Genomic DNA, 127,244 nt, shown 5'->3' with positions numbered 1-127,244 from the left:
TGAGTATCAGTTTTAATTTCAGAATAGTGTAGACATTGATTTGAATATTAATTTTTAGGCTCCTCAAAAGCTGCTCAAGAAGGTCAACAAAGCTGTCTCCAATAAGCTGAGCGATGTTGGTGCTGGTTTAGTAGGATTGTAGATTTAGAATTAATGAATAACAGCAACAAAAAATAGACTGAATTTTATAGAATTAAAATTAAAGTTTTTCCTCAAAATTACCCAAAACAATTGAATCGATGTCTTACTACTGACCTAGATCGGCAGACATTTGTACTAACGAGACAGCACTTGTCCAACGACTGATGCGTTCCATTGCTTTGAGGTATTTTTCAAGGTTAAGCATTTCGTTTCTGAAAAGGCCGTCACGATTGCGGCTTCATGCAGGTAGGTTGTGGTTTAAGTCTGCCTCTCTGTTTAAACTCTGTTTGGTGTGGTGAATGACTTCAGTTCACTCGGAGTCAAGAGAGAGGATTCATTCAGTAGTCAAACAGTATGGTGCGACAGCCTAGTAACGATCAATGGAGTCAAAGATCAACTTGGTTCGATTGTAGGTTGGTATTCTTTTTTTTTGGAAACACGTCACTGTAGTGATTTAAACTTTATTAAGGCTAATTGATGAACTTATTTTATACTTTATCAAACTGCTTGATTTCTTCATTAACCTTCATTAGTATAGTAAACAAAGAGGCGCAATAAGGTCTTATTCAAAATTATGATCTTACAACCCTGCTGTAGGGCTGTCTGGACACTGGCAGAAAATCAAAAATTCCAATCGTGACATTTCGTCTCTTTGTTTAGTATATGCTCGTTATATTACCCGGATACGCGCTGGAATAATTCTGGCAACCTCAGTTCAGAGTGATTCTCATATTGAATCTATTTTGCAAGAACAATCTATGTAAATCAGACTATTTCTGAAATAATTTTAAAAAATTGTCAATTTTCAGTAAACAAAATTTTAAGACAAAGTAGTTGGTGATTTTTTTAAACCATATATTTTTTTAGCAGATCACAGTTAAGATTATATGTACGATAGCCTACAACATTTCTGAATAATCATATTGAAAGTACGTTTGGGGGACCTTTCGGAGGTAGAAATTAGTCGACTGATCTTTACGGTTGTCAGTTTATTACTCTACTATGTACAAAGCCACATTGGCGAACGTGTGTGGTGAACAATGCGTGTTCGATCAAAAGTGTCGATAGAGTGTCGTGTGTAGGTAGTGTGTGTGTGTGGTAACGATCGTTCGATCGTGTGATGTGTCGGATGATGATTGGTCGGATAAACTAATTCGGCAATTGTTGCCACATATGCATTGATATTTTTTTGATAAAAATACAAAAACGCTTGAATTGTTGGCTAACCACCAATAAAACATGGATCACGCAAAATCTGGACGCATTAAAAAGGGTCTATCTCGGAGTTATGTAAACGAAATAAAAACTGTACTCAAAATGTAGGGTTTTTATTGCACTTTAAAGGAAAAATAATAAAAAAATTATTCCGATGTTGTTTTGATGAAAATTTGAACTTTTCGTCGAGTACCACTTATCATAGTTTGGACACCCTATTCACTGACCTCAGTGGCCATTTTGTTCCACAATCTCTTCATCTCTGTTGCATCCCGAGTCGTCCTACCATTCTTCTTCATCTTCTGCTTGACAATTGCCCACAATTTTTCGATAGGGCGGAATTGAAAGCAGTTGGGTGAGTTGATGTCCTGGATGCTGTAGTGGTAGCTTGCCGAATCTGGTAAAAACTTTACTCGTCCTTTGTGAGATCTAATGTACGAAAAAAAAAAACGTTTTTCTGGCACTCCTCCTTGTACATTTCGGGGTCCATGGTCTTGTTTTTCACAAAAATCTGGGGTTTTCGTCCGCAGCTGCAAATACCTTGCCAGATCAAACACTTTCTTGAAACTTATCGGCAAAAACGAATTTGAACTTAGCGGGGCCATCACCCCGACCAGTGGCTTTATATAATTTTTGGCCAGGAAGCCGCCCAAAATCCATCTTTACCTACGTTTCGTCATCTATGAGGATGCATCCTTCGTACTTCGTTAGAACCTTGTTGTATAACTTCCGGGCCCGTCCTTTGGCTTCTACATTCTTCTTCAATGTCCGGTTCGGTTGCTTACTGGCCCGATAAGATCGTATTCCTTCGCGCAGACGAGTCCCTCTGACGGTGCACCGGTCGGCATTGAATTTCTTGGCGATGTCATAGTCCGACTGCCCTGGGTTTACCTTGATCGTTCTCAACACCTTCAAATGCAGTTTCCGATCCTTAGATCCACTCTAACGCTTGGTATTAACCTGCCGATCGATAGTATGCATATCATGGAAACGTTTTAGAACACTGCACACGGTCGATTTGACCATCTTTACAGATTTCGCGATTTTTGAACCCGACCACGTAGGGTTTTTGACGTGGGTGTCCAAAACTAATTTTCGTCTCGCGGCTTCCATCACGTGTAACATTTTTGGAACAAAACGAATCGTTATGAAATTTTCAGCACTGATAGAGGAAACATTTCCGAACAAAGTACTGTCAAAACATTCCAGATCCGACAACTAGGAGCGCTATGGTATGATAAACAGTACGTCCAGATTTTGGATGATCCATGCATTATTAGTATTAATTTTTAAGCAAAAAAGATATCTCCTCATCATCGGAGTTGGCCATGAGTGAAAATAGTGGCCAGTCGTGTTTTGGACAGTTCCCCAACAATCGCCTCGAAAGTTTTTGTTTAGCATCGAAAAACGCAAAACCAAATCATAGGATCAATCTGGATATGAAGATTTTATAACCTTCTCCCAAGAAGTGTACTTAAATTGAATGGACCGTGGCGCTGCAACAAGCGCCATCTAATCGATCAAAAAAAAAGCATCAAGAAATGGACTAGACAGGCCCAGATAAATTAATATTGTTACCCCGGTTTGGTGAGCCCCTTCCATTCTTACTGATAGAATGATTGCATTCTTTAATCACCATTTTTAAATTATCATTCACCTGAACATTGAATTTTAAGCAGATTCAAATGTTTCCAGTTTCATGGATTCTGTTCTCATAAATGCAATTGGGTTTGACTCGGATTTCAATTGAAAACAGTAATATCTAAATTTATGGTTTGGTAGCATAAATATGGTTACTAAATGAGTTATAAGGCACTCATTTTGGCGTCTAGTGTTAGGCCTATTTGTTAGTTGTACCTTGTGTATCAGCCAATTAAAGATGTGTAGTCACCCAATGCTATGCTAAGCTAAAAAACAAATCTTATCATCTTTACAGAAATATTTAAAAAAAACCAACATGATTCTCAAGTGACGAAAATATTATTATTTTTTGAGCACCGGAAAATATTCTTTATGATCTTTAAATCATCTTGAAGGCTAATAAAGGCAACATGGTGTACCTGTACATTGTTCCTCAATTTTCATCATCATATATTTTAGATTTTTCACTATAATCAATTTTTGAAGGCGATTTTACTATAACTTGTTGACTCGGGGAAAACAGAGCACCATTAATCGGGGCACGATGAGCATTTTCTGGCGTAGAATCTAGCAGCGAATTCAACTTGATGAAGTCAACTGAATTATAGAACCACAGCTCGACTAGTTTACATCTAACGATTTGGCCTATTGGTTAGGTGCGGATAGGTAATCAAACGACTCGAGCTCGATTCCTGATCGATGTGATTTTTTTCATTTACCATTCATGAACGATTATTTCGATTGCTGAATTAACCGGTTAGTAGTAGTGCGTGTGTGCGAATTGTTCGTATTCTGCAAATAGACATACATTATTTTGTTATTGCTTTGGGCGATGGATCTACGAAACATCGTTCCGTGCAAAATGCATCGATCATGAAGGATAACTGAAAAAAAATCGCCTTGCCCAGGATTCGAACCCGAGAGACCCGGAGAGACAATCAGAAGGTCTCTCCGACACCTTACCAATAGGCCAAATCGTCTGATGAAACAAGTCAAGCTGTAGCAGTATAATTCAGTTAACAACATCAAGTTGAATTCCCTGCTAAATTTTGAATTTTTTGCATTTTCGCTGGAAAATATGATATCTCATTCTCATCTCTCTAACTGAACCTTATCAATTTCACGAAAGATAATAATTCAGTTTTTTTTAGTTTGACGGTCATCGGATTCCGGTGATAATAGGGACCAGTTCCCAGAATATTTATTCAATGAAAACACGTTCAGATATTAATGATATGGTTGTCAGCAGAAATTTTTATGTGGCATATTTCCCAAAACGTAAAGTTCATTCAGCAGCTCACAACGCGGCGATCCTCCTGCGAGATAGTGGAGTTAGCTGTGGTCCTAGCGAGGTTGAGTATCAAGGGCCGGTTCTTCATCATCGGCATCATCAACGTGCACAGCTCTCACCTTGGAAGTACCTGTGACGACAAAGACTAATTCTACGCGAAGCTGGAACGTGAATACGACCGCTGCCCAAAACATGATATCGAAATCGATATCGGGGATTTTATCGCTCAGGTCGACCAGGAAGAGGAATTCAAGCCGACAATTGGAAGGTACAGCGCGCACCAGCTGACCAACGAAAAGGGCTTCAGACTCATAGATTACGCCGCCTTCAATAGCCAATACGCCTCCAAAAGAAATAGCCATACGTAAAACCTTTTTCAGCGTCGCCTCCCACACAAGTATATCAGGAGATCACCGTACCAATCGCAACCACAGATCGACCACGATTTAAAAGACAGAATAGGGAAGAATGACGTCGAATGAGTATCGGACGTCATCGACGTCAGATACTGCCGAGGCGCCGTAGTGAACAACATCCCGTAGTGATCAACAACGCCCGCCTCGGTTAAAAATCGCACGACTGATGCAATCTGAGTTTTTCAGCAGACTAAAAACGTGCCATTGCTCGAAGCGACACTGCCGGCAGAAGGCGAGCTTGACGAAGCCCTCTCGAGGACTGTTAGGATACCATCAAGACAGCCATCAACAGCTTTTCGGAGAACGTAATTGGGTATGTGGAACGAACACGACGGAACAACAGGTACCACAAAGAGTGTAGAAGGGTGATGAACCAAGAGAACGCCGCGTGGGCGGCAGTGCTGCAGAGATGCACCCGTCGAAACGTGAAAAATCCCAAACAGAGAAAGAGGCAGCGAGTTCGAGGAAAAAAGCGCCACCTGGAGGAGGAGAAGCTGTGGACTGTAAGAACTACCGAGTGATCACTGTCCTCAACGCCGCCTACAAAGTGCTGTCCCGAATCCTACATCGCTGCCTAACGCAACAAGCAAACAGATTCATGAAAAATCATCAGGCCGGCTTCATGGAGGGACAGTCTACGGTGGACCAGATCTTCACAATAAAGCAGATCCTTCAAAAATGCCGTGGACATCAAGTCCCTAAGCACCCTCTTTTCATCGACTTCAAAGCCGCGTACGACACGATGGACCGTAACTAGCTCTGAAAAATGATGCATTAGAACGGCTTTTCCGGGAAGCCGACCAGACTGATCAAGGCGACGATGGATGGAACGCAGTGCTTTGTGCGGATTTCGGGTGAATTGTCGAGTTCATTCAAATCGCGCAGGGGGCTTCGACAGTGGTCTATCCTGCATGATGTTCAACGTGACGTCAGAAGGTGTAATTCGACGGGCGGTGGGCGAAATGCGGGTCACGATTTTTAACAGATCTAGTCAACTTATCTACTTTTCCGACGATGACATTGACATAGTCGGCAGATCATCTACGGCGGTGGAGGAGATCTACCGCAAACTGGAACGCGAAGCAGGAAGGATTGGGTTATTGATTAATACGTCCAAGAAGAAGTATACGCAGGCCTGCAGAACCGAGACCGATCGAGCCCGCTTGTCCAGTTATAACAAGGTTACGATCGACGGAGACGAGGTTAAAGATAGTCGAAGACTTTGTTGGACACAGAGATTAATTTCGCCAAATTATGCAAAGATGAACCCTCAGCTTATTTTTCTCTTTCCTTCAAAACTTTGTTTATGTTTTTTAAACTCAGTGGTAGATTTTTCCATTTTCGTATTAATCTTCGATACAGCAGAATTTTATTTTAGCTTCATTGTATAAATTTAAATGGTACGAATATGATAATTTTGTTCCAGCGCTGGGCACTCTAATATGAGACAGCGTTCTCATCTTTGAAGCATAAGCATATGCATGCAAGTTCCAGTTACATGTTTTGGTACTTTTTTTTATTTATTCGTGAGCTCTTGATATAATTGGTGAACTGTGCTACTACTTCTGCATAACTTTTTGTTCACTTCTCTATTTTATTCAGCAGGTGTTTTGATTGGACATGACATGGGTTTTGACCTACAATGACTTTGATCTTTATGTCGCCAATACAACTGAAAAAATGATTCATGACAGGTTAAACCAAAAAGAGATATTCAATTTTAAACATGGATGAATAAAATCATTATTATCTGACTAAACGTTGATTTCATTTACCTTATCTTTTGTTTGATATTCGATGAAATAATTTCGAGTTTGTAACAGTCAGATGAAAATCAGAGGACATCGAAGTAAATCCTTCAACACAGCAATGTAAACAAAGTAGAATAACACTCTTGTATGACATTATGATTGAGCTTTGTCATGCTTGATACGCGCGCAGCCGCTGATGTTAACACCACGATGATCCTCACTAAAACGGCGCGCGCTTAGTGAACTCTCAAATAACAGTAGGAATCCCACATGAGGCGCGTTTCAAATGATCTCTTTTGTGAAGGCTTTTCAGCTATTTTTTTCTTTCTATTATATTTTCTCAATGAATGACTTCTGTCGTGGCACATTTCGGCCGGGTCAATCAGTAGGTGACCGACAACCACTGGGTACACAGTACAGGTGTTAGAGATTATGTCATTCATCTTTGATTTTTAAGTGACCTGATTAGTGAAAAATTTGTGTTTGCAAAATTGAACTTGTACCATCATGAAGAGTTTCAAAAGTTTGAACGTGATCCTTGTGTTGTTGGGCTTGTGTTTGCGATTAACGACTGCAAGGCCACAAGATGTTAAGGTCGAGATTCGACATCCCGAGGAATTAACTGAAGCTACAATTGTTGGAGAATCAAAGGTAGGTGCGAACCTACCATTAACTGGCGGCTCTTATTTAGTTGACTAAAGTTTACTTTTTCAAGCAGTTTTGGAAATAGTCCCACAAATAGTAGCTCATAACTATTGTATTCATTCACTCAAAGATTTTTAACATTCTTTGTTCATTTTAGTTATTTCTGGTTCAGTTATGATTTTCTAAGTTCTAATTTTTTTTTTCTGTATTTTTTTTTGCTTTGAATCTCCTAGAAGTTCATATCGATTTATGGTATTCCATACACATGATGAAATAAGTTTTCAAATCAATCGATGTTTCTGTTTGAGTTTTGATAAGAAATTTATCTTTGTCGATTTGTTCAAATGATTTTCTGTCCACTGAGCTACACAATGAACTTTATTTACTCAGATGTTTATTTTTTTGTTTTGTAATAAGTTAAAACTTGAAGCAATAAATAAAAAGTATCTTAAAATTTAGAAAAAGGGAGCGTAGCGAGCTTTAGGCTTAAATTAGGAAAACTGAAAGGTACACATAATTAGTTACAATTCGCTGCTTCCAAATCAGGAAGCTAGAGTTCTTCGTTTGACTTACAGCGGTTTTGATAAAACATCAATTGGTTTCAGGATAGAAGTAATGCTACTAAAAGGTGCTGGACCTTATCGGTTAAATAACTTCCAAAATAATAGCAAATGTTAAATGTTTCATTGTATCACCAAGAATTCGAAAAATAAAATGATTCCTTTCTCTTTTTCAGAGATCAGTAGTGAGGGTAGGAATTCAGTCCGTTATTTAGAAAGCTTCAGATTAAGACTCTTACAGATCCTCAAGGACAGATTGGATCTTTGCTTTTTTTTTGGTTGCGTCTATTACCATGATTGGTACCTCGTTAGAGCAAGTTCACTGGTGTTGGGAAAAAAATATAGAAATTATGACATTTTGAAAATTTGACCGTGCAAAAATGTTTTCAAGATCTTGGTGCGTTGTATTTTTTTTTACAGAACTGTTTCTATTTCAGCCGTATGTGATAGAAATATTGCTATTTTTGCATCACAGTATGCGAAACTACAACACGTGTTGTTAAAAAAACTTGAAGATCCTCAAGGACAGGACTTGAAGATCCTCAAGGCCAGACATCTTGAAGATGTTTTGGCATGGCAAAATTTTCAAAATTAGCTAAAAGTGACAAAATGTCTCCCACTTTTTCCCAACACAGTGAACTTGCTCTTAGTGAAGATTTTTTAGTGATTATAGATAGCAATTTTTGGTGAACCTTCTAACGAATTTAGGCAGACTATAAAATTATCAAACTATGCTTATAAAACAGATGTTCATAATAACCGCGTATTTTGGAAAATATACACAGAAATTTTTTTTTACTATTACGTGTCACTGAAAACTGCAACCTTTAAAATAAATCCCCTGGAACTAACAAAACCTGTAATTTTAAATGGTTTTCCTTGAAAGTTAACGAAAATTCATCTATTATTAGAGCAAGTTCACTGGTGTTATGAAAAAGTGGTAGAAATTTTGACATTTTGAAAATTTTACCATGCAAAAATGTTTTCAAGATCTTTGGGCGTTGTATTTTTTACACCACTGTTTCTATTTAAGCCGTATGTGATAGAAAAATTGCTATTTTTGCATCACAGCATGCGAAACTACAACACGTGTTGTTAAAAAAACTTGAAGGGCACAGATCTTGAAAATGTTTTTGCATGGCAAAATTTTCAAAACGTTCAAAAAGTGACAAAATTTCTACCACTTTTTCCCAACACCAGTGAACTTGCTCTTACAGCAAATGTCCTGTAAAAAAGTTGTACACTAAAAATTAATTGTCAATTATGTTTTCGACCTGTGAAATTACGGTTAATGTCCTGCTTCGTTTTGTTACAGGACATTTGCGTAATTTTACAGGAAATGATTTTTGCTGTGTAGGGTAATAAAGCACTGTAAAAATTTACTTTGAGCTCCCATACATATGTTTTTCGATGCATTTGGGCACACCCATGTAACTTATCGAAAATTCTTTTTATGCGCTCAGTGCTGCTCCCTTCTGAGAAAAGGCATCATAGCAGGCGACTAAAATAGGCTGTACACCCTCCATGGGGGTAAATGGTTTAGGTATTCAACAACGTCAACGTCAAATAACATACAAAATTATCAAAGCAACCGTTGTTCGTATTCGCACTGTCGGTGTCAATTTCAACATGCTTGTTTTTATGAGCAAAAAGATTCCCAATTGAGCATTCAATAGATGATTTTCTTCTCGAACAGTGTTAAATAAGAAAAGCTTAGATTCGTTTTAACTGAAATTCAAATCAAGTGTTCTTCGGATGGCAGTATAAGATTAAAACCGTCCAAAAGATCAACCAAAATATATTTTCACCATTTAAAGTATTGTAGATGGCTCTGCAGTATTAACTTCCAACAGATATACTTTGTTTTTCCAAGACACACTTTGGTTACCATGGCTAGATGTATGAATCTTGTTGCCGGAACCCTAAAGATGGGATAGAAGAATGATTGTTCGTGGCAAAGCCTTCTTCCTTATCTTGAAGTGACGGTATCTTTGCTTTGGGTCACCAAGCATTAGTGTAAAATTGAAGATGATTTGGTCGATTTCTGAATCAGCGTAAAGCGTTACTATTTTGTATGAAAATTTGTATGGAAGAAGAAATGTTTGCATATTAAATCATACCGGAAATTCAAATAAGCTTCACATAAACTTTGTCTTTAATTATTGATTTTGCATATTCTTATTCTTCATTTTTTCGCTAACAACAAGCTTAGTATTTCAAAGAAAAAAATTAAAAACATTTCAAAATTCTGAATTCTGAATTCATTGGAGGACTTGCGATATAGCTCAGTTGGCAAGTCTGTTGTCTCCTGAGCCGATGTCCGCGAGTTCGAGCCCAAGAGTAAACATCGAACACAGTTGTACCGGATAAGTTTTTCAATAACGATCCGCCAACTGCAACGTTGATAAAGTCGCGAATGCCATAAAGATGGTAAAACGACTATAATCGAAACAAAAAAAAATAAATAAATAAAAAATAAAATAAAATAAAATGAATTCATTGGAAAGTATTTGAAAATGGCAAGCTTTGCTCACTAGATCTTTCAATAATTCCATGACATGTTTTTGCCAAGCTTTTATAAATAAAATAACTCATTGGCTATGGAAAGCAGTTTTTGCAATTTTTTTTTTAAATTTAGTTCATCAGGTAAACAGCAGGCAAATACGCTAAATTTAACCCCCCAAATTCATTTGCAAAATCTCCGTTGCTGAGAATTTGACCTGTTTTTTGTTGTCGTTTCCGTGGCCGCAAATGTTGATCGATTTTTATGATATTAGATTAAGTTTGCCAAATTGCCCGGTTTCATCCGGACTTTCCCTGATATTTGACTCAAAATTTGGGAAAAGTTCGGTCCAGCCCGTTTACCCGGATTTCAATGGAAAAAGCTTGAATGTTGCCCCGATTTATTCACTTTAATTGCAAATCTGACAAAAAAAAACTAAAATTGAGTTTTAAATTGAGAGACATGAATTTTGTTATAGACTGTAATGACATAATTGATGCAGTTAAACCGGAAGGTAATAAATGTAACAGATCAATTGAATGACAGACTATCACATTTGAATAGTTTTTTATTTCTCCTTTGGGAATGACGACGCTTTTGACGCCTGTTCGGAATTGCTCCAGGTAGCATTAAATGGGAAAACTCGTGCGTGAAACTCGCATATTATTTGTACAAACTGACTTGGGTTAAAAATGTGAAATTTTTAAATTTTTTTAATAATCAAAATTATAAATCTGTTATCTCTTGTGATTTGAATTTCTCATTCAAATAATTATCTTGATATTGTATCTTGATTGCATAAATCATTCACTAGCTAATCTGAATCTAAATTTTGAACATTAACTCCTACGTTTAATTTTGAACCTGAGTTCAAGTTAAAATTTTGGATCTGTTTTCGAATTTCAATATTGTTTCTAAATCTGAACTCCAGTTTAGAATTCAAAAAATGAACCAAAAAGTTCAATTTGTTCCCAAAACCGACTAAATTGTGATCAAGCATTCCAAATTGTTTGGATTTATCAAGGCTTGTCCGGTTATGCAATGAAATTTTCGAGATAAGTCCGGTCCGTCCCGGATGCCCGAATGTTCGAGAAAACTGCCTGGGTTTTCCCGGTTTTATTGACATTATTTGGTATATTAAACAAATATTAAAAATTCAGTCCTTTTATTCTTAAAGTTTGTTTCATCAAAGTAAACCAATGGTTTTTTCGAATGCCTTAAATAAATTGAACGCTGCTAATTTGTTTCGACAAATAAAATTAATTTCAATTATTTTTAAATTTTCTTTAATTTTTTTTTATAATAGTCTGGATTTTTCTCAGATTTGCCCGAATATAATCCGGATTTTGGAATATTAAATTGGCAGGATACAGGTTTTGCAAGATTTAAAAAAAATTGCCCGGAATTTCCCGGCCTGGCTCTGTGGAGAAAAAATTGTGGAAAACTCAAATTTTGAAATTTTTGGTTTTTAATCTGAACTGATTATTTCAACTCTATTAATATTTTTTATCCGAATTGTGATGCTGAATCTATCTATATATATAAAAAGCAATTTCTGTATGTTTGTTTGTTTGTTTGTCTTCTATAGACTCAGCCGTCTTAAGAGCTAGAGGTCTAAAATTTGGCATGGATGCTCATTAAGACCAGGAATGATGAAAAATGTTTTTAGATTTTCGGATGGCCCCTTCTGAAGGGGGTCGTCCATACATGACTTATATTGTTTTCGCGATATTGACGTTACTTTTCGTCGGATCGTGTTGTAAATGCGTACATGAGTGTTTTGAATGACGAGCAATCGATTTCAGGTGTCAAATTTCATGTAAGGCATCAGCCAAAGGGGTCGTCCATATTAACTGTTCGCTGTTTTTGCGATATTGACGTTGTTTTACATCGTATTCAGCTGAAAATTGGTGCACTATGGTTTTAAGTGACGTGCAATCGATTTGAGGTATCAAATTTAGTGTAAAGGTCCGGCAAAAGGGGTCGTCCAAATTATTTTTTCAATATCTTAGTGATAATGACGTTTTTATACATCGGATTGGGATGAAAATTTGCACACAGTAGTTTTCAGGGACGGGCAATCCATTTCAGATATCAAAGATTCAGGTCACCTAAAGAGGTTTAACTTTTTGGCAATAATTGCGTTGTTATGCAAAGATCGAGTTGAAGTTTATAAACGGGGGATGTTTTAGACGGTCAATTGATTCCTGATTTCAAATATAGTAGCAGACGACAGAAAAGTGATCGTCCAATATTTTTGTAATGAATTCAATGAATAACAATGAATTCGGAAGTTAAATGCTTGGCAATTGATTTTCATACTAACATGACATATTCCAAGTTGAAAGCGAAACGGAGTTCGTATGGGATCAGCTAGTCTATAGGTATATATAAAAAGCAATTTCTCTGGGTTTGTTTGTTTGTCCTCTATAGGCTCAGCCGACTTAAGAGCTGGAGAGCTGAAATTTGGCATGGATGCTCATTAGGACCAGGAATGATGAAAAATATTTTCAGAATTTCGGATGACCTTTTCTTAAGGGGGTCGTCCATGTGGTAGATATGTCATGGGGAGAAGATTTGTATTGAACAAAGCAATAAAAAAAAAGTAATAGGACAGGAACAGTCATTAAAAAGACCAGCCTTCTATCAGTAGATTTAAATTGTTCTGAAGAATTTGACATTAATGTTTTGTGTAAACGGAGAAATTATTCATTCGGTGTTTAAAAAAAAGTAAGATGATTAAAAAGTATACTATACATGATTACAAAGTTGAGAGCGTGTGTTTGTCTAAGTGTTCATGTTGTACGGATAAACTACTTGGAAGGATGAGTTACTTGGAGAAGAATGAATGAACAAAAGAGATTGGCGAATGAATGAGTTTTGATGGTCATTCTGTATTCCAAATTTCTGGAGCAAAGATGTATCCGGTATTAGGTGCATATGGGATTTCGAGTGATTTTGGTGTTGCGGCAGATCTATATATATAAAACAGGGAGAGAGACAGCCCATACAGAAATGTGCGAACACGCAAAACTCTTCACTGGATCATCCGATTTGCATGCGATTTTTTTGTTAGGTTCGTCTTCACGCGAAGAATAACACAACGGAGAGATAATTTCGAAAATGTTTTTGTGGAATTTGAAAATTAATTTTCAGTTTTTATTCGTATCAAATAAAAGTCATGGCACCCAATTTCGATCATTCCTTTTAACTAAATCACCCAGAGTAGAAAGGCGCCAAAAGCAATCAAGGCTTACTGATACTCATTTACATCTATGTAGGAAGTTTTGGCGCCCTTTTTCATTGCCACTGTACTCTTCACGTGGCACCAGTAAAATGGATACTTGGATGTGTTTGTCAATTATCTTTACGGTTTGAAAAAACCGCTTTTAGGAAAGGGCCATATTGCCGATAATAATCAGTTTTGCTTCAGGATCAGGGCAACTCAAAAATTTTTGGACAGCTTTTCAGATTGCCCGTTTTTACCCGGGCATTTCTGGACGTTTGATACACATTTTGTGAAAGGTCCGGTCCGACTCGATTGTCTGGGTTTCGTTAAAACAATCCCCGATCTAGCTCAGTTTCATTCACTTTATTTGCAAAATTTAAATGCAAAAATGAATGTGTTTCGATGAACAAAAAAAGTGTTTTTCCCTTGAATTTTGTTGAGCAATTCCTCGATTTGGCCAAATTCGGGAAAAAATCTGGTAGTCTTAATCTACCCCGTTTTTTGTGTTGTTAATTTTGGGCCATATTGAAGAATGTCATATTACTCAAGGAGAAAATGTATGTAAGATGTATTCAGTTAGTCACGTAGTTAAGTTTTAATTAACAGATTCGTAATGCACCCGTAATCCATCGTTGATGATTATATTCCAAGTTTCAGAAATCAGAGCTCAATAATCTAATTCTTTGTGCGATAATTAATATTAATTGGAACATCATCATTGCAGATATGAGGATGAGGAATTGATAAGTGTGTATACTTAACTTAAAATAGTCGATTTTTGCACCTTATCCTTCTGATTCTAAGGGCCTCAATTATTTTCTTAATCATTTTCTTTTAAACCTGCTTTACCTGTTTTCTGTAGAAACCCCAACAAACATCACCGTTGTCAGAATAACCTTATTTCGGTTAAAACCCTTGATAATCATCTTCATGTATTTCAAAACTGAGAAGATCATAAAATTCGGATCGAAAAAGACGGGAGTTTGAAAATGGACCTCGCTGGCCACCCTGCTCATTGTAAAAAAAGAAAAGAAGAAGACAAGATCATACAACTAAGAGCAGATCATAAAATGCATTTTAGATAACAGATATACCTAGAACGTTATTTGGAATTTGTAAAAAAAATGAAACATAAAAAATCACGAAATGTCATACCATGAGAAGTGTTATTTGGAAAGACTGCAAATAGAGATGTGCTATGTGCCATGTCTGCAAATTTGGTAAACGGTGAAGAATACTTTCCTTAGAGGAAGACATCAGCACTAAAATTTCTTCAAATATGGGTATGGGTTGTGAAAAAGATGAATACAGGAAATTTGAATAAACCAAAAAAGTTGCGTAGCGAATCCATTGAATCCACATTTGATAAGATGGAAGCTCTAATAAACGTTTTCCTAGATCAATTAAATACTGTCCCTATTCACTCTACCTGGGGAGTGAATAAAAATAGTGAAAATACTTACAACTTTCTTTTTGAATGAGTTCTATGGTAAGATCTACTTAATATAATTCGACAGAAATAAGAAAAAATGTCCGGAATCTGCTCCAATTCTCCCAATTTTGCGGTAGGTACCATACCAATTTGATGAAAATAAATAATCATTCCGAAAATTCAAAGGCTCAACAAAGTTTGCCGGGTCAGCTAGTTTATTATAAATAGAAAGTACAACAAGCAAAGAAACAGGTATGTCGAATGAGAGTTATCACAGTCCATACAAGACATATATTGTTTTCGCGTTTTTCACGTTATTTTTCGTCGGATCGTGATGAAAACTTGCACATGGGAGTTTTAAGAGATGAGAAATCGATTCCAGGTATTGAATTTTTGGTCATGGGTCGGCAAAAGGGGTCGTCCATATTAACTTTTCAATATTTTTGTGATATTGACGTTAGTGTACATCGGATTGAGATAAAAATTTGCACTCGGATGATTTTAGAGACGGGGAATCTATTGTTGATATTAAATTTTGTGTAAGGGGCCAGTCAAAGGGGTCGTCCATATTCACTGTTAGCTATTTAATACTGACGTTATTATACATCGGATTCAGATGAAAATTTGCACATAAAAATTAACAATTGATTCCACATATCCAATTTTGGGTCAGGAGTCAGCCAAAGACATCCACACGTCCACATTAACTATTCACTGTTTTATTTGCAATATTGACGTTATTATGCAATGGATCGGTTTGAAAATTTGCACACGGGAGTTTTGAAGTAAAGGCAATCGATTTCAGAAATCAAAGTTCGAAAAAAGGCCACCGATCAGCGTCAATTGATTTCTGATTTTAATATTTGTATCAAACGACAAGAAAGGGGGTCTTTTAAACTGTCAAATTTGCTTTGCAATAATTGCATTGAGTTTGTATCGCATCGAAATGAAAATTCATAACCGGGGGTATTTTAGCACGGTCAACTGATTCCTGAATTCAAATTTAGTAGTTAACGACAGAAAAAGTGAACCTACATATAACGTGTTCAACATTTTTGCAAATGCCTGTAAATTGACATTCATCTAAAGTTTTCATGACATATTTTAAATTGAAGTCGAAACGGAGTTTGTATGGGATCAGCTAGTTGAATCATAAAAATGATGATTCTGAGTTTTTAAACCAAGATCGTCATTTTTAAGCTTTGTTTTGTTTGATCTCTGCCAAAGCAATAAGTTTAGAAAATTTCGAATCTGAATAAGAAACAAAAATTCGGGATGGTTTTTTTTTAATTTTTTTCATATTTGAAAACTTTCATCCAAATATTGAAAATGCATATGAGTTTTGAAAATCAATAAAATAAATTTTGTATGAATTGCAAATCCAAATTGGAATCAGGATTTCAATATAATTTTTCATTTTAAATATCTATTGATGAATCGAACTGAAAATCAAGAATCAGTATCCGAAATATGAAAACAGAAGTTGTTAATGTTAATAGTTTGGAACCAGAACCTCTGAAAGGAGGTAAGGCTATGATCATTTAGTATCCGGGCACTTTATTTCGGTGATATCTACGTTAATAGAGCTCGGATATTTAGTAGCGTTGTGTTGGTTATGAAAAGGACTATCTTGCCTATTTTTGATAGATTTTTAAGTTAACGTGTGTTTGAGATATTTACGACGCAAAAAGACATGATAAAAATAATTTTGCTCCTTTTACGCAATTTGCGCCTCGAAATTTCTTCATTGTTGACTCGAAAGCTCATGAACTGTTGATTTTTCTAATTTTTTTTGGACCAAATGGTTATTAAGTAAAAGGAGCCACTCTAGGATGCTCACGAAGTTCAAACCAAGCATCTTAGTGGAACCCTTGATCTTAAATATGGTAAAAAGTCTATGGTTATTGGGGATAACTTAATGCAGACTCCTTAAATAATGCCAAAAATCCATTTCCGGCAGGCAAAAAGTGTTGCCTGACTAGTAGACACCAAGTAAATAACTAATAATGATCAGTTCCAAAGATTGTAATCTGTGCATCCGGTTTTTACGCAATATGACAGATGTGTTCTGATGGACAGTAAAATTTATGTAAAACCGGATTTAAGAGATCAAATTTTTCGAGATGTCTACTCATGAAAAAGTTCCAAAACGATTTCAACTGCTTTTTCCAGGTGAATTTGTGTAAAATAGCATGATTTTGCAAAGGTTTTGCATCTGCGGTAAAAAAAATAAAGCAATACATGACTGAAAAAAGTGTGCAAAGATAAAAAAGAGATTTTATGAAAAAGTTAGAGTATTTCTAGAAATCATTGATAAATATATTTCTATAATATTTTTACATTAAATGTCATATTAACATCTTCATTTCCTCCATAGAAAGTTTTTCGATCAAATGAATAGTTTTTAAAATACACACGTTTGTAACTGCCCGGATACTAAATGATCATAGCCTTATATCTCATTGATAATTCAATATCCAGATCCAGAACAGAATTTTGAATTTAGGACTAGTTATCGAGATTTTCGCTTGTTCGCGAGATAACATGCTTGTTTTTTTCGGCCACTCATGGGGGGTGGACAATAGTTTAAGTTTAGCTGGCAAAATCGAGAAGTTGGCACGTGTTACTTAAGTAGAATGATTTCCATTTACTAGGTGCAAATCCAACAACGTTGAATGATCTAACCTTGAATTTGTTTTTGTATTTAACCAGATGGTAATAAAGTTTAAGAAAAACCCTAAATCTTTAGTGTTTTTTTAATGTGCATTTTAGCTAGCCTTGTGTATCTTTCTCTGTTCGGTTCAAACAATCAATTCATTGTTTTTATTTCTGTTCAATGATTAACCAAACCACATGAGTCAAAGAAAACGCAGCTGCTATGAGACGAACAATGCTATTGAAAATTTTTTCATCCATTAGTTGCATCCCGAACTTCGAAGCTTAAGCTCAAACCTTTCAACAGAAATACTTGAACTGATCTGTATTGATCATGAAAAGTGTGCTCCTAATTTGTTGGCTCGTTGAACTACAATGTTACCTGGATCGATGGAACCGGGCTCATCAATATGGCCAACGGACTGTCGAATGTTGCCAATATCCTGGCCACCTACAACAACACACTGAACGCAATCCAGAACGCCGCTTCTCCGACGGTACTCAATATCTTGGGCACATTCAACAAAACCTATGGGGCACTTAATAAAACATATGGAGCAAGTTACCCAACTTTAGTGAATTTTGTCACAAACTACGTTCCAATGATGAATACCACCATTCTAAACAGTGGAAACGATTTGACGAACTTTCTCTATCAGGACATTGCTACGTTGTCTAACTCGTTGCAAAATGTGATCAGTATAATCTTCAGCTACGCTCAGCAGCTTACCTACAGTGGATCTCTAGCAAATGGGGAGAGCTGTATCGGTCGTGTGGCCAGCAGTGCCGCAGTGATTCCGAAGAAGCTGGAAAGATATGGCTCCTGTATCAATGCCAACATTTTCGTTATCACCACTTTTGTGCAACCAACTTTGAATGCCTTACTTGCTTCGGCGATCAATGATCAGATTATGGTGAACAACTTTTTCTCTCTGTGTTCTGCAAATTCTACCGATTGTATTAAGGAGGTTAGTATTTAATTGATCTATGAAAGTTGTTTCTTAACAAGTTTCTTCTTATTCAAGTACCTCGATAGCATCTACACGGACAGCAGTATCGCTATGGCTGGATTGAACACGGTAATCAGCTACATCTACGATATGATCAAGGATATCAGGAATCGGGATAGCTATTGCGCTCAGTTGATTCAGGAAGATGTCGTGGACGATTTGCGAAATGCTCAAAATGCCTTCAGCCAGTGTGCTTATCAATGATAACGATTGAAATAAATGCACCAGTTAGATAGAAAACTGTTGAATAAATGCTATGAAATTTGAATTGCTAGGATACAATCTTGTTTATTTTAACAACAGAGTTATAGGTTACTAAGAAAATTTCTGAACTCAACAAGTTTTCATCCTACCTAAAGAAACTATAGTAAACAAAGAAGCGCAATCTGATCCCTTTTGAAATAATGAGCTTGCAAACCTGCTGTAGGACTGCCTTTAAGACTGCTTGGTTTTGCTCGATTGGAATGACACTGACAGAAAATCAAAAATTCCAATCGTGACATTTCGTCTCTTTGTTTACTATAGGCTCGTTAATCCTACCTATCGAGCCTATAGTAAACAAAGAGACGAAATGTCACGATTGGAATTTTTGATTTTCTGTCAGTGTCATTCCAATCGAGCAAAACCAAGCAGTCTTAAAGGCAGTCATACAGCAGGGTTGCAAGTTCATTATTTCAAAAGGGATCAGATTGCGCTTCTTTGTTTACTATAGTTTCTTTAATCCTACCTAATCACTTTAAACTCAGTTATGCTTCCTAGCTAAATGCCAGGAAATTGTTCTGCTTTGTTTTCAATAGTACGTTCTCTACTTAATGCTCGAGTGAAAAGTAGCGGGAATAAATTGAAGTCACGAAAATCAACATACTCGCTGTAATGTTACACATCTGTGAGCCCCGACACCTGAGCCTAGACCTAAGACCTGATAACAGAGACCTGAGACTTCAGGCGAGAGACATTAGATCTGAGATCTGCGATCTGATACTTGAGTAAATAGTAAGACCTAACATATGAACCCTGATCTCTGGGGCATAAGACATGAGACAAGATGAGACAAGTAAGACGAAAACTAAAAAATCTCAACATTTCCTTAATAAAGGGTGATACGGTCAAAATTTGGTCAAGGGAAAACGCGTGTAAATCGGTGGAATCGTTTATTTAAAAAATCAAATTAAATTTCTTTTTCAAGTTTAATTAGTATAAAATTCAGGAAAAATATTCAGTTAGGCTTCCGCTTTTACAAATCCGAATTGCCGGGCCTTAGTTACGCTTAACCCCTGCCATCAGATTTTGTACAGCCACCTTGTCCACCTTCTTCACCGCAGAAAGCCAGTTTGCCTTGAACTGTTGCTCATCCCTAGCAGTTTTTTAGGTCTTCTTTAGGTTCCGCTTGACAATAGCCCAGTATTTCTCAATTGGGCAGAGCTCTGGCGTGTTAGGAGGGTTCTTGTCCTTGGGAACCACCTGCACGTTGTTGGCGGCGTACCACCCCATGGCCTTTTTACCGAAATAGCAAGATGCCAAATCCGACCAAAACAGTACGGAACAACCGTGTTTTTTCAGGAAAGGCAGCAGATGTTTATTCAAACACATTTTCACGTAAATTTCTTGGTTAACAGTCCCGGAATCTATGAAAATGCTGCTTTTCAAGCCACAGGTACAGATGGCTTGCCAAACCAGATATTTCTTCGCGAACTTTGACAGTTTCATGTGCTTGAAAATATCAGCTACCTTTCCCTTTCCTTTGGCCGTATAAAACTCCATTACCACGCAGTCAAACTTCGTCAGCATCGTCGTGTACAGCCTCCGGGGTCGCGCTTCGGCCGTCGTATTTCGTTTATCATCGCGATTTGGAGTCACTACCTTCTTGTAAGTCGATATTCTGGCTCGTTTTTTGGCTCGATGCACGGTTGTAGACGATACACCCAGCTTATTTGCGGCATCTCGGAGAGAGAGGTTAGGGTTTTGCTTGAAACTACCGGCAACTCTCTTTGTCGTCTCAGCGGCTTCCGGTTTTTGATTTCCCCCCGATCCAGACTTCCTGCCAGGGGCGGTCCTAGAGCTGGATCTTGGGGGGGGGTGATTTTCCAATTTTCAAAAATTAGTCAATACAAAGGAACGTTAATAACTGGTGAAAAACCAATCATTTGAGTGAGCGAAAAGAGGGGGAGGGGTTGCGGGGGGGGGGGGGGTCTGTTGCAAATGAGTCTACAATATAAGCTGCACACTGCTTCTCCTTCCCCCATGAATTTCACTGAACAACATGTATTTATTAAAGTATGAAACAAGAGATGAATAATGAAGCGAATCTATAATATTCACTGCGAAAAAATGTTGATAATTTTTTTTTATTTGTAGGTATATGTGGTATTTTCAAATTGTCACTTTAAGAGCTCTTTCTCGTTATAAATGTGATTTTTTCAAACAAACGTTTTTGAGAGATGAAAATGTAGAAAAAAATTTTTCAAGCTATCTCCATTTTTTCCTGAGCTTCTAAATATTAGCGCTCTGATATGCTACAATTTGTCGAAGTATTTTACTTTTCACCGATAAGGCTGATAAACTTATTGACAAACATAACTAATGGGCATCAAATTCTTCATTAGGTTATTTTACTGAATCGTGATTTGGAAATTTAGTATAATTATTTTCAAATTTGGAAACACAATATATAAAATCAACACTTTAAATATTAATTTAGTAGAAAAAACCAAATATCAAAATCAGTTTCTGAACATGAAGCTTCTGGAACCTTATTTTAATTTGATATGCTCTTGATTTAAAGTTATCATTCAAAATTTTCAATGTTAACGATACTACAACAAATGAATCATACAAAAAGTGATTAATCTTTTTTATTGTTCATGTAGGTACCTTCACATAATTCCTAATTTTTTAAATAATTTTGAACTGTAAAAAAAATGAAATGAAGGGTTAATTCTGAATGTTAATACTTTTCTTTTGTGAAGAGTCTCAACCATTTGCAATTGAAATAGCCAAGCCTTCACATTCAGAATACCAAACCTTAAGCTAAATTTTAACTTTAAATTTAAATATTATTGTGTAGATGAGCTGAAAGCAGTATCGATGGCATAATTGCTGTAGATCTTGAAATCCAGGAGTGTGAGTTTAAAATCAATTAAAGAACTTCTGACTGTTTAGCATGATATAGAAAGCTTTGTTGCCAAAAAAATAGTGGAATGATAAGGGGATAGTTTTAATTCACAAGAGAAAAATTAAAACCGAGGCTCATTTTGAAGATTTTTGAGTCTCAAACTGTCAGATTATTTCTCTCCCTTGTTATTTTCTGGTATTTAGTTATTTTAAACTTAGCATAAGTAAATATGTAAAATCTTTTCATTATCCTTTATTCATTCAACGATACAGGTTAGAGGCAAGAATGCCAAAAAGTAACAAGTTACCGGAAAAAAAAACAATGCAGATTTCGTCTGGATAATCTTCCTATTTTACAAAATGGGGAAAGATAATTATTTCATTTTTTTCTCATGGTAAATTACTCACAGTCTTCATGAAAATTGAATATTAAGTTAAAACATGTTTTCTAAATCTTTTTGATACTTTACACTTTTGCTAAAAAGCGCACAAATTTTTTCAATAACCTTGTATTATTTAACAAGAGCTGATAAAAAAAATTATAAATTTGCATTTAGTGCTCCTAAATAAGTTGAAATCAGTTTTCAAATTCTTTGCACCTCGGAAAATGTGAATTTTGTTTCCTTGTGTTATAGTTTTGAATCCAGATTTTCGGTTCTGGAGATGAATTTGAATCTCTATCGTCAAAACTAATTCCTTCATTTTGAAACAGCTTTTATAAATACTTTTTTGTTCCTTTTTGGCTCTTCAAACTCATAGGGAACGCAAAAGTCGTAACAAGTTATCTCTTTTTTCGATTTATTGTTGCTGAAATCTCTTGAGAAGACTTTTTAAATTTAAACTCTTACTATGAATATTTTATATTCGATTACTGTTTGGCAGTTCTTGTATTTCTTTCATTGTCATCCATAATATGAACGTTTGAAACAGAATTAAATAAAATCAGATTTTAAATTTAAATTTTTGTTTGTGAAATATTATGAATTCCAAAAAAATCCTAATGGGAAGCTTTTTGCTGCTCAAAACTTCATCAAAAATGAATTTAATGCGGCATCAACACTTGTTGTTTATTGCGATTGAATTTGTTTAGTGAAATAATGATGACTAAAAGACAAAAAAAAGATTAGAAAGTTAGGCGGTCAATTGATGTCATACGTTTCTTAAACGCCTACTGGAAAACTGAACACTCCGATGGATAATTTGACTAAAATTGAAATTTCTTACAATAAAGGCAATTTAACACTTGAAGGCCAAAGGTTTTTTTTTACTTTTTAAATAGAACGACCAAGATATGTTAATCCATTAAACATGGTAGAAATTTATAAAAATAAAGAAAATTGAATATAACATGATTCCATACGTTTATAGTTTAATGATTTTTTTCTTGCTTCCTTCTAAATCTGAGCATATAAAAAAAACTGCATATTGAAGGCAATAGATGTATAATGACAGCAGAATAAATATTTCAAGTATTTCAGTGTTATAACCATATTCACCCCCCTATATAACTTTATCACTTCAAATTTGTCCCTTCATTAAAATTAAAAACTAAATCAAGAATTTCGAAGCTCTTAATTTGAAGCAAATATAAAATTAATTACGATTTGCTGATGATAATTTAGGCATATGATGGAAATTAGTGTCAATTTAAAAAAAAGTTGTTCCTACATTTCATTAAAAGCAATTCAAAATCAACACTCAACAACACACTCTTGTTGAGTTACTTATCAACAAAAGTTATTTGGTATGTCCATGAAATCGCAAGTTGAAGCTTCTCGAGTTTAGTGGACCGACTTTTTCCAATATTCAGCTTTTAAAGCGATAAATTAACTTTTTTGTTGAATAAAAACCCCCACGGAGTGGAAAATTTTGAAAATTTAAAAGCACATCTACTAAGAAATGTTCCAACTTTTTATAGAAATTCGAGCTTTTGCTGGTATTTTATAACGGTTTTTTTGCCGCTTGGGGGGGGTGATCACCCCGATCACCCCCCCCCCCCATAGGACCGCGCCTGCTTCCTGCAAATATAATAATAGTAGGAATATTCCTCACTCCCCAGAAACTTGAAGGATACATGAAACGCGCCTCCATGTGAGGAAAGTTCTTACGAACATGAATAAATGCTATCGAGTAGACCTAAGTTGCCTTAGACTAAATTTCGAAAGCTTCTGGCGAAAACTGTTAAGCTCATTGTCACCAAAATTTTGTGTCCCGATCTGGCAATTATACTAAATACAACACAAGTATATCTACTATTTTTTTCATAATATCTTTTATGATAAGTAAATTGATTTAACCCAGTGTATGAGCCGTTTGAAATAAATACATTGTAAAAAAAAGTATGTTGACTTCGTTAATAAATTTTATACTCAAAATATGATTTTGATTTATCAGTTCAACATGTTTTGGAGTTTTCAAAAAATCAGGGGCGGGATTATGGAACTCGAAACAATCGAGTTTCGTTCGATTCGACCGACTTTGGCATAACCGATCTTGAACGAGCTGGATTCGAATGGAACATTTCGAGATGATCTACTACCCGGTTTACTAGAAATCTAGTACGTTAAAATTTAGAACTCAAACGAGATACGTAGTACCGATTTAATTCGATTCGAGTAAAACTCGAAACGAGTATCTCGAATCGAATAGGATTCATAATTTCACCCCAGATGTGCCTGAATGAAAAGTATTAAAAAGAGCTAATTCTACACGAAGAATTTTTTCCTTTACCAGTTTATTCATTATAGAGAAATGCTGATTTTTATTTACCAAACGTGCTCCAGATAATGATAATAATAATAATAATAATAATAATAATAATAATAATAATAATAATAATAATAATAATAATAATAATAATAATAATAATAATAATAATAATAATAATAATAATAATAATAATAATAATAATAATAATAATAATAATCTTATATATAAAAATGGAGGCGTTTTCTTTGTGATAACATCACGTATGAATGGTCGGTCGGAATGAAGTGAAATTTGGTATCCGAGGGTTTTTTGGGTCAGAGATGGTTTGTATAATACTTTCAAGAATCTCACTTTTTATGAAAGGGGGGTCCCCATACAAAATTATCTCTTCACATCTTATATATAAAAATGGAGGCGTTTTCTTTGTGATAACATCACGTATGAATGGTCGGTCGGAATGAAGTGAAATTTGGTATCCGAGGGTTTTTTGGGTCAGAGATGGTTTGTATAATACTTTCAAGAATCTCACTTTTCATGAAAGGGGGGTCCCCATACAAAATTATCTCTTCACATCTTATATATAAAATATGGAGGCGTTTTCTTTGTAATAACATCACGTATGAATGGTCGGTCGGAATGAAGTGAAATTTGGTATCCGAGGGTTTTTTGGGTCAGAGATGGTTTGTATAATACTTTCAAGAATCTCACTTTTTATGAAAGGGGGGTCGCCATACAAAATTATCTCTTCACATCTTCTTATATATAAAAATGGAGGCGTTTTCTTTGTGATAACATCACGTATGAATGGTCGGTCGGAATGAAGTGAAATTTGGTATCCAAGGGTTTTTTGGGTCAGAGATGGTTTGTATAATACTTTCAAGAATCTCACTTTTTATGAAAGGGGGGTCCCCATACAAAATTATCTCTTCACATCTTATATATAAAAATGGAGGCGTTTTCTTTGTGATAACATCACGTATGAATGGTCGGTCGGAATGAAGTGAAATTTGGTATCCGAGGGTTTTTTGGGTCAGAGATGGTTTGTATAATACTTTCAAGAATCTCACTTTTTATGAAAGGGGGTCCCCATACAAAATTATCTCTTCACATCTTATATTTAAAAATGGAGGCGTTTTCTTTGTGATAACATCACGTATGAATGGTCGGTCGGAATGAAGTGAAATTTGGTATCCGAGGGTTTTTTGGGTCAGAGATGGTTTGTATAATACTTTCAAGAATCTCACTTTTTATGAAAGGGGGGTCCCCATACAAAGTTATCTCTTCTTCACATCTTCTTATATATAAAAATGGAGGCGTTTTCTTTGTGATAACATCACGTATGAATGGTCGGTCGGAATGAAGTGAAACTTGGTATCCGAGGGTTTTTTGGGTCAGAGATGGTTTGTATAATAGTTTCAAGGATCTCACTTTTGATGATAGGGGGTCCCAATACAAATTAAACTTTATTTGTTACGATTTCCATAAGAATCTATTGGCGAGCACAATGCAGTTAAGGACGTGTAGATGAAATTAAACATTTATTACGATTTATACTTTAGAAGGTAAAACGAAGTTTACCGGGTCAGCTAGTAATAATAATAATAATAATAATAATAATAATAATAATAATAATAATAATAATAATAATGATGATGATGATGATGATGATGTGGTCATTAATAAATCACAAATAATATTGTAGAGGAGGTTTTCAGATCAATTTACTAAGAAAATTGTTTCCTTCATTTGATTTCTTTTATGAAATATTCAGTATTGTTCAAAAAGTGAAATTTCCATCGATGATTGTTACAATTCAAATGACATTAGAATCTCAAATTGTAGATTTATTAGCATACTCCGTCAGTCGGGACCTTTTTTCCATTCGGCAGAAAACAACACAAATTGAGAACCATAGCAACATACTTTGCTAAACGAAGAAAAGTTGGAGTCGGCTGAAATTCCTATGTTGAAAATAAAACAAAAACAAAATTTTCTGCGTGGTCATAGAAATGCAAGTTCAAACACGAACTTTTGTAGTTAAGACGCGAACCCACGGTTGATGGAAAGAATGTTCAGAGTTTCCTCAGTACCTCAATGCTTGAAATTGCCTTCTAGTAAGAACTTTCTCCAGGAGGTGGTGCTGATATATATGTCCTTGCTGAAGTATATGAAGCATGCTGAGAGTTACCAATGTTGATTATAATATGTTTGCTTCCTGGCTGTCGACAAATGTTCCCCAAACACTTTAATTACATTTGTAACGGTTGATTTGGCAACTTTTAGTGATTCTGCCAGCTTTGCGTGCGAGTAGCTCGGATTTTCGCGATGCGCGAGCAAAATTTTGATACACTGCTCTTCTTCCTTGGACGGCATTTTGGCAACTGAAGAGTGAATTCCAAAATCAAAATAATAGCATCATTCTTCACATACACGCCTTCAGAATGAAAGGTGTTCAGGTTTTTTAAATGCAAAATTGAAAGAAATACGTCAAGTTGATATTGACCAAATTTTGACCGTATCACCCCTTAGTTTATTCCCGCTACTTATGACTCACCTGATTAACTTTAGTTCTTAAGTTATTTATCAACCATATTTATTTTACTGAATTTATCGTTCAGGAAACATCCTTCTGATCTTATATTTCAACAGGTATATGGACTCATCAGCAACGAATCCGAGGGAAAGGAAGCCAAACTTGAGAAGGAAGATTTCGACTCAAAGATACTGTCCTTTTTCGATAACATTCAGAAGAAGGTGTCCGATTTCACGAAGGTAAGATATGTTTTAAATCCCCTCTAGAAGGTTATCAGAGGGTTTTTTTTTTTCATATTTCGACAGGTTGATCCAGTGGTCGACAAAGCCAAACCGGAAGATTACGAAAAGAACCCAATTGAAGACTACGAGGGTCTTCGAAATGGCATCGTGCAAGTCGTTGATTTTCTAGCTAAGCAACTGAACTCCGCACTTGAGGTGATTCCCTTTCCACTTAAATAGATTTTAAATAATTCTATCAAGTTTACTTTTAATCCACAGGCCCCGCAAAAGTTGTACAAGAAAACTAACAAGGCGATCACCAAATCCCTCAACGATCTTGGAAATAAACTAGTCGGACTGGAGTGAACAGAAAGAGAGGCTGAATTTAGTTTATAAGGAGTATATTTCTTCATCATTTATCATTGTACATGCATTTTCACTTTTGTAAATATGGAAGCTACTTTGGAATGCGTTCGTCATTTCGCACTGGAAAAAAAAATCATCTACAAATAACTTAAATCACTGTATTTTTTTCCTTTTTTCATTGAGAAAAACAAGACAAAGTGGATTTAATGAAGGGAGAATATTTTACAAAACTAAAAGGGAATTTGGAAAAGATTTTATATTGTTTTACGCTTAATCTTAGTCTAACAGTATTGATTTTATCTATTTAAAAATCCTCTTGAGGTTCAGATTTTGGTATTCATGAACTTGTTTCTCCTATTTGGGCACCTTAAACGTTAAACTAACCAACAAATTCGTTTTAATCACTATAATACTAGCAGTAAACTTTGTTAATTTTTGGCACAGCTTCTCCTTAATCTAAGGATTTCGATTCGGTTATTTTTTCCGGAGCCACCCTCAAGTTTTTGGCTCTTTCTGAGTTTTGTTATCATGTGTTCGATACTCTACGTTCGCCAAATGAGCTCACAAAAACTATTTTCAATAGATAGAATTGGGGTCATTTTGGTTAAACTCAACATTTTATGAGTAAAGGGTCTATGATTCTACGAAAAATAAATCAAAGATGTTATGTTGTCTACCGGAGTTTAACTTTTGAAAAAATCAATGGAGATATAAATTTTGGTGAAAAAACTATGAGATTACGAAAAAAGGACTTCGTTGACGAAAGAGACCATTTTGATTCGAGTATTGCGCTCTGATATTTCGTTGCGTTTTCGATGATTGAGCTCCATTTCATCAATCGTCAAGATATGTTCCAGTGCTTCGATTTAACGTTGTGTCCACTGTTGGTGAATAGGATTTGTAGGTTTTTGAGGATTTTTTATGCTTCACTGTACAAAATAGGAGCATCGATGATATCAGACCAAATAGCTGAAATTTGAAACAGATTTAAGGTATTACAAATCTACTTAATAACCGGTTCAGCAAAATTTACCTGTAAAAAGGCTATGACTAGACCAACTGTTCCAACGACATGTAACCGTTGTACGAAGAACATCTGTAGGATTTGGCCACAACTTTTGTCCCAAAGTAGCGAGGGATCACCGGCTCTAAAAATAAAGTTTTTTTTTAAATTAATATCTAAGATCAAGAGAAAATAACAAATCGTACTTCCGGCAGTCGATTCCCGAGGCATCGTCTCCGGAGCCTTCCGAGTAGATGGAGTTATAGCGTGGTCGGCAGCAGGATCGGGGAACCCATCGCTCACCGGGCCAGGCGCTGATGTCGTACCAGTCCTCGTACGAGGAGACGCCACAACATTGGAGCTAGAATTAAAACAAAAATTTGATAAAAACATATTTAATAAAAATGTGATTAAAGGTTTAAAGGTTGTTAAATTAAAGGTTTCCATACCGCTTTTCAAAACATGTGAGCCAAAAACGTTATATTACCTATATGTATTTTGTTACGAACAGTTCAATAATGATAAAATCTTCTCATTGCTCAGTAGACCGAGTCGATTTGGGGTCATTTTTGAATTCCTCAAACCCTGAGGTTGAAAAAGCTTTATTTAGGTTCAAAACTCATCCATGATTGATTTTATGCAGAATTTTTAAGTTACGTTTACATAAGAAAATTTCAACTATTTGGTTTGTATGGGAAAATTGAATATTTTGTACTGAAAAATCAACATCATTATTCTTCAGTGGAAGTAAATTTCAGCAGAAAAACTTTGTCGGAGATCGAGTCAAAATTATGACAAATATATTATTGGATGCCTGCCTTCCGATTTTAATTTAAGATAAAAAAAATATTAGGTTTCAAATAAGGCTAAAATTTTACTTTATTGTTGAGGAAAACTGTTTGAATTTTCTTTTTAAATGGCATAACCTCAGGGGCTAATAAACATGACTTTCAGTACCGTCAACTGGGGCAACACTTTTCAATTTCAATGGCTTCTAAAAAACTCACGTCCACAGATAATCATACCCTGCATCAAAAGTTTTAAGGTATTCCTCTAACCTTAATCACACTGACGTAGTCAGAAAAAATATTGGTTTCTTCAGTTATTTTTAATTTTTTTAAAACATGTGTTTTCACTTCATTTAGAAAAAGAGGTAACTTGCAACAAACTTTGATTTTAATGAATAATCAAATGAAAACTTATGTAAATGTATAGCTTTAAATAAATGTTCGATGCTATGAAAGCTTTACGCATAAAAAACACCAATTGCAGTAATTTCTAGTTCTGTTGAAACTAATTTTAACATATTACTGAAAAAAAAATTACATACATTAAGGGGTAAAAAATACTAAAAAAATTTCCACTAGCAGAAATCATAAAAACAAATGTTTGGATGTACGAAATTTCAATGTTGACAAATTTGTGATGCAAAACAATCATTTTTGATTATATGGGAACGAGATAAGAAGGTGTCTCTTTGATTTGCATTTTGTTGCATCTCACCCCAGACAAGTAATCGAATTATAAAAATATTTATTCAAAAAAATTTGGTGACTGCTTGATAAACATTTTTACACCAACAGTGTTGGAATAGGATGATTAAACCAGTAAAAAGTTTGTAGGTGAAATCATTAAGCCAATCCGTCATACTGGGTAAAGTTTTTTACGGCATAAAAAATGTTAAAATTGGTTCATTTATTGATGGAATGAAAATGATGTGAAACATTTTAAGACTCACTGAAAGACACATTTCTATATGGTCGGGATTCGAACAGACAGAACTAAACGCCATCAGTCGTTTTACGAAACACTTCACCTTCAGGTGCAAATTTATTCATCTAGAGACTAAATCTATGATGTTTATGAACCAGATTCAATTGTTTGTAGCCCAAGAAATTAATTACTGTCAATCATATTCGTTTTTTGATCTAGAATATAAATATCACGAGATCCATTTTTTGTTGTTTCTAAATTTAATCATGGTGCTCAGTTCAGTCTGGTCGAAGCCCGGCCATAAAATTCATGTCAACATTGTTTTAAAAATAACTTGATTTTATTTCGAAGCATTCTCGGTAGTATAGTGTTCTTCCCGAGGTTTTTCGAACGGGAATTCCCGGGAATAAAAAATCGGAAATTCCCGGAGCCCGTGAAACGCTAAAATATCCCTGGAATTCCCGGAGTCAATAAAAAGTGCTAAAATACAAAAAAATTACACGATCTGAATCGGAAAATGAATCAGAATAACCAAGGAAAATGATAGTTTTACCTCGATATACGACTTAGAATTTCGATCAAAAATTTTGTGTAAAAGGTGGTAAAAGTGAGAAACGGCAAAGAACCTAGAAAAACCATAAAATTCCAATAAAGAAACGCTATGAAAAGAATCTGTATGTTCTATTTTGCAACACTCATCATTTAAAACTTTCGTTTCGCAAACTGCAGCAACAGTAGCGAAATCATCGGCAAAAAATGGCATTTTTGAAAACATAGATTAGTTATATGAATATTTACGAGATTTGATGAATAACCTGAAGTCTAGCTAACCAACTTCTATCGATAGTGAAAAATCTTTCACAATTATTTCAGTTTTTGCAGCAAGAATCAGTCAGTTTATTAGTTTAAGTACTTAGTTTCTGGGGTCTTGGGTTTTATATTTGCTAATTAAATTTTGAGGAATCAAAAAAGTATGAAACGTTTTTTAATACAATTACTTGAAATTCAAAAAATGCCATATTGATAAGGTTTCGTAAGCAGTAGAGTGTTAAAATCTTCATTTTCCATTTTTCCTGGGATCCAGAGAATTCTCGGGAAAACGATCTTCAGATTTTCCGATACCCGGGAACGCTAAAATATCCGGGAAATGAACACTCTACTCGGTAGCCTTATTATTGAAACAATTCTTATAATACGTAATACATTTTTAAAATTTAGCCACTTCAACTTCAACACAATTCACTTTAAACCAAATTGAAGGGATTGGAGTTTATACAGTGAGCGAAATAAGAATAGCACCACTATGTGTTTTGCTTGTTAAAATATAAATGTTTGAAAATCACCAAAATTTTCTTCTATAAATTGTTTTGAATTGTTTAACGGATAAATCAAGCATAAGTTTACTTTTTTTGGACGTTGCAATTGGCGTTGAGGACCAAAACTATGGAAAAAGGGTGCGAAAAAAGAATAGCACCACTAGTGTTTTTCAACAAAAACAAGATTATTTCTAAAAATTTACCGTGTAAAAGTGAATAATAATGCTTCTACGAATTATTTGAATAGATAACTGCATTTTAAGAAGTTTTCTTGAATTCCAAAGATTTTCAAAGGTTTTAAAATGGTGTTTTAAGAGATGCTCTTCTAGAACTAAGGAATTTGATATTTGAGCTGTAATTCATTACCAAACTTCTTACTTTTTTCATTAAAAAGACGTGAAATGATGAATCGAACATTTTCGGTTTATTTTAAACCAGAAAAAAACAGGTTTGAATTCATAAACTCAAATTTTCTTCAGTAAACATCACTTTTCCCAATTTCAAGTCATAGATGGCAGCACTATATTTCCGTTAAAACCAAATTAAGTCTCAATATTGATTTTTCAGGTTTATTTTGGCCCATATTCATCATTTCGAGGTAGTTTTCCAACTGTCTCTTCTGTCTCTTTCCTATTGACTTCGATCGATTTCAACCAGGTCGTCCGTTGAACATACGTTCACCAATACTAATGCGTGTTTTGCGCGTTTTACACACGAATTTCCAGACAGACCGAAACACATCAGGCTTCTATTTCTCCATCGCATCAAAATCAATCAATCCATCTCCATCGCATTTCCATTCAGTGCATCCCCATCCGGAGTCGGACCGCCAGGTGCTGCAGCAACAATTGGAGGAGCCAGCAGACCTTATCCAGACAATCCGATAAGATGGTGATTTCGTCGGTGCTGGTCAGCGAATGGACGGAACAAAATGCCCCGGACAGACGAATCTACTTCTGACGTGTCACCAGGCAAAATTCCTGGGAAAGGCCACTTTTTAATTAAAACCCATTCAAATGACGAGCTAATGTTTTTGTATGTCTTATTTAGAGTTTCAATTCATACAAAAGGTTAATTGAATTGTAATTTAAAATTTACATTTAAACATTATTTTCAATTAGTGTCGTCAAATGAAATTAGGTTGATTAAAGTGTTAATTCCGCCGGAGGCGAACCAAATTTCTGACTTGTTTGTCAACACTTATTATTAAACACCTTTTAAGGTCAAGTAATATTCCGGAACTATACGAAAATTTTACTTGGAAAAAATCTCCATGGGGGCGGGTTCGCACGGCTTTGGTTGGTACCTAAATTGTTCAAAAGTACCTCCCGCAAGCACCACATCAAACCTTTTGATTGCGGTGCCAGCAGAGATCATGTATGAAAAATAAATTGCAGGAAGCACAGCGACAATCCCGAAACGAAACACACAGGACCGACCGCCGACTGAATCCAAACATCCAGAGCACTTGACGAAAATGAAATGGCGAAAACGAAACAAAAACATGCTCTCTGTCTAACACACACGCTGCATGTGTGTTAGTGTGGTAGAAATGAATCCTGATTTCGAGCTGGATCGGTTTCGACTAGTTTCGATCGATTTCAACTTGCTCCGTTGAACAACGACCAGACCTGTTTCGACCAAAACATCAGCCCTTTGAACAACGACCACTTGACAGAAACTAGTCGAAACCAATCGCTACTTACGATTGATCGAAGCTATTGTTTGGTCGTGCGAGGTCCATCTTGTCGCCAGAACGAATTTCATAGACTCCCTTCGGGCCCGAGGAAAACCACCCTATGTTCCAGTGAGAGATGTGCTGGCTCTGATAGACTTGGACTACATGTTCGAAATATATCTTTTCCTAAAAGCTATTGATCTTCGTCTATAATTCTTTTTATTTTCATATTATTTCAATTTTTTTAATTTTTATTATCATCCTTATCTATTTTCTTTTCTATTATATAAAAGTGATGAACTAGATTTAAGCACACAATTGTAAATAAACAAAATGAGTTTGGCTCCTTAAAACCTAAAGGCATGAGCCGTTTCAAATAAAGATGATACAAAAAAGGCGCTGAAGGTCATGTTTCTTAGCCCTGGTGGTTATGCAATTTTTAAAAAAATTTCAACAGTTTTCCTCAACGATAAAATATTTCGTTGAACAAAAGTTGCTTAAAATCATAAAACTAAGCTTCTGTAAATTTATCAGCGAAAAAAATAGGGTTTAAAAGGTCAATTTTCCCTTAAATATGTAATAAACACAGGAGCAGGGAATCAAGAAATTCTCCCCTACTGTTTCTCCTGAACTTCATTTTAATCCACAACCAAAAATTTAAAAATTTAAAGCATGAAAAATGGTTGAAATCGGTCATTATTTGACGAAACGGTATTCATTTCAAATTGAATGTTCCGAACATTTCGACTCTTTATTGACAATGATCAATGTAACCCTTAAAAAAGTCAGGTCATTTTTAAAGTTAAAATTTACTGTTTCATACTTAAGAAACAAATCAGAAGAAAAAATTGAATACAATAATACATCAATTCATTTTAATCTTCAAAACAACTTTAGTGAATACATGACTCCAAAACATCGACATGGTTCTGGGCTAGTTTGGTTTTAGCTAGTGTCGGTCTGTCAAGATTCATTCTACTCGATGATAATACTGTTCACTCTACTGAAAAACAATTGATAGTAAAAATATTTTAATGCCAGCAGCAGATTCAAAAAATACAAAGATATGATATGGAAAATACTTGGTTTACAAATAAAGGTTAATAATATTTATGCAAACATTTCTAGATCGGGTTCAATAAATTGTTTTCGTGAGTCTATTCGAAACTCGATCGTTCAGTGAAAATCCAAAAAACGAAAGGGTTTCTCTCAAATACTATCAGATAATCTAAAAGCATTGAAAAGAATTGAAAACTTTTGTGCCAATATATTCAATCAGGAAAAGCTTTAATGAAAATCCGTGTTGCAAAGTGAACATGTTGACATTAAAAACAGTATCGGAAAGTGCTACTTTCCAGCACTGAATTCAGTGTCGAAAAGTACATTCCACGATCTACTTGATCATAAATATTCAATTGTTGGCATGGTCGCCCACATGTTGTTATTGTTGAGATGCGTTTGTTGTTGGTATATTTATGAATTTTCAAGGGAATTTTTTGAATTTGCATTTACATTGTGAACATCTGTTAATCTGTGATATCTATGACTCAAATGGTTAAATGATTTCAGTTTTAACCCAGGAAAAGTAATCTCACTCACCTCAACTTGCACTTTGTCCCAAATAGAGGCCACCGATGGAGCTAGAAGTCCCCCTCGGTCTGTCACATTGTAGTGCTTCTCGATGCCGTACTTCAACTCGTGAACCAACATCCGGCCAATGCCTCCCCGGAAAACGAACGCCAATGATCCGAGCAAAAATTCGCTCAAAAACAACATCACCACCAATGTGAAATACTGGAATAAAATAAATCATTGATTCTTAGTAGACATTTTCATCAGAATTGATAACTTACAATGATGAGGAAACACCTAGATTGGAACCACGATCCGCAGCATCCAAAGAATGCTATCACAAAGCTTATCACCCCAATCAAAATGAACAAACAATCGGCACTAAGGGCAGCATGATCTGGTAACAGGGTGGCATATCCGGGCGCCGCAAACCTTAGCCACAGTCCGATCGCTAGAAATCCACTTCCGCAAAGCTGAAATGGATATGGTTCAAATAAAAGGGAATTTTGGTATTTTGTTTTAAAGTTTACCCATATCAGAATATTGAACGAACAAAATGTCCTCCGTATACAGGTGTATCCGGAACTCCCCATGGTCCTGCAAAATAAAAGAGAAAAACATATGTTAGACCTACTGGACGAAAACTACTTTGGCACAAAAGTGTGGGATAATTTAAATCAAATTTGAAAGTGAAAGGGAAAAAAATCTGAAACAAACATAAGGTAAAAAACTAAAGTAAATTCAAATAGAACTCTCTGAGTTTTAACAGTTTTGTGGACAATTGTATTTAAAAAATAAAAATTGAAAAATCATCACATCAGATCATCAACAGGCTGATAAACATCATCGTCGAATTCTCAATGATTGGTTCCCATATGAAATGATTCACGATTCTAAATAAATCATTGAAGTTTTGTAGTTGAAAAAAAATGTATGGCTGCTCCTAAAAGGTCTCAAACTACTCTAAACGATCTCCATATCCACTCTAAATTCATCCATAGAACAGTTGAGTCCTAAGCTTATCTTTTCATTTGAGCGAACTGCTAGTTTGTTATCACATCGATATCAATATCGATTTAATAACTTACCATTTAAAAAAAAATGCAAAAAAAAACAGAATTCACAAATTTGAAAAAATCGTTTTTTTAATTGACCGAATTGAAGAAATGAACAAAATTAACAAAATTGACAAAATTGACAAAATTTGCAAAATTGACAAAATTGACAAAATTGACAAAATTGACAAAATTGACAAAATTGACAAAATTGACAAAATTGACAAAATTGACAAAATTGACAAAATTGACAAAATTGACAAAATTGACAAAATTGACAAAATTGACAAAATTGACAAAATTGACAAAATTGACAAAATTGACAAAATTGACAAAATTGACAAAATTGACAAAATTGACAAAATTGACTAAATTGACTAAATTGACAAAATTGACAAAATTGACAAAATTGACAAAATTGACAAAATTGACAAAATTGACAAAATTGACAAAATTGACAAAATTGACAAAATTGACAAAATTGACAAAATTGACAAAATTGACAAAATTGACAAAATTGACAAAATTGACAAAATTGACAAAATTGACAAAATTGACAAAATTGACAAAATTGACAAAATTGACAAAATTGACAAAATTGACAAAATTGACAAAATTGACAAAATTGACAAAATTGACAAAATTGACAAAATTGACAAAATTGACAAAATTGACAAAATTGACAAAATTGACAAAATTGACAAAATTGACAAAATTGACAAAATTGACAAAATTGACAAAATTGACAAAATTGACAAAATTGACAAAATTGACAAAATTGACAAAATTGACAAAATTGACAAAATTGACAAAATTGACAAAATTGACAAAATTGACAAAATTGACAAAATTGACAAAATTGACAATATTGACAAAATTGACAAAATTGACAAAATTGACAAAATTGACAAAATTGACAAAATTGACAAAATTGACAAAATTGACAAAATTGACAAAATTGACAAAATTGACAAAATTGACAAAATTGACAAAATTGACAAAATTGACAAAATTGACAAAATTGACAAAATTGACAAAATTGACAAAATTGACAAAATTGACAAAATTGACAAAATTGACAAAATTGACAAAATTGACAAAATTGACAAAATTGACAAAATTGACAAAATTGACAAAATTGACAAAATTGACAAAATTGACAAAATTGACAAAATTGACAAAATTGACAAAATTGACAAAATTGACAAAATTGACAAAATTGACAAAATTGACAAAATTGACAAAATTGACAAAATTGACAAAATTGACAAAATTGACAAAATTGACAAAATTGACAAAATTGACAAAATTGACAAAATTGACAAAATTGACAAAATTGACAAAATTGACAAAATTGACAAAATTGACAAAATTGACAAAATTGACAAAATTGACAAAATTGACAAAATTGACAAAATTGACAAAATTGACAAAATTGACAAAATTGACAAAATTGACAAAATTGACAAAATTGACAAAATTGACAAAATTGACAAAATTGACAAAATTGACAAAATTGACAAAATTGACAAAATTGACAAAATTGACAAAATTGACAAAATTGACAAAATTGACAAAATTGACAAAATTGACAAAATTGACAAAATTGACAAAATTGACAAAATTGACAAAATTGACAAAATTGACAAAATTGACAAAATTGACAAAATTGACAAAATTGACAAAATTGACAAAATTGACAAAATTGACAAAATTGACAAAATTGACAAAATTGACAAAATTGACAAAATTGACAAAATTGACAAAATTGACAAAATTGACAAAATTGACAAAATTTACAAAATTGACAAAATTGACAAAATTGACAAAATTGACAAAATTGACAAAATTGACAAAATTGACAAAATTGACAAAATTAACAAAATTGACAAAATTGACAAAATTGACAAAATTGACAAAATTGACAAAATTGACAAAATTGACAAAATTGACAAATTGACAAAATTGACAAAATTGACAAAATTGACAAAATTGACAAAATTGACAAAATTGACAAAATTGACAAAATTGACAAAATTGACAAAATTGACAAAATTGACAAAATTGACAAAATTGACAAAATTGACAAAATTGACAAAATTGACAAAATTGACAAAATTGACAAAATTGACAAAATTGACAAAATTGACAAAATTGACAAAATTGACAAAATTGACAAAATTGACAAAATTGACAAAATTGACAAAATTGACAAAATTGACAAAATTGACAAAATTGACAAAATTGACAAATTGACAAAATTGACAAAATTGACAAAATTGACAAAATTGACAAATTGACAAAATTGACAAAATTGACAAATTGACAAAATTGACAAAATTGACAAAATTGACAAAATTGACAAAATTGACAAAATTGACAAAATTGACAAAATTGACAAAATTGACAAAATTGACAAAATTGACAAAATTGACAAAAATTGACAAAATTGACAAAATTGACAAAATTGACAAAATTGACAAAATTGACAAAATTGACAAAATTGACAAAATTGACAAAATTGACAAAATTGACAAAATTGACAAAATTGACAAAATTGACAAAATTGACAAAATTGACAAAATTGACAAAATTGACAAAATTGACAAAATTGACAAAATTGACAAAATTGACAAAATTGACAAAATTGACAAAATTGACAAAATTGACAAAATTGACAAAATTGACAAAATTGACAAAATTGACAAAATTGACAAAATTGACAAATTGACAAAATTTTACAAAATTGACAAAATTGACAAAATTGACAAAATTGACAAAATTGACAAAATTGACAAAATTGACAAAATTGACAAAATTGACATACTTGACAAAAGTGACAAAATTGACAAAATTGACATACTTGACAAAATTGACAAAATTGACAAAATTGACAAAATTGACAAAATTGACAAAATTGACAAAAATGACAAAATTGACAAAATTGACAAAATTGACAAAATTGACAAAATTGACAAAATTGACAAAATTGACAAAATTGACAAAATTGACAAAATTGACAAAAAATGACAAAATTGACAAAATTGACAAAATTGACAAAATTGACAAAATTGACAAAATTGACAAAATTGACAAAATTGACAAAATTGACAAAATTGACAAAATTGACAAAATTGACAAAATTGACAAAATTGACAAAATTGACAAAATTGACAAAATTGACAAAATTGACAAAATTGACAAAATTGACAAAATTGACAAAATTGACAAAATTGACAAAATTGACAAAATTGACAAAATTGACAAATTGAAAAAATTGACAAAATTGACAAAATTGACAAAATTGACAAATTGACAAAATTGACAAAATTGACAAAATTGACAAAATTGACAAAATTGACAAAATTGACAAAATTGACAAAATTGACAAAATTGACAAATTGACAAAATTGACAAAATTGACAAAATTGACAAAATTAACAAAATTGACAAAATTAACAAAATTGACAAAATTGACAAAATTGACAAAATTGACAAAATTGACAAAATTGACAAAATTGACAAAATTGACAAAATTGACAAAATTGACAAAATTGACAAAATTGACAAAATTGACAAAATTGACAAAATTGACAAAATTGACAAAATTGACAAAATTGACAAAATTGACAAAATTGACAAAATTGACAAAATTGACAAAATTGACAAAATTGACAAAATTGACAAAATTGACAAAATTGACAAAATTGACAAAATTGACAAAATTGACAAAATTGACAAAATTGACAAAATTGACAAAATTGACAAAATTGACAAAATTGACAAAATTGACAAAATTGACATAAATAGCAAGAATGGCAAAATTTACAAAATTGACAAAATTTACAAATTGACAAAATTGACAAAATTGACAAAATTGACAAAATTGACAAAATTGACAAAATTGACAAAATTGACAAAATTGACAAAATTGACAAAATTGACAAATTGACAAAATTGACAAAATTGACAAAATTGACAAAATTGACAAAATTGACAAAATTGACAAAATTGACAAAATTGACAAAATTGACAAAATTGACAAAATTGACAAAATTGACAAAATTGACAAAATTGACAAAATTGACGAAATTGACAAAATTGACAAAATTGACAAAATTGACAAAATTGACAAAATTGACAAAATTGACAAAATTGACAAAATTGACAAAATTGACAAAATTGACAAAATTGAAAAAATTGACAAAATTGACAAAATTGACAAAATTGACAAAATTGACAAAATTGACAAAATTGACAAAATTGACAAAATTGACAAAATTGACAAAATTGACAAAATTGACAAAATTGACAAAATTTACAAAATTGACAAAGTTGACAAAATTGACAAAATTGACAAAATTGACAAAAATTGACAGAATTGGCAAAATTGACAAAATCGACAAAATTGACAAAATTGTTAAAATTGACAAAATTGACAAAATTGACAAAATTGACAAAAATAACAAAATGGAGAAAATTGACAAAATTGAAGTTACTGACAAAATTGACAAAAATGGCAAAATGATAAAATTGAAATTATTGACATTTCCAAGTTATCAAAATGTTTTTTTATCAATAGTTAATTCGATCAACCTACGTTGAAGCATCGTATTTTAATCTAGCAGTTGTAATTTTACTCAATTATTTTTTCAATATATTCGCTTCTTTCACTTGAGAGGTTGAATTATTTGAAACACCTTGTAAGGCAGTTTTTTTTAAATTCTATTCGTAAATTTTAGAGCTCTTCTATTTTATAGATGTAAGATCATAATGTCAATGAACCGGGAACATACAAGATATTCCAGAATTAAGAATTAAAATTATGTTATTCTTAAGAAAATTATAATTTATAAATCTATCATTAGTTTATTATATTGTGCCATGTGTATAGAAATATAATTTACAGGCTGTAAGAAAGACTACAATCCACTGTCAAGTGTATTAAATGGGGTTTTCTTTTAATTTCGGAAACCTATTACCAAAATATTTGAAATGCATATGATCTCAAAAAACATGATTCAAATTTAATATGAAATGCAAAACCAAATTTGAAACAGGATTTAAAAGCAGCTTTCATTTCTAATTTCTTATGATTGTTCGAACTTAAAATCAAGAATCCTGAAATGGGTTTAATTTAATTTAAAATTCAATATTCAGACCTCAATTTCTAATATAAGTAAGAAATTTTTTTTGAAAGTGTAGCAAAATTTCGAACTTGAAATGGATTTTTGAAGTTCGGCCTTTAGTCTAGATTATTACTCTTGATCAACCTTGCTCTATTATCATCAATTATTATATTATATTATCATCAATTATGTCCTGAATTTCAAATTTTGAGCGTAAAGTAAAAAACCTAGCTTACTTTTCTGGATCCTCATGGGGGGGATTTAACCCTCAAAACACCCCCCGTTCCTACGGCCATGCCTCTAAGTATTTAATTCGGTTCAAAATTTGCCCCTTGTTTTTGAAAAAATACAGAGGCAAACCTCAGACATGATTATATTTTTGAATGAAATACCAGCAATAATTTCGAAATTGTGCCATGTGATCCTCCAACTAAACTCTAAATTGTCACAAAGGACGCTCAAAATCGTTCCATCAATCGGATAGAGGAGGTTTTTCCGACTCACGTGTTGCGTACAAGGACGCATGAGACGCATTTCCGGTTTTCCAGATGGCACACCGAGAAGCAACACTAAAAAAAAATCAATAATCTGACTTTATAATTCCATTGAACTGGTGCTGATGCTAGTGATACAAGATCAATGCAGCAAATTATTCCGCAAACGACGACGAAGGCAGCAAAACAGCAAATTAAAAGCTAATGATAGCAGGGGTTCGGTCACGTGGAAAAGCATTGCTTGAGTTTGAAGCCTGTTATAGGGGCCGTGTGTTTGGCTGCATCAAATTGCATTTCCTTCTGCTCCATTTCCATAAACTGCGATTGGGAGACAACGACTCGTGGAGGAGGAAGAAGAAATCCTCACTTTCGTGTGAGTACATCTGTGAGATTTGCTTATTGTCATTTCTGATGAAGGCGGGTGACAAAGTCGCTTCGGCTTATGACAAGATGAAATATCTTTTGTCAGATGCGTTCAAAGTTTTTTTTATTTATCTTCAATGTAAGAAACGTTTGAAACCTTTTTTCAATCCCTCATCTGTGTAAAGAGAAAGAAAACCGAAAAAGGTCCACAATGAAACATAATTGTTGCCTTGGCAATTGAGGGGGTGTCGAATTAACGAGTTCACACGACGAAAGACCGAAAAAATAGGCGACATTAAGAAGTCGTTGGTACGTTTCTTTTGGCTTTGCTTTGCTCTGGTTGGAAAATTATCAAACTATGTCACTCTGCCACGGCCCACTGGAACCTTCAATGTAGGAAGGTACTCCGCAGCAGATGGATTGCATAAATTGAGCTGCTGCACTCATCCAAAGATGAATTCCGAAAGTGGATGACACGAGTCATTTCCAGCCCTTCCAATCCCCTACGCCCCCCCATTCTTCACTCTTCAATGAAAAAGACCGTTTCAACTGAATGCGAGATTCCAAGTGCGCCGCACCATTGTTGACTTGTTAGTGCTCTCAAGTACATCTCATGAAACTATTGTACGCGTGCACAAATAATAAATTCCAAACACTACCATTCCGTGTGGACCTTTTTCATTTCGTCTCTGTAGTTCAGAGCTTTGTAGATTTTGTGCCTTTTCTCTATGCAAATGTTGAACCGAGGTAAATACTTAGAGCAGTACCTCAAGGAACGACTTGGAAAGTGGTTATCATATTTCTTCTTATGCTGGGTCGGTACGATTTCGTCAGAATTTCTAATGCCAATCTGATGGACGGAAGGGTAACGGAAATCGATCAGAAGCATAAACTTCTTGCCTGTCGCTGCTGCTGATGAATGTCAACTGCCAATCTGCATCCATTCTTATTGAGTACCTGACAGGGGACCCATAGGATTGGATCCGGTTCCGGAGAATGAACGGTTGTTTTGACAAGCATAGTAAAACGTGGTAAAGCTTCAACTTTTTTTTAACCTTTCCGAATACTACTTTTAAAGATTCGCAAACCAGATATCAACAGAACCGGAGAATACAGTAAACTGTAGCTCGGATAAATGAATTTGATGGTCCCATGGTTCCATCATATTTAGTATGGGAGAGTGGGGAATCGTGGGCCACTTTTTTTCGTTGTTCCATAACTTCATTATTATAAAAGATAAAATGAAAATAAAAAATTGCATGGTTTTCTACATTTTCAAGGTATCATAAGGTATTTTTAAATTTTTAATAAGTTATTTTCCCCAAATTTTGACTGTTTAAAAAAAAAGCAATATTATTAGGATTTTGAAAAATGGTGGGGAATTGTGGGCCACTAAATCCTAATTGACCAAATAACATGCAAAGCTTATGAGTTGACCCAAAACTGTGATTTCATAACTCATTTCGTTGTTTTAAAGCAATTTCAGATGATGATTTATAAAATAGAGCTGTGTATGATCGAATAGATTCCAAAATCTGGCTCGTGAACGTTTTGGAAAAATTTCTTATATAGGATGGACAAAATATTTTTCATAACTCTTCATTTGGCATTAGAAAACTTTGCAGATAGGAAAAACGTATTTATAGTTCTGAATGTGTATAAAACATAAAAATATAGGTGGTTCAAGATGTGTGGCCCACGATTCCCCACAATCTATGATTTGCAAATTGGTTGCGTTTGTATGACTTATTGATGTTTCATCAAATATTCCTTTTCCACGTGAAAGATCATGACAAAACTAAGATCCTAAGCGTATGAGCATATTTTTGTTATGAGCTTTAGGTTCTCCATCGATGCAAGTAGCGGGTTTTTTTTCAATTATGTAAGTAAATTTTTCTATCTTTTTTTAGCTTAATAAATAAAAGAAGCTTATGATGCGTATTTAAGTCAACAACATATAGAAATATATGCTCACGCAAAGCGACGACGATGACAGTTGGTTCGAGATTTTTATCTCAACACACAGCTAAGATATTAAAAGTGGCCAACGTTTCCCCATGGCCCACGATACCCCACTCTCCCCTACATCATCTTGATCGAAAAAATCACATATTAGATCGTAGAATCTCTTGAATCTATTTTATTACAGTGGCCATTATAAGCCCCGTTCATTTCCAAAGTTTTCTTAGTGTTAGTGTCAGTACGAAAAATGAATTAACCGGGAAATCTCTTTGACCAAAAGGTGTTATAAAATAGGGGGAAAGTTCATCTAACGCCCCATGAGGCTAATACGCGCAACTCTTGTTTTCAGCATACTGTATCATTTTAAGCTTGTAGCCATGGCAAGTATGAATTTTTCCTTAAAATGCTCCTGATATGTGAAAATTTAACAATTTAGTTTTTTTTTTCTATATTTCGAAGTATGTTTTAGGACACTTTCAATAAGGTGTCATCTAGCGAAGAAAAATTAATAAGACAATATTTGGTGACACAACGCACAAAGGGGGAAAAAGTGTACAAACCGGGAAGAAATTCAATATCTTTCGCCATACATGACCCAAATCTATGAAATTATACTTTCCTTTTGGGAAAATTTCCGGAGAATCGATTGCACATAGTTTTAATTGCCGCACAAGCTTACGAACGGATATATAGTGCATATAGTGCAACTCCTAATTCCCATATATTTTGTAAACATTCCAGAAAAACACTGATTTGAACCAGAGAAATTTTAACGAAAACAGACCTATCGTGTGTATTTTTTCTGAGAAATCGAAAGAAGGCTGTTTTGGCTACCGCACGCTTCAGAAAATGCAGTTATGGCTTTTTTTACCCTCAATTCCCCTATATTTTTTAATTATTTCAGAAAAAAGCTTGTTCCGACTTGAAAATTTTGAACCAAATGGGTTGTTCTTGTGAAGTTTTTTTCGGTAAATCGAATGAAGGCTGTTTCAGCCCCCGCACGCTTCGGAAAATGAAGTTATGGCTGTTTTACCTTTAATTCCCCTCAATTTTTCCAATTGTTAAGAAAATGCATGTTCGGACTTGAAAATTTTGAATCTTTTGGGACGTACCTTGTGTGATTTTTTCCGAGGAATCCAATGAAGGCTGTTTGAGCCACCGCACGTTTCTAAAAATGGAGTTATGGCTGTTTTACTCTCAATTCCCCTACATTTTTCAATGATTTCAGAAAAAAGCATGTTCGGACTTGAAAAATGTAGGGGAATTGAGGGTAAAAACAGCCATAACTCCATATTTCAAAACGTGCGGTGGCTCAAACAGCCTTCATTGGATTCTTCGGAAAAAATTTTGTTTGTTTGTTTCAAAATTATCAAGTCCTATCATGGTTTTTCTGATCTTTTTTTTTGAAAAATTAAAGGGAACAGAGGGTAAAACAGGCATAACTGCTGTTTCCGATGCGTGCGGTTTGTAAAATAGGCTTCGTTGCATTCCTCGAAAAAAATCACACATGATACGTTCCATTTGGTTCAAAATTTTCAAATCCGAACATGCTTTCTGAGCTATTTGAAAAATGTAGGCAAACTGAGGGTAAAACAGCCATAACTTCTGTTTCCATTCCGTGCGGTGGCTCAAACAGCCTTCGTTAGATTCCCCGGAAAAAAATACACAGGATACAACCCATTTGGTTCAAAACTTTCAAGTCCGAACTTGATTTTTTCTGAAATTATTGAAAAATGTAGGGGAATTGAGGGTTAAAACAGCCATAACTCCATTTTCTGAAGCGTGCAGCGGCTCAAACAGCCTTCATTCGATTCTTCGGAAAAAACTCCACAAAATACAACCCATTTGGTTCAAAATTATCATGTCCCAATATGCTGAGCTTTTTGAAAAATGTTGGGCAATTGAGGGTAAAGCAGCCATAGCTCCTGTTCCCAATCCGTGTAGTGGCTCAAACAGCCTTCGTTGGATTCCTCGGAAAAAATCACATAGGATACAACCCATTTCGTTCAAAATTTTCAAGTCCGAACATGCATTTTTCTGAAATCATTGAAAAATGCAGGGGAATTGAGGGTAAAAACAGCCATAACTCCATTTAAATGGAGTTTAAATCAGTGTTTTTCTGGAATGGTTACAAAATATAGGGGAGTTAGGGGTTCAAAAGGCACAATATCTCCGTTCGTAAGCTTGTGCGGCGTTTGAAACTATGTCCAATCGATTCTCCGAAAATTTTCACAAAAGGAAAGTATAATTTCATAGATTTGGCTCATGTATAGGACGAAAGATATTGAATTTCTTCGCGGTTTGTACACTTTTTTCCCCATTGTGCAACGATAGAGGAGAACTACGATTAAATGTTAAAAAATCATACTAAACACGCTAGAATACGCTTTTTATGAGTATTTTTTATCGGTTTTATCACGGCCCATACGCTCGATATAACGCGTCACTCATAAAATGCTGAATAAAACGGCTAACTTTCATTGGAAATGGCTAAACAGTTTAGAAACCACTTCTTAGGAATAATTCAGTCCAAAAATATTAACTTAGATTTTTTTGAATATCATTTAGTCCATTTTGATTTTTCTTTCCAGTCAAAAAGTCTTTTAGTATTAGTGCGTTTTAGATCATCGGCTGTTGTCGGGTGTGTTCGGCTCTATGGCGCTTATTGAATACAAACCGAGGCTTATGATAAGGTTTTTAAAAATTGAGCTTTTGAAGCAGTTAAGTGAATTTAGGTAATGAAAAAAATATTGGCATTTGCAGAAAACACTTTTCTTTAACGAATTCACTCGTTTTTTACTCGAAATGTTCGTGGAACACATGGCAAATTGGAGATTCGCTTAGATGGGGCATTATAGAGCATGTTCCCCTAAGTGTCAACAAACATGTCAGAAAATTGGTTCGCCTCCGACGGAATTACGTATTAAATCACTCTAGACATTTCATTTCACGACTCTATATTAAGGTTGTCAGAATTTTTTCAGCACGTTTCCGGGCCGGACACATCCGGGCTATTTTATCTAAAAAAAAATGACAATATAGAAATTATTGATCAAAATTCAAGAAAAACTTAAAAAAATTGGTTCATCAAAATTGAGTTTAGATTGTAATTTAGGGTTTCAAAAAACCTTTTATGACAATTTATATGACTTGCTCAAAAAATTTCGTTTTGGAGGTACAGGCCTTTCGTTTTTGGTAACATGCTCGAGAGTTTTGTGTTTCCAAAATCGAACCGTGCCAAATCAAACGGGTTTATTCATCAACTTTTTTTCTTTACTAATAAAAAAAAATAAACCATTTTTATTATCATTAACTCGATTTTTCATTGTTTTCAGATAATTTTATGTCTCTTTTAGTTATTTTCAATCATGTTTTAGACACATTTAGATTTTTTTTTGTTATGTTAAGAATGTTTGTTATTTTTACCATATACGTTATTATTATCATTTTGCATCATTTTTTTTAGATATTTTTTGTCATTTTTATTCTTTAGTTTGTATTTATTTTTGATTTTTTTTTTAATTTTTTATGTTTTTCGTCATTTTTTTGTGTTATAATTCTTTTAATATTTTTGGTGTTGTTGATATATTTAAAAAACATTCAAGAACATAAAATCGTATTTATGATGTTTGTCTAAACCAGTGGTTTTCAATTTTTTTCCTTCACCGCCCCCTTTTGCTTAATTTTTGAGCTTAACGCCCCCCTGTGCGACTTTTTGAAAAATCTTTAGAAAGATAGCTAATTGGCATCGTTGCAAAACCATAAGCTTTTGAAATTCTACTGCAGTATAATTTGAAACGTTAAATGTAGCACGTTTAAAAATTGTTATAGTTGACTTGAGAAGACCGAAAAGCCAACGCATAACCATCAATTGTAGCAAGACAAAACACAAAATAAAATTGACCAAGACTGAAATTTTTTTTTTGAATTTTTCCAGGACAAATACTTAAAACTGGAAAACAAAAAAATCTAATAACATCACCTATCAAAATTTTGGTTAACAGAATTCTTTACTTATTAAATTTGCCTTTCATTTTTCACAAAATACTTAGTGATAATTCGGTGAAATTGCAAAATAAGTATTTTAAATAGTATCATTTCTTAATAACATAAATTTCAACTTTTATTTATGGCAATTGTGGACTAAATCTGAATACAATTTTTTCACGGGTTTGGTTCCAAAAACTTAATTCCGAAAATTTAGTAAAAATCGAAAAACTTTTGATGTTTGATCATGAAAAACTGCCGTATTTCATTTCTTTATCGATTGAATTAAAGAACACTAAACCAGAACTAAAAATAAAAGATCCTTTGAGTTGTTAGCATTCTCGTCTTTTATTTCAAAAAACTATAACCATATCTGCGACGGCTTTTATCATAGATTCTGTTCGAAAATTTTCAGGCATTGTATAAACTTTAGAATTTATCAAATTCATATGACCTAGAACAGATTGCCATCCAAAATTTATGCTTCTTAGTTCAACCCAAAATAAACTTACAAAACCAGAGCAATATACGAAATCTTTCACAATTAAAAAATAATCTATCTGTAATTGTGACTTACAGAGACAAAAACTTGCCTGACAACTCTGTGAGTTTACAGATATTTGTCCTTAACCTGGCTATAATTTGGTTATCAGAGTTCTTCAAAGTCGTTTCATTGTTGGGCATTGCACGTAATAGTTGTCATTACAATTCTAAGTTGTTCCGTAATTTGTTAAGATGTGAATTTAAAAAGAACCCCACTGCCCCCCTGAGCCCATCCAACGCCCCTCAAATTTCAAAGTTAAGCTCACCGCCCCCCTAGAAGCCCCCCTAGTCTAAACTATATTTGTCCAGTTACAGCGAAAACTATATGCCTATGTCGTTCCAAAAAAAACATTCGATTTTGGTACATGTGCCAACATCGGGCAACTGGGCTGGACCGGACTTTTCATAAATTTTATATTAAAAATCAGGGCAAACCCAAATAAAAAGGGACAATCTGGCAACCTTACCCTATTTGATGTTCACGAATTAAAACTAATTTTTAACTGTAGATATCGATATGCAATACAGTTAACCTAGGCTTACCAGAAAGTTTTAGAAAAATGCCGAACATGTTAGAAAAAAACCGGGAAACAGCCGAAATAACTTGACTTTTAGTTGAGTATAAAGTTTTTTAAATCGGTAATGCATGCATAGTTCAGTTGATATAACACCCGAGTCAACGTCTATGCTTTCAAATCCAGGCGTAAACATCTCACAAAGATGAAGCATTTTAATGCCCTTCCGTTGGTAAAAAAGTGCGAATGAAACAAAGTGTTTTTTTTGTTTATAAACATGTCAAGATATTTTCTTGATTCTTACCATGCTTGTGGTGATGCCACATTAAAATCGGTATTTTCGAGTCCGAAAAAATCGGTATTCGGTATGAAAATTCCAAAAATCGGTAAAAATACCGATTTTTTTTTTCGAAGCTTTTAATACTATTTTTATTGAAAGAATATTGAAAAATTACTAAATCAAAGCAATCGAAAGATTCCTTTTTATTGTGTGGATATTTTTAAAATATTTGGAATGTTTCAAAGCTTTGCCAAAAAGCGCACAAATTTTTCAAAGCCGTTCAACTGCCGTTCTAAGCAAAAATGTCCCATGTGACTTTTGGGTTATTTTCACATTTTTGCTGGAAACGGTCTCTTTTAGTGTTAACTTTCGAATAAAAACACAAACAAGCATACTTTGTTCTGAACTTATACGAAATTTTCATCAAGGTGGTTGTCTCTATGTTGATAGTTCTACGCAAAAATGTCACACTAGAGAAAATTCTATGAAAAATGCAAATTTTATCAAAAAATTGTTTTAAGATGAGTTCAAACTGTTGAATTTAATGTTATTCACTGAAAAGAACACTAAAATAGAGGGCAGAGGAGGAGCGAAAAGCCTTGAGTGTTTTATTCAGAGAAATTTTCACTAAACACTTTTCGGTAGGCACTACTTACAGGATCCATACTCAACTATACATTTTTTATAAACAAAGAGGAACGTACTTCTCAAACTACGGAGCATGAGTTTTTCGGAAAAAAATAAACTACGCAAGCTTTTAAAATGATAGAAAAATTTTAGCCGTGTGACAGTTTTTCGTAGAACTAGCATCGGCATGCGTTCTGATTCTACGCAAAAGTGTCACACGGAGCTTTTTGGCTCTAATTTGCTGTTTTTTTTTGTAGGAAATGTAATTTTTTTTGGCAGAAAACATTGTAAACTGATTAACCTGAACTGTTCACTACGAAAATACTGTGACACAGTGAACACAGTGAATTTTTAGTATGAGAGAAAAATTGGAAATATAGCTGAGATTTCAATAGCGTTTTTCTCGTTTGCACGTTATTCCACATGGGACAATATTGCTTAGAAAAGTTATCACAAAAACATAAGATTTTTTTTTAATTTTGTGGACTTGTGCTATTTATAAAGAGCGTGCACTTATCTTGGTTCCTAAATTTCAAACCCACAACTTAAAGATATGATTTGCATATATCTTCAACTGTAATAATCTCTAATCTACCATGTTATTTGATAATCAAAATTCGATCTCAATCTTATACATCAACGACTTGAAAATGTGCCTACAGCACGGTCACTTGAAACTGTTTGCTGATGATTCAGTGTCTTATTGGACAGGTAAAAACTTAGAACTCATAATCAGTGCTGCAAATTTTCTGAAAGCACGAATGATATTGACTGTGATTTTCTATCAGTGTAAAAAGCTTGAACTGAAATGAACGGTATAGAAAAGTCAACGAATATAAAAGCTTCTGATCGGCTCGGTCATCTTCGTGCCTACGGCAAGCTTTGCGAGTATATCTATCAGTCAGTAGGAAGCTTACTCGTAAACCCGAACTAACTTGTTTCACTCGACTGCTACGAAAGCGTCTTTCGCTTAGGCGTTTCTGTCACTCACTGCATACGATCAGTGAATGTAGCTTTAGCATTCAATCAGTGTCAGCGAAAGTTGCTGATAATTTCAGTAGGCATTTGTTTTTGCCATTTTCAAAAATTGTAAAATGGGATTCGAAAAGAAAACACGATTGGAAATTCGCTAAGACTATACGATTATTCAGAAGGGACGGGAAAAGAGATAAATATAAATTTCTTGATGACGACATGGCGAATATCTGACAAATATGACAAAAATTTGACAATTGTGGTCAAAAAATGACAAAAATTTGACAAAATGTAATAAATATGGTGAAAAATTACAAAATTATGACAATATTTAGTATGACAAATAAGACAAAAGTATGGCCTAAATATGACAATAAATTAACTATAAAATAACAAAAAATAACAAAAACATGACAAAAATCTGACAGATGAGATAAAAATTTGGCAAATGTGATAAAAATATGACAAAAAATATGAAAAATATTACAAAAATAAAGCGAAATTTTAACAATACAATAACAAAACATGACAAAAAAAAATTACAAAATTATGACTAAAATCTGACAAATATGACAATATTATGTCAAAATAAAGACAGAAATATGACTTCGATTTAACAATAAAATTACAAAAATTCGACAAACCTTAGCCAAAAATATAACAGATATGTTAAAAATAAGACAAAATGATGACATAAATCTGATAAATATGACAAAATCATTACAAAAAATTAACAATAAAATGAAAAAACTTGGCAAACTTATGACAAATTTCGTAAAAAAAGACAACAATCTGAAAGATTTGACATTTGTCATATTTTTATCACTGTATCATAATTTTATATAGTTTGACGAAATTTTTGTCCCTTCAATTTAATTTTTTTTGTTATTTTAATTATAAATTTATCTTATATATAAAAATGGAGGCGTTTTCTTTGTAACAACATCACGTATGAATGGTCGATCGGAATGAAGTGAAATTTGGTATCCGAGGGTTTTTTGGGTCAGAGATGGTTTGTATAATAGTTTCAAGAATCTCACTTTTGATGAAAGGGGAGTCCCCATACAAAATTATCTCTTCACATCTTATATATAAAAATGGAGGCGTTTTCTTTGTAACAACATCACGTATGAATGGTCGGTCGGAATGAAGTGAAATTTGGTATCCGAGAGTTTTTTGGGTCAGAGATGGTTTGTATAATAGTTTTAAGGATCTCACTTTTTATGAAAGGTGGTCCTAATACAAATTCAACTTTATTTGTTACGATTTCCAGCACGATGCAGTTAAGGACGTGTAGATAAATTTAAACATTTATTACGATTTATACTTTAGAAGGTAAAACGAAGTTTACCGGGTCAGCTAGTTGTTATATATTCGTCATATTTTTACCACGCTTGTCTTATTTTTGAGTTTGTTTTTTGCCAATATTTTGTCATATTTTTGTTATATTTGTCACACTTTTGTCAATTGTTATATTTTTCCAAAATTTTGTCATTTTTGTTAAAAAAATTGTCATATTTTTATCACATTTGTCATATTTACGACAGAGTTGCGTTGGTTTTTTCTATTATATTGTAAAATTTAAGTCATATTTGTCAGATTTTTGAACTTTTTTTTGTCATAATTTTGTCATACTTTACCACATTTGTCATATTTTGTAATTTTATTGTCAAATTTTTGTCATATTTGTGTCTTAATTTTGTTACATGTTGTCGTAATTTTGTCCCCCACATTCGTCCCACACACTCGCCAGCGTTCTTCTCGCCAATCCGAACACTTATTTCTCAACCCTCCCACCTCTACACACTATCACGTTTTTTCCTTATCAAAATCCTTAAAAAATAGGAATCTCAGCAGTTATAATTCAATTTCCGCAAGTCTAGTGCATCGAACAAGCTTTGTCACCATTCAACTAAACTTAATGATAATCGAATCGAGCTTTTTTCACTTTCAGCAATGTTTGCTTGATACTGAAAATGAAGATTGGATAATCTCATGAACCTGCAAAGAGCCTGAATGTATACTGAGCTCCGATGTTGCCGATTCGTGAATGAGTATGCAGAGTGCTTTCGGGATCCCAGTGATTTTTGAAATGAATTTTCCGCTTCGCAGCGAAATAAATCCGGAGCGAAAATGCGAAATAGCAGTTGAAACAAAAATTGCAGCCGGAGTCGCCGAAGTGAACGCGACCTTCAAGTGAGTTCCTTGTGATTCATCCGAAAGCTCCGAGAGTGGAAGAAACGCCCCTCGGACATCGTACCAGAGCACGATGCCCGAAGGGTGCATACATAGGATGGGATTCGGATCCGAGCTACGCTGTAACAGTTTTTCGTCGTTTTTTCTATACTTTTCTGCAGAGCCCATTGAAAATAATTGTCATCGTTTGAATTTAATTATAAATAAATATGAAAAATTTTCAAAATGATGACGGTTAATTAAATTGAAAATAAATCTTTTGAAAATTTTAACAGAGTGCATTTTAGTTATTTTTTAAAAGATTTAAAAAAAGATAGAAGATGATGTTTTTCTAGGAACTTTGCAATAAAAAGTTCAACAGTAAACTTTGTTTGATTTGTCATTTTGAAAATGTTTTCTACATTATTATACTTACAGATTTTCTCTGAATTTATCCTTTCTTATTATTGTATACGTTTATTGAAGAAGGAGTTTCGGATTTCAGCATTTTAAAAGCAAGTAGGAAAAAAGGAAGGAAAATTTAAAAGATTTTTTTTTAATTTATTTTTTATTTCAATGGTACAAAATGAAATACAATCAAAACATGAACATAACCATTGCCGGGACATAAAAAAGGTATTTCGGATTTGAAACGAACGAATTTTGCAGATTCGTTGTAGAATTAACTGGATTTATTCAAAAAGAAATTTTATGAATGTTCAAATATATTCTATAAAAAATCATAGATTTTACAATTATGAAAATAATTCATGTGTATGTAAAATTCATCTGAAAATGGACAAAAACTTGAATAAAGTATGAACACAAAAAAATAATATATATATCCCAACATTTATCAATAATGAAAATCGCAAAAAAGGTAAATCCAGCAATTTGACTGCATAAAATACATAAGGTTATTTTAGAAATCAAAATTTAGATACAGATGGATCTCAGATTCAATTTTCATAAAATTTAGATTCAGATTTCAGATTTAGATTCCAAATTCAGATGAATTTCAGATTCAATGTTCACACTTAAAACTTAGATTCAGATTTCAGATTTAGATTTGAGGTTCAGTTTCAGATTTCATATTCAGACTTCAGACTAAGATTTCAGATTCAGATTTCAGATTCAGATTTCAGATTCAGATTTCAGATTCAGATTTCAGATTCAGATTTCAGATTCAGATTTCAGATCCAGATTTCAGATTCAGATTTCAGATTCAGACTTCAGATTTCAGATTCAGATTTCATTCGATTTTGGCAACATAAAATTCCGGGCGTGTTGCCAAAATCGAACGGGGTCTGTATTTTGAAATGTTTGATTATGTTAATTTTTTGGATTAAATAATCCAAATTACAGAATCAAAACATGTTATTTGAATAACATAATTCCAATTTTGATGGGGTTTTGCAAAATTGATCGTAGGAAAATAGTTCAATTTTTTGTATTTCAATTTTTCATTGCATGATACTGCTGATTTTAAACGAATAGTTAATTTTTTTTCAGAATGTATTGGTTATTGGTTATTCAGACTATTAAATACAAAACTCTTCAAAACTCTTATTTTAGAATTCAATTTTAAATTCAAAACATGTTATTCAATTTACAATATAATAATTAAAGTTTTTGTTTACTTACATTCATATTCCGATCCTTTTTTTTTCAAATACTTCACATTATCACAAATCACTTCATCACATATGTAAGTAAAGCTTATGAACACTGATACATGAAACAGTAGTCAATTCCACATACGCACGACGCTATAGGAAAAGTACCGTCACGTCCGCACAGCATCGAAGCACGGGTGAAACTGAATGTCTTCGCAAGCAATATCAACAACACCAGCCGCCACGCTACTGAACCAAGTGAACGGACCGTGAGCCAACACACTGAAATGCAATTGCGTACATTCGAAAGAAACAAGAAATTTTAAGCTGTGTGGGTGCGTGAAGTTGGACTTCTACAGAAAAAGACCGAGAATATTCTAAGTTCGGAATCTCAAAGCCGCTGCGCCTTCGGAAAACCACCCATTTATTCATTTGGAGGCGGAATCGATGAACGGGAATGAATTTTTTCTTGCCGGGATTGAGCTTTCTGTTCATTATCTGATGAATGCGGATGGAAATGAACTGAGCGTACACTGCAGTAAATTCAATTGAAAATTGAAAGCTGAAAATGATTATTTGCAGCACTGCTCATAATGCATGAAGCAAATGCTGATTTGGAAAACATTACTGAGTTTCTGAAACAACGAAAATTATGCTTGAATCTCGATAAAACCAACTGGATGATTATAGGCAACCGCAAAATTGTGAATTGCCCAAATCTGCTTATTGGCGGATGTGTAATCGAAAGAGTACGTCAAACAAAATATCTAGGAGTGCAAGTTGATGATAAGCTAAACTTTGTAGAGCATGTGGACTATACAATTAAAAAAATTGCCAAAAAATATGGTGTTCTTTGCCGGATAAACAGATATTTGACTTTCTGGTCAAAAATCATTTACGTGAAGTCGGTTATTATGCCACATTTTGATTACTGTTCTACAATTCTACTTAATGCTTCAGATACCCAAATAAAGCGATTGCAGAAAATCCAAAATAAAATTATGAGAGTTGTGATACGTTGCAACCGATACACACCTAGTGCTCTTATGCTCGACATGCTTAAATGGTTATCTGTGAAACAACGTATTGCTTATAACAGCCTGATGTTTGTCCATAAAATGAAAAAAGGAATGTTACCTTCATATTTGGATCGAGACCTACAGTTTGGAAACGACATTCACAGTTACAATACGAGAAGAGCTTGTGATTTTAGACTTCCGATTGCTAAAAAAGAAATGACAAAACGATCTATATTCTACAACGGCTTGAAGATGTATAATAACCTGCCGCAAGACATCAAAGATAATTCGAATATGAACAGCTTCAAAAGAATGGTAATACTATATGTGAAGAGAACCTTTTAACATAAGCAAGAATCCTAAATGGGATCTTTATAATGTGATGGCAATCTGATGCGTTATCAGACATAGAATCTGTACAGTGATGGACATACGCGGGAGTTGATAAGACGACCAAGTAGTACAGAATATGACAAAGAAATGTATGAACAAGTATCCAAAGGATAAATTGTCCCTCCCACTTCAAAAGATGCGTATGGGGTGGAGGGAGGACCCAAATGGGCCTCATGGGACCATCACAAAAAAAAAAACAAAAAAATCTCAAGAGAGTTGGCATAGGAGATAAAGATGCTATCGAATAATCTGAGACTTGCTGGCTAAATAGGCACTAGAATTATATTGGTTCATAATTTAAATAAGATAAAAGATAGTTATAGTTATATTTTGAAAAAAAAATCTGTCAGAACGAATTTTTCAAAAATCGGTATGAAATCGGTAGGTTTTGCCAAAAATCGGTATTCTGTGAATACCGATTCTTGGTCAAAATTTTCGTCAAAAATCGGTATGAATACCGAAAAATCGGTAGGTGTGGCATCTATGCAGTTGTGATTGAACGTCATGACAAAACAAATGCATGGATAAGGCTCTCATTAGGCAACTCAATTTACATTTTGAACAAAAAAATCAATTTTTGAAACATATTTTATTCATATGTACAATTTGTTTCATTATATTTATAAACAAAGTGGAGTCAGCACGAGTCATTTTTGTAATTTTTGTAATTTTTGTAATTTTTGTAATTTTTGTGATTTTTGTAATTTTTGTAATTTTTGTAATTTTTGTAATTTTTGTAATTTTTGTAATTTTTGTAATTTTTGTAATTTTTGTAATTTTTGTAATTTTTGTAATTTTTGTAATTTTTGTAATTTTTGTAATTTTTGTAATTTTTGTAATTTTTATAATTTTTGTAATTTTTGTAATTTTTGTAATTTTTGTAATTTTTGTAATTTTTGTAATTTTTGTAATTTTTGTAATTTTTGTAATTTTTGTAATTTTTGTAATTTTTGTAATTTTTGTAATTTTTGTAATTTTTGTAATTTTTGTAATTTATGTAGTTTTTGTAATTTTTGTAATTTTTGTAATTTTTGTAATTTTTGTAATTTTTGTAATTTTTGTAATTTTTGTAATTTTTGTAATTTTTGTAATTTTTGTAATTTTTGTAATTTTTGTAATTTTTGTAATTTTTGTAATTTTTGTAATTTTTGTCATTTTTGTAATTTTTGTCATTTTTTTCATTTTTGTCATTTTTGTCATTTTTGTCATTTTTGTCATTTTTGTCATTTTTGTCATTTTTGTCATTTTTGTCATTTTTGTCATTTTTGTCATTTTTGTCATTTTTGTCATTTTTGTCATTTTTGTCATTTTTGTCATTTTTGTCATTTTTGTCATTTTTGTCATTTTTGTCATTTTTGTCATTTTTGTCATTTTTGTCATTTTTGTCATTTTTGTCATTTTTGTCATTTTTGTCATTTTTGTCATTTTTGTCATTTTTGCCATTTTTGTCATTTTTGTCATTTTTGTCAATGTTGTCATTTTTGTCATTTTTGTCATTTTTGTCATTTTTGTCATTTTTGTCATTTTTGTCATTTTTGTCATTTTTGTCATTTTTGTCATTTTTGTCATTTTTGTCATTTTTGTCATTTTTGTCATTTTTGTCATTTTTGTCATTTTTGTCATTTTTGTCATTTTTGTCATTTTTGTCATTTTTGTCATTTTTGTCATTTTTGTCATTTTTGTCATTTTTGTCATTTTTGTCATTTTTGTCATTTTTGTCATTTTTGTCATTTTTGTCATTTTTGTCATTTTTGTCATTTTTGTCATTTTTGTCATTTTTGTCATTTTTGGCATCCATTTTCAAGTATTTTGATGACAGTTTTATTGTTTTTAATTTTAATATCTATAAATCAATTTTTTTAATTTGTTCTAGAGATTATGCCTTCTCAATGTCATAAAAATATGGTAATTTGGTTATGTCAAACAATCCAATCCAAATTGCATTAATTAATGGCTTTAAAACGTCGCAGAAAGATCTTTGTCCATCTCAAATGATTTAAATGTTTATGCCAATTTAGCAGCGTCTGTTGCACAACTGCACCCAACTTTGAATCGATAGCCGGTATCTATCAGGATTATTGCTGGTAACAAACTCGGTTTTATTTTCATTTTTATTATGTGTTGCTGTAGCCTTTCAAGTTTTCGATCCCAATCAAAACCGGATGAAGAGGAAAAGTTGCTCCTCTATGCGGATATACGTTATCGAACTTTTTCCTTTCATCTGTTGTTGTTGTTGCTACTTGTAGGCTAATTCGAGTTTGGAAATTGTTGAGAGTTCCCTGGCGACTGCCAACTCTATCTTTCTCTATGTCTTTTTGTGGGCAAACTTGGGCTAATTTTATATTGAATATGTATGGATGATAAATCTTCTTGAGCAAAGTGTTCCGGTTGGCTTTGGAGTTGAAAATTTGAATCTAGCATTAGATTTGTTTGGAATACGTCTCATAAGTTGAGACGTTTGGATGATTTGTTTCAAATCATTAAGATAAGATAGAATTCGATTTTGAATTGAATTCGATTTAGGTAAACTGACAATTTTCTATTTATACTAAAATTTTATGTGACATAACACTTTCTTTTTTTACAGTTCACATTATAAGCATTCCATAGAGCCATAAAGTCATTGGGATCATCAGTAATTATAGAAAATGTTATTGGTCTTTGAACCAATAAGATGCTGAAATGATGTACAAAATAAAAAGAAATATGTAATTTGAAGGGCCATTAAAGTAGCGAGTTGTTACTGCCAAAAGTCAATGAACCCATTTTAATTTACAGCTGTAGAAATTGCAAGCTTAAAACTCAAATAGTTCTTGAAGTTTTGGAAAATAAATATCAGTTTTGTTAATCCTTAAGATATTCTTATAAATATATCTTTATTTGTTATGTATCTGTAGCTGTCTAATTTTCTCAATGAGCTACCGTTTACGTACGCTACTTGTTGAGGCATAAAATTTGGGATAAAAAGGCACATTTCCGAACCGTGCTTTTCACAGAAGTTTCGCCTCACTGAATCTACGACCTAACTCATGGAACAGCACATTTTCCCGAATCAAGTTGTGGTTTTACGTCAACCAGACAGCGATTAGTTCACGTGTGCCCACCATACCAGACACCAAAGTTAAAAAGAAGTAAACAAATAGTAGATATTGACGATATCTATCAAAGATTGGCAGCTTCGAAGACGTCTTCTGGGGTGGCAGCTCGGGGTGGGCATCACGCTGGCTGTTTTCCCAAGCCTGTGGTTTCCATTCGGGTGGGTAGGCAATGTGAGATTATCTACCGAAAACGAGACTCCGAACAAAGTTGAGCAGAGTAACTACGTATGTAGAAGGTACAATAAAACTAAATCGAAACAGACTAAAAGCACGCGTGAAGACGCCCGACTAGTCAAGTGCTTTGGCAGCAGCCTGCCAGCTAGCAACCGCACCAAGTCACGCGCCAAAAATGCTGAATGAATGAAAGGCTGCAAGCGAGATCAATCGAGGCGACGCGACGCTATAGGAGGAAAACAGGTGTGCGCAAGAGGAATATTTACCTACAGGGTCTGGCGTACCATGTGGAATATGTCGATGCATTTCAAGATCCCGTTGCATAAAGTGTGATTAGTTTGACAAAAGACGTGCTAAGTATTATCAACAAAAAACAATCATTACAACCTGCTACATATTCAAGTGTTAATTTTTTTAAGATATTTGTTAAGCTTGAAATTTAAGAAAAAAAAAGTGAAATGAAATAAAAAGTATCTTTATCGATATGTGATGCAAAAGTGGAAGCAGATGAATGGAAGTAACTTCATCATCGATTTTAAAAAATCGACCATCAAAAACCGAATTTGATTTTAAGGTTTGACAAAAATGACAAAAATGACAAAAATGAAAAAAAATAACAAAAAAGACAAAAATGACAAAAATGACAAAATAGACAAAAATAATGAAAATGACAAAAATAACAAAAATGACAAAAATGACAAAAATGACAAAAATGACAAAAATGACAAAAATGACAAAAATGACAAAAATGACAAAAATGACAAAAATGACAAAAATGACAAAAATGACAAAAATGACAAAAATGACAAAAATGACAAAAATGACAAAAATGACAAAAATGACAAAAATGACAAAAATGACAAAAATGACAAAAATGACAAAAATGACAAAAATGACAAAAATGACAAAAATGACAAAAATGACAAAAATGACAAAAATGACAAAAATGACAAAAATGACAAAAATGACAAAAATGACAAAAATGAAAAAAATGACAAAAATGACAAAAATGACAAAAATGACAAAAATGACAAAAATGACACAAATTACACAAATTACAAAAATTACAAAAATGACAAAAATGACAAAAATTACAAAAATGACAAAAATGACAAAAATGACAAAAATGACAAAAATGACAAAAATGACAAAAATGACAAAAATGACAAAAATGACAAAAATGACAAAAATGACAAAAATGACAAAAATGACAAAAATGACAAAAATGACAAAAATGATAAAAATGACAAAAATGACAAAAATGACAAAAATGACAAAAATGACAAAAATGACAAAAATGACAAAAATGACAAAAATGACAAAAATGACAAAAATGACAAAAATGACAAAAATGAAAAAAAATAACAAAAAAGACAAAAATGACAAAAATGACAAAAATGACAAAAATGAAAAAAATGAAAAAAATGACAAAAATGACAAAAATGACAAAAATGACAAAAATGACAAAAATGACAAAAATGACAAAAATGACAAAAATGACAAAAATGACAAAAATGACAAAAATGACAAAAATGACAAAAATGACAAAAATGACAAAAATGACAAAAATGACAAAAATGACAAAAATGACAAAAATGACAAAAATGACAAAAATGACAAAAATGACAAAAATGACAAAAATGACAAAAATAACAAAAATGACAAAAATGACAAAAATGACAAAAATGACAAAAATGACAAAAATGACAAAAATGACAAAAATGACAAAAATGACAAAAATGACAAAAATGACAAAAATGACAAAAATGACCAAAATGAGAAAAATGACAAAAATGACAAAAATGACAAAAATGTCAAAAATGACAAAAATGACAAAAATGACAAAAATGACAAAAATGACAAAAATGACAAAAATGACAAAAATGACAAAAATGACAAAAATGACAAAAATAACAAAAATAACAAAAATGACAAAAATGACAAAAATGACAAAAATGACAAAAATGACAAAAATGACAAAAATGACAAAAATGACAAAAATGACAAAAATGACAAAAATGACAAAAATGACAAAAATGACAAAAATGACAAAAATGACAAAAATGACAAAAATGACAAAAATGACAAAAATGACAAAAATGACAAAAATGACAAAAATGACAAAAATGACAAAAATGACAAAAATGACAAAAATGACAAAAATGACAAAAATGACAAAAATGACAAAAATGACAAAAATGACAAAAATGACAAAAATGACAAAAATGACAAAAATGACAAAAATGACAAAAATGACAAAAATGACAAAAATGACAAAAATGACAAAAATAACAAAAATAACAAAAATGACAAAAATGACAAAAATGACAAAAATGACAAAAATGACAAAAATGACAAAAATGACAAAAATGACAAAAATGACAAAAATGACAAAAATGACAAAAATGACAAAAATGACAAAAATGACAAAAATGACAAAAATGACAAAAATGACAAAAATGACAAAAATGACAAAAATGACAAAAATGACAAAAATGACAAAAATGACAAAAATGACAAAAATGACAAAAATGACAAAAATGACAAAAATGACAAAAATGACAAAAATGACAAAAATGACAAAAATGACAAAAATGACAAAAATGACAAAAATGACAAAAATGACAAAAATGACAAAAATGACAAAAATGACAAAAATGACAAAAATGACAAAAATGACAAAAATGACAAAAATGACAAAAATGACAAAAATGACAAAAATGACAAAAATGACAAAAATGACAAAAATGACAAAAATGAAAAAAATGACAAAAATGACAAAAATGAGAAAAATGACAAAAATGACAAAAATGACACAAATTACACAAATTACAAAAATTACAAAAATGACAAAAATGACAAAAATTACAAAAATGACAAAAATGACAAATATGACAAAAATGACAAAAATGACAAAAATGACAAAAATGACAAAAATGACAAAAATGACAAAAATGACAAAAATGATAAAAATGACAAAAATGACAAAAATGACAAAAATGACAAAAATGACAAAAATGACAAAAATGACAAAAATGACAAAAATGACAAAAATGACAAAAATGACAAAAATGACAAAAATGAAAAAAAATAACAAAAAAGACAAAAATGACAAAAATGACAAAAATGACAAAAATGATGAAAATGACAAAAATGACAAAATTGTCAAAATTGTCAAAATTGTCAAAATTGTCAAAATTGTCAAAATTGTCAAAATTGTCGAAATCGTCAAAATTGTCAAAATTGTCAAAATTATCAAAATTGTCAAAATTGTCAAAATTGTCAAAATTATCAAAATTGTCAAAATTGTCAAAATTGTCAAAATTGTCAAAATTGTCAAAATTGTCAAAATTGTCAAAATTGTCAAAATTGTCAAAATTGTGAAAATTGTCAAAATTGTCAAAATTGTCAAAATTGTCAAAATTGTCAAAATTGTCAAAATTGTCAAAATTGTCAAAATTGTCAAAATTGTCAAAATTGTCAAAATTGTCAAAATTGTCAAAATTGTCAAAATTGTCAAAATTGTCAAAATTGTCAAAATTTTCAAAATTTTCAAAATTGTCTATTTTAGGTACATACTGTTATTACTTCCTACGATTTTTTTTCTTCGAGATTTAACAGCAAACGAAATGAAACTACAAACATACATTTCGCATACCTTTCTGTTTAACTAAGCTCGCATTTGCCCCAACCAGAAAGCCACAATGATTGAATTAAAAACAAAAACGTGTCAGATCATTTCGTGGGCTGGGAAAAGGTGGAGTTCTTCTAGCAAGTATCAAGTAAGTACAACAAATACCGGTAGATAGCGGGCATTCTTCCTTTCCACTTCGTTCCCGTAATCGAGTACAGGTTTAAGTTAAGTTAGGTACACACAGAGACCTATCTTATGAGTAGCTCATCATAAACACCCATTTCACGTAACGGTACCCAAATCCAAATTTCTTTGCCTACAAAACACGAACTGAACCCAGTCAATTCCAGGTGCGATTCACAGCAACAGAAATTCCGAAAACAAAGCCTAACGTAACTGCATATTTGGAACGTCGTCGTCGACGACTTTAGGCCACTTGTGACTCGATTGTCTACCTCAAAGTGCGGGGCCCAATTTTTGGGCCAATCTTTCGACAGCGGCGGGTTGTTACATTTCATATTTTCATTTCTTTTCGTTTTTTTATGATTTTTCACACCCGTTTCCATTCATGTTGCCTCACAGCCCGCTGCCAGCTGGGAAAAATATCAGCTAATTGTGAACTCCAGGGCTTCAATAGGTTGCAACAATGTGGGCTGAATCAGACAAGACCCCAATATGGTTGAATGGAAGAAAACAGAATGCAATAAAGGCCCACTAATATCAAAAGAAAGAAAATATTTTGTTCAAATTAACGCCACTCTGCAGCAACTTCAACGAAATTGTTTTAATTGAAACGTTGCTGATGTTGTTGCAAACTCATTTTTGATATTATAATTGAAACTTGGAGATTTCTCAATTTGATCAAATTTGACATTGTAATCTAAATCTGAATCTGAAATCTGAATCTGAAATCTGAATCTGAAATCTGAATCTGAAATCTGAATCTGAAATCTGAATCTGAAATCTGAATCTGAAATCTGAATCTGAAATCTGAATTTGAAATCTGAATCTGAAATCTGAATCTGAAATCTGAATCTGAAATCTGAATCTGAAATCTGAATCTGAAATCTGAATCTGAAATCTGAATCTGAAATCTGAATCTGAAATCTGAATCTGAAATCTGAATCTGAAATCTGAATCTGAAATCTGAATCTGAAATCTGAATCTGAAATCTGAATCTGAAATCTGAATCTGAAATCTGAATCTGAAATCTGAATCTGAAATCTGAATCTGAAATCTGAATCTGAAATCTGAATCTGAAATCTGAATCTGAAATCTGAATCTGAAATCTGAATCTGAAATCTGAATCTGAAATCTGAATCTGAAATCTGAATCTGAAATCTGAATCTGAAATCTGAATCTGAAATCTGAATCTGAAATCTGAATCTGAAATCTGAATCTGAAATCTGAATCTGAAATCTGAATCTGAAATCTGAATCTGAAATCTGAATCTGAAATCTGAATCTGAAATCTGAATCTGAAATCTGAATCTGAATCTGAAATCTGAATCTGAAATCTGAATCTGAAATCTGAATCTGAAATCTGAATCTGAAATCTGAATCTGAAATCTGAATCTGAAATTTGAATCTGAAATCTGAAATCTGAATCATCAATCAAAATATCAAGTAAAGCGAATTCTCAGCAGTATTTTGATTTAACATGACCAGCATCGAGAAATTATTTTTAACACTGAAACAATTTCGTCCATTAAAACTACGAGAAAAAAGGGTACCTCAACGAAATATGCAAGTGGCAGAAAATAGCGTAACTGTTCTATCGGTTCATATTTGAGATGCGCATTTTGAATCGAATTATGGTTTTCAGTGAGTAATAGTTTGCCGGTATCTGATTTTTTACGATCAACAAATCCTAACTGCCTACCAAAAATTAACACAAAAGCTCATTTTAGTTCATTGCTTTATTATTGCAACACGCAATAATCGACCATATCCGTTGGATTCAACGCACCCTCTATTTAAGTGTGGTTTTTTTTATATTTTTCAATTTAACCAATTCATACTTCGCCGCGCCGATGCGTGAATGCAACTGACTGCTTGCTTGCTTGCTACCTCTACCTATTTGTTTTGATTCCCATTATCGTCGATTCACTCTTTCTGTTTCTTGTTTATTCATTCCGCTTCAGCTTTGCAAATGAAACCGTTCACTGTTTTCCGATGAGACATCATCGTTTCGGTGCGAAGTATGCTTTACTGCACACCATATACAGGTATACAGAAGTACTTTTTAAAATCATCATCGATACAAAACGATTCCAAATGCTTCGGTGCGTCAAGTGGCAATGACGGGAGCATAAACAATAATCGGCCTATCGACAGAGGAAAGATTTTTATGCGCCTCCCATTCATCCATCCATTGCCGTTGGCTTAACGCTACATGAGAATGAATGGGTGAGTCCAAGCTCCCCAAAACGCCCCACCAAACCCGTTGCGTTGAATAAACACAGCCATACCATGCAAATTGATAGTTTTCAGATTAAATCTAACGCCGCGCCACTGCTGTCTTGCATAACCCGGTTGCAAATTGGGCTGGTTAGATGGCCAATTAAAATGGGATTACGAAGCTTACGCGCGCATACTGTGAATCGGCACGCCGTGCCGGCTTTGTGGAATTTGCCGATTATTTGAGAAAATAAATTAAAATTCGGGAGTACAATTTTAAATATCTTTCAGACGATCTGGTGCGTAATTTTCAATTTAAAAAAATAATGAAAAATTTAATTCAGGTTTGTTGCAAAAAAATGATCTTGGATTACAATTTTGAACGAAAAGAATGGTCGATGTACAGTGAGGGGCAAAATAAAGTGTCCAAATTATTTTTTTATCATTTCTTTTATTTTTCTGGTTAAAATTCAACGAAAACACATCGTAATCATTTTTAAATATTGTTCATTGTGTTCTTTTTAATTTTTGTTTATGTTGCGCTGGAAAAAAAGCAAAGTTTTTAGCAAAGCAAAGTGATAGAAAAAAAAACAATTAATATTCCAAAAAAAAACATGGGCAAAATAAAGTGTCCAACTCAAAAATCAATATAATTTCGATAAGTTTCCATCGCGAGGCCCCTCGAATTTGTTTGTTTTGTGTATTTTGGCGTTTCATAAACAACTGGCTTGGCACTGAAGTGTTCAAACAGGTGTCTACATTCGAATAAGTTGTAAAATATGGAGAACGCATAAATTTCTGGTTCCATTCCGTTGTCCATCCGGAAACTGGTTGTTCGTGATGTGAATAACGGTCAATCGCACCGGGAAGTGGCCAAGCACTACGAAATCAACAAGACAGCGGTATCAAAAATCATGAAGAAGATGAAAACGTTCGGATCGGAGATGGATCGCTCGGAAAGGAGACTGAAGCCCAAGACAGATGCCAGAACGGACGAGAAAATCATTCTTGAAGTGAAGAAAAACGCAATAATAACGATCCGTCAGATACAGGAAGAGCTCCAATTTTCGGTATTGCGTTGTACTGTCCGTCGCCGCATCCATGCAAAGGAGTACCATAGAAAGATCGCAGTGAGAAGGCCTTTCATCAGCCAGGTGAACAGGGCTAAGCGGCTCAAGTTCGTCAAGGAACAGTCTGATAAACGGCTCGAGTACTGGAAAACATTGTTGTGGGCCGACGAATCCAGATTCGAGCTATTCAACCGGAAGAAGCGGGATCATATGTGGCGCAAGTCGGATGAGGAGCTCCAAGATTGCCTTATCCAAGGAACCACGCCAGTTCTGGAAATTCGTCAATTCGAAAAAGAAAAATAAACAGAAGTTCGTGAACATAAAGTATAGAGACAGTACTTCTACGGATTCTCAAGGCTCCGCCCAACTTTTTGCAGATTTTTTTAGAACAAGTTACCAGTCATCGGAAGCCTCTGGTTTATTAGTAACTCCACAAGACCCCCTAGTAAATGAGATTAGTTTGACGATTCTCGAAATCGAGGCAGGTATCGAAGATCTAGACCCTACTAAATCATCTGGTCCTGATGGAATACCGAACACGTTGATCAAAGCTTGTTGCAGCGAATTGGCGCGCCCTTTGATGTTATTGTTCAATTCATCGCTACGTGCAGGATTATTTCCATCCATTTGGAAGCTATCACGAGTGACTCCAATTCATAAAAAAGGATCGAAACATTTGGCAGAGAACTACAGAGGAGTGGCTATACTCTCAGCATTACCCAAACTCTTTGAAAAGCTAATTCATCAGCGGCTTTATCCTATAATCGAGCACAGGATTTCGCCTTGCCAACACGGTTTCTTTAAGAAACGGTCAGTGGTAACGAATTCGTGCGAGTTCACTACCGGTGTATTGGATTGGATGGTTAAGGAATATCAAGTGGACTGCATTTACACTGATATTTTTTTTTTTATAATTCTTTATTTGAAACGGCTCATACAATTAAGTTTCAAGGAGCCAAACTCGCTTTTTTGTTTTTACAATCTTTTTCTTGGCTTTGCACTTTTTTTAGAAGAAAAAAGAAGATAGAAAGGGAAAAATGAAAATAAAATAGAATTATAGACGAAGATCGATAGCTTTTAGAAAAGAGTAGATTTCAAACATGTAGTCCAAATCTAGCACAGCTAGTACATCTCTCACTGGAACGTTAGGTGGTTTTCCTCGGGCCCGAAGGGAGTCTATTAAATTCGTTCTGGCGACAAGGTGGACCTCGCACGACCAAACAATATGCTCAATGTCATGGTAACCTTTGCCGCAACCACACAAATTGCTGCCAGCAATGTCAAAACGATAGAGTACCGCGTCTAAGGAATAATGATTGGACATGAGACGGGAAAATATACGAATAAAATCCCGACTCAGGTCCAATCTATTAAACCAGGGTTTAAGGCTTACCCTTGGGATAATCGAGTGGAGCCACCGACCCAAATCATCCTCGTCCCATTTGCGCTGCCAGTTGACAAGAGAGTTTCTTCGAACCAAAAAGTAAAATTCGTTGAAGACGATTTCACGTAGATACGTGTCGCCTTCCATCGCCCCCACCTTTGCCAGAGAGTCAGCCTTTTCATTACCCTGTATCGAGCAATGAGAGGGAACCCAAACAAAGGTGATGGTAAAGCGACGTTTTGATAAAGCACTCAAATTATTCCGTATCTTCTCGAGGAAGTATGGCGAGTGCTTTCCCGGTTTTATCGAATGGATTGCTTCAACAGAGCTCAGACTATCCGTTACAATATAGTAGTGTCCAACTGTCCGGGAAGCGACACTGTCCAAAGCGCAGTGAATAGCTGCCAACTCCGCTACATATACAGAGCATGGTGACTGGAGACTGTGAGAGGTGCTAAATATTTCGTTGAACACCCCAAAACCTGTTGTTTCGTCTATAAGTGATCCATCGGTAAAGTACATTTTATCAGCATCGACGTGTCTATATTTAGCTTCGAAAATTCTTGGAATCAGAAGAGGACGATGCGAGACCGGGATTCCATGAATTTCCTGCTGCATAGACAAATCAAACTGGACAGAAGAATTGTCGTAGTCTGGGCTACAAACACGAGTTGGGCAGTACGAAGAAGGGTTAACCTGCATTGACATGAAGATATGGTAAATAGACATAAATCTAGTTTGAATATTTTGCTCAAGTAGCCTTTCAAAATTATCAATTACCAATGGGTTCATGACCTCACACCTGATGAGGAACCGGAGTGATAATAAATTGAATCGATCTTTCAGTGGTAGTATGCCTGCTAAAACTTCAAGGCTCATGTTATGAGTTGAAGGCATGCAACCCAAAGCGATACGGAGACAACGGTATTGAATACGCTCGAGTTTAATGAGATGAGTTTTGGCGGCCGATTGGAAACAGAAGCTGCCATACTCCATCACTGAAAGAATAGTTGTTCGATATAGCTTAATTAAATCTTCAGGGTGAGCTCCCCACCAGGTGCCGGTAATTGAGCGGAGAAAATTAACTCTTTGCTGGCATTTTCCTTTCAGATACTCAATGTGAGCTTTCCAAGTGCACTTGGAATCAAACCAAACCCCAAGATACTTAAAACACCTCGATTGAGTGATCGTTCTGCCTAGGAGCTGAAGCTGAGGCTGAGCAGGTCTACGCTTTCTAGAGAAAACAACCATCTCCGTTTTCTGTGGAGAAAACTCAATCCCAAGCCCCAAAGACCAGGTTGACAATCTGTCTAAAGTATCTTGTAAAGGCCCGAGCAGATGAGACTCTGTAGCTCCTGTAACAGATACTACACCATCATCTGCAAGTTGTCTTAGAGTGCAGCCTTCAGAGAGACAACTGTCGATATCGCTTACGTAGAAGTTATACAATAGTGGACTCAAACATGAACCTTGCGGGAGACCCATATAAGAGATCCTTCTAATTGTAAGATCTCCGTGAGCAAAGTTCAAATGTTTCTCACAAAGCAAGCTGTATAAGATGTTGTTCAAAAGAGGAGGTAGACCCCGGGAGTGCAACTTGTCTGACAAAACCTCTATTGAGACTGCATCAAAAGCTCCTTTTATGTCAAGAAACACTGATGCCATATGCTCACGTTTTGCATACGCCATTTGTATCTCTGAAGACAGCAAAGCAAGACAATCGTTCGTCCCTTTGCCCCTGCGAAACCCAAATTGAGTATCCGAAAGGAGACCATTTGTTTCCATCCATTTATCCAATCGGAACAAAATCATTTTCTCCATCAATTTCCGAATGCAAGACAACATCGCTATTGGACGGTACGAATTGAAATCAGACGCAGGTTTTCCAGGCTTTTGGATAGCAATAACTCTCACTTGTCTCCAATCTTCGGGAACAATGTTAAACTCCAAGAATTGATTGAATAAATTTAACAAGCGAAATTTTGCGGCATCAGGAAGGTTTTTCAACAAGTTAAATTTTATTTTATCAACTCCTGGAGATGAATTGTTACAAGAAAGGAGAGCAAGTGAGAATTCTACCATCGAAAAGCCGGAATCCAGATCGCATCTATTCGGAGGCACACTTCGGATGATTTTTTGCACAGGTGTGGAATCTGGACAGATTTTCCGCGCGAAGTTAAAAATCCATTTATGCGAATGTTCTTCACTTTCGTTCGTGGAAGAACGATTACGCATGCTACGTGCCACATTCCACAAAGTGCTTAAGGATGTTTCCCGCGATAAACCTCCCACAAAATTACGCCAATGCGCGCGTTTTTTCCCCTTGATCAGGTTTTTGAATTGTTTCTCAAGAGAAAAATACGTGTTGAAGTTATCCAGGGTTCCGTGTTTCCGAAAAACTTTAAAAGCGTTCGATTTGTCTTTGTAAAGTTTGGAACACTGACTGTCCCACCATGGATTGGGAGGCCTTCGACGAACAGATGAATCTGGGATGGGTTTCGTTTGAGATTTTACAGCACTATCATAAATCATTCGAGCAAGAAAGCTGTATTCCTCTAAAGGAGGTAAAACATCCACAGAACGAATGGCTGAAACGACTGCGTCCGAGTACTTTTTCCAGTCGATGTGTCTTGTGAGGTCATATGCCATATTTGTTGAATTTGAAGTATTGACCCCATTGGTGATTGTAATTTTGATAGGCAAGTGGTCACTACCATTGGGATCAGGGATTACCTTCCACTGGCAATCCAATGATAGTGAACTTGAGCAGAGTGAGAGGTCAATTGCACTTTGTCTTGCAGGAGGTTTAGGTACTCGTGTTTTTTCACCCGTGTTCAAAACTGTTAAATTGAAACTGTCACAAATGCCATAAATAAGATTAGAACGTCTATCGTCAATTTGTTCTCCCCAGACAGTTCCATGCGAATTGAAGTCACCCAGGATCAACCTTGGCTCAGGAAGCACTGAGCACAGGTCCTCTAGGTGATTTCGATCCACTGCAACTCTATGAGGCCAGTACAAACTGACAACGCATAAGTCCTTACCTCTTATAGTTGTATGACATGCAACAGCTTCAATTCCACCTGTCGAAGGAAGGTGGATTCTATAAAATGAGTGGCGCTTATTGATCCCTAAAAGCACCCCTCCATAAGAATCGTCACGGTCCAGGCGGATAATATTAAAATCGTGGAAAGAGATATCGTTTTGAGAAGAAAGCCAAGTTTCGGACAAAGCAAAAATATCACAATTAGTTTCATGCAGAAGAAATTTGAACGGATCCAGTTTAGGGATTAGACTACGGCAATTCCACTGTAATACAGTGATATCTCCGACCTCTCGGCGTAAATTAGCCATCAAGAGAGATAAACGCTGAAAGAAGGGGCCAAGTTTGCATCAATTGCTTCAAAAATGTCTTCACCACAGGCAGCATTGAAGTCACAATGCCCCTGATCGATTCCGATACATTGAAAGAAGAAAAAATTCCATTTAAGATATCAGACAACTTGAACAGTCCCGATTGAGCAGTTGGGTCTGATAAAACTACATTTGATTTTGGAGCTTTAGAAGTTTCCGGTACTTCAGGTTTGTTTTGGGATGCAAACTTCATGGAAAATCCAGGAGGGACAACATTTTCTTTTGCAGAAGTTATCGGTTTTTGTCTTACGTCAATTTGGGAGCTAAATGTAGGAACTTTCTTTGGAATTTTAGGGGTCTTGGGAGCAGGTTTTGTTCGTTTTCTGGAGTTAGCAACAAATAGAATTGGGTGATCTTGATCAGTTGAGTCAGTGTCGTCAGTGTCAACTGGCAGCACTGAAAAAATGTTGGTGGACTGAGATTGGATCGGAGGCGCCGCGCCCTTTAACATGGCGGCAAAAGAACGTTTTGATCGTTCTTTTAAAGAGCGCTTTTGACTGTCCCAGCGACTCTTAAATGCCTCACACAAGGAGATATCATGGGGTGAGCCCCCGCAATAGACACATTTCTGTTCTATTGCTGAGCACGCTCCTTCCCCATGAGTCTCCCCACAGTTGGAACAACGCGTCTTGTTGCAGCAGTGTGACGCAGTGTGTCCCAATTTTATGCAATTTTTACATTGCATCGGTCGAGGCACAAAGAGCCGCACAGGCAGCCTTAAAATTCCGTCAATCAAGACGTAATTAGGGAGGGCGGTACCCGCAAAGGTAACACGAAATGAGTCTGAAGGTGAGTACACTTTGTTTCCATTCACGACGGTGGCAGTACTGAGTTGACGGCATTCCAAGATTTCGACCGAAGCCGAATCAAGGCTCTTAAACTTACCAACGCCGTTGGATTTCACGTAATCAGCTTTCAGACTCATTTCCGTGATTACACCCTCGATCTCTACGTCTCGAGACGGAATGTAAACATGGTATTCTAAATTTATGAAATTGCTGGTAGCAATTTCATTAGCAGCTTTCCGGTTGGCCACTACAACGCGCAATTTATTTGGTCGCACCTTTGTTATACTGGCCACGGAAGTCCACCTCGCCAGATCTTTGGTGATCTGTACCACGTTAAGCTGTTTACCGTTTTTTTTGGGCCGGATAAAAACCACCCAAGGCCCAGTAAAAGTTGAACCATCTGTGTAGGTTCGGAGACGGGTTGCTCTACTCTCAACTGTGGATGATGCAGAATTATCATCCATCCGAGAAAGATTAATACCTGAAGGACCAGCATCAGGCGAATCCTCCAGATGCTCTTCATTCTCTTTGATGACATTGTCATCATCCACAGTTGGTGGGTTTAACCCCCCGCCTTCCCTCATATTTTTGAGCGGGGGCACGAATGCCTTCCGTGTCAAAAATATGAGCGAAGCAGTCAATGTTCAAAAAATAAATAAAGAGAAACAATAGAAACAAGAAACAGTGAAAAAAGAATAAAATAAAGATTACTTGCAAGCACTTCTTAGCGAGTTATTCAGTTTAGTGTCCGGCACCGTCTCCACCACGTAGTCGTCCTTCGTTGATTGAAGATGGCGACGTCTAGCAAAATGCTGGGTCCTCCTTGTATCCCGATTACGGCAATCAGAACCAGAATCCTCGGAACGCCCTCCTCGGTACGCAAACCCGTATGTTCAGAGCGAACAAAGAGCACCCTTTTGATAACGATGGCCTTGGTGGTGTTGATGACAACGGCAGCCAATCTGCTGCTGTTGGCGAGCCGGTGACTACCTCGCACCAGTTTTTGGCTTGTGAGGGACGGCAATTGTTAACCGAACCAGCAGGAAAATCCACGATATGTGACAAAACTGCACTTTATACGTTATAAAAACAACCAATTTTCGATTTTTTTGGAAAAAATTTCACTTGAAAACGGTAGTGAAAAAATGACATCCACACTAGCCGAGCTACTTGGATCGAATGATTTACACTGATATGTCAAAAGCCTTTGACGTAGCAGGAATCGACGAAATCTTGGAAGCGTCTTCAAAAATAGGTATCGGAGGAAACATTCTTAGTTGGATAAAGACCTACCTAATGAACAGACGACAATTCGTATCGGTAAATTCAATTAGTTCGGAACCATACAAAGCGTCTTCAGGAGTACCTCAAGGTAGTCACTTGGGACCCCTTCTCTTCATTCTTTTGATGAACAGCTTACCAGAAGTGCTTTCGGACGCATTCGTGCTTATCTATGCCGACTATGTAAAATTATTCATGCCTGTTAAAAGGATTAATGATTGCGAAAAACTTCAACGTTATTTGGATGCGTTCACAGATTTTACGACCAGAACAAAACTGAAACTGAACGGCTCAAAATGCACAGTCATATCATTTACGAGGAGCTTCACACCGATCCAGCATACTTACTCTCTAGGCGGAGAAGACATAAGCAGAGTTTTCAGCGTACAAGATTTGGGCGTTAAACTGGATTCCGGATTGACTTTCAAGGACCACATAAATAGCCTAGTATCAGACGGACTTGCACTTTTCGGAGTGGTGAGGCGGTTTGCTGGAGAGCTGGAAGACCCCTACACAATAAAAAGCCTGTACGTTAGCAAGGTAAGATCGAAATTCGACTTTGCGAGCATAGTTTGGAGACCAATGTACCATGTGCATATAAATCGATTGGAAGCCGTCCAGAAGCGATTCGTGAAATTCGCAGTTACGAATCTTGGTTGGGCAGACGACATGCCAGAGTATAAAAATCTGTGTCACTTGTTGGATCTGGATTTGTTAGAGCACCGGCACCGCATCAACGATTTTTTATTCTTTTTGAAAATAGATCGAGGTATCGTGAATTCGACCTTTTTGAGTTCCCGATTGACGGCTAATTCCAGTACCTTGGCTCTTAGACGACTTAGACGTTACGCTCTTGAAAATCGAAGAACAAATTACAGTCGCAACGAGCCAGCATTCCGATTTATGAGAGAAGTTAACAGCATTAATAATATTATAGATTTAAACTGCAGTGTTCAAACAGTGAAAAACCAGTATGTGTTATATTTAAGGAGGCAACTATATATAAGATAATTTTTAAGATATCGGGATGACGGGCTCAGCCTATATATCCATCAATCAATAAATCAAAATAAAATAAGAAATAAGAACAGTCAAGCACGGAGGAGGTAACGTGATGGTGTGGGGGTGCTTTTCTTGGGGTGGGGTGGGCAATTTGGTAAAAATTGACGGAATCATGATAGCTGAGTCATATTCTAATATCCTGCGGGAAAACCTCGAGGTATACCTCATCAAGGCGGGCCTCGAAGAGCGCTTCGTTTTACAGCAGAATAACGATCCGAAGCATACGGCCAATCCGATGAAGTCATTTTCCCGTTCCTGCCGCATCTAACGCCTTGAATGGCCCCCACAAAGTACTGATCTGAACCCCATCGAAAATCTGTGGGCCTTCCCCGATGCTCTGATTGATAAGACTGGTGTGACAAACTAAAAATACTTATTTTGATGCCATGGAGCATGGGTGGGAGGAACTCGACCCACAACACTTGCACAACCTTGTTGAAAGTATAACGAAGAACTTGTAGGAGGTGTTGAAGGCCGAAGGAGGCCATACCCATTATTAAATCGTTCTTGTTTGCCTTCAGTTTGAATCAATCTGAAGCTGTACCGATCTGGACACTTTATTTTGCCCCTGTTTTTTCGGAATATTAACTGTTTTTTTTTTCTATCAGAAAAACTTTTTTTTTTAACAGCGCAACATTAACAAAAATTGAAAAGAACAAAATAAACAATATTTAAAAAATGATTGCGATGCGTTTTCGTTGAATTTTAACCAGTAAAAAGAATTTGAAAAAAAATAATTTGGACACTTTATTTTGCCGCTCACTGTAAATGTGCAGTGACGAAGATAAACAAAAGCTCAAATCGTTTGGAGGATCTATCGATTGAAAAATGTAGGAATTGATCGGATTGATGAAACATAAGAAGAATGTGGGTTGAAACATCCGTTAGAGCAGATTGAAAACAGAATCGGATGTCATAATATTTTATGGTTGAGTTATGTTAACTGGAACGTAAAGCTTGAACATATGCAAAACATATTATAAAAACTAATTCGAAAATTGGCCATGGCCTCAAAACTCTCAAAAATGAACCATAATAATAATGTCAAAATAACAGATGCCGGCATTAAAACGCTATTTGCTTATTAATCCACTATATTTTTGTTAGTATATATATTTTAAACCTATTTTTTGAAGAATAATTGCACCTAATGGAGTTTTTTATACGTTACTTCATCAGAAATGAGTAAAATAAATTTTTCATCAACAAAGTAGCGGACTAATTAGCGATTAGCAGGACCGGATTCAGCAACCCCCCGATGGTCCAAGGCAATTTTTCTCGGAGAGCTCTATGAATTGATTGTTTTGCAAATACATATCATACCAGAGAATACATTATATTTTAAACATACAGAGAAACTGTATATGAGTTCAGTATTCCGCCTTCAAATACCGATTATGTCAGCGTGGAAGGTAGTTTCTGATATCTTCAAACAATAATGTTAATTGCGAAATTCAATCCGCAATTTATATCTGTTGAAAATTTCAAAATGTTATGCAGATTTTACCCGCTTTAACTTCTGGAATTTTTATTAGGGTGATTTGCCAATCGATGCGCAGCTAAGTACATGATTTTTGTTTTTATGGTATATTTTTGTCATTTCAACGGAATTCACTTGATTTTTTTTGTCGATTGCACTCATACAGGATTGGTCAAGAAGATCTAAAAGTTCAAGTGTTCGAAAAAATTTTATGTCGAGCATAATGTTGTCCGATTTTTCCAATGGTTGCACATTTTTAAAACCTTCTTTTAGCTCAGCATGTGATCAAAGAGGCTGATATTTGTTACGGATGCTTATTATGAGAACTTCTAGTTCAAATGAAATCCAATTTGGAGACGGCCCCTTTTGAGGGGGTCTTCCATATAAACCGTGCTTAGTGGGAAAATTTGGACCCATAATCGAAAAAAAAACGAAGCTGCCGCTTTGAGAGTCTGAAATACACGTGACATTTCCTCAGAAACTCAAATCTGCCGCTGAATTTATTCAGAGCCATCTGAGTGAACAGTTATTTGAACTTATTTCCCCAGTATTGAGCTTTTTCTTTATATGTCCTACCAATATCAAATGTTATGTCGTTGAAATTCCATAGAAGGAACTGGAAGGCATTGAAAACTTTTTTTTCGAGTGCCTATTTACAGGAGAAAAAGTAAAAGGACGCGATCTATTTTGCCTTCCTTTACCCCTATGAAGAAAATGTGATTTTATAAAATAATTGCTTAAGACTCACTTGGAAGTCGATCGATTTTTACGTAATGGATATCAAGCAACATTCATTTAACATTGAAATCTTTTCAAACAATTTTCCTGCTGAAAAACTGTATTGATCAAATTAAGTTTCACGAAGTTATAAAGTGATACGGTCAAAATTTGGTCAAGGGAAAACGCGTGTAAATCGGTGAAATCGTTTATTTAAAAAATCAAATAAAATTTCTTTTTCAAGTTGAATTAGTATAAAATTCAGGAAAAATATTCAGTTAGGCTTCCACTTTTCCAAATCCGAATTGCCGGGCCTTACGCTTGACCCCTACCATCGGATTTTGTACAGCCACCTTGTCCACCTTCTTTGCCGCAGAAAGCCAGTTTGCTTTGAACTGCTGCTCGTCCTTAGCAGTTTTTTTATTGGTCTTCTTTAGGTTCCGCTTGACAATAGCCCAGTATTTCTCAATTGGGCGGAGCTCTGGCGTGTTGGAATGTTCTTGTCCTTGGGAACTACCTGCACGTTGTTGGCGGCGTACCACTCCATGGACTTTTTACCGTAATGGCAATATACCAAATCCGGCCAAAACAGTACGGAAAAACCGTGTTTCTTCAGGAAAGGCAGCAGACGTTTATTCAAACACTCTTTCACGTAAATTTCTTGGTTGACAGTCCCGGAAGCTATGAAAATGCTGCTTTTCAAGCCACAGGAACAGATGGCTTGCCAAACCAGATATTTCTTCGCAAACTTTGACAGTTTCATGTGCTTGAAAATATATGCTACCTTTCCCTTTCCTTTTGCCGTATAAAACTCCTGTCCCGGAAGCTGCTTGTAGTCGGCTTTGACGTAGGTTTCGTCGTCCATTACCACGTAGTCAAACTTCGCCAGCATCGTCGTGTACAGCCTCCGGGATTGCGCTTTCGCCGTCGTATTTTGTTTATCGATTTGGAGTCACTACCTTCTTGTAAGTCGATAGTCCGGCTCGTTTTTTGGCTCGATGCACGGTTGTAGACGATACACTCAGCTTATTTGCGGCATCTCGGAGAGAGAGGTTCGGATTTCGCTTGAAACTACCGGCAACCGGAATGCTAAATTTTGGTGTTTCCGGTCTCACATTTCTTTGCGGTCCTTAATGTAATTAAGTAATAGTTAGAAAAAAAACGGTATTCGTCAAAAAAATGTGTGTTTCTTTTCTTCTAAAGATGCCAAAGTGTATCAAATTACCTCAATTTTTTGATCCACCATTCAAAACGTTTCTGCAGAGTACGGTTTTAAGACTTCTTATTTACTTTTTTGTGGTCATAACCTTATTTTAAAAATTCTTTCATATATCCTACATAAAAATTTGAACATCAGATTTCTTATGCACTAAGCGAAAAAAAAATGTGCAATTGATAGCTGACCTACAGCTTTTTTACAAACCATGTTCCATCGATTATCTCCTTCGACCTTGAATATAATAAAAACCAGTTATTGAAGCTGAATAGTGTCTGAGTACTTATTATATTTGACTTACGTTACAAAGTTTAGGGTTAAAATGTAAATTATTGAGTCTATTGAAACATATAATTTTCCAGGAAAATTAGAAAGCCAGGCTTATTTCCAAAAATCAGGCAAAATTTAAGGCTTATCAGAATGGGCCTCGAAAAATCAGGCAAATGTTTAAAAATCAAGCGCATTGGCAACCCTGATCACCTCCCATCGACTCGCGATTTCAGCCAAGTCCTTTGCTTCGGTCTTGCCGCTACTTATGATCAAATTTTGTGAAGCAATCAGTGCTGCTCAAGGTACCTAGCAGACCGGATAAACAGGGAGATGTAGCTCTATTTCAAATCAAATCTTACGATTCTGTCTTGGTACATTTCGTACCTGAAAATTATCAAATTTTCAAGATGATAGATAATTTTAGAGAAACTTGAGGATCAAAGAAAAGGAAGAACATAAGCCGTAAATATCATGGATTTCTTGGAAAAAAAACGGCTTTCTGACAGGACTAAACCAGCAATCTCCCCTTAAGTACAACGCAACGGCGCGTTAGCCAATTACACCACGGAGAACGCGATGGAATCGCCCGACTCCTCTCTCGAAAACTTCGCAAAAGACTTGAAAAAGTGGTCGAAATCGTCGCAATTCAGACAGTGCTGAAACTAATGAACAGCCTTCGATTGAAAATTCGATCACTGGCCTAATATATTTCCAAATATATTGATTTTTCTAGGTGGATTGCGGAACAAATACGAGATATCTCGTTTATTCACTTGATGCAAGTGCGCGTCACTAAGAAGCATAACTCAAACGTGATAGGATATTATAAAGAAACTTTATTCTGCATAATTATGTACAGCATGTGCTGAGATAGAGAATGCCAAATTTTGGTGTCTTCCGGCTTATATTTTTTTGCGGTCGGTGTTGAGTCAAAACTTTACTGTACGTTCTTATTTACTGTTTGTCTCAAAGCTTAGTGTTCTATCCAATGGAAACAACCATACGTTGAAAAGCGTTACCCAAAAACACCTTTTCCTATCCACACGTTTCAAAATCAGTTGACTTTGCTCTAGGTCCAAAAAGTGACCTTTCCGAATGGACGGAGCTGCTCCCTGAGTTGGGTTTACCTAGATTTATGGTGTGTCCCATTACCGCCGCGGCGAGCAGTAGTGTTTCAATCAATGCAATAATTCGCCGCTCGATTCACGCCGGTCGGTCCGGCTTCATCATCATCATCAGTTCGTTCAGCTGATTTGATCCAGCCCAGTTTTCCATAATAATGTAGGAACCGAAACCGTTGCCATTGGTTGACTTAAACCTTATATCTACACGCATAGAACCTACCAACATGTATGGATGCATGGGCATGAAAAAAACAAATGAGACATTTGCGAGAGAAAATTACCGGACACACAATGCCATCATAAATTTATGCCTGCTGCTGACTTTAAACGAAGCACTTCCTACAGAAAACACCCGTGGAGCAGAGCATCAGAGTAAATAGAACAGCGCAGAGCATCCCAACTAGTCCCGGCTGATCGGAGATTTGACGTGTGATCAACAACACCAAATTCCCTGCTGCAGCAGCACATTGGACATTGGGGCATCAGGGGAACATCGATGTGAGGATGATCGTTGGAGCGAAAATCGCTTTTGATTCGCATGTCCATTTTTGGAAACATACCGTGGCGTCGTTGTTGCAGCGCAGCGTGTCGAATAATCCGTGTTGAAGGAAGAGAAGGGACCAACCAATACGCGCAGCATCCAGTCAGTGATATATTAAAAATCTCATAAATTATTGCAACCTCCTCTTTTCCTCGTACCAACAGGATCAACAGCAGCAGCAGCAGAGTGTCGGTCGAATAAATGATGTCGAGTTGGGGGAGCGCTAGATTGTTCTCAATTATTATGGTAATTCTCGCCTCGATCGCTGGAAGTAGCTCCAGTGGACCATCAGCAGATCGCAGCAGATTCAAACCGTGAAATTGGGAGGCTGCGATCCCCTTTTATTTCTTTCTTATCTTCGCAAGATTCTCAGAAAAAAGGGTCTATCTTTCGAATTTTTCCCCAACATGCACAAACTTTCGTCCTACTTCCTAGGACCTTGAATCATATGTGCCGAGCTTCACATTAACTAGTGTGACTTTTATCTTCCCACTCGCCCTAGGAAGGAGGTGGACCGCCCTCAAAGTCAAATAAAATTCAACAACGACAACGAACAAAAAAAATTAAGCTCAAACTCTGCTGGATATTTACCCTTTCCTCGGAACTGCGCTCAGTTACATACATTTATTCATCAGCAAACAACAACGGCAACAAACAAACGAGAGATGAAAAAAACGTAAAGCCGGAAAAAGATGGTTGCGATGCGATGCGATGGGGCGGAATTGGCCTGGCTGGGGAGATTATCACTGGACCGGCTGTTGCCGTTGATCTGCTGAATGGATACACGGTCGCAGATTTTTTTTAAGCTACGAACTGCGGAGAAAGTGTGGTAATGCTCGCAAATGAAGTCAAGATCAAGATCTTGATCTGGAATTCAAATTCTGCTCGAAATTTAGCAGTTGGTTGAGCTTGAACTTGTGTGTTGTATGAGAAAAAAAAACCTATCAACCAAATGCTCTTTGATTATTTGAAAATTGAATTCTTGTTGAGTATTAAAACAGTTTACAAATGCATATAAATCCAGAAAAAAATGAGCTAGGCTTTTTATTGGAACTGAAATCGATTTTCATCCACATGTGTTTTTTGGAAACATACCATACCCCTTTAGGGCAAAAAAGAGATCGCATTGCGTTAAGTCTTTCGGAAAAAAGCAGGTATAATCCTCCAACGTGCTATTTCCGATGATTCTGTCGAAAACCTCGTTAATTATTGCAATGTCAGTTGTAAAAATAGTACCAAAGGCAACAAAAAAAAGAGTATTTTATCATACATAGTACATAGTTTTTCAGAAGTCGAGAAATAAGAACGGGAATTTCGTTGTCTCCTTAGAACAAAGAAACAAATACATATGTGTACATAACGGCATTATTGGAATCAGAAAGTTAACTAGAAAAAAAAAATAGAAGCAGCCAGAATTAAGATATGAAAATTTAAAAAAAAAATTCAAAGTTCAAACTAAAAATATATTACAAAAAAAAGCTTTTAAGAATTCAGTATTCTTTATTAAGATTCTGAATGATAACTCAAACAAAGATGAAAGTTCCAAATTTATACTAACATGAGATATAAGATTATAAAGCCGTAACAAAAATTTAATGAATAGAATTTGGCATCTCAAACCAGGATAAAAATTCAAAACAGTAGCTCCAGGAATTGAACAATATAATTTAGACCAAGGATGAGCTACCTTTTGAAGCAACGGGCCACTTTTAATTAAAAATTCTTTCGGCGGGCCGCGTTAGAATATAATTTAGGTTATAATAGTTCGCAGAGCTTTACGCTATTTTTTAAAACGACAAATTGTTGACAAGAAAAAAAAACTGAAAAAGGTTAAATAAAACGAATTCATGTACTTGCATAATGAGTTTTTATAACCATCCGAAATTGAATAGGTTCATCAATAAATCTTGATCGTTTAACAATAGTTTAAATGTTTAAATTGATTTGAAATGTTTAGCGCATATTCTTTTTTACAACAAGGAAACATCATCTGCTTCCCTGATATTTATTAAAATCGGAAATTTTTGAAAGTCTTTCAATGGTTCGTAAGAAGATTTGAACCGTTTTCTGAGAATACCCTTGTTTTGCTCGAATCGATGCGATGGTATTTTTCTTCATCACTTCCAATTAAAAATTTCATGAAGCTTAACCATAGCGATTTTTTCTGTGCTGATCTTCGGAAAATGTTTCACAATTTATTTCAAATTTTCGTGAAGCCTCCATTTTACTATATAAACGGCGATTTTTTCTTATTTGAAGTTCCGTATGAAATCATTGTATTGAGATGTTGATCAAGGTTTAAAAATCATGAAAAATTTATAATTTTACAGATTTTTAACAAGATTTGTCAATGTTACAGTTTACATTTTTGATTCTAGACATTTTTACAGATTTCATAAATTTTATTAATCTTATTTAGATACCTCTGGGATAGGCTTTTTGAAATCCTATGCCTTTGTTAATTTTGAAGAAAAATGGCTCAATTTAAACAATGTTAAGCATTGTTTGCCTATTAAATTTCTGAAAATAACACCAAACATAACACACATTCACATTTTTCCAAGGTGCAAGTAATTTCAGAACTGATTTTGACTTATTCAGGGGCGCTGAATCCAATTATTCTACTAGTTTTTTTTTGTCAGTTCTAGTTTTCGTGATAACTGTTAAAAAAAAGGGAAAAAATTAGTTATTCAATTTGTGTATTTTTATGACAAAACTGTAAAATACAAATACTTATTGACTCAATGATCAACTTTCCCAAAGACTCCAAGTAATTTTAAATTTTGAGTAATAAGTTACGGAAGTTTTCTTTTTGTTTTTTTTTTCTCCAAACCTGCAAAAAACGAGAATTTTGAGAAAACTTGAAAAAAAACTAACTTAAATTGAATCTTCAATATTTTTAAAATCGTAAGTCAAATCATTCGCAGTCTTCAACACAGTTGTTGAATGAATTAAAATCTTTTATATCAAATATTCAAAAACCTTCTTCAATGATGGCAGAAGAAACTAAAAAACTATGATTATCGATGTTTTAATTTAATTTCTCATTAAAAAATCTCTGATTAAATGAAAGTAGCACACTTGTTGTTCGAAAAATTAAATATCTGAGATAAGTTTCTAAATATTGCTATAAAGTTAAAAACGATTCTAAATGATATTTTTTATATTATTCTGTTATATTTCTTTTGAATACTGCTTCGGAAATATCTAGTTGTTTTCATCAATTCTGTAATTCATTTCTAAATGTGAATTGCCGTAGTAGAATTTTATTTCTTAATCTAAATTTAGTTCTTAAATAAAATAATGAAATATTATTCGGAACTCTAGTTTCATTGATTTGTTCTTTAAAATCTAGCTCTCATTTTTTTTTATTTTTTTTTCAATCTGAAACGAGTTAAATTAAATTTCAACCATTCGTTTCTAATAGAAACAAATTTGCAACAAAAAATGTTTGAATAAAAGTGATTTTTTGTACTCCATAAAGGACACATTATTCCAAAATTTTTCAAACAATTTTCAATAAACAACAGAGGAGAACAGCATTTTTATGCCTAAGCTTTAAAAACAAATTTTGGAAGATTTGGTCTTCCTGTTTTCGAAACGTTTGTCGTTTCGCTTTGCTTATCAACGATAGTTTTGGTGATATGGCGTGTGGAAATTTTGAAATTGGTCAGCCTTGGGTAAAATCAATCTCTGAGTAACTAATAAACCTACATATAAATTGAAAACAGATTTAAATCAATCATTCAATCAAGGATTCCGATCTTGTCGAGTTAATTTTGTTTCAGATTCAGATTTGCAAAGATAAGGTTACAACTTTTTTGAACATAATTCAAGAAAGCATTCGTTATTAAAAATTTTAATTCATTCAACAGCTTCGTAGAAGACTGAAAAATTATTTTACTAATCTTTTTAAAAAATATAAAAGATTCAATTAAGTTTAAATCTTGTTTAAAATTCCGTCAAAATTCCCCATGAAAAAACAAATTAACTAGAAAGAAATAACTTTTTTTTTCAGAAGAAAATCTATAGCAGTCTTCGGGGAAGTTGATTGTTGAGTTAAACACTTTATTTTCAAAATACTTGCGATGCTCTACAGTTTTGCCAAAATAGTGCACAAATTTGTAAATTTCATAAAACAAATTTGTGCACCTTTTTGGCAAAACTGTAGAACATCGCAAATATTTTGAAAGTAAAGTGTTCAACTCAAGAATCAACGTTCCCGAAGACTGTGATAAAATTTCTTCATACCTATTTTCAAAAAAATATCTAAAAATCAAAAACTAATAGAAATTTAATAATGAATATTTGGAATCAGCTCCACAAAATTATTCAATGTTAATTTTGGTGCATTTTGAAATAATAAGAATCATGAGCAGAAGCATCAATTTCTGATAGCCCAAGGCAAAAAAAAATCACAATTTTCCGAGGTGCAAAAATTTTACAGCTGATTTTGACTGATTTGGGAATGCTGCATTAAATTTCATTATCTCAGTTCCCATTTCTGAGATTTCTTCATAAGATAGGTAAAAAACATTTAAAAAAATAGTGGCCTTTTTGAGAAAGAAAAACTGTGAAATGATACAAAGATTTTGAAAATAAAAAATGAAATGAATGGTGAACTTTTTCGATGCTGCGAGTTTTTTTGTCTCCTGAGAAAAATTTACATTTGTTTTCTTATTGATTTTTTCCAGTTTAAGGAAAATTCAGGATTCCGATAAAATTTAAAACCGAAAGAAGGTTTGCAGTCTTCTATTGTTAGTGTTTTATGGGGATTAAAATTTTTAAATTAAAAAAAAACTTGAAAACGTCCTTTTGTAATGTCAGAAAAGGTGAATTTTTTTTTCAATTGAATTTAAAAAAAAGTGGGATTATATTAACCCTCCAGTGTCCCATGTTTACTAAAATTGTCACAAACCGCATCGCTAAATGATAAAAAAAAATTTGTGTTAAGATTCCGTAATGATGACAGCTGTTTGACATGAAATTGACATTTGACATAAAATCAAGAAAATGATCCATTTTAACAAAAATCATAATTTTCGAAGTCTCAAAAGAAATAGTTTCATTTAGTTTTTCGTTCAGAGAAAAATATAAATATGTAGCCTTAAAGTAACAAAGATGCTGGATTGATTTGAAAAAATAATAAATTGACCGAAGTAAGATCAAAATAATTAAGTAAAAAATTACTTAAAAATATTTGTTTGATAAATCAAATATCTTACATCAATATGGATTTGTATAGAATTAAAGTTATTTGTAATCACAAAATTCAACATCTGTAAATTTTTCAGTGATTAATAATTGGGTTCAAGTGGATTTATTTTCTAAAGCATTTTAGCTCTGAGAATAAAAAATCTAGACAAAACCTGGATCCTTCAGAAGATAATAAAAAGTTTTAAAATAAGTTTTTGATTCTTAGGTAGGTTTATTTGTTTATCATAAGGTAACCAGATTTTTTTCAGCCTGTATCGGGGCCGGACAAATCCGAACAATGTTATATAAAACCCTGGCAAAATCCAGGCATTTAATTTCAAAATTGACAGCCATAAATCCGGACAATATTCGGGCAAATTTTGTCAAAACCCAGAAATTACACAACAAAAAAAATCAAAACTCCTCAACAGATTATAAATTGTGTTTTAGGCTTCCAAAAAACTTCAATGATTATGTTTAAAAAAAATTGCCCAAAAAATTTCATTTTAGAGGCATACATTAAAAAAAATTACATCATAATTTGATTTTTGACGTAGAATTACGTCTTACGGCAACACTATAGGGGGGCAAATTGAAATTCGCGAACGGATCTCGCGTCACGAAAAACGCCTCTTTCAAAGACATCTTTCTTAAAAGACATACCAAGCCTGCTCAACGTTGATTGGCTATTCGAAAGTGAAAGAAAACTAGGACGCCCCGCCCCTTCCTGAGTTTTGTATTTTTTTTTCAAGCGAAAGGAATAAAAGAAGGGGTCGACTGACGGTTTGTTTCACTTTTTCAGAGAAATTCAAAGCTGTCACATGGGCAGAGCAGAACAGAGATGGCCAACTGCAGCGGGAGCAAGTAGTGATAGCTCAGATCACCTGCGACACCAATCACCAAACACACACACACACACACACACACACACACACACACACACACACACACACACACACACACACACGCACACACACACACACACACACACACACACACACACACACACACACACACACACACACACACACACACACACACACACACACACACACACACACACACACACACACACACACACACACACACACACACACACACACACACACACACACACACACACACACACACACACACACACACACACACACACACACACACACACACACACACACACACACACACACACACACACACACACACACACACACACACACACACTCCCATCAACACCTTCCATCGCCATGCCACACACACCTCCCGTCACTACTCATGGAACACCACCCGCCCACCGCAGCTTATTTCCCACCATCACCCACCGTACACCTCCCCACCACACTTCCCAACACCACCCATCGCTCACCACCCACCTATCGCACGCCACCACCCACCCATCCTTTTCTCACGCCCATCGCACACCACCACCCGGCCTTCCATGCTACTGGCCCATCGAACACCACCATCCATCCTTACCACCCACTCATCGCACACCACCACCACCCACTCACCCATCGCACACAACCACCACCCACCCACCCATCGCACACCACCACCACCCACCCACCCATCGCACACCACCACCACCCACTCACCCATCGCACACAACCAACACCCACCCACCCATCGCACACCACCACCATCCACCCACCTATCCCACATCACCACCACCCACCCATCCAGACCATCCACACCACCCACCCATCGCACTCGTCATCCCTGAATGTTAACAGAAAAGTCAAGACTCTCTCTTTTTAAGATTTTGGCCCTGAAAAGGGCCGTTTATTGAAGTTTGATTATATGAAAACATAGTTGATCCAACGATTGCCTCGGAATCCTAGGTAAAAGCAACATTTTTAGCTAGTGATTGCTAGGTGATCTGAAGGGAAATAAAAACAAGATACTGATTTCAACGAGACGCATAAGGCTAAACAGTTTGAAAGTTTTGCATTGAGTCAAGCGTTTAGATCAAAACAGTCGTTGTAAGCTTTTCTCGCAAGCGTTTGATACAAAGCTCGTGTGTTGGTCACATTACTTGCATAACTGCCGGGCGCAATCATTTCGACGGCCTTTTGCTATGCAGTTGAAAAAGCTGCATACTATCTTTATGGGTCGTTTTAGACCATTAATAGGTATCAAACGACAATTTATGGAAGAATGACTTTTCTTGAAGATAAATTCCTTTAAAACAAATTCGACATACTTTATTCTAGAATGCTAATTTAAGACGAAAAGCATATTGACGCACAAAGACATTGTAATTCTACGTGAACTTCTCGGTCGTTTCTTATATACAACCTCTGTAACTTTTTTTTTGTTTCTTTTCACCAAATATGTCTATCATAAAATTTACAATTGATATTTATGTTATTGTTATAACAAAAAAAAATTAATCTCCTCATTTCAAAGTATTGATTGCCCGGTTTTTATCTGGGTTTGCTTGTAAATTAAATTCAGAATTTGGGAACAGTCAGACCCGGCTCGGTTGCCCGGATTTCATTGCACGGATTTTCCCGGATATATTTACTCTATTTGGCGAAACAAAAAAAAAACGAATTAAGATATAACTTTTTTTTTAAATCATGCCTCCAAATCGATTTTTTTCGAGTAAGTTTTATACAAATAATCAGTTTTTTGGAAGCCTAAAACACGATTCAAAATCTGTGGAGGAGTTTTGTTAAAAAAAATTTCTTTTTTTTTCTTGATTTTTGTTGAGTAATTTCGGTTTAGACAATATTTTCCCATTATTGCCCGGATTTATGGTCATCAATTTTGAAATCAAATACCCGGATTTAGCCAGGGTTTATATAAAATTGCACAGATAAGTCTGGCTCGGATAAATGCTGTAAAAATTCTGGCAACCTTAGAAAAAAAAATCCATTTGTACGGGTAACACTTGGTTATAAAATTAATAAATAAATATATCATTCCTCTGACAGCTTTGACATAATGTAAGCCAAGTGACATAAAATTTAACAGACAAACGGATATTCCTATGAAAATTCGTCAACAGTTAGTCCCACTAAACTTTCAAATTGTTAAAACACAACATAATAAACAGCATAATCCAACACAGAAACCCAATGACAGTTCAAGTTAAGTCGAATCAAACTTACAAGAAAACGAAATTTTATCGGTAGAAAACCACAAACATTTGAAGTTGATTTTCACTAATTGAGCCCCTGAGGAATATCCTGTAAGTATCGAAACGTTGGAGGAAAAAACTGCCGTTTTTACTTTACAAAAATCCGAATGAAAATTTGAGTACAAGCCAGGAGGCATTTCAACATTGCTTACAAGTGAATTAGTACAATACAAACATTACATACCTGCAAGACTTATATTTTTGCATTTTTTTGTGGTCTTAATCCTGTCTTATTGAGTTATAACCTTGATATAATGCTATCAAGGGATGATGTAATTTAGTTATGTAATTAGTTATAATTATAATTTAAAATATTTTAACATCCTACGAGTATTAAATTATATCTCATTTTGATAGGAAAAATTAAATATCTAAATATCTCATCTTAATATGGTTTTGTTTTTGTCCTAGATCGGGTCCATTCGTAAAGTTTTGTATGCTTCATAAAGGGTGTCCACGATGAAATTGCCACACACTAAATTGATTCGCAAAATTCGAGTTTTCATCCGATTGCCCTCAAATTTTCAGGAATTGAAATATAACTATTATACTTCATTTTACCATTATACTCGTATTTTATTTACAGTCCATACGCAAATGCCCGCACTTTGGCCGTAACCCCGGCCATAAGATTCTGCACAACCTGTGAACCAACCGTTTTTTTGCATGTAAACCCATACTTTCTTCAGTTCCTCGACTGTCTTCACTACCTTAGGTCGTTTAAGGAGGTGCTGCTTCATAATCGCTCAGTACTTCTCGATGGGGCGGAGCTCCGGAGTGTTGGCAGGGTTGAACATTTTCGACATGAAATTGGCCTTATTGTCCGCATACCACTTCAGCACGTCCTTGGAGTAGTGGCATAAGGCCAAAACCAGCCAGAAAATTGTTGGGACGTTGAGGGCCTTCAGGAGAGGAAGCAGCCGCTTCTGGAGACACTATTTCATGTACATCTGTCTGTTCATCTTGTCCTGTGTCACGAAAGGTGCACTCCACTTCCCGCACGTGCAGGTGGCTTGCCAAACCAGGAATTTATTCGCAAATTTGGATATCTTCTGAGTGCAGCCATGCTTTGGAACGATGAACTTATCCTTGGCCGTGAAAAACAGGTTGCCGGGGATCTGTTTGAAGTTGGCCTTCACATATGTTTCGTCGTCCATGATGCAGCATTCAACTTTCGTCAGCATGTTGAGGTACAACTTCCTGGCACAGGTTTTGACGTACTTGTTCTGCTTCTCGTCGCGATTAAGGGCCTTTTGTACCTTGAACGTTCGAAGTCAAGCCTTAGTTTTGGCCATCCGGACAAAACTTCGACTTAGGTGCAGCTTCTTAGCCACATCCCGAACGGAGACGTTCGGGTTTCGGTTGAAGGCCTCAACTACGCGGTTGTGATTTTTGGTGTTGTACGAAATACTTTTTCCTTCACTTCTGGGCTTCCGACCGGTGGTCAATCGTTCCTCAAATCGCTTAATCACTCGCGACACCGTGGAATTCGCGATTCCCAACGTTTTAGCGATGGAACGATGCGAGAGATCCTTGTTCTCGTGATGATTTTATCACTCCATTTCCGCGAGTTCTCAGATCACAAAACTTGCAGGATGTAAACAATGCACTATGAACGAAATCCAACCAAATTTTCATTAAATTCTACCCAAAGGTTAAAAAGTTAGAGCAATTCATAGTGTGGCAATTTCATCGTGGACACCGTATAATACAGACCCCGTTCGATTTTGACAACACGCCCAAACATGTTGCGTTGCTTAAATCGAATGTTTCCAAAATCGAACGATTTTTTCCTCAAAATTATGTCATGTTTTTTATGCATTTACCCTTTTCTTGTTTTTTTTTATAATATTTGTTTTTTTTTCATATTGGCTATTTATGCTACTCTCCACCATTTTTTATATTTGTTGTCATTTAAGTGTTTTATTTGTATTTGTTTTTGATTATACGAAATTTTCATCAATTTTGTCATTTTTCAGTACTTTATAATTTTTTTTTCAATTTTTGTTTTTGTTGGAACGTTAAAACGTATTTGTGGTGTTTGTCTAAATTATACCGGTCCTGTTATACCAAAAACTGTAAGGAAATGTTTTTTTTTTCCTAAAAGCCGTTCGATTTTGGTGCATGTGCCAAAATCGGATGGTGCCAAAATCGAATGTTGCCAAAAATGAACTGCCTCTGTAATCACTGTTAAATTATATAACATTTCAATTGCCACTGCCACAATTGCTTATTTACACTGTACACGGTGTTATCAGAACAAGCAATGAAGTTTGGAGGACTGCTCCACGTTTAGATTTCTCGGAACCAAAACCTTGAAATTGATAGTCCGATTTCCGTAATTCGTAAGATAATGCAAATGGGAAACGAGTGACAATGCCATGCATAATTTTGAAGTTCCATAAGAACGACACATTTTTCTTATGATTTGTTGCACTTTGAAAATGTTTAATATGTTTTGGGCATACACATTTTTTAATAAATTTTTTGTCATTTTATAATATTAAACCGTTGATGATGTCATTTACACAACGTTACTAATCGTTAACGTACTTCCAATAGTTATGTAGGATTTTGTAAAGTTTATTTAGCTTTTAATTTGAATTTTCTATTTGACTCAACACTCCAACTTTTATATACTCACAGAAACGATCCTCAATCCAATGTCGTATAACTAATCAGCGATCGTAAATAAACTTCCAATGCTTTCGCTTTTCTCGTACTCGGGGTTGTAAATATTTTGATCACTGTTTTGCGCAAACAACTTTGATTTGATCAAACTGTGAACTCTTGCTATAACTATGCCAATCCACGCCAACTTTGACCTGCGATCTGATTCACAAATAGAACGACGACGTTATTACTATTTTGAGAAGGCAACCGCCAATAAATCGTGATTTATGATCTAAACCAGAACACCCTTTTGTTGAATGGGGTAGAAATGGAATGAAAAATAAATACACCGGCAATTGATAATTCGCAACACAACCACTACACAACGCGAACTTCGATTGGGAATCGATCACGTCACGAATTGTTTCTACACAAACGCGGCAATACCGATGGATGACCGCACACAGCTCTTGCGTTGGAACAGTACCGGACTCTCGACTACTTAGATGAACTTTTTCGCCAATTTCACCAGAATCCCCCCACGACAGACGGCACAAACTCTCTCCCCCAAGTTGAAGAAAAAGAAAAGCATGAAGAGAAAAAAAAACGAGACCCAACGACGACGACCGGCAGTGGAAAGGTCTCGCGGTATCTTTTGCACTTTCTACTGCGATCGCGACGACAGTGTGCCGCTAATCTCACCTCTCTAATCAGCCCGAATCCCACGGCAAGACACAGAACACAAAACACAAACGGTCAAATATCTGCAAACCTGCAAACGGCAAATGAACGAAGTATCTTAGTAGATCACACGGGGTTCAGGGGATCAAAACGGCAGGGTTTCCGGCCCAACTGGAACCAACTATACTAGTTTCTACCTTTGAATTCCGGAACTCCCGGAGACCGAACCGATCTGGTGCGCGGCAACTCGCGAACTAACTAACTCTAGGGCGATGCGGCGACCGGAGACGATCACTAAATCCAAAATAAAACGGCACTGCAATGTACTGGTTGAACGCGGTCAGATTAGAGGAACTCTATAGCAAGGTATCGGCTTACCTACTCAGCAGCTCCAGTCAATCGACGTGCCAGCTCCAGAGCGATAGAGAGCGCCGCGAGCAGCACGTGTTTGGGCCCGGTTGGATCAACTGGCGCAAGTAGGGAAGCAACCGCGCGCGCAATTTCAGTTGACGTAACTGCTGCACAGATTTTGCTGTTGAACTAAGAGAGGGTAGCCGTTCCGAGATAGGTTCTCTCGGAATAAATAAGCTCGGTCGAACTTAAACTAGGTATCTGGAGCTTTTTTTCGGAGCGTTATAACACAAGGTAACACGTGGTGGAGGTCTGAATTATTAAATTCTGTTGATGCTTAAGCTTCGAGAAATGACAAAATGACAGTAGGTAGAATATGAAATTAAAGTATTTCTTCAAATAGTTTGTTCTATTGTCATTCCCTCATTCATTTTTTTTTTCGAAAAACTCGAAGGCGGAATAAGTAAAGTTTGATTTTTTTTTAATTTCTAATGAATTAATTCAAACAATACCAAGGCCTAAAAACAAACTGTGGAAGAGTGGAATTTTATTGCCTATGTATTCTTAATTTTTCAATTTATTGTTTAAAAAACATCTGAATATTCCATGTCTTGCAATGCAAATTGTATGCAGCTTTGTTGCATGCACGCTTTTGCCCAATTTATTAATTTTTGAATTATTTTAGCTTCACGCCTAATGACGCTGACCTTGAATATGATAATTTTTTTTGCAAAATTCGAGAACTTTTCAAGCAAATTCATCCAAATTTAACATGGGTGGTTATTTGGGTACGAGGAAAGTTTCTATAATTATTTTGGACTCCACCTTCTTCTGTAGGGGAGATACAGGGTATGGAGGGCTGGATTAGGTAGAGGGCGTTCCTAGTTCCTAGCTATCGAACGAGCGGCTGTTCGGTTGTCTCCTAGCAACAGAAGTATCAGGAGAGCCATTTTCGAGTGTCGTGTTTCTGTGAGTGCTGCAAGCCGAAAATGCATCATTCGGTAAATCTGCATCAGAGACGTTTGAAATGATCAAGCAGACTTACCCAGATGTTGCTTCAGCAAGAAGTGGTGTGTTTCGCTGGCACCAAGCCATTTTGGAGGGCCGTGAAGAGGTCTGCGATGAAGACCGTGCTGGAAGACCTTCGACTTCGATAAACACCGACAATGAGTCGAAGGTCTTCCAGCACGGTCTTCATCGCAAACCTCTTCATGGCCCTCCAAAATGGCTTGGTGCCAGCGAAACACACCACTTCTTGCTGAAGCAACATCTGGGTAAGTCTGCTTGATAATTTCAAACGTCTTTGCTGCAGATTTACCGAATGCTGCATTTTCGGCTTGCACCACTCACAGAAACACGTCGCACGAAAATGGCTCTCCTGATTCTTCCGTTGCTAGGAGACAACCGAACAGCCGCTCGTTCTAACGGGTGTTAAATAAAAAATGAGAATTTTTTCAATACCTTTCAGTAACTCAAATAAAGAGCGTAAAATTTTCTTTCTCCAAGAAAATTGCTCTTTGGGCTCCCTAGAAACAGTAGGCGTGTTTGGTTTTGCTGGTTTGAATTTAGTCAAAGCAAAGATGGCGTCGAAACAGCACGTGCTCCGCGAACGCATTGTACGGTTCTACGAAACGCATTTCCAGCAAGGAAAAAAGTTCACGGTGGCACATTTTAAGGGAGAAAATGTACCTGTCAGTACGGTATATCGTATCCTGGGCTCCCTAAACGTAGAGCGGAAGGTCGGAAGTGGTCGTCCGGTGACGATAATGACGAAGCAGAGGAAGACATCGTTATAGAAGCTGTTTGACAACAAGGACGCAACCAGCCTGCGTGACGCCCGGTCGGAAATATGGCTGCTCTCACGTATTGATCCATCGTACCCTCAAGATGGAAGGAATCGTCTGCAGGAAGAAGACGAGGTCGCCGGAGTACACGGAGGAGCAGATTGAGACGGTTAAATCACAGTGTCGGTGGATGACCCAAAAATACCGCGGGACGTCATTCGTTCTGGATGACGAAAGTTATTTTCCGCTGTCCAAAACGCATATTCCAGGAAATGATATTTACTACTCCAGCGACAAGTCATCCACATCACCTGAAGTGAAATACAAGTTCAAGCACAAGTTTGAAAAAAGGTTATGTTGTACAACGCCATTTCCGACCGGGGCATTTCAAAGCCTTGGTTTAAGCCGAGCGGTCTGGCAATCAACCAATAAATCTATCAAGAAGAGTGCCTCAATAAAATCCTGCTGCCGTTCCTAAACGAGCATCACGCGGATGGGAAGTACGTCTTCTGGCCGGACAAGGCGTCTTCCCATTACGCCAAGAAGACTCTGGCGTACCTTTAGGAGAAAAAGGTACCGTTCGTGCCGAAAGATCGTAACCCAACAAACTTGCCCCAGTGCCGCCCAATAGAGGATTTCTTTGGCTCACTCAGTGCCCTAGTGTATAAAAACAATTGGAGGGCCAAGGACAAGAAACAACTGACTACAAGAATCCGGAATTGTATCCGGAAAATAGACGTAAGTGCCGTACAACGTTACTTACTCAAACATTCACTGACAGTTTTTTGAAGAAAATACATTATGTTACCAATAAAAAATACTGAAATCGATGAAAAAAAAATAACAATTTTTTTATATGTGATTGAAAAAATTCTCATTTTTTATTTAACACCCGTTATAGCTAGTAACGCCCTCTACCTAATCCAGCCGGCGCGCGCACGCTCCAAAGTACAGTCGAGGCGGAAAACAATCAGTCCTATTACTTTCCGGCAAATTCTGTACAAAGGGGAGGGAGGGGGTCTTCCATATATTTTAATGAATTATTCGATATCAAATCATGCAAATTAATCCTAATTTCACTGAAAAGGTATAAGGCTACGAGTTAACTTTCTACAACGTTTGAGACCCATATGTACTTCCACTGGGGGGATGAGGAGGGAGGGTCTCCTTTTTATGCATCACATGAGAACTAATCGAATAGAAAACCAAATTTATCATGGAAGTATATTCGAGTACGAAAAATGTTTTTTTTCATGTTGCGAGACCCTTCCCTTTCTCCAACGGGAAGAGGGGAATGAGGAGGTATGTTGTCATACAATATTTTCGGAGCATTCCAGAACATATTATTCAAATAATATAGCAGAGGGTATTTGATTAGAGTTTTTTCTATGATTGTTTGAGACTTCTTCCTCCTTTCACTGATTCGATAGGAAAGGGGAAGGGAGCTCCCATGCATTTTTTTAGAACTCGAATGCTAATCTAGCAGATGATAACGAATTGGGAAAAGTATTTCAATGCTAGAAATATTTCTAAGATGATTTGGTTCCCCTTACGATTTAGCAGCAGAAATCTCTTTAAAAAACCAGCCCCCTTAAACTCCCCGTTTTTTAAACGAAATTCCGTCGTGTTTACAAACTTATTGATGATTTGAGGCATTAAACATGCTGGGTTAAAAATTTTTTATTGAATTTCAACCACTTACAACTCCGCTTTTCAATAATTTTCGCAATTTTTCATTTCATTTCTATTCCGACAATTGTCACAGTTTTTGAAATATTCGGTTTACAAATTTTATTAAACTGAGGGCATGCAAACTTCAGCATCAGTTTTTGATCACAAGGAGAAATCTATTTCTCCAAATACAGTAACCTATCGGCATTTTATCCGTCGATCTCTATAGGCCATCTGGATTAGCATATTCTCCTAAAAAAAAATTAGTTAGTTAATTTTATGCGATCGACGTGCCTCTGGCACCGACATTGCCCATAAATCTTGCGAAAAACTGAAAAATAGTGTCCAGTCTTGCACCACATCCTTCTGGATACATGGGTACAATACGATTTACTTATTGATCGCAGCGCACTAGATTGGACTGCGACATTTGTGCGAACTCGTATATTTGTGCGAACTGTCAAATCAGTGTAAAATCACGCTTATCGCTTTTCAATCAACCTTTGTACGGATAACCACTGACCATACTGACTGGACACTCGATTTCGCTTTCTGGATAATTTTTTCAACAGTACGCAATATCGATTCCAGATTGCGCATCGATCGATTTGTAGAAATACTATCCCAGTCAGGAAATGCCACCCAACTTTAGAAAAAAAAACAGGCAATTTCTGCTATAAAATCGGGCTAAACAGGTACATTTTTACTACAGGGCATGACATGTTAGTGTGATCAGTGGGATAACTGCGACTGCAAAACATTTTCAATAAAAGGGATAATATGATAGTTCTGACTTGGTAGGCTGTGACTGAACGTGACGGTTGTATTTTTTTCGGGCAGAATATTTTCAAATCTTCAAATAGAGAAAAAAATTTATTAGTTTTCGTGTTCATCCGTAGAAAATTAAAGTTTTCGGTTGAAAGTGTGGAGTAGGTCTGAAAATTGATATTTTTAAAAGTGATACAGTGCACGGGGCAAGCGCTACACCACCCAGATTGCCCAGGAATGCTACTGCCCAGATGAAGGTACCACGACATTCTTCTTGCGAATCCTGAGCCCGTGATCTTGAGCCTGATGAGGATAAGTAGAAATTTTCTTTTGACGTTGCGTTTATTTTTTCGCGAGAAACAAATTTGTTTATCCGAAAGTTTATAGCATTCAGAAAATCAGAAAGCCTTTATGGCCATTGCAATGTGCCATCATTCTTCATATGTAAGAAGCCGGTTGATGAAGGTCCTCTAAATATGTATCGCAGCACCTGTTTCATAGAACGATATCCATCGTAAACCCAGCTGTCCACAGTTTGGTGAGCTCGTTCTTTTTTTATATGTTTATTAAACAATTGTATATTGTAATTCATCATCAATCCTATCTGCCAAACAGGATTTCCTAAAAACATGACCTTTCCTCTTCCTATCTGAACACAGCATCCTGGGTCAGATGAGTTCTCTGCACCTAAAAAGTTTCTTTAGCTGTTTCAAATTATCCTTATAATGATTACGTTGACTTGTCGCCATGTGCGTTGTAGTACCACACTGATCTTCGATAGCAACACTTGAAATGAGTATTTAATCCAGGTACTCATTTTGGCATCTCGTGTTGTTCTTGATAATTAGTTGTACCGCATGTATCAGCCAATGCAAGATGTGTGTAGTCACCCAATGCTATGCTATGCTTAAAGGGATAATATGATAGTTCTATATACATATATGCTTTAGGTCCTAAATTTCACCTGAATCGCATAAAACTTTTATTTCAAACTACGATGTTATGGGATTTAAGACAATACTACCCGAATGATTCCCCATGAGGATGGCTTCTTACACTGAGTCGAACGTCTTTACCGCCGATGAAAGTCGCACTTCATCGAGGATATTCACCAACAGTGAAATGTCCTGTTCCCTACGATGTTCACTATAAAGACGATCTAACTTAATTCCCACCGCTTTCAATCGTAAGAATCGACACTACTCAGATACAACCGAAGACCGACTCATGGCACAGTTGATCTTGCCTTAAGGTTTTAGCACTGATCACACTGACATGACACTTTGAACAAAAATTCGACCATTTACTGGCTAATCTTGTTTTTTCAAATTTTGCAGGTTCGCAATACCGACGGTAGATGGCGAACCTACCATTTTTCCTATACAAATGCCCTGTAGGAAAAATTGACCTGTTTTAACCCGATTTTATCGTAGGACTTTTTTTTAAAGTTGGGTGGCACTTTCGACCTGGGATAGAATTTCTTCAAATCAATCGATGCGCACTCTTGAATCGATATTGCGCACCGTTGGAAAAATTATCCAAAAACCGAAATCGAGTGTCCAGTCAGTATGGTCAGTGGTTTTAGCTTCAAACATATAATCGATCTCATACACACAGATGAGATCGCCAATGTCACCAATCGCAAACCCATTGCTGCTCGCGTTCCGAGTGTTGGCTATTTCACTACTACTCATACCTCTTTGATCCTTTCACAACAACAAGTGTGTTAATCAAGTGTCTCTGTCGAAACGCGTCCGTTCGGCTCGATCGCTTAACCAATGATTCTATTTCCGATTCTACCCTTTCTCACTCTCACCAATCGTACCCAAGATATTGAACTGTCAAGTAAGGTTAATTATACGGAACAACGTCAACTGCATATACTTGCAGCTTTATCAATAAAGGGTGATACGGTCAAAATTTGGTCAATATCAACTTGACGTATTTCTTTCAATTTTGCATTTAAAAAACCTGAACACCCCTCATTTTGAAGGTGTGTGTTTGTGTGTGTGTAGAATGTTGCTCCTATTTTGATTTTGGAATTCACTCTTCAGTTGTCAAAATGCCGTCCAAGGAAAAAGAGCAGCGCATCAAAATTTTGCTCAAGCATCGCGAAAATCCGAGCTACTCGCACGTAGAGCTGGAAAAATCGCTAAAAGTTGCCAAATCAACCGTTAAAAATGTAATTAAAGTGTTTGGGGAACGTTTGTCGACAGCCAGGAAGTCTGAATCGGGGGGAAAACGAAAACCGGAAGCCGCTGAGACGACAAAGAGAGTTGCCGGTAGTTTCAAGCAAAACCCTAACCTCTCTCTCCGAGATGCCGCAAATAAGCTCGGTGTATCGTCTACAACCGTGCATCGAGCCAAAAAACGAGCCGGACTATCGACTTACAAGAAGGTAGTGACTCCAAATCGCGATGATAAACAAACTACGACTGTACACGACGATTCTGACGAAGTTTGACTGCGTGGTAATGGACGACGAAACCTACGTCAAAGCCGACTACAAGCAGCTTCCGGGACAGGAGTTTTATACGGCAAAAGGAAGGGGAAAGGTAGCAGATATTTTCAGGCACATGAAACTGTCAAAGTTCGCGAAGAAATGTCTGGTTTGTCAACCAAGAAATTTACGTGAAAAAGTGGTTGAATAAACGTCTGCAGTCTTTCCTGAAGAAACACGGTTGTTCCGTACTGATTTGGTCGGATTTGGCATCTTGCCATTACGGTAAAAAGGCCATAGAGTGGTACGCCGCCAACAACGTGTAGGTGGTTCCCAAGGACAAGAACCCTCCCAACACGCCAGAGCTGCGCCCAATTGAGAAATACTGGGCTAGTGTCAAGCGGAACCTAAAGAAGACCAAAAAAACTGCTAAGGACGAGCAGCAGTTTAAGGCAAACTGGCTTTCTGCGGCGAAGAAGGTGGACAAGGTGGCTGTACAAAATCTGATGGCAGGGGTTAAGCGTAAGGCCCGGAAATTCGGATTTGGAAAAGCGGAAGCCTAACTGAATATTTTTCCTGAATTTTATACTAATTAAACTTGAAAAAGAAATTTAATTTGATTTTTTAAATAAACGATTTCACCGATTTACACGCGTTTTCGCTTGACCAAATTTTGACCGTATCACCCTTTATACTACAGTTTCCTTCGTGTCACCGCAGGTCGGGTGTTCGAACCTGGGGGGATCATTCATGCAGCAACTGGACCAATCATGTTTTACGATTATGTCCCTATGCATGTCACTGTGTTTTCACGGAAGTTCAATTTCCGATGTTCAAAAAACAGATAGATCCACCGTCCTTTGATTGAGCTGTTCCACAAATGGTACCAGTTAGCCATCCATCGTTTATGGCTTATTACTGCAGTTTGAACATGCCCTTATTGTCGTAGCAGCTTTCTCTAACAAAAACTATATGAGCCATGGCATTACTGACAATCAGCAGGTTCATAGGCACTGCTACAGTATCAGCAGGCCGTCAAATCGAATCACGGGATTGACACGTAAGTTAACAGTTAACTTAATCAAACCTGATGACCACAGGCGCAATCGCTGTCTTAGCTACATGATAGAGTGAATGGCATACTGCGATCTTCAAAAAAAACCGAACTGTTTGTCGGAGATCTCTGGATCTGCCTCTGCATCGTTCTCCTTCGCTGATCTTCTAGTTGCTCATCCGGTTACGGTAGAGGGAAAAATTTATGCTATTTTTAAACATGAGGAAATACGCTTTTCCTCTTAATATTTCTGCGGTCATAACCGAAACAATACAGGGATCGCTACCCTCACACCTACTTCCGGAATGCCCGAGCTTTTTCATTTGGAGAGATGACCACCGATGACGGTTTTCCTAAGCCAGAAGCCATCAGGCTTAGAAAGTATTAACTTTCTAAGCCAGATCAGAGGGGTGATCACCAACCTACGACGACATATCTCAATAGGTTGAATAGGTTGACCGAGTGTGCTAAATTCGTTACCAGAGTCTTAACTTATAAATGATGTCTAAGAACCTGACTTTTAAAGATAGCTAAATGATTGTTGCTCCAGATATACTGAACTTGAAAACCAATTGTCCAATTTAAATACGGCAACGAGAGCTCGGAGTATGTGTAGTTATCTTTTTTTATCGTTCTGTGACTGTTAAATTTGCAGAAAAATGGAACTATTTTCAGGAATGATGGGAGTGATGGAGAAAAACCAGCTTGATTTTCAATTGGTGTTATTATATAGTTTTTATTCAAGCACGGCACTAGGATCATTGCCTTGGTAGAGCAGCACACGGAAAGTCGATTAAACACTTACATACTGTGATAGGATTTATGACACCAAACAAACCTGGTACTTAGCCTGGATGTCGTCGATAGCTCTCTGGATGTCCAGCTGGATCAGCCTGGTGCAACGCATCACGTACTGAGAGGCGAAGGAACCGAGCGGATAACGCATGGAATCGATGAAGTATGGAGGCCAGGAGATTGGGAAGCTGGAGAAGGTGCTCAGGTACTGGAAAGGAGAGAAAGGTTGAACAAGTACTGGTAAGGCTACGGTGTATTGGCAATAGAATATTCAAATTGAGTGACTTACGTAGCTCAAACACTGGATAGAGGGAGCTGTTTGGTATCCCATTGGAGTGGTGGGCGCGGCGAGTTGGGCAGTAGTGGGGATGGTGCACAAGTTGACAAGATTCATGTAGGTTTGACCGATGGTGGCAGCACTAGCGAATTGTTGACTGATATTCAAGGCAGTTCGGCTAACTCGCGTTGTGAGTGGCGTAATGCAGTCGATGTATCGGGACACATTTACTGGTGCAGCAGTCAAATTGGCGGTCCATTTGTTCAGACATGGGATGGCTGCAGCCTTGGTACAATCGGCCTGAGATGTCATGTTCAATGCAGCGGTGTTGATAGCATCAACGGTAGCTTGAGCGGTCGTCAAAACCTGCTGCATCACGCTCTGGGTGAGCGAGTAATCGTTGCTCAAAAGTTGATTTGTTCCGGAAGCCAAATTGCTGAGCAAACTGGTCAAACTCATGTTCACATTGTCAGCGCTGGTCCAGTTATTGTAGACCTTGAACCGGTTGTAGATCGCTGTAATGTTGGCCTTGAGCGTATTTCCCCAGTTGTTGAAGGCAGTCTTGATGCCAGCGTCGGTACCGTACACAGTGGAGTTGTAGGCGTTCGCAGTAGCATTTACTGTTTTGAAGGCAGCCAGGGTGAAGTTGTAGACGGCATCAGATGCTGTACCTGCTTGGGCCGAAGCCACGAAGCACAGGACGGCGACAAGTGCTAGTGCGAATCTCATCTTGAACGGATTAGCACAAAGGTAGAAACAAACCGACTGATGATCGTAGCCAACAGTTGATCAGCTTTTATATCGCCCCTATCTGGAGACAGCACAATGGTGGGTATTGTACTATTGTAGAAGCTCTCGGAGACGAATGTGTTTTGGAGGTTTTCCATTTCGTGTTATCATTTTCCTACTGGAACTCAATCGATTGAGTTTTCATCTGATTGAATGAAAATTTTGATTTGAAATTTAGAATGGTAAATTTTTCTGACCAGCTTTACTAAACTTAAATTTGCTGGATTTTTCTTTATTTATTCATACGTTTCTTGAACGATGAGTGATAAGAGATTACAGGAGTAATCGAAGACAAGAATAACACAACCAACGATTGATTTTTTGAAAGTTTTTAAAACATTTTGAAGTTTCCTTTTGGAAATGGTCAGCTCTTCATGACGTTGAAATTAGGAACACAATGGAAAAAGTGTTCCTAATTTTAAACATAGTATGTTTAGGCACGTTTTTGAATAACAATACTTGTTTAGCGTTCTTTTTAAAAAAAAAATCATGTCAAAAACTTATCGTACAAAAATTTTCATCATATCGGTTGACAACCATGACTTAAATCTTGAATGTTTAAAAGATTGTTTTTAAACAAAACGCTAAGATTTTCGACCGGAAACCGGAAATCGTGAAATATTAAAAAAAAAAAAGTATGTTTCCTTGAAGTTTTCATGATCCGGTACAGGAAAAAAATATTTGTGTTGTGATAAGCTGAAGATACCATCGTAAACAGTCAAAATTACTCAAGATCTCGTAAAAAAGGAACACATGCCAAATTAGAAACACTTTCTTCTTTATTTTTTACTGAACAGCCTCACTGTTTGATTTTCGAAGGGTGATGGGCCAGAAATTAAACGATTTTCTGAAAAAATAATTTCCGACATTCTTCGCATCCAGTGGAACAATAAATTTTTTACAAATAACAAGCATCATCAATAACAAAAATAGAAAAAAAAACTAACGTAAGGGCATCCGCAGCAATCGCGAGCAAAGTGAAAATGCTCACGAGTTTAATCACTTTGATACCGCACCGGGGGTTAGTATGATGGTGAGTAAAATAGGGCCGTTGCCGTCGGGACCGACAAAATCACCAAATTTGCTCACAAGCAAGGGGCGAGAGCAAACATGCACTGAAAAAATTCTACCGTTTAATGCTGAGTTAACAAACTACGTTCAGCGTGTAGAATTTGTTGACATTCAGTTTGCCATCGGATCAATTTTATAATTTTGAATCGTCGCTCGACGGATCAGTGCATTGAAGGCAACAACGCTTCTCTACCGATCGAACTGAACCCGCCCAAGCTTCCCCCGCTTCCGATTGGTGTCTCGGTCGAGAACAACGACAGGAGCAGCAGCAGCTCATCGTCAAGAAAAGAAAAGTGGAAAATTTCCCATCACCGCAGCAGCACGACCACCAAGCACTGTACTGTTAAAGGATCCGCCAGCTCACACAGTGCTCCGGTGCACCAAGAATTCCCGGCGACAAGTGCTGCAAAGAACCCCTACATATGCTCCAAGTATGAGTCGAACGACACCTTTGAACAGTCGGGCTCGTTTTGCCTTCATCCGTCTCCCATTGTTGGCCGTTCAAACGCAAACGGCTAGTGGAAACTCTCCCCTACCCGGACACGCTCATAAAAAAAGCCGTGGAGCAGTTCGCAGAACTGCTATAAAATTTGATGGAGTGGATATCCGATGGTGGCTTTCTTCAGGCCAATGACACGAAACAGTGACCAACTTCCACACAGGCTTAGAAACCGGAGCCAGTCATATCGGGCAAAAAAGGAGCTGGGTAAGGATGTTTCTTGTCTATTTTCAACTAAAAATGACGACATTGTTTTTTTTTCAGGAAACATTCGCTGACCAAACGTACTGCCACCGGAAGCGGTGATGTTTTTGAGGATGAAAGTCGAAAAGACTTCCACCGACTCACCCCGAATAGAAATGTACGATGAAAAAACTATGAATTCCATATTCACAAACCATAAATTTTATGGTCTACACAATGCTTATTATCGTCCACGATACCGTGAATGCACATTGAAATTCATATTTTTCGACCATACATTTCATCGTTTTGACGAAAATAACCATGAAAAAGGGGTATTGTTATGCAGCGTGACCATGAAAAAAATGGCGATTTTCCATACATTGGGAAGCCCAATAATATAAAGTTCATGGTTATAACATCATCCAGTTTTTCATGGTAAAACCATGAAAACCCGATAATATTCAATGTTCACCCACTGAAATAAAAATCTTTGATCATGGTGGGATTTTTGTTTTTGATTTTAATTATGTCATCATTTTCAAAGATTTGTTTAATTAAAAAAACGAATGTATTTATTTGTTCATGACATTTATTTAGAAAATCTCAACATTTTACTTACACATTGACCCAACGGTGATTATTCGGTGGACTGGAATGCTTTGTACACCAGCATCTCATAGCCACTCCCGGAATCTATTGGCCACCGTGTCGCGAGCCTCTCGCAGTGTTGAGTTATTTTGCTCCCTCGTCTGAAGTGGAGCTTCGGAAGTTCTGTCAGCTTCTGGAAAAAAATGATTTTTTTAGTTTGGTCAGTTTTCTAATCAATATGCATGCAATGTACTTACCACCACCACCGCAGATGGAGCAATTGCCTTCCAACTCGGCATGACGTCCAAAAATTCCAGAACTTGTCAGGATTCATCAGCTTTTAACCGAAAAAGATTTCTCCAATCGCGAGAAAATCGTTCCGCGAAAAAAATGGCGCGCAATTATTTGTTCCTACACGCTAATTTGTTAAAGTGTAGAAAAAGCAAAGTTTAACAACGTTTGGATTTTCATTTTACCATGAAGTACATGGTAACAATGATAATCACAAGAAAATTATCATAATACCGTACTTCTGCCATTTTCGGCAACTATGAAATATTTTAAATAAACGATGTACTTCACGGTTACCTAGAAAATTATGGTGATTTCATAATTAAATGCGGTTGAAAGATATTTTGATACCACGATGAAGTTGATTGTTACATTGAATATCATTGTTCGGTTATTTTAAAACCATGGTCCTTGCTATTCGGGCCGGCACCGCGGTCTCATTCATGGGAGTCAGCCTTCGAGCTTTATCCGCCCGCTATGAAAAGCTCAGAGTTCAGTCGTTGTATATATTAGTTTTATTTTTAACAAAAAAATGTAAATTCTATTGACAAAAGCAAAACAAAATAAACATTACACGGATACCTCCCAGCATTGGCACTACGTTAGCTGCAGCAATATATAACGAATAGAAGTGTTAAGAGAAAAAAGCTTCAATTAAAGACGAGAACTAATAAATATAATCAAAAAATTAATTTAAATGTTTATTTTTATTGTTGATTACATATGAAAATGTAGCTTGACTATAGAAATGGCTCTTTTTTTAGAATAGATACGATTCGAATAATCTAACCTGGGCCGGTGGCAAAGATTTACAATCCGGTATTTAGTCGTTCTACACTTTATCTGATTCTGACAGAGACGTATGAGTAACGTTTTGCACTTTTCGGTCGTCAAGTCGCTGAAACTGTTGCTGGGTCCATGAGCAGTATCTTTAGCAGATAGGTTTGAACCGGGACAATGGCGTATAAAGTCCTCCTTCTCGCTGCGCTGCACCAGGGTAAACAGTTCCGACTCATGGTGGAACTTCACAGCAGCTGGCATATTTCGCGCAAGTTCCGCTGACTTTCGGATGATTCCGGCTGCTACTGGCCAGAAGTTCTTGCTGCATTTGCCACCGGACCCGATTGCTGGTCACTCGAAGCTGCATGGCCCTGTTGCTGCTGTATGGCATGTTCAACCAGCATGTCGACTTTAATAGCAGTTAACCCGTCGAATAACCGCCAACAATCACCATGCATTATAATAGTTATTAATAATAATGATATACATAATCGAAATAAAAGCGAAAAAACTATCGACTCCGAAAATTTACTCGATAAGTATAAATTTAATTTAAGATTTTCTGCAAAAGTTTTCTCAGTGCAATGCACAATTTAAAAATAATAATGCTTCCGCCCGGTGCGCGAAAGAGTGTGTATACCAAAATCGGTCCGCTGAAATAAGCAAAATCGGGCCGCGTATACTCCCGTATTGGTGCGTTTGCTCTAAGGTATTCAGAAATGAAAAAAACTTCAAAGAATTTAAACCTAAATATTTACTAACAAAAGACTTTACATTGAAAAAAAAATTAACTTCGATAATAACAAAAAATCAAAACATGAATAAATAGTGAAAAAAAACAACAAAAATTTACTTGAGTAGACCTTCCTCGGCCTCGAAGACCTTCCTCGGCCTTGAAGACCTTTCTCGGCCTTGAAAACCTTCCTCGGCCTTGAAGACCTTCCTCGGCCTTGAAGACCTTCCTCGGCCTTGAAGACCTTCCTCGGCCTTGAAGACCTTCCTCGGCCTTGAAGACCTTCCTCGGCCTTGAAGACCTTCCTCGGCCTTGAAGACCTTCCTCGGCCTTGAAGACCTTCCTCGGCCTTGAAGACCTTCCTCGGCCTTGAAGACCTTCCTCGGCCTTGAAGACCTTCCTGGGCCTTGAAGACCTTCTTCGACCTCCTTTCCTGTAGAAAGTTTTTAAACGAAAAAAAGAAAGGTTTTAGACCGTGTCTTGAGGTCGACAATTGATCCTGAAGCCAAAGTAAAGTTTAAGTTTAAGTTAAACAACTAAAGACGCTCGCAAACAGCTCGTTGGACGACGTTGCGTTGACATTTTATTTTGGGGATACCATTTTCCGTTTGAGCCACCACAATGCAAATGGTGCGTCGCGTAAGTGACTGATTGTACTAAAACGCAAAACTTGTTCTTAACAGCGGCGTTCTCCAGCGTCGACGATTTTGTTTTGAAATGAATAGAAATTCTAGTGCGTCAGCAGGGTTATAAATTGTCCTTTTTTATGTTTTTTGTCAAAGTTTCTGATTGTCTAAACTTGGTATTTATTTCTTTCATTCAAATTTATTTGACATGATGACGAAATCTTAACTCCCTGACTATTTTAGCTTTGATTTTTTTTTCTTTTTTTTTTTCAAAAATGGAAATAAATTTAATGAAACTTTTTTTATTGTTTGGCACTCCGAGTTTTGTCTCAAAAATTCTGGAAAGCCTTGTCAGTGGATGTTGTATTATGTTTTAAAAAATTCCAGTGCGTCGCGTCAGCGTTTTAGTACTCAAAAACAGCGTTGATAGCTTACGCGACGCGACGTCCGACGTGCTATTGTGCGGGCGCCTTAACTCTTCAAAATGGTTTCCGAGAATTTTCAAAGATAAATCGTTATGATGGAGAAAGGCTTTAAGGTAAAAAAAAAACATTATACCAGGAAAAAAAAGTCTTTAAACGGAAGGAAATTTTGAAACCGACGTCAGTCTTAAAGCTGCATAGGGTTAGGTTAGAGGATGATCGAAAGGCCAAATGAAGGTTTATTGTTAAAAAATAGTTTAGTTTCAAGGTCGATTAGTTGCGTCAAATCAAAAAGAAGGTTTAAATCCAAAGAAATGTATCAAGTCTGAGGAAAGTCGAGAGACTAAAACGAGGTCTAATATGTATTGTGAGCCTACTTGGTTGAATAATACTACTGAATCGAAGCATTCAAGTACGATTGAATTAAAGGTAATCTTTCGATTGCTTTGATTCAGTAAAACGAGGTCTTGAATTCTAAAGAATTTTTGACACCACTGAGAAATGTCATGATCTGTGAAAAGTTTTTACTAAAAAGAAGGTCTTATGAACATAAGTAGAACTCAACACTAAAAAGTTAAGAAAAAGTTTTAAGGTCGAAGGGAGTTTTATACTACGATCGAAGGATTTCAGCATGCCGGAACGGATAAATGGAAGGTTTCTAGGCCGAGGAAGGCTCATAGACATTCTGTAGGTCGACCTATAAAGGGAAAGGTTTGAAAGCTGAAGGAAGTTGCTTAGAGCTCAAGAACAGTATTTGGGCAGGAAATCTAATTTACTCATCTCTATCGAATTATTTTACATCTATCGGAATCTCCTGCTCTATAATTGTATGATCAAATTATAAAAAACTGTTGAACCCATCGAGTACTAGTTTATAAATTTTCCCTGAAAACCATAATCATAAAAATCCTACTCCCAATGACGTTTGCACACACATGTCAGCTTTCTTTCCACCACGTTCAATGCCGAGGAAGTTGTTTTCAATGCCCAAAGCCCACAACACAAAAACTTCTCAATGAATTCGATTATTCCTTATTGCGTAAGAAAATTTGGGAAAATTTCGCGTGTAGGTACCGTATTTTCAATTCAATAACACGACCTTCAAGCTGCTAAGTGTGTATATTTATCGGAAATACCCTGAAATGGCCACAAACAAACGCTTTGTCCCGAACCTGATCTGGCACTGACGTTTTTCGTATATGGGTTGCATCTGTGCAAACAAAAATCGTCAGTTCCAAGGAATCATTCGTTCAAAACAACGGAAAAAAAGTTCGATAACATGAATGAAAAATAAAGTTTTCATTGGCTTATTGAAATGTGTTTTCGAACAACAGAAAATAATAGTGCTTTTTGAGAGGCTAGATGTTAACCTTACCAAATTTGGATCATGTTAAAAATTAATTGTTTTCATGAAGGAAAGTTTTCCTGTTGGCTGAGAATGATGATTTTGTTGTTTCTGAACGAGAACGACATAGATTTTTAGACTTTTGTTTTATTGATTCAATCGTAACGTCTATGGACAAAAGTTGAATGACCATTGCCCTAGAAAAATGATATAATTTTACATTCCGAATAACGTTTGATTGACCGTGAAAAGTAAACAATAATATCTTTCTGAGTTTTTGAATGTTTTTTTTTGTCTGAGTATAGATGCCAAAAAATGACCCAAGGAGGTCTTCAAGGCCGAGGAAGGTCTTCAAGGCCGAGGAAGGTCTTCAAGGCCGAGGAAGGTCTTCAAGGCCGAGGAAGGTCTTCAAGGCCGAGGAAGGTCTTCAAGGCCGAGGAAGGTCTTCAAGGCCGAGGAAGGTCTTCAAGGCCGAGGAAGGTCTTCAAGGCCGAGGAAGGTCTTCAAGGCCGAGGAAGGTCTTCAAGGCCGAGGAAGGTCTTCAAGGCCGAGGAAGGTCTTCAAGGCCGAGGAAGGTCTTCAAGGCCGAGGAAGGTCTTCAAGGCCGAGGAAGGTCTTCAAGGCCGAGGAAGGTCTTCAAGGCCGAGGAAGGTCTTCAAGGCCGAGGAAGGTCTTCAAGGCCGAGGAAGGTCTTCAAGGCCGAGGAAGGTCTTCAAGGCCGAGGAAGGTCTTCAAGGCCGAGGAAGGTCTTCAAGGCCGAGGAAGGTCTTCGAGGCCGAGGAAGGTCTTCGAGGCCGAGGAAGGTCTTCGAGGCCGAGGAAGGTCTTCAAGGCCGAGGTGTTAAACGGTTTTCACCTTTGAGTAGAGATGTACCGAATAGTGGTATTCGGCGAACGGCCGAATACCGAATATTGACCTTTTCAACTATTCGGCCAAACGAATATTCGGCCGAATATTCGGTCGAATATTCTATTGAATTATTAATGAAAAAACTTTAGCGATTAATCCAATGCGATCTACAGTGAAAGATAAGCTAATATACCTTAGATGTTTGCTGAAACCTTAACTTTTTAAGGATTGTGTAGCTTTAACAACGTTACTTTTGAATATTCTATAAATTATCCAAAGTCATTTGACAAATTTTTCAAGTCTCTAGAAGATATTCGGCCTATTCGGCCTATTCGGCCGAATACTTAGCTCAACTATTCGGTGAGCCGAATATTCGGCTTAACGGTTTTTCGGCGGTATTCGGCGCCGAATATTCGGCCGACCGAATATTCGGTACATCTCTACCTTTGAGTAATAATTTTTGTGTTGGATTGGATTGGATCTAAAAACTCCAAAGAATATTTCCGGCTTAGATGTTTGGCCTGAAAACTATGTTATTATGTTATAGAATTGATACCATGTCCTAAAATTGATTTAAAATAGAAGCCTGAAGACTTCCAACTCAATTTTTTTTTTGTCCTTGACCCCTTTGTGTCATTGTTTTGTTCTTAGGACTATTTATCAGCTTCAAATTCTTTCCTAGGCCTTAAAATTTACTTGGGTTTTACTTAGGTTTTGAATTTCGGGTGTGAAAACTTCAATCTGAAGAATCCTTACATTTTACACCCTGTACTTGAACATAAAATTTGTTCCCTAGGAGTCTTTAATACGAGAGATCTTTATCGGGCTAAAGACTGAGCTTATTTATATGATCTAAATATCTTTCTTCAAACAAATCTTTGGCCTGAAGACCTTTGTCCTAAAGACCTACACTATGAAGATCTTCGGTCTGAATTTGTTTGAACTGAAGATCTTTAGTGTCCCGATCCTTGGCCTGGAGGTCTTTAGCCTAAATGCTTGAAGATATTACTCCTGGGGTCCTTTGGTTTCATGATCTACGGTATGAATATCTTTGGTCTGAAAACCTTTTTCAGAGTTAGCCATTTGGCTTGGATACGGTTGTCCTGAAAACCTTTTGCCTGATGATCTTTAGCCTCAAGATCTTTACTTATTCGGCCTGTATACATCTGGCCTGAAGACCTTTGTTTTGATGACCTACGGTATTAATATCTTTGTACAGAGAATCATTGGCTTGAAAACCTTTTACCTGAAGACGATTGACCTACAGACCTTTGGCCTGAGGATCTTAGTCCTTATAATCGATATCTCAACCTGTAGACCTCTGCCTTGAAGACATTTAAATTTTTGGTTTGATGACCAATGGTTTGAATATCCTTAGTCTGAATATCTTTATTCTGAAGGCCTAGGGCCGTTGACCTTAAACCCATGGGCCTTAAGACTATCGACTCAAAAATCTTTGTTCTGGAATAATACCCTTTGGACTGACTTTAGCCTGAGGGTCGTCTACATCAAATTACCTGGTCTAAACAGCCCACCTAAATATATTTTGGTCTGAAGACCATCAGCCAGATATATTCGGCTCAGAAGACATTCAGAGCTTGACAACGTTTGCCATTAATCCTGATTGATCGGAAAATTTGAAATCAAAGTACCTATTGAGTGATTATTAAGTGAACCATTTTTCAATTAAATAGTCGTGAAAAGCTTGATTACATTTGAAACAGAGTTTGAATTGCGATACAAGTTTTACCAAAATAAAGGAAAAATTATTCACATCTTGGTTGTAGTTGTAGTTTATTGTTGGACATACCAAATGTCTATGAAAAAAAGTATTATAATATGTTGTTGTGCTAATTTGTAAGAAAACATAAGACGAGACAAATCATTTAAAAATTTGCTATCATTGGAAAATGAAAAAAATTGTAAAATACTGTCGTACTTAGGAAATCGAAACAATACCGTCAAAGGTTCGAAAGTTTTATGACAAAATCATCATCGTCCGAGAACAATCGAACGATTGAAAACCATACGGAAGGTAGATCTGTATAAAATGAGAGCGCCGGAGCCCCAAGTGGCATCAGTTGTTATTCGGTGCGTGAATAAGTGACATTCGATCAGCGAAACCGAAGCAATGAAATTCTGGTTGGTATTGTCCTGTGCTGTGGCCCTGGCCGCAGCCCAAACGGCCACTTCGAACTACAACGTGACATGGATCGGAGGCAACTCCCTGGTCAATCTGGCCAACGGCCTAACGACCGTCGGAAACATGCTGGCCAGCTACAACAATACCCTGAACACAATCCGTGCCGGTGCCTGGCCAGGAGTGCTCAACATCTTGGGAACAGTGAACATAACCTACGCTGCCCTGAACAAGACTTATGGCCCGACCCAGCCAAGCCTCGTTAGCCTTGTGTCCTACTCAGCACCCTACCTGAATCAATCCATTTTCGATGGGGAACGATATATTACGTCATCGATCTATCAGGATATTGCCAGTCTGTCGATGAGCCTGCAGAGTGCAATCTCTAACTTGTTCATGAACTTCCAAATGCTGACAAACATCGGATACCAACAACAGGGAGAAAACTGCACCGGTCGCATTGCCGCTAATGTCTCGGTGATTGCGCTTAAGGTCGCCAAGTACGCCGTCTGCATTCAAAATAACATGATGATTGCTTCTACTCTGGTTGCGCCAGTCGTCAACGGCATGATCACTCAGGCCATCGATGATATGCGGTTGGTTTTGAACCTGTTCAATTTCTGCCGCTCCTCTCCCGCTGCCGCTACCGAGTGCACCGACGAGGTAAATCACACCCACGAGACTCTTATACTATGTTCTAAACATACCTATCTCTAAAATCTCTTTACAGTACTTCAACAACATCTGGACTGACCATTCTATGATCCAGAGCACCTTCTACCAGATCTCCAGCTTCCTGTCATCGATGATCCAGGATGCCCAAAGCCGAGATTCCTTCTGCGGTCAGCTGATCAACCAAGATATCCAAGACGATACAATGAATGCCCAGAATTCCTTCAGCCGATGCGCCTATCCTCAGTCTTCGTAAGCTTTGAACGCGCGCCGATCATTGTCTAGGTTAATTTTAGCACGCAAATAAACCTCCTTTTTGCCAATACACGGAAAGTTGCTGGAAAAGTTGAAGTTGTTTCACTATCATTATGAGCTGTGATTCCATTACAATAAACAAAGGCCTGCCTTGACTTAAAGTTTTAAATATGTAACCTCGAACCAATGTGGTGGAAAGAAGGTGATGAAGAAACACGCACACTAATACAGAACTCGTTATTCAAGAAGTAAAAAGATAAACAAAGCCTACGTCACTTGCCAGGATGTTTATTTATCCTCGGTGAGAATCGTAAACAGCAGATGTCAATTTTTTTTTTTCTCTATAGTTTTCGCTGTTGGTTGTTTGTTTGGAAATGCAACTGACGTCACAAATTGTCATGGTTTCAATGTTTACAAAAAAAACTTTTACTAACACTTAGCACGGGATTTCTATCGCCACCTGAGATGTGTATACAGGTTGACCTCGAACATTTCAGCTTTGCACAGTTGTCTTTTGCATGGAAAATAACGTTTCCTTCACTTCAATAGTTTACTTTGTTTACTTTAGAAATTGTTATCGATTGTAAAGGCTGTGTCATTTCCCTTTCTAAATAGAGACCAAGTTAGGTCGTTCAAAATAGTCTGATAATTGTTACTGACGACTTTTTTAGGGTTGACATACTGTTGAGTACGACTCCCCTCTCGGTTTCATTACAATAACCAAACACCTAAAATAACGAAGATGGCTCTGAAAAAATATTTATTTGACTATTCAGAAAATTTTATTTACACACATTTTCATTTTTTCGTGATTTTTGTCATTTTTGACTACCTTTTATTAAAATTTTAGCTGACCCGGTGTGCTTTGCTTAACCTTCTGAAAATAAATTAAATTTGTAAAATATATTTCAATACCAGTGTTCAATTGAGTGGCAGGGCTTAGTTCTTCAGGTGTATTGCGGTCCTTCCCAATTCATTTACATAGCTTTCCCCCGCGGTGAGAAGTTTTGGCCTCAAATGGGCCCTGAGATTTCTCACAAGCTGCCGCATAATAAAAATTTTTATTTTTAGGGAATTTGGCTTATTTGCATCAGCGGTACAAAAAATATTCAATGATTTAAAACAGACAGATACATTAAGACGATGTAATATTAAGTTTCATTTGCGACTCAAGTTATGTGCAGGTATTTGATGAAATATCGCAATACTTTTTTTTGCTGTGTACGAAAACCCTTCCAAGCCAAATTTGGTTCCATTTGCTCGAATAGTTCTCGAGTTATGCAATATAAAAATTTATGGGAGCCACACTCATTCCTTTCAATCTTTCCAATGTAAAAGGGAATGGTGTCAAATAATCATAGATATATTTATGATATTCGAATACCCTCCCATGGAAGATTTGGATCCAATTGCTTGAATAATTTTCGAGTTGTGTGGAAATTTGTGAAGGAATTCCCTCCCGTTTCAATCTCCCCACTAGAAACAGGGATGGGTATCAAAGATTCATTGAAACTCTAACTCTAACTCTAATACCCTCCCATGCCAAATTATGTTTACATATGCTTGGTTTGTGCTCCAGTTATAAAAGTTTGAGAGGTTATATATCATACACAACCACAAGGTTTACGTAGAATTACGGTATCTTTTTTACCATTTCACAAAAACTAAATAAATTATTTATATGCCGATTCTAAAGCTAAGTTCATTTAAAAATGGGACAGTTACGAATGCGTGTATCTCAAAAACCAATTTTTATTAAGGAACTGATGGTAATCTTATGATAATTCATGAAAAAATTGATAAAAAAAATATTTATCGTTTTTGTAAGAGTTTTTTTTTAATTTTTGGTACATATGTATCTCTCATCGGCCAGCGCACACTTTTTTCAGTTATAATATTAATTAGTTTTTCCAACTTATGCTTCGTATAATCTGTATTTTGGGGGGATGCATCCTTCTCCTTCAATTTTCGCTAATTTCCGGACCAATACTTCTCTTTTAAAAGAAAATGGAGGCAATTAAGTGGATACAGCAGTTTTCAAACAACAAAACTTGATTATTTTCGAGCCACTTATAAGCGTTTTAAATGGAATGTCTGCTGGCAAAATCCGAAAATAACGAAGTAAAACCATGATGAGATTGAACTTCAAGTATGATCGGTTAATATAGATCGTAGGTTACAAAAGGTATATTCAAGATTACTCTTTTTAGGTTTTCATTAAAAACTTAAAATTCTGGTATGTATTAGACTTGATTTCCCTGATGGCCATATACCGAAGTTGCTGACCATGTGCTTAACTCCAGTCCAGTTAACTTTAGTCAGCCCTATCCTCTTATCACTGTAACATGAAAACCAAATAAACACCAGTTCCAGCGCCGACTCCCTAGGCATTGCTACACTATCGCAAAAGCGCACTTGCAAGCGTTTAGTTGAAAAGTAGCTGAGCAACTAACCTAATACGCTCAATTTTTATTTTTTATATGCCAAAAATATCTTAGCACATGCAAAATGAAGGCAAAGTTCAAAACATAATAACGAAAAAGTGTGGAGCTTACGTGCGAATAAAAATGACGAACAAAAGCTTGCTTTGGTCCATTGATTTTTCTTCCGGATCAATTAAAAGTACACTGCCGGCCAAAAATTTGGGACCTTCTAAAACATGAAAACACATTTACCAAAACACATTTGTAAAATTTTGAGCAATAGATTGCCTTGAACTTTAAATTATCAAAATAGCTCCGTACTCTGATGGACATAAACATTCGACACTGTTAATGTTCTGTTAAAATTTTCGTTGTTTTAACATAATCTCTTCTTCTTATGGAAGAAAAGTTGAGTAAAGGAAATTTTTTGTCCTTAAAGGGTGATACGGTCAAAATTTGGTCAAGGGAAAACGCGTGTAAATCGGTGAAATCGTTTATTTAAAAATCAAATTAAATTTCTTTTTCAAGTTTAATTAGTATAAAATTCAGGAAAAATATTCAGTGAGGCTTCCGTTTTTCCAAATCCGAATGGCCGCGCCTTACGCTTAACCCCTGTCATCAGATTTTGTACAGCCACCTGTCCACCTTTATCACCGAGGAATGCCAGTTTGCCTCGAGCTGCTGCTCGTCCCTAGCAGTTTTTTGGTCTTCTTTAGGTTCCGCTTGACTATAGCCCAGTATGTCTCAATTGGGCGGAGCTCTGGCGTGCTGGGAGGGTTCTTGTCCTTGGGAATCACCTGTACGTTGTTGGCGGCGTACCACTCCACGGCCTTTTTTTCCGTAATGGCAAGATGCCAAATCCGGCCCAAACAGTACGGAACAACCGTGTTTCTTCAGGAAATGCAGCAGACGTTTATTCAAGCACTCTCTCACGTAAATTTCTTGGTTGACAGTCCCGGAAGCTATGAAAATGCTGCTTTTCAAGCCACAGGTACAGATGGCTTGCCAAACCAGATATTTCTTCGCGAACTTTGACAGTTTCATGTGCTTGAAAATATCTGCTACCTTTCTCCTTCCTTTTGCCGTATAAAACTCCTGTCCCGGAAGCTGCTTGTAGTCGGCTTTGACGTAGGTTTCGTCGTCCATTACCACGCAGTCAAACTTCGTCAGCATCGTCGTGTACAGCCTCCGGGATCGCGCTTTGGCCGTCGTATTTTGTTTATCATGGCGATTTGGAGTCACTACCTTCATTTTGTCATTTTTGTCATTTTTGTCATTTTTTGTCATTTTTGTCATTTTTGTCATTTTCGTCATTTTTGTCATTTTTGTTATTTTTGTCATTTTTGTCATTTTTGTCATTTTTGTCATTTTTGTCATTTTTGTCATTTTTGTCATTTTTGTCATTTTTGTCATTTTTGTCATTTTTGTCATTTTTGTCATTTTTGTCATTTTTGTCATTTTTGTCATTTTTGTCATTTTTGTCATTTTTGTTATTTTCGTATTTTTTTTTTTTTAAATTTTGTCATTTATGTCAATTTTGTCATTTTTGTCATTTTTGTCATTTTTGTCATTTTTGTCATTTTTGTCATTTTTGTCATTTTTGTCATTTTTGTCATTTTTGTCATTTTTGTCATTTTTGTCATTTTTGTCATTTTTGTCATTTTTGTCATTTTTGTCATTTTTGTCATTTTTGTCATTTTTGTCATTTTTGTCATTTTTGTCATTTTTGTCATTTTTGTCATTTTTGTCATTTTTGTCATTTTTGTCATTTTTGTCATTTTTGTCATTTTTGTCATTTTTGTCATTTTTGTCATTTTGTCATTTTTGTCATTTTTGTCATTTTTGTCATTTTTGTCATTTTTGTCATTTTTGTCATTTTTGTCATTTTTGTCATTTTTGTCATTTTTGTCATTTTTGTCATTTTTGTCATTTTTGTCATTTTTGTCATTTTTGTCATTTTTGTCATTTTTATCATTTTTGTCATTTTTGTCATTTTTGTCATTTTTGTCATTTTTGTCATTTTTGTCATTTTTGTCATTTTTGTCATTTTTGTCATTTTTGTCATTTTTGTCATTTTTGTCATTTTTGTCATTTTTGTCATTTTTGTCATTTTTGTCATTTTTGTCATTTTTGTTATTTTTGTTATTTTCGTATTTTTTTTTTTTAATTTTGTCATTTATGTCAATTTTGTCATTTTTGTCATTTTTGTCATTTTTGTCATTTTTGTCATTTTTGTCATTTTTGTCATTTTTGTCATTTTTGTCATTTTGTCATTTTTGTCATTTTTGTCATTTTTGTCATTTTTGTCATTTTTGGCATTTTTGTCATTTTTGTCATTTTTGTCATTTTTGTCATTTTTGTCATTTTTGTCATTTTTGTCATTTTTGTCATTTTTTTCATTTTTGTCATTTTTGTCATTTTTGTCATTTTTGTCATTTTTGTCATTTTTGTCATTTTTGTCATTTTTGTCATTTTTGTCATTTTTGTCATTTTTGTCATTTTTGTCATTTTTGTCATTTTTGTCAGTTTTGTCATTTTTGTCATTTTTGTCATTTTTGTCATTTTTGTCATTTTTGTCATTTTTGTCATTTTTGTCATTTTTGTCATTTTTGTCATTTTTGTCATTTTTGTCATTTTTGTCATTTTTGTCATTTTTGTCATTTTTGTCATTTTTGTCATTTTTGTCATTTTTGTCATTTTTGTCATTTTTGTCATTTTTGTCATTTTTGTCATTTTTGTCATTTTTGTCATTTTTGTCATTTTTGTCATTTTTGTCATTTTTGTCATTTTTGTCATTTTTGTCATTTTTGTCATTTTTGTCATTTTTGTCATTTTTGTCATTTTTGTCATTTTTGTCATTTTTGTCATTTTTGTCATTTTTGTCATTTTTGTCATTTTTGTCATTTTTGTCATTTTTGTTATTTTCGTATTTTTTTTTTAAATTTTGTCATTTATGTCAATTTTGTCATTTTTGTCATTTTTGTCATTTTGTCATTTTTTTCATTTTTGTCATTTTTGTCATTTTTGTCATTTTTGTCATTTTTGTCATTTTTGTCATTTTTGTCATTTTGTCATTTTTGTCATTTTTGTCATTTTTGTCATTTTTGTCATTTTTGTCATTTTTGTCATTTTTGTCATTTTTGTCATTTTTGCCATTTTTGTCATTTTTGTCATTTTTGTCATTTTTGTCATTTTTGTCATTTTTGTCATTTTTGTCATTTTTGTCATTTTTGTCATTTTTGTCATTTTTGTCATTTTTGTCATTTTTGTCATTTTTGTCATTTTTGTCATTTTTGTCATTTTTGTCATTTTTGTCATTTTTGTCATTTTTGTCATTTTTGTCATTTTTGTCATTTTTGTCATTTTTGTCATTTTTGTCATTTTTGTCATTTTTGTCATTTTTGTCATTTTTGTCATTTTTGTCATTTTTGTCATTTTTGTCATTTTTGTCATTTTTGTCATTTTTGTCATTTTTGTCATTTTTGTCATTTTTGTCATTTTTGTCATTTTTGTCATTTTTGTCATTTTTGTCATTTTTGTCATTTTTGTCATTTTTGTCATTTTTGTCATTTTTGTCATTTTTGTCATTTTTGTCATTTTGTCATTTTTGTCATTTTTGTCATTTTTGTCATTTTTGTCATTTTTGTCATTTTTGTCATTTTTGTCATTTTTGTCATTTTTGTCATTTTTGTCATTTTTGTCATTTTTGTCATTTTTGTCATTTTTGTCATTTTTGTCATTTTTGTCATTTTTTTCATTTTTGTCATTTTTGTCATTTTTGTCATTTTTGTCATTTTTGTCATTTTTGTCATTTTTGTCATTTTTGTCATTTTTGTCATTTTTGTCATTTTTGTCATTTTTGTCATTTTTGTCATTTTTGTCATTTTTGTCATTTTTGTCATTTTTGTCATTTTTTTCATTTTTGTCATTTTTGTCATTTTTGTCATTTTTGTCATTTTTGTCATTTTTGTCATTTTTGTCATTTTTGTCATTTTTGTCATTTTTGTCATTTTTGTCATTTTTGTCATTTTTGTCATTTTTGTCATTTTTGTCATTTTTGTCATTTTTGTCATTTTTGTCATTTTGTCATTTTTGTCATTTTTGTCATTTTTGTCATTTTTGTCATTTTTGTCATTTTTGTCATTTTTGCCATTTTTGTCATTTTTGTCATTTTTGTCATTTTTGTCATTTTTGTCATTTTTTTCATTTTTGTCATTTTTGTCATTTTTGTCATTTTTGTCATTTTTGTCATTTTTGTCATTTTTGTCATTTTTGTCATTTTTGTCATTTTTGTCATTTTTGTCATTTTTGTCATTTTTGTCATTTTTGTCATTTTTGTCATTTTTGTCATTTTTGTCATTTTTGTCAATTTTGTCATTTTTGTCATTTTTGTCATTTTGTCATTTTTTTCATTTTTGTCATTTTTGTCATTTTTGTCATTTTTGTCATTTTTGTCATTTTTGTCATTTTTGTCATTTTTGTCATTTTTGTCATTTTTGTCATTTTTGTCATTTTTGTCATTTTTGTCATTTTTGTCATTTTTGTCATTTTTGTCATTTTTGTCATTTTTGTCATTTTTGTCATTTTTGTCATTTTTGTCATTTTTGTCATTTTTGTCATTTTTGTCATTTTTGTCATTTTTGTCATTTTTGTCATTTTTGTCATTTTTGTCATTTTTGTCATTTTTGTCATTTTTGTAATTTTTGTCATTTTTGTCATTTTTGTCATTTTTGTCATTTTTGTCATTTTTGTCATTTTTGTCATTTTTGTCATTTTTGTCATTTTTGTCATTTTTGTCATTTTTGTCATTTTTGTCATTTTTGTCATTTTTGTCATTTTTGTCATTTTTGTCATTTTTGTCATTTTTGTCATTTTTGTCATTTAGTCCGGCTCGTTTTTTGACTCGATTCACGGTTGTAGACGATACACCCAGCTTATTTGCGGCATCTCGGAGAGAGAGGTTAGGGTTTCGCTTGAAACTACCGGCAACTCTCTTTATCGTCTCAGCGGCTTCCGGTTTTCGATTTCCCCCCGATCCAGACTTCCTGGCTGTCGACAAACGTTCCCCAAACACTTTAATTACATTTGTAACGGTTGATTTGGCAACTTTTAGCGATTTTGCCAGCTTTGCGTGCGAGTAGCTCGAATTTTCGCGATGCGCGAGCAAAATTTTGATACGCTGCTCTTCTTCCTTGTACAGCATTTTGACAACTGAAGAGAGAATTTCAAAATCAAAATAGGAGCAACATTCTACATACACACACACACCTTCAAAATGAGGGGTGTTCCGGTTTTTTAAATGCAAAATTGAAAAAAAACGTCAAGTTGATATTGACCAAATTTTGACCGTATAACCCTTTAGATAGAGAATCTAGATAGAGAATCAATTCACATGAAAAATATGCAAATATCATAAACTTCTTAGAGTTAATTAAAATGCGCTAAGTTAGCATGTGTCGAATACTTTTGTCCATCAGTGTAAGTTATCGATCAAATGTTTGGGAACTGTAGTGTCTAGCAGCGTCCTGCTGGTGGCTCGTACCGAACACGACTAACTCCCCGATGGCTAGGTGCCGTTACTCGTTGTTCCTTGCTTTTAACCACGTACATATATGTGTATGGATGTGATTATTTACAGGGTTGTACTCTGAGTTGCTATTCACGGGGTTGTCATCAGTAGTACGATACTGCTCTGCGACGTAGTTTCACCTTCCCGTGGTGCAGAGTGGAAACGTGTCTGCAAGTCCGGCGTATTGCAGATGTACGGCCAAGAGAACTACACCAAATCCACTAGAGGCTGTCGACGAGTCTGCCAAACCCGCGCGGAAGAAGTGGTGCATCCGGGTACTTAGGTACCAGTACTTGGGTGTGTGTGTGATGGTCCAACACGCTTTCGGGGGGTCATGGCCCTGATATGCGGACGTGACCGGAGGGAGAGCGATCGCCAACTCGTTTTGCGCTTCGGTGGGTATAGACCAGATTCGCAAAATGAGTAGATGCGCAAAGTGGTGGCCAATGGTGGGCCGATCACTTAGGGACGTGTTTACACGTCAGTGTCCGAGAGGCACATTCTGCCGGAGGTGTCAGGGTTCGACACGCGTTTCGGGAATTGTTGCGCCTGAACCGCGAGTGTGACCTGATGAGGGCGTTCTATAGCTCGATCTGCGCTTCGGGTGGTCAAGCGCTCGACATGAAGATCGGGTAGTTGCGCTGAGTGGTGACTTAAGTCAACACCATTTGTGAGTTCGGAGGTGTCTGAGTCCTACACGTGGCTTAGGAGGCTTACCCCTCCTACCCGCGTGTTTGAACAGAGAAAGTGTCGTCGACAACTCGCTTTGTGCTTCTGGATCTTGGACTGGATTCACAAAGTTAGTAGTTGCGCTGCGTGGGGACCTCATTCACACAATGAGATGTCGGGTCCTAACTCGTCAGAGGAGGGGTTGCGCATCGAGTTGTGTTAGAATGAGGCATTGCTGATAGAGGATTCGGAAACGAGTATTGCCTTGGAGCGCACTAGCGCGAAATGACCTCCCACTATTGAAGTAAAGTGTGTCAAACAGTTCGAGGTGGGAACAAAGGTCAGTGGCCCCAGGTGGACTTTATGGCGTAGGGGGTGTTCCTTAGCATTATATCATGAGTCGTCCAATTGCACCCATGGACCCAGAGTAGCAAACTGGGGGGACGCAGTGGCTCGTCGCGCCTTGGAATGCAATCCGTAAATTGGATTTACCACCTGGGTTAACAACTAATAAAAAAAAAAGTAGTACGATACTACAGGAACAACCCGCAGTATTGTGTATCGGCCAAAGTTTAGGTTCTTTATCCCTGATATCAAACATCGTATAGCTAATCTGATAAGCTTATTTGTTAAATATGGGTAGCCATGGGTAGCAAACGCCAAGATTGGTCCCACATACGCAGCATCAACAAAGCAAACAGCAACTCTCACAAAATTTCTGGTCGCTCCATCCGACCACATGGGAGAATACCCAAAAACCAAATGAAACCGGGACGGCGCAATCGATGCTCTCTTATAACTTCGGATCTAATGCAGTTTGGGTCTACGCTCGAGGTTTTTTTGTTTCAGGTGTTTTGCGGACCAATTTGTATTTACGTTTTATCAGTATTGGTGTACCAACACACAACCGATTCAAATTACTGTTCGGAAAAGATGTCCTTTAATTGGAAAGTTTTCGTGACGCGAGATCCTTTTGCGAATTTCAATTTGTACCCCTATAGTGTTCCCGTAAGACGTAATTCTACGTCAAAGTTGTATGGAAGCCCCCCTCTCTCCTTCTCATTTCTACATTGGAAGGAGGAAGGTGTCTCAAATAATGAAAAAAACATTTCTCCTTCCCAAATACCCTTCCCCAACAAATTTGGTTCCATTTGCTCGATAAGTTTTCCAGTTATGCATCTACATGTAGGGGAGCCCGCCTCTCTTTTTCCAATCAGCCCACTCTGGAAGGAGGGATGGGTAACCCTTATACTTTTAAATGCCAATTTTTTCCATTTGCTTGATTAGTTCTTGAGTTTTGTGAAAAAGTGTAAGGGAGCCCCGTTTCCTCCTTCCTATCTCCCCACTGGAATAAGGAAGGGATCTATCATAAAAAACATTTCTCCTTTCCAAATACCCTCGTACTTCAAAACAATTGTCATTTGTTTAGGAGGCCTCTCCCCCCATTCTTGTGAGGGAGTGGGGTCTCAAACCAACACCTTACTCTGCCAAATTTCACGCAAATCGATTCAGCAGTTTTTGAGTCTACAGGGAACATACAGAAATCGTTATCGTTATACTACTAGAACGTTTAATTTAATTTTATGCATTTTTAAGACATTTGGCTTTTTCAAAATTGCACAATATTTGACACATTCACAGGGGAACCGAATTTTTGCTGCCTATTTTTTATTAACTGATTTTGGTGGGGTCTTGAATATAAATCATTTGACAGATTTTTTCTATCACTTGTAAACTCAGTGATCAAAAATTTATCCGTTTTAAGTACAATCGATTTTTGATAACTAATAAATTAATTTATGACCCTACGTGGAAACTGAAACCAGATTTTTTATCTGTTTATTGTGTTTATTCAATCACAAATTCAGATCTTGCTTGGATATTCGTTGGAGAAATACGCCTAAAAAATTAAATCTAGCAATCTTAAGAACTTGGAATAGATAAGATTACAACTATTTCTTACATTATTGAAGAAAGTTTTTGAGTATTTTAAATTGATGATTTTAACTCATTTGACAAATTTGTTGCAGACTGTGACACGATTCGACTTATGCTTAAGAAATATCAAAGATTCAAACTGGCTTAAATCTTTTTTAAAATTCCGTCAAATTCACCGTAGTTTTGCAGTTCTGGAAAAAATTGACAAAAAGAAAACTACTGTAACTTTTTTCTCAGATGACAAAATTTTACGCGGTCTTTTGTTTTGAATTATTTTTTTCAAAATCTTTAAAATGTTCAAAAGTACAAAAAGTACATAAATTTATTCAATTAAATTTCTACTATTTTCAGGAGTTATCTCGAAAACTAGAGCTGATAGAAAAAATCTAATTGCATTGGAATCCAATTAGTGAAAATAAGCACATAAAGTTTTAGCATCTCGGAAAATTGTAAATTTTGTTGCTTTGTGTTATCTGTACTTTACCTAACATTATCGTCTATTTTTTCGATTGTTTTTGGTTATTTTATGAACCATAAATTAAAAAAGTAATCTCCACATTTATTTGAGCGTTGTGAGCTTTCGAACGGACTCTATCTTTAATTAAGGGGAGTTTTGAGAGCCTCCGGAAAACAGATCATATCAAACTCTAAAAATTCTCTAAGAACATTCACATAAGAATCAAAATAAAATTTTAATAATTTTGTTTTAAAAACATCGAATATCCATCAAAATTGTACAACATTAAAAAAAAAGTAAAATTTAACCAAATTCAAAACGCTTAGTATCGGTAAAGTGTTCTTCAAATTTTAAATATTATTAAAAATTCCACTGAAATTTTTTTCTGTGTGGGAATAAAGGGTAAATTTTACGATTCAACTCGAAAGAATTCAGGAGGCCCGTGCATATAAGTACTTTAAGTAAATAATCTTTTAAATACCGAAAGCTTATGAACGGTAAAATTTTCCAATAATTTCATTCCATGAAGTGTTTTATTTTTAATTCGACACACTTAAAAAAATTCAGGGAGACCGGTAAACTTAAAAACTTTGGAAATGGGCGGCGATTTGACATTTATGGAATAAACAATGAAAGTTTTAAACCACAATTTTTAATTGTAATGGCGTATTCTGATTTTTTTTCTTTTAATATTAAAGAAAAATTTCTTGTTCGGCCCACGAAACAATCTCGTATCCGAAATTTGGTCCGCCTATCGAAAATGTTGGCCATCCACGGTCTAGATTATGCCCATTGACATGTGCCAACATGATGGAAAATGGTTCGATTGCAGTTCTGATCATGTAAAGAATGTAAAGTTCATTCTATTAAGCCACACCTGCCATTCTAGGATCCATTATTTTTGATTGAAATTCGATTTAAAAATTCTACGCGTACAAAATATGTATGAATGTACCAAACTTTAAGAAAGATTGTAATTGATTTTTGTTTCGATTATATTCGTTTTACCATCTTTATGGCATTCGCGACTTTATCAACGTTGCAGTTCGATGTTTACTCTTAGGCTCGAACTCGCGGACATCGGCTCAGGAGACAACAAGCCCAATAGAAAGATTGTAATGAATTTTTAGAATGACATTAGGTCGATATAAATTGTCAACAAGTTTAGCTTAAAGTGGGGAAAAAATTTTACAATACTAACTTGAGGCCCTTGATTTTTTTCAATAATAATAGTTGGAAGTTTATTTCAATGACAAAATTTGCTATTCGATACAACGATAAAAAGTTACTAATTTATTTTTATTTTATCATTCGATTTCGTAACAAAACTTTTCGAAAAGGTCTTCAATATCCATACAACAACAAAAATGGCAATCATCACAATTCCAACAACATCAAGCAGGGCAAAGCTGATCCACGGTAGATCCAATCCTGCTGATCTTAGCTGCGCAGCTCCCTTATATCTGATGACATATTCTATCCAATAGGCCGCTTCATCCAAAGCTGGTGTAGGTCGGTCCCGGAATATTTCAGAAACCCTCTTTATGTTCATCTGGTAGCTCGGATTCAGCAGCAGCTCCTGCAATGCCCACCTGAAGGATGTTTCCGTAATGTTCGGAAAATACAACTTCACAGCATAACCACCGAGCACTGCTTTGTTCATGTTCAGATGTTGATCGCAGTAAATAGGTATTCCCAGCATGGGGACAGCTCGATAGACACCTTCCTGAGTACCGAGAAGTCCTCCGTGGGTTATGAAAACCTTCACTTTTGGATGCGCCAGAATGTCACTCTGTGGTAACCAGCTCTTGATCATCACATTCTCGGGTAGCCCTTGAACGGTTTCGTCCTCAAACTTCCATACTACTCGCTGTTTTAACGATCGGAAAACGTTCAAAATGGCTTGAAGCTTGTCCCGAGGCATATCGGAACTTTTTAGGTTTGTTCCCAAACTAAAATAGATGGCACCGTGCTTAGCTTCGTCGAGAAAACTTTGGATATCCTTCGGTAAAACTTTCGCTTCCTTGATGTGAAGTCCTCCAACCGAAACCAGTCCCGGGACTTTGGCTCGGGTAGTCGTTAGTGGAGCATAGCTGTTCAACAGAATAACCGAAACTTGCTGTTCCAGATTGGATACCGATGGTAGCGGTCCTGGCAGATGCTGGAAGTAGGTTCGAGCCATCCGTTCTTGACGAGGCATGTAGTACCAGGAGCGCAGCAAAAGCTCATAGGAGCTTATAGCCGAATTGTAGATCCGTTGCATCAGCGTCATCCGGTCGGTGTACGGAAGGAATTCATGGGGAACATGGGACCACATATTCATCATACCCATCATCGGACCCATGTACTGGGCGAATCCGAACGTTCCTGGAAGAAGATTTTAGAGAATTTATGAAACATATGACCTTCAAACAACGACCTTCCCCGATTTGCCCAAAATCAGTAGTATGACTTGTTTTAATGTAAGTAAAAAATCAATGTTTTATGTGAATCGGACCACCACTCGTTGAAAGTCGCCTCATTTGTAAACTGAAATTTTGTTTTTAAATATCTCAGGAGTCGTAAAGGCTACAGATGGGTAGCCTGCCTGTCACGTTACAAAGGACCGAGTATACTACTCAAACCCCTGTTGTGTACAAGTTAAATTTTTACCAGCAAACACAGACCAGAGGTTAGGGTTTCGCTTGAAACTACCGGCAACTCTCTTTATCGTCTCAGCGGCTTCCGGTTTTCGATTTCCCCCCGATCCAGACTTCCTGGCTGTCGACAAACGTTCCCCAAACACTTTAATTACATCGATCGGTTGATTTGGCAGCTTTTAGCGTTTTTGTCAGCTTTGCGTGCGAGTTGCTCGGATTTTCGCGATGCGCGAGCAAAATTTTGATACGCTGCTCTTCTTCCTTGGACGGCATTTTGACAACTGAAGAGTGAATTCCAAAATCAAAATAGGAGCGTAACTCTACACACACACCTTCAAAATGAGGGGTGTTCAGGTTTTTTAAATGCAAAATTGAAAGAATACGTCAAGTTGATATTGACCAAATTTTGACCGTATCACCTTTTATTGCTTATCGAAAACTATCATTTAATTTTGAGTACAGTGTTGCAATGATAAAATAAACCAGATTGACAAAATAACATCAATGACAAAACGGAATAGATTGAATTGACCAAATTTTAAAAAAATGATAAATCTGACAAAAATAAACGAATAATTTACCAAACAAAAAAATGGTTAAAAGAACCAAATTGACAAAATTGACAAAATTAAATAAATTGACAGAAGTGAAAAACTCACAGAATTGACCACATTGCTAAAATTAACCACTTTGAAAAAATGAAATTGACAAAATTGATAAAACTAACAAAATAAACACAATAACACAAGGGAGTTTTGTAGTTTTCATTATTTGAGGAATTTTTGGATTTTTTTTTGGAATTTTTGTAGATCATGTAATTTTTGTCATAGTCATAATATTTGTAGTTTTGTAATTTTTGTCATTTTGTTAATGTTTTCAATTTTTGTAATGTTTGTAATTTTTGTCATTTTGGAATTCTTTTTCATTTTTGAAGTTTTAATTATTTTTTTGTAATTTCTATAGATTTTTAAATTATGTCTTTTTGGTAATTTTTTATAATTTTTGTCATTTTTGTCATTTTTGTCATTTTTGTCATTTTTGTCATTTTTGTCATTTTTGTCATTTTTGTCATTTTTGTAATTTTTGTAATTTTTGTAATTCTTGTCATTTTTGTCGTTTCTGTAAATTTTGAGATTTCTGTAACATTTGTAATTTTTGTCATTTTTTCCATTTAAGTCCTTTTTGTAATTTTTGTATTTTTTGCAATTTTTGTCATTTTTGTCATTTTTGTCACTTTTGTCATTTTTGTAATTTTTGTCATTTTTGTCATTTTTGTCATTTTTGTCATTTTTGTCGTTTTTGTCGTTTTTGTCATTTTTGTCATTTTTGTCATTTTTGTCATTTTATGTCATATTTTGTCATTTTTGTCATTTTTGTCATTTTTGTCATTTTTGTCATTTATGTCATTTTTGTCATTTTTGTCATTTTTGTCATTTTTGTCATTTTTGTCATTTTTGTCATTTTTGTCATTTTTGTCATTTTTGTCATTTTTGTCATTTTTGTCATTTTTGTCATTTTTGTCATTTTTGTCATTTTTGTCATTTTTGTCATTTTTGTCATTTTTGTCATTTTTGTCATTTTTGTCATTTTTGTCATTTTTGTCATTTTTGTCATTTTTGTCAATTTTGTCATTTTTGTCATTTTTGCCATTTTTGTCATTTTTGTCATTTTTGTCATTTTTGACATTTTTGTCATTTTTGTCATTTTTGACATTTTTGTCATTTTTGTCATTTTTGTCATTTTTGTCATTTCTGTCATTTCTGTCATTTCTGTCATTTTTGTCATTTTTGTCATTTTTGTCGTTTTTGTCATTTTTGTCATTTTTGTCATTTTTGTCATTTTTGTCATTTTTGTCATTTTTGTCATTTTTGTCATTTTTGTCATTTTTGTCATTTTTGTCATTTTTGTCATTTCTGTCATTTTTGTCATTTTTGTCATTTTTGTCATTTTTGTCATTTTTGTCATTTTTGTCATTTTTGTCATTTTTGTCATTTTTGTCATTTTTGTCATTTTTGTCATTTTTGTCATTTTTGTC

General features: G+C 35.4%; 6 protein-coding genes across 9 annotated transcripts in view; 3 read left to right on the top strand and 3 right to left on the bottom strand.

Annotated features, from left to right (window-relative positions):
- LOC129757868 (uncharacterized) overlaps nucleotides 1-620 on the top strand; it is a 7,404-nt gene extending 6,784 nt beyond the window's left edge. The window contains exon 4 of the mRNA XM_055755222.1: nucleotides 59-620. Within this exon, the coding sequence (XP_055611197.1) occupies nucleotides 59-142 (84 nt within the window). The 3' untranslated portion in view covers nucleotides 143-620. The remainder of the gene's footprint in view (nucleotides 1-58) is intronic.
- A 6,250-nt stretch (nucleotides 621-6,870) lies between these two features.
- LOC129757228 (uncharacterized) lies at nucleotides 6,871-27,549 on the top strand. Its single transcript, XM_055754377.1, has 4 exons — nucleotides 6,871-7,106; nucleotides 26,959-27,081; nucleotides 27,148-27,279; nucleotides 27,343-27,549. The coding sequence occupies exons 1-4, from the start codon at nucleotides 6,963-6,965 to the stop codon at nucleotides 27,427-27,429; spliced, it is 486 nt and encodes a 161-aa protein (XP_055610352.1). The 5' UTR covers nucleotides 6,871-6,962; the 3' UTR covers nucleotides 27,430-27,549.
- LOC129757227 (tetraspanin-9) lies at nucleotides 27,462-91,440 on the bottom strand. 4 transcript variants are annotated; one of them, XM_055754371.1, is made up of 8 exons: nucleotides 91,326-91,440; nucleotides 90,479-90,666; nucleotides 35,242-35,308; nucleotides 34,993-35,184; nucleotides 34,739-34,933; nucleotides 28,639-28,793; nucleotides 28,463-28,577; nucleotides 27,463-28,398 (listed from the first exon to the last, which is right to left on the bottom strand). In XM_055754371.1, the coding sequence occupies exons 3-8, from the start codon at nucleotides 35,302-35,304 to the stop codon at nucleotides 28,264-28,266; spliced, it is 855 nt and encodes a 284-aa protein (XP_055610346.1). In that variant the 5' UTR covers nucleotides 35,305-35,308; nucleotides 90,479-90,666; nucleotides 91,326-91,440; the 3' UTR covers nucleotides 27,463-28,263. The 4 variants fall into 4 exon arrangements, with proteins under 4 accessions (XP_055610349.1, XP_055610346.1, XP_055610348.1 ...); XM_055754373.1 differs by having other exon boundaries at nucleotides 91,220-91,332; XM_055754372.1 differs by lacking the exon at nucleotides 91,326-91,440 and adding an exon at nucleotides 91,150-91,265.
- Nucleotides 91,441-99,905: 8,465 nt separating this feature from the next.
- Nucleotides 99,906-101,024, bottom strand: LOC129758327 (uncharacterized). The gene is made up of 2 exons (XM_055755814.1): nucleotides 100,281-101,024; nucleotides 99,906-100,199 (listed from the first exon to the last, which is right to left on the bottom strand). The coding sequence occupies exons 1-2, from the start codon at nucleotides 100,995-100,997 to the stop codon at nucleotides 100,017-100,019; spliced, it is 900 nt and encodes a 299-aa protein (XP_055611789.1). The 5' UTR covers nucleotides 100,998-101,024; the 3' UTR covers nucleotides 99,906-100,016.
- A 9,508-nt stretch (nucleotides 101,025-110,532) lies between these two features.
- LOC129758122 (uncharacterized) lies at nucleotides 110,533-111,616 on the top strand. The gene is made up of 2 exons (XM_055755571.1): nucleotides 110,533-111,250; nucleotides 111,318-111,616. Exons 1-2 carry the CDS (start codon nucleotides 110,579-110,581, stop codon nucleotides 111,513-111,515), a joined length of 870 nt encoding a protein of 289 aa, XP_055611546.1. The 5' UTR covers nucleotides 110,533-110,578; the 3' UTR covers nucleotides 111,516-111,616.
- Nucleotides 111,617-123,848: 12,232 nt separating this feature from the next.
- LOC129754462 (UDP-glycosyltransferase UGT5-like) overlaps nucleotides 123,849-127,244 on the bottom strand; it is a 5,397-nt gene continuing 2,001 nt past the window's right edge. The window contains exon 3 of the mRNA XM_055750558.1: nucleotides 123,849-124,937. Within this exon, the coding sequence (XP_055606533.1) occupies nucleotides 123,859-124,937 (1,079 nt within the window). The 3' untranslated portion in view covers nucleotides 123,849-123,858. The remainder of the gene's footprint in view (nucleotides 124,938-127,244) is intronic.

The sequence above is a fragment of the Uranotaenia lowii genome, chromosome 3, assembly GCF_029784155.1.
Source record: "Uranotaenia lowii strain MFRU-FL chromosome 3, ASM2978415v1, whole genome shotgun sequence".
NCBI classification, from domain to species: Eukaryota; Metazoa; Arthropoda; class Insecta; order Diptera; family Culicidae; genus Uranotaenia; species Uranotaenia lowii.
The sequence above is the reverse complement of the archived record's forward strand: the minus strand, read 5'-3'. Positions and strand labels throughout refer to the sequence as shown.

Bases quoted from the DNA above. Each gene is read 5' to 3' on its own strand.
- LOC129757227 (XM_055754371.1), bottom strand. From the start codon at position 35,304: ATGGGGAGTTCCGGATACACCTGTATACGGAGGACATTTTGTTCGTTC. The intron at 28,794-34,738 runs GTGAGTGAGATT...TTTTAATTCTAG, and splicing joins GGGACAAAGTGCAAGTTGAG to CTCCAATGTTGTGGCGTCTC. The intron at 28,578-28,638 runs GTACGATTTGTT...CTTTATTTTTAG, and splicing joins TCGGGAATCGACTGCCGGAA to AGCCGGTGATCCCTCGCTAC.
- LOC129758327 (XM_055755814.1), bottom strand. From the start codon at position 100,997: ATGAGATTCGCACTAGCACTTGTCGCCGTCCTGTGCTTCGTGGCTTCG. The intron at 100,200-100,280 runs GTAAGTCACTCA...TCTCCTTTCCAG, and splicing joins CTATCCAGTGTTTGAGCTAC to TACCTGAGCACCTTCTCCAG.
- LOC129758122 (XM_055755571.1), top strand. From the start codon at position 110,579: ATGAAATTCTGGTTGGTATTGTCCTGTGCTGTGGCCCTGGCCGCAGCC. The intron at 111,251-111,317 runs GTAAATCACACC...ATCTCTTTACAG, and splicing joins CTACCGAGTGCACCGACGAG to TACTTCAACAACATCTGGAC.
- LOC129757228 (XM_055754377.1), top strand. From the start codon at position 6,963: ATGAAGAGTTTCAAAAGTTTGAACGTGATCCTTGTGTTGTTGGGCTTG. The intron at 7,107-26,958 runs GTAGGTGCGAAC...ATATTTCAACAG, and splicing joins CAATTGTTGGAGAATCAAAG to GTATATGGACTCATCAGCAA. The intron at 27,280-27,342 runs GTGATTCCCTTT...TTTAATCCACAG, and splicing joins AACTGAACTCCGCACTTGAG to GCCCCGCAAAAGTTGTACAA.